Source organism: Micromys minutus, assembly GCF_963924665.1.
Source record: "Micromys minutus genome assembly, chromosome: 7".
In the NCBI taxonomy this organism is placed as follows: Eukaryota; Metazoa; Chordata; class Mammalia; order Rodentia; family Muridae; genus Micromys; species Micromys minutus.
Genome location: NC_137976.1, coordinates 57114681 through 57258859, shown reverse-complemented (window position 1 = coordinate 57258859; position 144179 = coordinate 57114681). Strand labels below are relative to the sequence as shown.

The 144179-nt window shown below is 43.1% G+C and overlaps 2 protein-coding genes and 1 pseudogene across 3 annotated transcripts; 2 read left to right on the top strand and 1 right to left on the bottom strand.

The window, feature by feature from the left end:
- Positions 1-25617: 25617 nt before the first annotated feature.
- On the bottom strand, positions 25618-93162 carry SLC49A4 (solute carrier family 49 member 4). Its single transcript, XM_080919026.1, has 9 exons — positions 92537-93162; positions 77175-77268; positions 62972-63237; positions 60933-61062; positions 52870-52978; positions 46044-46111; positions 43560-43687; positions 29894-30076; positions 25618-26713 (listed from the first exon to the last, which is right to left on the bottom strand). The coding sequence occupies exons 1-9, from the start codon at positions 92877-92879 to the stop codon at positions 26598-26600; spliced, it is 1437 nt and encodes a 478-aa protein (XP_080775152.1). The 5' UTR covers positions 92880-93162; the 3' UTR covers positions 25618-26597.
- Positions 51945-52498, top strand: LOC308422770 (large ribosomal subunit protein uL22-like; annotated as a pseudogene). The gene has a single exon. The product of its transcript is annotated as a large ribosomal subunit protein uL22-like (transcript).
- An 864-nt stretch (positions 93163-94026) lies between the features above and the next one.
- HSPBAP1 (HSPB1 associated protein 1) lies at positions 94027-142088 on the top strand (the record flags this gene model as incomplete). The annotated part of the gene is made up of 8 exons (XM_080919553.1): positions 94027-94147; positions 110864-111049; positions 123247-123428; positions 132900-133036; positions 135446-135617; positions 136863-136946; positions 141379-141489; positions 141582-142088. The coding sequence occupies exons 1-8, from the start codon at positions 94084-94086 to the stop codon at positions 142086-142088; spliced, it is 1443 nt and encodes a 480-aa protein (XP_080775679.1). The 5' UTR covers positions 94027-94083.
- Between the last annotated feature and the right edge of the window lie 2091 nt (positions 142089-144179).

Genomic DNA, 144179 nt, shown 5'->3' with positions numbered 1-144179 from the left:
CCTGAGATTAAATTGACTCTGTACCAAAAAAGAAACATTATTTTGGAATAAAAAAGCTTAATAAAATATTGATATCCTAAAGAGATAATTATAAATATCTTAATATGTCTCTTTTCAGATGTTTCTCTGTGATTCTTTGTGAGCTTGGTGGCATTTTATAAAAGTAAGGCATGCTAATTATTCTGATTTCTAACACATAACATTGTATCATAATTTTCTTACATTGTTAGAAATTCTTCCAAGCCTCAGGGTCTTTTTCAGGCCTGTCCTGGCAGTGGGTAAGGAGAGCAGAGAAGACCTTGTTTGCAGAGTCCCATGGGTGATGAGGCTTCCCCACTCTGCCTCTTCAATTAGAGAAAATGCAATCTTTACACATTTCATTACACCACAGTATCCTTTTAAATGTTTACATAACAGTTGAAAAGTCTGAAATATCCTATCACTTGAATTTCATTTTTATTACCTAAATTTGTCCTCCCCTACTTTATAAATATATCATCTGGCTACATGAATTTATTATAATTTATATTACCCATTCTTATTGTCTCATATTTTCTTTTACCAAAGATTACTATTCTGGGTTTTTCTTGTGCATTTTTCTTACATGCCCTTAGGCGGGTAGGTAATGAGTTTGTCATGTGGCTTTCTGGGTTAGTCATGGTACAGTGGGAATACACATGTGGTCACATCTGTCAAAGAGAACATTGGCCACAGATATAGCTGTGCATCTCAGAGATTTCACCTGGATGATCGGGTGTCTTGAGCCCATGTCCTCACACTGGAACCTACAAAGCCAGTTTTAGGCCAACCTGGGCTACACAGTGAGACGTTGTGATAAGAGCTCAGCGGGTGTCAAGCTTGGCTCCTAGACTTGGCTCCTTGACATGTGACTCCCGTAGGTCACCCCCTGCCTTCTATGTGCTGTAGCATGACAAATACACAAGTGCAGGGGTACATTTGTGCACACAATAAATAGCGTAAGATTTTAAACTGAATAGTGTGAAAGAATATTCAGTGGAACATGGTATTGTACAACAACAGCAGCATCCAGGGGGCAGCCACGGGGGCAGCCACGGGTGGGTCATTGCAAGGTGGGGTCAGCACGGTCAGTGCAATTAGTTCTGGGCATCCAGAGCTACATAATGAGACTCTGTTTTCCCACAAACAACAAATAAGCCACACACACGCACACATACACACACATACAAAATCATACAGTAAAAGTCAGTTTTTAAAAACTAACCTGAACTGATAACATAAAAACGGTATAGATTTGTAGATACTGTGTGATGTTTTGATGCACACACGTGTGTAATGTTCAAATCAGGATAAGCATATCAACCTTTCTATTATAGTCAGTGTTAATTGTCAGTTTGGCATAATCTAGAACCTCCTGGGAAATGGATGAGTCCCTGGGCTTACATATGAGAGAGTGTCTCGATTAACTTGATTGAAGTAGGAAGACCTGCCGTCTACTGTGGGCAGCACCATTCCCTGGCTGGGGTTCTGGACTCTGTAAATGAAGAAATGTAACTGAGCAGCAGCAAACTCTCATCCCTCTCTGCTGCTTTATTGTGGATGAGATGTGACCAGTTGCTTTTTGAGCTGCTGCTTTGACTTCCCCATCATGATGGACTACACCCTCCCTGTAACTGTGAGTTGAAATAAATCCGTTCTCTCTTGAGTTGCTTTTGTCAGAGTGCTTATCACAGAAACAGGACAAAAACAAAAACAAAAAAGAAAAACAAGACACTCCTTAAACATGCAATTTCTTTACAAATAAAAACATTTTTAATCTTTTAGGTTTTTAATTTTTATTATAATAACATTTTATCATTATACATGTCTCCCAATCTTAATTCTTAGGCTTCAGAGTTCTCCTCTTTGAGGATGCTGGGATGATAAGGGTTAGATGCATGCACAGGTTCATGTACAAAGAAGCTTCCCCCCTTACAATGGAGAGCATGCCTATAAACCAAGGTAACCCCAAAATAGAAGCCAAAATGCATTTACTCTGCCTGACACACCCAACATCACAGCTTCCTTGAGCTTTGGAACATATGCATTAGCCTGTGTTTTGGCAAAATCAACTAAAACACAATGTTTTCCAATAAGCGCTGTGTAGCTCACACATCTGGTTGGCGTGGTAGCTCGCGGACGCTGTGCAGGATTCTGAGAGTATAATAGCAATACTGTGAGCAAGGGGAAAGAATAAAGTTAAAAACTGTAAAGTATGGTTTTCACGGCATTCTCACTGCTTCCATACAGCCCAGAACCAAGAAAGCAGATCGCCTCACGCGGGAGAGTCTCTGCATTTGCTCATGAGACACACTGGGAGCTCAGCTCCAAATCTGCAAATTGCCCCTTTGCCCTCAGCATTTGGGGCTGTGCTTGATGGACAGTTGTGGTTACAGGAGAGTTATCATTGAATTGAACCGGCACATCCACAGTAGCAACATGCACAGGGCTTGCTTTTAGGTTTATTAATAGAAAATACTGTAAATGTCTAGGTAAATCTCCGGTAAGGATCTCTCTCATGCTTCCTACCAGGTGGACACTCTATTAGTCAGTTAAGCTACATTTGTGCACCTGAGATTGAAAGATAAGAATGCCATCATAATTAATGCTGATTACCAGAGCAATTAATTTATGATAAAAAAATAATCCAGCACTTGAAAATAGCAAGTGAACTGCAGAAATTATTGAGAGTTTAAAAGAATATTAGTTGGATAAATTCAGAAAGAACATTATTATAATCTTCGTGAGCCAATATTTGTTAAACAGTTTTCAATGATCTAAGGTAGAATAATAGAGATTTGATGAAATCATGGGTCTAATATTTGTCAGTGGGCTTGATGACTGTCTCACATTCATTACATCAAATCAAATTACTTTTAAGAATTATGTTAATTTTGGACTGTTTAATTCCATTTAGGTTATGAGTCTTTCAAAAATAAATTGTATTTGGGAATTCATTTTATGAAAAATTAATTTAAAAATAATGTCAGTTTTTCTACTGCAATACTCCATGAGCAGAAAAAAATACTAACATGTATAATATTTGTGACTAAATTACCTTTGATCCAGATGAAGGAATAAGCAGAGAAATGAGGAAAAGAAAATAGTGTTGCACAGTGTAATGATACTCAGAGAGCATGAGGCTTTGGGGCTGCGGTTTACCTCAGTTGGTACGGTGCTTACCCAGCATGCACTAAGCCCTGAGGTCAAGCCCCAGCACAGAAGAAAAACAGGATGTGATCATGCAGGTCTGTCATCCCGGTACTCAGGAGGATCAGAACTTTAAGGTCATATTCAGCTACAGAGCAAGGTTAAGGCCAGCCTGGGCTACATGAGATTCTTCAATTGTCAATACTGTTTTGGGAGACACTAGTCTCTGATGATTCAGCTGTAGTCAAGTGACCACCAGGGCCAGCCCACAGCTGACAGCCCACAGCTGACAGCCTTTCGACACAGTAACAACCAGCTTAAAATCTGACTCTTATAGATATTTTTTTAAATAATTGGTTTATGTGTATTTTATGCACATAGGTATTCTGCCTGCTAGTATGTCTGTGTGGAGATGCCAGATCCCTCGGAACTGGAATTATAAACCATTGTGAGCTGCGTGTGGGTGCTAGGAATTGAACCCAGGTCCTTTAATCACTGAGCTATCTCTCCAGCCCTGACCCTTGTAGATCTTAATCACAAAGGTGTAAGAAGAATTTCACTCTTCAGAGGGAAATTTCTGATTCATTCTTGTATCCCAGAAGTTTTGTTCTGAGATGCCACTGCCTGGCTTTAGCCCCAACTTGGACCCCAAAAATGGTTCTTAACATTTGCCCAGGTGTGTGTTCTGAGCCATGTGTACTCATCCATCTGTAAGGCTGCTTGGAGGCTTTCCTATCCTCAGCTGTCCTCAGGGTCTCTGTCTCTTCCCTAACCACTGGCCCACCATTTACTTAACTGACCCCTAGTGGGAGACGTGTAATGTCTTTGAACTTGTGTTACAGGTAGACCACAGTAGCAGGGTGAATTGCTCAGTCTACGTGTTTTGAACTTTGATAGGCTTACCTGTTTGCTGTCTTTTGTTTTGTTCAACTCACTGTAATGTTGTAGCATGACTTTAGTTTGTTTCTATTCAGTCTTCTTGAAATGATTTTAATACAATTTGTGTGTGTGTGTGTGTGTGTAATACACATGTGCATGTGTGCACAAACACACACACACACACACACACACACACACACACACACAGATGTTAGAGGACAATTTGCGCGAGCTGGTTCTTTCCTTCTTCCATGTGGGTTCCAGGGATCGAACCCGTGTCATCAGGCTGGGTGGCAGGTGCATTTTCCTGCTGAGCCATCTGCCAGGCCTTTCTCTTCTCAGAGGATGGTCTCCAGCTTTAAAAGAATGACCACTGACTGTATGGGAACAAGAATCCACCAAATGGCTGGGTATGCCACAGGCCTACAGTCTCAGGACACAGGAGGCTGAAGCAGGAGGATTGCAAATGTCAAGAACTGTCTGGTCAGCTGAGGTGAGTGAGTGAGGCACTGCCTTAAAAACTTTAAAAAACAATGTTGAGGTATCTGAGCAGATAGAAGTATTCCACACGGAAGCTTGCTGACCTGAGTCTGATGCCCAGAACCCACATAGTGAAGGAAGAGGTGGTTCTTGCAAATTGTCCCCTGACTCCTAAATATACACAGGCATAGGTAGGGGCACACACACACTTAATAATCTTAATAAGTATGATTAGTAATGATAATAATTTAAAGTAAAACTTACTTGAAAAGATAAAACAGGGCTATAGATAAAGCCCAATAATAAAGTTCTTGCCTTCACATACACAGGGTCCCTCCCCTTGAAAAACAGAAAAGGAAGGAACATCAGCTCAGGTTACATAGTCTCTTCCTTTAATAGCTGATTTGCTAGGGATACCTCTAGGGGTATCCCTAGTCAGATACCCCTAGAGGCCTCACAGCATCTGTGCTCCCAATCAAATCTTGTTTGGATGCCCCATGTTTCTTGGGTCTCTGCTTTTTTAAAGCACCAGTTGGATAGGCAGAGTCTGGCTGAGGCATGACTGGCTAACAAGGTTTTAGTAAAGGCTTTAAGAGCCTGAAGGGGTTGAGTGGTGCTGCAACTTTCAGAATGTAATTCGGCAGGGCAAACATTCCAGACAGGATTCCTAAAGCCCTGAGTTACTACAACCCTTCACTCTCTCAGGACACAGCTCTTCTCATTCCTGCCTACCTCCCCTCTGACCCCCACTGTCAGCACTCCTGGCCCGGGCAAGGAATTGGGTCCCTCTAGCTTAACCATCACTTTGTATGTAGAAAAATCTCTGTATTTCCTAGAGCTTCATTTTAACGTCCACATGGGAAAATGGTCTTGAAATGGTGATGGAAATCTGTCCTTCCACTTGGTTTAAGGGTGGGGGGAGGGAAGACAATAAGCAGAGGGAAGACCAGACTAAGCTGTGTTTAGCCAGGAAAACACGTCTTACAAATCCACCTCAGTCACAAGTCTGCTATGTCATCATTGGCTCATGTTCAATTTCAGCACTGCTGCTCACAAGGCCTTCTTTTCTCTTAGTCATGTTGCTATTGCTATAATAAAATACCATACCCAAGGTAACTTTTACAAGAAATCATTTATTCTGGCTTACTAATTCAGAGGGTTGGAGTCCATGGAGGAATGATTGAGAGCTCACATTTCTATCAACAACCACTAGGCAGAAAGAACAAGAAAATTTGAAACCTTAACGCCCATAACACATCTCCTTCAGCAAGGCCATGCCTCCTAATCCTTCCTAAGCAGTTCCATCGACTTGGGACCAAGTCTTCAAACACACAAGCCTATGGGAGCCATTCTATTTAAACTATCAGATAAAATACTCACAAAGGAAGAAATTTGCCCAGGTACAATGAAGAACTTCACTCCAAAACCCAGGCTGAAGAATAGAGAGAAAACAGGGCAAGGAATCCTCATACCTCTAGTCCACGTTCACCTTAGTAAAGATGGCTGATGTGGTTCTCATTCCAGCAGCTCCCAGGAGCACACTGTCTTAAGGAGACCCACCAAATACGTGGCTCAGAATTCACTCTTTGGTCCTTTCTTTCTCCACCCAATTAGCTGCCCTGGAGAATCTCTAACCAGAACAGGAAAAATTGGCTATGCTTAGGATTCTTACCTTCAAACTTCCTTTCAGAGAACAGAGGAACCTGCCACTCCTTCCTGATGCAGAGACAAAGCCACTCTCCTGAGCATCTCATCTTCCTGCCCTGATAAGGCTGTCAGCTTCCAACTTGCATCATGTCACCTCCTGCTCAATCCTCCATGGGAGGCAGGAGAGTAGAGAAGTTACTATTTCTTTATTAGCATTATTTTCTAAAATGACTGAAAAAATAAAACCAGTCATGCCTTCTATGGCTTCCCAGTTGACACGTAGAATTTTTTGTCATAGTTTAAATATAATTTCTGGGATATTGTAAATACTGACATTTTAAAAAGTAAAACTATTCTTTTAAATGTAGCCAACAGAATTTAAAAGGCACAGAATTTTTTAAAAATTCTAGAAGAATCCATCAACAGCTGGATTTACATTGCTCCTTCTATTTTTCTAGCTAATATATAATGCTACTTCCCCTGTACAATTTTACCCCAAATAATATGCTTAAACCTTGAATATCTTGTATCATATTTTTCCATGCTAAAATATGAATGTGAGCTATAACTTAAAATTTAAGCATTTTCCATGACTGTAAGATTTAAATTAAAAATTTATGATTACTGATAACAGTCATGTTAGGGGTATTTGAGCTTGTTAAATAAAAAGACAAATTTTAGAGAGTGGGTATTTAAGTTAATGAGACAGAAAGAGATCACTCAAGCACTCAAACACCTTTAGGTTCAGGATTTAAAACATACTGTGACGACTGTTGCTAACCCACACAGGGATTTACAGCTCTCTCAGGAAGAACAGTGATGTTGAAATCTCAGACAGAGGCTTTTTGGTCTTATTTGTTTGTTTGCTTGTTTTTCAAGACAGGCTTTCTCTGTGTAGCGCTGGCTTTTCTGGAGCTCTGTAGACCAGGCTGGCCTTGAACTCACAGAGCTCCACCGGCCTCTGCCTCTAGATTGCTTAGGGATAACATGCTGAGGGATTAAAGGCATGTGCCAACTGCATGTTCTTTAATGGAGACTTGCTTTTTAACGGTGAGGTTGGCCATGAAAACAAGCCTTCAGCCAGGGACTCAGTTCTGTGGTCGAGTGCTCACCTCACATGTATGAGAACCTGGGTTCAACCCTCAGCTCCCCAAAACCATGCAAACCAAAGAGAGAAGAACAAAAAGACTTGAGTCCAAGTAAAATGCATAGACTGTGTCCAACTGCTTGACAGAAGTTCATTAAAATGATAAAACTTAGAGGAAAAAGGAGAAGGAGAAGAAGAAGAGAATGTGGCAAAAATCTTTAGGACCTTTGTGGGGCAAGTGGAACTGTGTCACCAGACAGAAAAACTGGTAAAGTGGAACAGATTAAGAAACTCCAATAATTCTCATAACTGAGAACGGTAGGTGTTTGAATCTGCTCCTGACCCAGTTACTGTTCCAGAGCACGTGGCCACAACACCCCACTAAGAGGACCGTGACAACGGTCACATAGCATAGAACCCAGAGTTCTCTAGGCTAATGAGATCTCTAGATAGGCCTAACTGTCTAGCCAATGAGCTTCCCTTCCCAGGTATCCCCCGTTCTGCGATGAGTATTTAATCTCTGGTCCACCCTGAGTAAGTCCTATGCATTCATTTTCTATCATGAATTAACAGTTTGGACAAGCAAGGACTGTCTCATTCATCAAATACCAGGGCAGCAGTGTGTGTGTATTTGTGTGTATGTGTGTGTATGTGTAAGAGAGAGAGAGAGAGAGAGAGAGAGAGAGAGAGAGAGTGTGTGTGTGTGTGTGTGTGTAAGAGAGAGAGTGTATGTGTGTGTGTGAGTGTGTGTGTGTGTAAGAGAGAGTGTGTGTGTATGTGTGTGAGTGTGTGTGTGAGTGTGTGTGTGTGTGTGTGTGAGTGTGTGTGTGTGTGTGTGTGCGCGCGCGCGTATGTGTGCTTGTGTCTTCTTTATACCAAGCCATTTAGTCTCTGGCAGAAGGCCCCTCTCCACTCCTGGCACTCACCCTGAGCTAAGCCGGATTCCCCCTTCCCCAGCTCATCTCAGCCCTCCAGTCTCCCCCCACCCCTCATCCCCACTCCCTGCTCTCAACCCAGGGTCATCTGGGTGACCAGGAATGTGAGAACCACAGCCTCACCCAGAGAAACACAGGCTGGGACTTTTATCGTAGGCTACGTTCTGCCTCTCCTGAGCAGTGAGCCCCATGAGCCCCACACCCCGACGATGTCAAGGAAGGAACATAGCCTAGCATTTTGGTGTTTTGTGTCCTGTGAGCAGAGTCCAGGCACCCCAGAGGTGAGGCTGAATACACATGGTACCCAAAGCACAAATTCAGTATTGACAAACGGATGTAAGCAAACTCACTTGGATGAATACAATGGTCAGCTGGTAAAGACACTTGCTACATGAGCCTGGCAAGCCCAAAACCCAGCTAAGGAAAAAATGGGACAAACCTGCCCCCAAAGAGCTGCATCTGACGTCCACATGCATGCATAAGTGCCTGCACACATACACACACACTTCAAAAAAAAAAAAAAAAAGAGCCCCCAAATAATAAGAAAGAAAATGGATAGTCTAGGAGAAAATATTTGCAAATCCAGAATCCAAATATAAAACAAAGAACATAATAAAACACAAGAAAAAGATTCAAAAAAACTTTTTAAAAATTAAATCATGTCTTACAATATTTTTGGACCATATTCTTTCCCATACCCCAGTCTCTTTCTACCAACTTTAGATTCTCTCTCTCTCTCTCTCTCTCTCTCTCTCTCTCTCTCTCTCTCCCCAAGCCCCCCAAAAATGAAAATCAAAACAAGTAAGCAAAAAACAGTAAGGCAAAAACAAAAACAAAAACTAAAACTCTACAAAAAAAAAAAAAAAAAAAAAAAAAAAAAAAAAAAAAACAGAAGCAAATGTCTTAGGGTTTTACTGCTGTGAACAGACACCATGACCAAAGCAACCAACTCTCATAAGGACAACATTTAACTGGGGCTGGCTTGCAGGTTCATAGGTTCAGTCCATTATCATCAAGGCAAAAGCATGGCAACATTCAGGCAGGCATGGTGCAGGAGAAGTTGAGAGTTCTGCAGCTTCATCCAAAGGAAACCAGGAACAGACCAAGCATCCTTAGGCAGCTAGGAGAAAGATCTCCAAGCCCACCCCCAGAGTGACACACCACAGCTACTCCAACAGAGCCACACCTTCTAACAGTGCCACTCCCTGGGCCAAGAATATACAAACCACCACAACAAACAAACTAAACCAAGAGACCTTTCACTAAAGAGATGCCGGGACTAAGAAGTGGGGACTGAGAATAAGTGTATGGAGCGGTGATACTGCTCATGAGGAATGTGAGCTGAACGACAGGGAGTTACAGCTTCCTGTCAAAAACCAGCTAAAGTGTGGACCAGCTCCCCAGAACTGCAAAAACAAAACATAAACTCCCCGTGGTGAGAGAGCACAGTGAAGATGCCCAATATGACTCTCCCATACTGCAGGTAAAAATGACATTGTTACGAGTCATAGGGCAAAGGTTTCAGGGGTCCTAAAGGACTAGATTCTCCCAAATGTCCTAAGATACTAATCCAAAGAGACCAGAGGGACAAACAGTGGAGACAGGAACGGAGCTTTTATCAGTACAGCTGTTTGGGAAGACAAGGGCACCAGACGCCCGCAGGCCAGCCTGCTGGGACTTGGGGTGCAAAGATTAAGAAGCACAGTAGCAAGGGTAGAAGCGAAGAGCATGCAAAGGCAAGCAGTCCTGGACAAACTGTGGGCTGGATTGTCATCATCTTTAGTCTGGACTGATGGTCACTGCATGTATCTGCTAATCTGGTTAGGGGACAGTCTCAGCTGCTATCTTTGAGTGTTCAAACCCCTTTGGGAGGTAGGCTCTTCCTGTCTCCTTTTCTTGGCTAAGTGTGATACAGTACGAGATAGAAGTAAAGGAGACGACCCTGGAGAGTCCTCGCTGAGCGTGTGGAAGAAGCAGGGAGGAGAAGCATGAACTTGGCGTGCCTTCTTCCAGCCTGGAGCAAGGTAGATGATGCATGCAGGCTTGACGTTTGTGTGTCCTGGAGAACAGAGGATCCGGACCTCTGCTGTTTCTCTCAAGTGGCCTTGCAACTCTCCCCCACGAGGCTGTTGATTTTCCCAGTAGCTGCAGAAAGAAGAATTAAGACACCCTATTCTAGAATATATCTGAATTCTGGACATTTGCCCTGGAGTCTAAATGCTCTATTGCCCATAACAGAAAGAGGGAAGGAAGGAATAGGTAGATAGGTGTCCCAAGGGAGGGACAGGTGTCCCAAGGGAGGGACAGGTGTCCTGGGGACGAGACAGGTGTCCCGAGGGAGGGACAGGTATCCCTTCTCCTGGCTCTAGAATAACTTGCTCTTAGAGACATCATGGTTGTGTTTTTTATTTATTTGTGTAACTTAGCATTTTTCTTTATTCCTTGGAAATCTTATATATGTAGATAATGTAGTTTGATCAAATCCACCACTATGCTTTCCTATCCCTGCCCCCTGCCTCTGGACCACTCTTCCTTTCTTTCTAAATGAGCCACTGAGTTTAATTAAGGTTGCTGTAGGAGCAATGCTGTGGAGTATCTACTGGAGTAAGGCAATTCGCCAGTGGCTACACCAAGAAGAAAAAGATGACCCCACATTCCCTAATAGTTACTGATGGCCCATGGCTCCTTAGCCAGGGGTGGGGACACATGTGCTCTACCCATTGGCTCTGGAATGTTGGCAGGTTCAATCTATCTTCAAAATTTACATTGATTGAATGATTGAGTGTGCACGGGTGAGTGTGTGTGTGTGTGTGTGTGTGTGTGTGTAGGTCGGAGAATGACTTACAGGAGTTAATGCTTTCCCTCTACCATGCTACCATGCAGGTCCCAGGGCTCCCTCTCAGGTTGTTAGTCTTGGCAAACACTTTCACCCTCTGAGCCATTGCACAGGCCTGACAGACCCCATCAATGGAGAGGATTTACATTGCAGGGACGCCATGGGAGTATTGCTGACTGTGAGCAATGTTCTGGTTTGTAGAGGAAGGGAATTAACGAAAATTGGAAGTGGCAAGCAGAACACAGCCGTAGCCTCTTGTCTCTGGGAGAGAGTCAAATCAGAATTAGGAAAGGAAGTTCTCGGTGTCCTGAAATCTCCCACATCTGTGAACCACATGCTCTCCTGTGCTCTACTCCTGGGCTCTGAGGCAGACCCATGACCTGGGGCTTGGGGATTTCAGGCTCATAGCTGTGGGATATGTGCGGTGGGGTTGTGACATCTGCCTCTGAGCTTGGTGACACATAAGTGATTATGGAACATGACACAACACAAAGTCTGGCCAACACACCTCCCTGGTGCTTGGAAAAGCCCACATGGCTTTGTTTGACCGAAGGGTTACTCCTGCTTCCCGCAGCCACACAGCCTGGGCCCCCAGCAGCTTCGGGCTCACCTGCTATTTGACCTTGAGCGCTTTGCTCCTCTTATGCAAAATGGAGCTAATAATAGATCCGGCTTGGTTTGCTGCCAGGGCTGAAGAACAGGCAGTGCTTAGAACATTCCAGAGGCCAGCGCAGGTGCCCTAAATGAAGACATTGTCACTTAGCCCAGCACTGGGGTGAAGGTTCGCTCTGGCAGTCCGACTCACAGGTACATATAGTAACCAGGACAAACGGAAGATGCAGCTTCCAGAGAATGCGATGCAGACAAAACTACCAGACACCTTAGCTTCCTCAGAGGGTGAGCAGAGCCCACCCAGTAACTTACGTGTGAAACAGCTCTGTAGGCTTCCAGGGCTGGGAGATGGATCTCCCTACATTTCCCTGTCTCCACACATCCAAACTGAGTTCCGGTCCCTGCCTCACCTCTTCCTTACAGTGCCCCTTCCTGACTTTTTTTTCCCTAGAATTCACAATATATAGAATTTTATTTATTTTTAATTATTTTTTATAGATTTTGATCATGTTTTCCCTGCCCCAATTCCTCCCAGATGCCTTCCATTTTTATACCTATACAACTGTAAGTTCTTTCTCCTGCCCTCCTCCTCTCCCCAAAATCTCAAAATCAAGTGGCCAGGCATGGTGGCATACACCTTTAATCTCAGCACTAAGGGTGAAAAGGCAGGAGGATTTCCAAGGCCAGCCTGGTCTACATATCGAGTTTCGGGATAGCCAGTATTACATAGAGAGAGCCTGTCTCATGATAAATAAATAATTTTCAAAAGTTGTCAAACAAGCAAAAGAATCAATAAGACAAAACAAAAAGCACACACACACACACGTGTGTGTGTGTGTATGCATGTACACACATCACCACCACCTACAACACCAACTAACAAGACATCATAGAATTAATTTTGGGTTGACCCAATACTTCTCAGTATGGAATGTGGTTGATATACCCAGCTCCACTCTGTTAGAGAAAACTGATTTTCCTCTTGGTTAGCGGTGGGTCTTTGTGCCCATTTCCCCTTGTTCACTCTGGGATTTTTGTCTGGCTTGAGTTTGAGCAGGTCTTGTGCACTCTGCTGAGGGTCTCTGGGAGTCTGTACCAGTATCAGTCCAGCTGTGTCCGGAAGAAGCAGTTTCCTCGGAGACAGCCATCACCTTTGGTTCTTTACAACCTCTTCTGCATAGCTCCCTAAGCCTTGAGGGGCGGGCTTTGATTGAAATATCCCGGTCAGGACTGAGTGCTCCAATGTACAGATGAGGTTTTAAAGATCGCCAGGTCCAGTGTTTTTACAGGAAAGCAAAACAAACAAACGAAGAAAAAAAAAAAGCAAGATAAAGGGAAGAACTAGTACCCATCCTTCTGGGTCACATGACTATGAGAAATGCAGAAAACCCTGCGGGGAGAGCCTAGTGTGTCGAGCCCCCACTCCCTCTCACAGGGGCAAATCTCTCAGGGCTGACTTCTGGAGCCTAACAGAGCTGAAGAATCAATGTGGAGACTCAGGGATTCTCAGAGCCTTTATAGCTGACTTAAGCAATTCTCCCAGGTATCTTTTCAAAGGAAACCATTAGTAACTAGGCTAGGGATAAATATATGACCATATTCCTCAGAATGCAGCTCCTCTGGGATGAAGTTATGCCCAAAAATAGACTGTAATATTTTAAGTCACACGTTTCTGGTGTCATTGGAAAATGCCCAGGAACACGGGCGTGGTGTGTACTATATTAAAACTGTATGGCAAAAAGGGAAGAAAACACACACCTGTGGTTAAAAGGCTCTCGATGCTTGAGTAATGTTTTATAATTTGGGGTTGGGGAGCCAAAAAATTGGGAGAAGAATTCTTCCCGTGTGACCTTGGGGAGATGCACCTTGCTCTCATCTGACCTGGAGCGGATGCTGAGGACTGAGGAGACCTGGGGTGGCGGGAAGAAGAGAGTAAACACGTCCGTGGGAGAAGCACACTTACAGGATGCTTTACAATCACTACTCCGCCATCTCAAAACCCACGTGGCAGGAGGAGTCTCCACAGAGCGGAGCTCGCTCAAGAACGATCAGTGCAGAGTTAATACTCATGCCTTAAGAGCAGATTCATGAACACTGTGGTGGGAGTATACACGCTCTACGGGCAGACTCCAGGAGGTAAAGGAGCCATTCGAAGAAAAAGTGGGGAAGGCTGCATCAATTCTTTTGCGGAAAAAAAAATCATACTTGGCTGTGGAGATCAATAGCAAGGATGATCCATCAAAGGCTGAACACTTAGGTATTGGACAGATGTTCTGAAGAAATATGTGCACACACATATGTATGTCATGTGTGTGCATGTGCAATGTATATGTGTAGTGTGTGTTTATGTGTATGTGTTTGTGTATGTATGTAGGTGTGTATGTACATGTATGCATGTGTATGTGTTTGCATGTATATGTATGTTTATGTGTGTGTGTTTGTGTAAGTATGTGTATATATGTGTTATGCATATGTGTGTTTGTATGTATGCATGTGTTTGTGTGTGTATATGTATGTTTATGTGTGTGTACTTGTGTAAGTATGTGTATATGTGTGTGTATGTATATGTGTGTGTTTGTATGTATGCATGTGTTTATGTGTGTGTGTGTGTGTGTGTGCATGTGTTGTTTAGAACTCAGACTAGCACCTTGCAGGTTTGCACTGGCTAGCCATCTTTCAGGCCCCTGGGCAGTCTTCCGATGGTTCTTATTCCAGGATGCTCATGCATGAGGGCCCTCCCTTAGTGTCCTTTCCTGCTGTTTGTCAAGATTTAACACACACAGTGACATTTTGATTCTGACAATTTGCCCACATCCAAGGTCAACATCATCAAGTTCCTCCTTGATTTTAATTATACTTTTTGGTAGATGACGGCCGGTGAGCTCCAAAGATAGAAAGGAAGGGACTCTCCAGTCTCCGGGCTCACGGGGAGGAGCTGGAGCTGCTCAGCTTCCTCCACTCAGGGAGCTTTGGCTCCTCTTCTCTTACCATGTGGAGTTTAATTAAAAACAAAATTCGTGGACCACGTTATCACAAGTGCTTTCAGGACACATTTCTTGCAGATTCACAAAGCAGACAACCATAATGTCAACATGGCCATATTTCCTAAGGGAATGAGAAGGTGCCATCCTGAAGTGTGTTTTCCAAAGTTTCGGGGGCCTGTTGGTAAGCTTGGCTCCGTGAGCGGTGACTAGAACCCCTACTCTGAACTGAGCGTTCAGAACCACTAAACATTTAATTACCACTTTGGCAAAGCAATACGCATTACCATCTCCACAATGGAGCAGTTCAGGGGTTTTAAATGCACCCTTATTTTTCAGAATCTTCAGTATTCACAAGGTGTAAAACGAGGCAGCAGTTTAAAGAAAGCGCTCTGCCAAGGCACAGCTCCTTAAAAAAATCCGATTGAAAGGAAGAAAAATTGCATGTGAACAATATTTATCAGTGCCTACAGTTGACATTAACTCTAGTTTTCTATAAAGACACCCAAGCCGTCAACATTCCCTTATAAAAGTGTACTTGGCCAGAAAACAAAAATCTAGAAACCCCGAATATTACAAAAGCAAAGTGCAAAAAAAAAAAAAAAAAAAAGAAAGATGTTTTCTTAAAATGTCATACAATCCTTTCATGGTAGGAATATTTAAAACACACAGAACACTTCAAAGTTGTGTGCATTATCATGGAAATTCATCACAAACATCGCCTACTACATAGACCCGTTAGGTGGCAGGGCTGGTGTACTTCATCCCTGGGCACTAAGTCTCCACAGGGCAGGGGCCAAGCTCCCTCCCTGCACCCACTCAGTTCCTATTGCACCATCTCTCACACTGCACCAGTGAAGTTTGCCCAGGCACACAGAACGGGATGCTGCTGTTATAAATCCGGTCTTAGGGCCGGAACCAATCTAGAGAGATGGTCCCCAAAAAAGGGTAATGCCGACCCTTCTTCTTGCTCAGATCCTATACGTAGGGGGTGGAGTGTGTATGATACATACTGTGCAACAGTCTTGGCCAAAATCCACACTCAGAATGGACAGAGACAGAGAAGGGATGAATGACTTGGAAAAGTGGGGAGAAGTGGGGGACCCAACCACATTTGGGCTCTGCTTTCTAAAGCCTGCTTTCACCACAATACAGGCCTCTAAAACCTGCCTCCAGCTGGGCACACACCCAAATACATCAGCATGACTGGTTCATGGTTTATTTTGTTAACTTGTGAAGCTACTGGGACTTGAACCCACAGCCCTGCAAATGCTGCACATACTCTCTGCCTCTGAGTTCTTCTCAAACCCTGAGGCCTGGCTTCTATTTCAGTGACTTCCCCTGGGGTCTCAGCCCATGGACCTCTTTCCCATCTCTGCTTCTTGCTAGAAGGCTCTTCTGGCCTTGATCCAATGCCTGACTGCACACTAGAAGCTCTGAGCTCTCTGGAAGCTTGTTGGAGTTGTTCCCCCCACCCCCGCTCCAAAACCTTCCACCTCTTTTCAAGCCAGGGAAACAGATTTCTCTGCTCTTCCCTTCCAAGGCCACCCGGGAGCAGTTTTTACTCCACGAAGGTCGCATACATTGATTAGTTACAAGCATGGGTTTTTTAATGGCTTAAGAAAATAGGATTTAGAATATATTTCCCAAGAGAGAAACGTCTCCTATAGAAACCAGGACAGGGATGGAGATGAGTCACAGAGCTTCTGACAGTCCTTTGGGGTGACTGTTAGTTTTCAGTTACAGGGTTTGTTTGTTTTAATGAATAGGGTATATTTGCATTGGAATACAAGTCTCAGCAAGGGTCAAGACGCCAGAGGCATCTCTGTGCACCCTGCACATTTAGCCCAGTGGCCACATACAGCAGGAGACAAAAATATGCTGCATTCTTAGATGCAAAGTCTGCCATCCTGATGCTGTCTTTCCTTTTCTAAAAATCTTTGTGTGATTGGCCTCGGCATTTAACATCGTGGTGAAACCCACGCTTGACTTTAGAGTGTTGTGTTCTGGCTACATTGTGTTATAAAGTGGATGGAGAGATCACAGTTCTACTTTAAGATGAGAGTAGCTTATGGGGAGGCACATTAGAGCTTGAAGTTCCATGCATTTCAGGACTCAGATAGCAAAGAACTTACTGGTGCAGGAGTATATAGGTGAGCCTATAGCCGACGGAGCCAGAATCAGCTTCATTAGTGTAACCTTTTCCAATTACACAGAAGGACAACTCCAGGTGACCGAATGCAGCCCAGTTTCCTGAGGTTTGTGGAGAGTCATGTACATTAAACCAGAGTAAACACGGCAAAAAGGACATCTCTGTTCTGAGACAGAAGACGATGTAGAACTGAGACGACAACTGATTTGTTGTTTTCCTCTTGAGAAGGACAAGTGAAGTTACAAAAGGCTCTTAGGTTTGGAGTTGGAGGTTGGGGTCCTTCGGGACACAGAGCAAGGATTTGGGGGTGCATAGCCAAAGACCATAGGATATGTGGAAGGGGGCACGCCCACTGTAGACATTGCATAGCCTTTTTTTTTCCTCAGCACTAACTCAGGAAGAGCAATGTGAATTACTGAGTTCTGAGAAATGCTTCCCTGAGCTGCCCTATCCTGGTCAAGGCAGGGATCCTGATGGGCCTTGCAAAGCTTCTTGTAGGTACCTTTTCTGAGTCACAAATGGGAACAGATGCACTCCGCCGTGTGTAGACCAACCGAGTGACTTTGTTGGCAACCCGCGGGTGTGTTTTAGGTGGGTATTGACAGGGTTTTCATACTGTACAATTTTCATCAGCTTCTAAGAGGGGACACTTCTGGTGGGAGGGCAGTACGCATGGGATTGGGGACATCTGTGGCCAATAGTTCTCCATGAGAACTACGTCTTTTATTTTCTGATTTTTTTTTTTAAACTTTATGTTTTGGCAAAGGCTCGGAGACAGGGACTAGCTAGCTGTGCATTCTGGGTGGAAGGCTCCCCAAAAAGAGGAGATCTGAAGGGCTTCTGTGGTCCCCACCCCTGGAAGGAACCCTCCTTCTCCGGAGGCTGACATCCTAAGTTGTCTGGTTGAACATACTTTTAGTACCAGCCTTCGTTAAAACTCAAATTCCCTTAGAAAGGAGATGTCTCGCGCCCCACGTCCCGCTGGCAGGAACGGCGTGTGACAACAGGATTCTTCTGCGAACAACCTTTATTGTACAGCACTCTGAGCAGGGGACCATGTGGAAGGAAAATGCACTGCTTATATATGCCCAGGAGACTCGTGTCGCTACCTGATTGGTGCACCCTCCAGTAACTCATTAGCATGCCCTGAGGGCGGGCTGTGATGTCTGTGGCACATGCTCACTATGTCTCTTGGGCTGGGCAACAGCTCTGTTTGCTGAGTCATCGGCGGGAAGCCGGTGCCATGTTTGGGTGCAGCACAAACGGCTCTCAACAAGGAGACTCTGCAGACTTCAGAGTACCTGCTCTTAGTGTGTCTACAGTTACATTCTGCAGGAACTGATGGTGCTAACAGCTTCAGTTTCTCAAAGAAACCACCAGATTCCCCAGCCCTCGAAACTCATGGAACGGTTAATTCCTCAGGCCCATGTTAATTCTATGCCCTGCACCACCAACCAGTGTCTTACTCACAATAGACCAACCTTCTCTTAAAATTAGAAAATAGAATAGCCTTTCTTGAAATTAACTGACGTTCCCAACAAAAAAGTAGCATCTACACTGAGCATCTATGAGATGCGCAAATGACCGAAGGGTTGGAATGTTACAGATCCAGGGTCAAATTACCTTGGCCTATCTCAGTCACTATAGCCATTCACTAGCTACCTCTGGGCTTGACCTAACATCTGTCAATACCAGGTAAGTCCTTTGGAATGCAAACACCTCCTTAACCTGAAGGCTAAGAATGTTATCTGACAGTGTCTGAGGCCCTCAGCAGGAAAGTCCCCATTTTACCATATTTATATTCTGTCTACTCGATGCATCCTCCAATGTATTTAGGAAGTGTCTCAGAGGCTGGGTAGATGGCTCAACAGCTAAGAGCACTTGCTGTTCATGCAGAGGACCTGAGTTGGGTCATTGCTATCAACATTAGATGACTCCCAACTACTTGTGACTTCAGCTCCAGGTGATACAACACATTTTCTGGCCTCCATGAACACCTGAACACACACACACACACACACACACACACACACACACTATTTTTAAATGAAAGCACTTTGAACTATCTTGATGTATGACTTCATTTGTTACTATAGTTACCAAGAACACTATCTGAAACTGTCACCATATTTTACAGTATTTGTAGTCACCTAAATCTGTGCTCGTAGGCCAGTGGTTCTCAGCCTATGCGTCGTGACCTCCCTGGGGAACTCATATCAGATATCCAGAATATCAGATATTTACATCATTGTTCTTAACAGTATCAAAATTATTGCAGTTATGAAGTAGCAACAGAATTATTTTATGGTTGGGGGTCACAACTTGAGAAACTCTAATGGGTCTTGGTGTTAGGAAGGCTGAGAACCAGTTACACATGGCCACTCATATATAAAAATGGCTCCAAAATCAACTATCTCATTCCTTTTGAGGTGGGAGCTGTGGTTTTTGTGTCCTCAAAATTGACAAATTCAACTATGGTTGATATGACAAACTATTTGGGCTTTGCTCTGCATGATTTTGTATTTGGGAAACCCATTATTTCCTTGTAATTGTTTAGTTTAGATTTTTGTCTTTTTCCTTTTCTGTCCTTCTCTTTTTTAAAGAAAAGATGTATTTTTATTTATTTAGGCCTGTGTGTTAGCATATGCACTTGTATGTGAGTGTCTTCAGAGCCAGATGCCCTGGAGCTAAAATTATGGACAGTTGTGAGCTGTCAGGCATGGGTGCCGAGAACTCATCATGACTTCTCTGTAAGAACAATAGAAGGTTCTACACGATGATCTTTCTGGCCCTCCTTCTCCTCTTTTAAAACAACCATTTGTAAAGGTTCTGGAGTAGAAGCAGCTTCCTCTTTCCTCACTCTCTTTCTAGGTATACACCACGTATACGCAAACGCACTCTGTAGACAGAATGAATGTGAACGTCATTGGCCAAAGGACTATGGGGACATGGTTACATTCTGGCATCTCCAACAGGCCATGAACGGCCTCGTGGAAGTGTCTGGTTTGTCTGAAAATGTAAAGTGTATACTGGGAGTAATGAAACAAAGGCAGAGCACCCCACCGAACCCTAACTGGACCATCTGTGCCACGTGGTTCCTTCAAAGCTCAGGGACACTTCAACCCACTGCGCCTCTGTCTGATTAGAGGATATCAGCCTTACAGAAATCACTGCCAAGCATATCTGACTTGGTGCCAGAACTCTAGAGGCACACATGGAGGGTCAGCCTTCCTGTCTGACCTGATGGTTTCTACAGCTATGAGCTCAGGTCACCTCACTATGAATCAAACCACAGGATAGGAACCTGCCTAGGAGGACTCCAGGAAGCAAATGCAGGACTCCTCCCTGTCTGCTGGATGCTAAATCAACATCAGGTGGCAGAGTTTCTCTTATTGCATTTGATAAATTTAATACATCCTGCAATCATTTAGAAAGTCCTTTGGGAAGATAAGCAGCACCCAAAGCTTATTTCCTCCCAGACACCAGAGAGCTTCCTCTTCCTGCTGCTAGTGAGCACAGCACAGTATTTCATGTGTTCAGGGCAGGGGTATGTGGAGAGAGTGACAGTAAATTTTTTTAGGCTATAGACAATGGTTCTGTCACATCCAACGGTGACTACGCATGGATTGGGATTTCTGAAGTGGACAAAACCCCTGGGAACATCACTCTCTACCCTGAATTTTACAGATGTGTATAAATGAGAAACGGCTTGCTCAAGGTCACACAGCTTGCATCACTAGGTCTGGCATGAGAGCCAGAGGCCGGAGGGCATGTTCCCTGTGCCCTCTCTAGTCTGGGTCATGAGGAAACAGTGAGGCCAGCTCTCGACGGCCAGCCGTCTAATTTCACACAGCTTGCTTCTAAGCAGGGTCAGAAATAGTTAAAAACCCACCAGAAAGGAGTAAGCTACATGGAAGGGAAGACCAGACCATGCTGGACCTGCTGGGATATGAATACCTATCTTCTCAGGTACTCAGAGGGCAGACGCAAGAGGATTTCAAGTTCCAGGTCAGCTTGAGCATCTTAGTAAGAAGTGGTCTAGACAAATGGGCTGGGCATTGTTCAACGGCATGGCTGTTGCCTGGCAAGTGGGAAGCTCTCCATGTGGCCTGTAATCTCTCTCTCTCTCTCTCTCTCTCTCTCTCTCTCACACACACACACATACACACACACACACCAAGCACAGGGAGAGGATTAACAGAATTACAATGAGCTATTATTTTTAAAACAAAAGATGCCACAAGCTTCCCTTTTCAGCGTTCTGGTCTCAGCTGTACGGAAAGCCTCTGCAGAGACAAAGGAGCCAGGAAAGCCCTGTGAGGGCTGGTCGTTCACATTCTTTCAGGGTCAGATCTCAGTTGAGGGAATAGTAATAGAACTGTGTTCTCGGTAAGAAAACAGGAGCCAGCATATCAGAATTCACAATCTCAGAATGTGCTAGAGTGTATACAGAACCAGCCGTGTTGAAAGGCCAATGCTAACTACTGCTTCTCTGAGAGACCACCATGATGTGAGAAGTCATTTCTCAGATGACAGGATTTGTTTCCAGAAGTATCTATGTAAACACACAGACAGGGTTTCACTAAATAGCCCAGTATGGACTTCAACTTGCTTTGTAGACCAGGCTGGCCTTGAACTCAGAGAGATCCATCTGCCTCTGCCACACCTAGCTTACAGAAATCTTTAACAGATTGACTCAGGCAAACAAGACTTTATTAGTCTACACCCATGTTCTTGCAACAGTGATGACAGATCTTTGTTTGAAGGTTGTTCCCTATCTGTTGGCTGCTTTTAGTAAATGATTATAATACACATATGCACATATACATCTGTTGGCTGCTTTTAGTAAAAGATTATAATACACATATGCACATATACATTCCTCTGGGCCAGAGGCATGGAAGAGAATATAGCATGAGCTTTAAGCTATGCATTACCTTAGGCTGTAGAAGTTGATTGCATGGAAAATCCAAGGCATAGTCAAGTGGGTTATAGTATTCTCTTCGAGGTAGATTAAATTTAAAACAGGCTGTGTACACAGTAGGACAGCAGATTGGGGACATAGCCTCAAATAATCTCAAGGCATACTCATTAATTTGGTGGCAAGGTCTGCTAAAAATTTAGTCTTTTAGAGGTCAAGATACATTTTTCAGAAAAATGAAATTTTCAATCCTGTACTCTAGCCATGGGTGTTTTTATCTTTTTAAATGGTTGTTCGAGTGTTTCTTTAAAACTTTTTTAAAAAGCAAGAGAAACTTTATTTAAAAGAATTAGTTCTAAGACTCTCCCCACTTGTAAAGAGAATGCAGGTCTCAGCACCGGGGGATCTGTTAGAATTCAGCCAGACCACTCTCCCTCACAAGGCTCTTCTTGCTTATTTGCAAACAGAGAAGGTTGAATGAGATCATGTTTTAGTCCTCTGAGTGGGTGGAAAGGCAGACAGACCTCAGTTTAAAAATTATAGTTGTTTGAAAGGAGTATTGCTTTCTAGTGCTAAGGTACACCAAGGGGGTCTAAGTCCAACGGCCGAGATGCCTGTCTGGGCAGGTATTTCTACATGTCTGGGTCCTCTGACACATGTTCTCAATGGTAATACACCGCCCCCCTGTAATTTGTTCTAGAATATTCTATCATTCTCCAGTATTATCTTTCCTAACAGACAGCAAACTGTTGGCACAGATAAGATGTATCTGATTCCCTTGCTCTATGGTTATATTAAATTGTGTCTTCTCTGTATCTCTGAGTCTACTCAAATGTATTTTAATGTGACAGGGTTTTCCTGGGTTTGGTGCCAAGGGCTGAACCCAGGGCCTTTTGCACCCTGGGCAAGTGCTCTCCCTGGAAGCTGTACCCATAGTCTCATGTACTGAAACATCTACATGATCATACTTATTCCTTAACTTAGTACTTCAGGAACGAATGTGAAATCAATGTGATCTTTAACATTAACTGAAAGCAAATTTGTTTGGCATTTTTATTTGATCTTAACAAAAAATAAATAAATAAAGTGGGTATTCAGGCAGAATTCAAGATGAGTACTTCAATTTTAGTAAAAATAAGAGTTATAAAAAACCAATTAAAAGATAAGTAGATGGGGATTTAATCTCCTCAAAGTCCCTTAGTCAGGATCCCTTGTCAGATAGGCTTCATTAAAAACAAGCTGTAAACATTTTTAATAATTAAACATGAATATATGATCCAGGATTAGACCTGGCCCTTAGGCCATACACATTTAAATATGCAAAATTACATGTGTACTTGATCCCCTCTTGTGAGTTCCTTCTTTCAGGGAAATACATTTGTGTAATTATCTTGTTCCTACATCTCTACCATGGATCATATTAAAAAAACACTTCTTCCCATGAACTGTAAAGTATTAATTGACAAGCCACAGGGAGCCTATTCCGTAACATGTCCTCACCAATTACTAATGCCGTATGCTCATTTATGAGGACTGAATTATTCATCAGAACCTGTGCATGAGATCCTGGTGAGGTAAGACTGGAGAGGTGCTATAGCGCCTGTGACACCACGCACTTTAGACTTGACACAAGAACTAATGGATGCAGGTCGGACCCTGTCGCTCCCACACGCTGATCTACGTACTTGGCATCCCCTGCCTTCTGGATGCGTGAATCTTCATGAATACCCATAGCATTTTAAATTAAGCTGTTCTGCTGTGAGGCCGGGGAAAAGGCATGAATCTGAGACTCAGAAAATACACGTCCATGTCGACACACAGCCCCTCTCCACTTCTGCATCTGTGGACTCAGTCCACTGCAGATCTGGAATATTTAGGAAAATAGCTCACGTGAAGTGAGTATGCACAGACTTCTTTCTGCCCAACAACACAGCACAGCCATTACGCACTGTACCGGGTAATTCAAGGATCGTAGGACGGGGCTTAAAATACCTTAGAGGTGTGTGGGGGTGATAAGCAAATACTCTTTTTCTACAGGACTTGAAGATCCAAAGGCATTCCTGTAACTGATCTCCACAGGCACCGGATGACTCTAGTCTTTTGACAAAGCAATTTACTTTTCTTTGGGGCCATTTCTATAAATTCTGCATACAGAGACTGGATTGGTGGAGGGTTAAGGCTTCTCCTGGTATGAGACAAGGGCAAACCTAGTTATGTGTTGACTAGAAATAATAGGATTTGCAGCATTCAGGTACTGTGGGGTCCCTCATTAATCAGCGATGACTCTTCTGCCCCAGCTGACTAGACGACAGAATCTTAATGCGAATAGTTAACAGCCCCATAGAGTCTGAAACTTCACAAGCCAGGCCTCCGTCTTCTGCACTGCTCTCAACATTCTGATCCCCAAGCTCCCAAAGAACTGAGCTCTCAACATTCAATGGCTCTTCTAACCAAAGTCCTTCAATAACAATCTTCCCCGAAGCATGGTCAGGTCTGTCATAGCAATACCTTACTTCTTGTACCAACTTGTATTAGCATTTCTATTGCTGCAGCAAACCACCATGACCAAAAGACAAGTTGGGGAGGAAAGGGTTTATTTGGCTTACACTTCCATATTACTGTTGATCATCAAAGGAAGTCAGGACAGAAACTCAAGCAAGGTAGAAACCTGGAGACAGGAGCTGATGCAGAGACCATGAAGGAGTGCTGCTTACTGGCTTGCTCCATCTGATTTGCTCAGCCTGTTTTCTTACAGAACCCAGAACCACCAGCTCAGGGATGGCACCACCCACAATGGACTGGACCCTCAATCACTAAGAAATGCCCTACAGCTGGATCTTATGGAGGCTTTTTCTCAATTGAGATTTCTTCCTTTTGGATGACTCTGGATTGTGTCAGCTTGGCACAGGATTACCCAGCACAGACACATAATGCCCATCCTTCCCAGCCCCCTGGCTGCCCTCCTGTGAAGTTTTCATCACTAAGAAAACCTGCAATGCATGAGTAGAGCAGCTGTTTGCTGGAGGGGAAGCCACAGTTGGGACCAGTGACTGATACAGTGCATTGAAATGTCTTCAAACGATTAGCTATTTTTAGGTCCTATTTTTAAAGTGTTAGCCTGTACTTTGTGTTAAAAGTAGAATTAACCATTAATTAAAGTGTTCCTCATCAGAAGCCTATAGCAGATTTTATATAACACCATCCAATATTCTGAACTCCTCTCTACTTCCTCTCTCCTCCTTAAATGGGAGGGGGTAGTGGCTATTTAGTGAGTAGTTTCCTGTCACCTTCAAAGTTCTGCCTTCTTTTTCACCTTAAGAAGGACAAAGTAAGCAGAGCTAATCCTTCCTTCATCCCCCCCCCCCCCACTTCCTCTCTTGCTAAGGGAGCAGACTGGTTAGAGCAGGAAGCATGCAGAGGTGACTGAAGACTGGTGTTAAGTCTGGGGACTTAGCTGTTTCTCACTTCATGATTTAGGGCCTCAGAAGATACTAAGGCCCAGAATCTTCCTCCAAGACCCAGGTAAGCTGGTACACAGCTTTCAAGGTGAATTTCTGGCGAGAGGTGTGTCTGCATGTGTGCATCAGCACACATGGGTGAGCAGAAGCCAGTGCTGCTCGGCCTTTCCACTGGGCTACCGGGAGCTGGCTTACATCTGACAGAGCTGGGCTGTAAAAGTTGGCTGGCAATGAAGTTGCTACTTCATGTGAGGAAAGGGGCAAGAGCTGCTGTTGCTCTGGAAGTTTGGGGAAGGTTTGGTTTTGTGTAAGAGGAGCTATGGAACATGAGTGGTCAGTTTCACAGGCCCACCACATTGAGTTTTATGACCTAATGAAAGATAGGTCCAAGATCCATGCAATGAGTATGTTTTTTTTTAAAAAATCCATTATTTATAGAAAGAAATAGGTATTGGCAAAAATCTGTCCAACCAAATACAATGACTTCATTTAGCTGAGTATATTACAATCTAAATTAAAATACAGGGGTGCAATTCAGAAATCACACACAGATCTTCAAACCTTCAAAGCTATACAGTGTTCTTTTCAAATGGGGTATCATCTGACTACAATCTAACCTGGTAAGTTACAGTGGGTGCTGGACTTTACACGGTGCCACCACATGTGATGAAGACACACATGTTTCATGTGGCTTTCATTTCATTTCTAACAAAGTGCTAAATCATAACAGAGTTACATTTTTCACACAACAGTTAATGCAACCCCATCAGGCATTTAGTTACCTTGCTGGCATGGCCGACAATACACTCACAGAAACAAGGGCGGGTGGGAAGGAGCCAGGGCCTGTGCCAAGGACAGCGAAAGGCTTCCCACCTGATTAAAAATAAGGAGTCATAAGAAATGGCTTTATTAGAAAAACATGTAGTGTACACGTGGCTAACTTCTATCACTGGTATACAGCTCTGCTATTTTGTAATTAAATCTGACACAGGTTCTGACGTCTTCTGAAGTTAGTGCGTGAATCCCGTTCCTCTGCTGTGTTCCTGGAGGAGTCATCTTCAGAGGACCAACACCCGTGCTTCTTGCTGCAGTTCAGCTCATCAGTAGGTTAGCACAGGTACAATGCACATGGGGGTGACTTACACAGGCAGTGAGTGCACCCTGTGTGAGCATCACACCTCCACCCCAGAGTCCAGCACACATGTGCTGCCAACACAACTGTGCCACTAACACGTGCTGTCCACAGTTTCCAAGTCCTCCTGACACTCAAGTCTTGCATTATTATTACCTAGTAGTCATTAAATTAATGTGAGACTCTGTTACTCAACAGAACCTCGGAAAGAAATTTCTTTCTTCGCCGTTTCTCCCATTGCATGTGCAATTCCAAGCAAAGGTGCAGGGCTAAGGTACGGTCCCTTTAAAGTCCTATAAGTCTGTAGTCTTAAACGGAGACGACCACGTCAAGGTAGAGTCTGTCATAGGATTCCCTGAAGCACAGAATGAGAAGAAGACTGAGCAGACACGACCCGGGAAGGCACCAGTTGAACCAAGACAACTCTGTAAGACAAAAAGTAAAATAAAGTAAGCTAATCTCAGCTGTAAGCATTTCTGTGGCACCAGCAAAGCATCACCTGCATTCCTAAGCACGAATATCAAAGGCGCCCTGGGGGCTACTGCTCTGCACACTGACACACAGGCTCAGTGCATGTGTGATGTAGTACCAGGCTTTCATGTAGAATATTTAATCGATGTTGTTAATACATCTTCATCAACTTGATACACCTTGACTTTGGTTGAAAAATCAATCTATTAATTCAAAGGGGAAAAAACTGGTCACTTACGCGTTAGCTTGTTAGACTGTTAATTATTTTTTTAAGTGCCCTCTATCACTGGCACTCTTGTCTTGGTTTAGAAATATCTAGTGGATTTAGATAAAGGAAAAGTCATGTTTTACTTTGTTTACATGTACACACATAGGCATGTGTGTGGTGTGTGAACTGCATGCATGTTGAGTGTCGGTGTGCACACAGTGTATCTTTCACACGGTCTCTCACTGAACCCACAGCGGTGAGATTTTTATTTCACCAGCCAGACTGATGGTCAGCAAGCCCCAGCCATCCTCCTGTCTCTGTCCCTAACATGCCGGGTTATTGATGTGTGACCCTGCCCAGCTTTTCACATGGTTTCGAGGACCAAAGTCAGGTCTTCATGTTTGCACAGCAACTCCCTGAGTGGTCTCTCCTCTTTCTCAACTGACTTTTAAGATTTTTGATGAAAATATAACCTTCTCAACAAAAATATTCAATATTAACCATTGTGACATAAATTAGAATATATGAAAAATAAAGCAAACCATTAAAGAATTAATCATTTTCCTCGTAGAGAGACCAGTGTATTATGCTATCTTTATTTATTTATTTATTTATTTATTTATTTATTTATTTATTTATTTATTTTACTATGAATAGTCATGGACTATGTCAATCATTGGGAAACCTACAAGTGCTATCCAAGCAGGTGATGTGGCTGTTATCTGCTTTAATGCCAGCAAGAGTAAGTTTCAAAAATGTTCTCGTGTCCAGGAGTAACAACAGGACACTCCTGGGCCACTTGCTGGGTCACTTAACTGTGACTGCCTCTGGCTACTGCTCAGAGCTCTAGGGACCACAGGCTGGGAACTTGCATATGGCCAGCCTCCCTCTGCCCCCACCCACCCACCATCCATCCCCAGGCTTGGGAACAAAGTAGCTTCTTGGCATAAAGAACTTGTCAATGGTGGTTGGGGACAACTTCTCTAGCCTAAAGATTTATGTATTTATTTTATGTATAGGAAATAGTACATTGTCACTGTCTTCAGACACACCAGAAGAGGGCATTGGATCCCATTACAGATGGTTGTGAGCCACCATGTGGTTGCTGGGAATTGGACTCAGGACCTCTGGAAGAGCAGTCAGTGCTCTTAACCGCTGAGCCATCTCTCCAGTCCACTTCTCTAGTCTAATATCATCAGTTCCAATGGGGGGGGGGTTAGCCTTTCCTTCTTCCCTCCTTTCCACAGGTTTATATTTTCACTTTGTCTTCCTATAAAATGCTAAAACAATTTCAATCTCCAAAAGTCACCCTTAAACCCCACACTACTGCTTTAGTTTCAACCCCAGCTCATAGAGCCTGAGAACAACCTGTGCTGGATGCTGAGAGGAACTAAGCAGGAGAGCAGGTGCTGCTGTGACCTTTTCTATACGTGCTGAGAAGTAGCTTCCTCTCCTCTCAAGGACGGCAGCACTTAAAGATGGGAAAGTCTGTCTCAACACCCCTCCCCAGCCCTTCTACTCCCACAAAAACCTGCTGCTAACCTTAGAAGAACAGTGGCTACCAAATACCCAATGTTCTTCTGCAGTTAGACAGTGCTAAAGTATGGGAACATGGACTGAGTCTTTGAGAGGCGGGCTCCAGTGGCAAGTTCTAACTGCCCCTCCCTTGTCTTTGTCATCTTGCCCTATGAGATCTCCATCAGAGTTGGTATTTCATGATGCAGGGAAACAATGAGTGAAATGAAACTTTCCTTAACAAAGTATCTGACCAGTAGGAATGGGAAACTGAGGAAGACACAGTGTTAGAGTGCTTGCTGCTGTTACTGGTGCCTTCCCTGCTTTACACTGATCAATAAGGTTCCAGCTAGAGACCAGGGAAGAGTCATCAGGGAGTAACATTATGCAACATCAGCTGCTGCTTTTAAATACTGTGAGGAAAGAAGTATTTCTAGTTCCCAGGAAAAACCATGTTCTGCATGGCTGCAGAAGCACTTAGTAAGCCTGTGCCCATCAGCTGAGAAAGTGTTTCTATCGTGCTAGGGACACATACTATCTCTGAAGCTTTGCCATGCAAAGGCGACAGACCCTTAACTTCCACCGACACAACTGATGTGAGTGAAAGCTGCAAAGCAACAGACCCAGGCTCTGTGTAGAAGGCAGATGTCCCTCCCTAACAGGTGGTGTTTTCCATACTGGAAACAGAGGAGAAGAGGCAATGGTTACATCAGTGTTCCTTCCCTTGAACACACTAAGCCCGTGCCAGGTGTAGGGAAGCCAAACCCTGCAGCCCTGACTGACAGGGGCCATCTCATTTGCTGTTAATCATGTTATGAAAATCATTGTCATCTGGATTCACTGTGCAGTTTGGAGACGTTCAAGTTGCCATGATTCTGTTTTTTTGCTTTGAATGTTTTGAAAATGTATCTTCTGGCGAAGGAGGTTAACACAGTTATTACCTCAATTACAGGCTTGTCAGAAGTTCCTATAAACAGTGTGGCCTCCTGGAGTAGCCAGAGAACAGCTCAGCCTATTGACTTCCTCTTATTCATCCCCAGAGCTCTGAACCACATAAACCCCTGATGCTAATTCACTCTGTGCTCAGAGTCTTCACATATTTTAAAGTAATATTACCAGTGATTGTCAATGCAAACTCGAGTGTTGGGATCACCTGGCCGGGGAGCTGGGAAGTCACGGATGAAAGCACATGACACTCTGCCCCACCCCGGCTAATTCAAACACTCTAGGCTTCATGGATACACTTCAAGAAAAACAACCGCAGTTATTGTTTGTGCTGGCATGTGAATGCTTTCCTAAAGTAATAGGCGTCAGTACAAACTCTCCACATAGGTCCCCTATCCGTCAGTTCCACAAATGTGTCTCAAAGCACATTTAGATAGTGAATAGTAAAAACAAATCAAATTCTTACCTGTATGATAAAATGTGACAAAAAATAAAAGCACTCCCATGAACATATTACTTAAAAAAGTGACAACTCCACAGGTAATGCCTTCTGGAACGGGGTAGACAGTTTCCACAAAAAGCTCAAAGAATATAGGAACGCTGCTGTTCAAGAATACTCCCAGGAGGATGCAGGAGGCATACAGCGTCACTGAAATTAAAACACAAATGCTTTAGTTCACAATGGCTGTGGCCATGAGTCAGGGCAGACAGGACGCCGATCTCCCTAAGCAGCAGTTCTGGAGCTGAATCTCCTCCCCACGGCGGCTGAAGGAGCCTGACAGAACATCATACAGCTGACACCTCCTTGCTCTGGTTTTCTACAGTAAGAACAGGTTTTGTTGCTGAATGATTATCAGTTTACTTGCTTTCTCTTTCTGGTGGATTATTCCAAAGCACAAAAGCAATTTAGCATTATCGTCAAATTAAAAACATTCTGGGCCACCATGATGGCTCTGTGGATGCACCCACCACCCAGCCTGATGACCTGAGTTCAATCCCCAGGACCCACATGGTGGGAGGAGAGAAAAGACTCCCTCAAGTTGTCCTCTGACCCCATCTGTGCCATGTGGCACATGCACCACACAATAAATAAAATATAATAAAAATTAAGTTTCTGATGAAAAGATTCATAAAAATAAAAATATACTTTTCTCTGAGTCACAGGCAAATGAGGCAAGGGAATAAAATGCAGTAATTTATAACAAATCTTGTCTCATTTTACAATGTTAAAGAGAATTTAAAATGCAAAGATAAATGTAGACACATGAAACGGTATTGAAAGTTACACATGCAGAGGCTGGTTCCTGGTGGCTTCCAAGTGCCCCACAAGGCACTCAGCATCCTTCCAGAGAACACAGGAGGGACAGTCCTCTGTAAGGAAGGTGTTCTGTGTCAGTCTTTAAATAAGGCCTATTTCTACCACAAGCACATATACTAATACTGTGCTGAGTCAGCCCTGGCGATGCTGGCCTCTAATTGTAGCACTGGGGAGGTTGAGGCAGGGGGACTGAAATTTGGAGGCCAGCCCGAGCTACTTAGACACTCTCTCCAAAAATCAATCAATAAATAAAAATGAAAAGGTGAGGAGGGTGGGAGGTCAGACTAGCAGGCTAGGCTACTAATGATCCTTGTGCGTGCTGTTGGAAGAGGATGCACTGTGGTTCTTGTAAGCACACAGAGCAGACAGCACACCACTCCAGAGTTACCATCTGCCCATATGCTGTCAGTAACTCAAGTTTGAAGGTGGAACAGAGCCTGGGCAGGAGAGCTATAATATATACCTATATTTTAATAAAGATATCTGCTGACAATAATGCATAGGATGTATTATAAAGTTACAAGAAAAATACTTTTGCTATAAATATTTATTAAGAAAGGATTGCTGTGCAGAGCTGCAGAGTGAGGGCATTACACCAAATCCCTTACACATCATTCACATTCTGGCATTTCAAGGCGCCGGTTAACCGCGGCTGACTCCGATCGCCAAGCATCCACCTCAGGTAGGAGGACAGCGGTGCCGGCAGTTTCTATCGGACTTCTCTGGCTGACCTCATTGCTGCCCCCCCCCCACTTCCGCTCATGTTCCAGGACAGGAAAGTCTAAAATGTCCTCTAAAAATGTAAATACCTGGCAATTACTCTGTGACAGGAATGAGACACAAAACTGGAGAACAGTGATGACATAGGGTGACTGTGTCACTGGGTGACACAGTGGCCCCTTACAGTCACATGAGCAGCCAAGTCACCCCATTAAAACCTGACATAGTTTTCAGAGGTTCTTTTTTCCTACAGTTAGGCACAGTATTGCTGTGCATGTGTGTATGTCTGTGTGAGTGTGAGTACCATGGAGCTCCTGTAGAGGGCAGATGATCACATTTGGGAGTTGATTCTCTCCTTTCACCTTTAAATGGGTTGTCAGGCTTTCATGGCAAGCTGAGCCATCCTTTATTTTTACCCCAATGAGCGAGACAGAGAGACACTGATATTGTCTATCTGCCTGTATGTCTGTGCATGTGAGTTCACATGCCCAGGACGCCAGAGGTACTGGATTGCCCTGGCCCTGGAGTTATGGGTGGTGCAAACTCAATTAGGTCCTCTTCAGGAGCAACATGCACTCTTAACCACTGAGCTACCTCTCCAGCTCCACCCCACACTCAGGAGATTTGTAAAAATAAAGCACACTATTGGCTGGATGTCAATCACACAAGCTTTCAGCATTCTTTACTCATGCCTGACTCATGTGCAGTGTGCTGGGGAGGGAATGGTGCTGGTAGCTTTTACAGTGTACTCTACTTCCAATGTATAATCATTTATTGATTGGTCAGATCACCACTGGGTAATCAGAGCAGAAAGAACTACTGACCCAAGAACACATAAGCCAGGAGTGTAGGGCAAAAAAGTATCGAAATAAAGGACAAGAAAGAATTCCAGCTCGTAGTGACCAGCAAAGGCTATTACTTAACCTAGGATCACAAATGATGGAGTTCAGAAAACAAAGCTGGAAATGTTTCCTCTTTAACATTCTGGCTCATACTGTAAACCTAGCACTCAGGAGGTGGAGCCAGGAGATTGGAACTCAAAGCCAGCCTGGTGTCCATGGGGTGTCTCAAGACAGTTTGGGCTAGAGTGAGACCTGTCTCAAAACAGAACAAATCAAACTAAAACAAAAACAGAAGAACCAAAAAAAAGAAAAGAAAAAAAGAAGAAAAAACCCTATGTTTATATTTTTTAAGGGGCTACATCCCTATATGAAATTATAATCAGGTAAATTAAACTATAATGTTTATAATCATCATAATCAATGTGAGAACCGACATGGCAAATGAACATATAATAGAAGTAGATGCTGGAAGGGGACTGGGTACAGGGTCTTGGAAGGCAACATTAAAGTCTATTGATCTTTACCAAGCTGGGTACAAAGGCAGACCTGAGATTCATCTGGAGAGCAACATTTGGAGAAGGCAGATCTTGTTAGATAAGCCAAGCAGCTCTTGGCCCATTCTCACAAGGAGTCTCTGAAGAACTGTCACCAGAAAAGTAAAAGTCCTACTGTGGTCAAACAGTGTTGATGATCTTCTGGTGGGTGATTTGGAAATATGTAACGTAAATTGCTGTGTTGACTCTGGCCCAGCAGTCACTGGGACATTATGTTTTGTCTGTGTGGCATAGATACACCCAGGACAGCCCCCGAGATGCTGTTCACAGTATGTGCAAACTGGAGAAATGCCTGGAGAATACGAGCCAGTACAGTCCTTGCAAAGGACCCAATGATTACTAAGAGAGCTTAGAAAACAAACACTACTAGGTGGATATGCTGAAATCACTTTCTACTGCTGAAACAAAGAATCAAATAAATTACACCAGAAAGAGTTAATGAAGTGTCTTCCTAATCAGAATGAGAGAAAGGCAGCTGTGAGCACTGATTTGACACACACATTCCTTAGTGTTCTGAGCATTCAGATTGTAGAAGCTGACTAAAAAGTCTGAATCTGATTTCTACTTGAATTTCAGTTCAGTCTGGATGTAGTCAGTGGATGAATGTCATCTATTCAAAGTCAAGTAGACAAGATAATTTCCTGCTCATCACAGAAGGTTCAAACAACACAATCATTAAATATTTCCATGACTTTTTATAATAGTGAGACTAAAATTATAATAAACTGCCTTTCAATTAAAATGTCAAGGTAATTTAGCAGAATAAACACAAATGAATTGCTGATGCAGATTTTTTTTTCAAAAAAGCTAATAAGATTTTATAGGTCTGCAGTTTAAGCTGCAAAACCAGAGTCATGTATAATACTAGGCACAGTTTAAAATGCATGTATGTTAGGCTCGTAAATTGGATAATAGTCCTGAAAGTCATTCCCATGACAAACCAAACAGCCAAACTTTAGAGGGAGAAAACTACATACATTTTCATTCCCTAAAATATCCAGACTCATAGGTCAGTGGTTTTCAACCTTCCTAAAGCTGCAACCCTTTAGTACAGTTCGTCATGATGTGGTGGCCCCAAGCCCAAAAATGATTTACTACTTCAAAATTGTAGTTTGCTACAGTTATGAATTATAATGTAAACATTTGTGTTTTGCAATGGCCTTAGGTGACCCCAGTGAAAAGGGTGGTGACCCACAGGTTGAGAACCACTTCCCCGGGGTGAGCAGCAGTTCCAGAAGAAACCCCAGCAGAGAGCTAGGTGTAGCTTAGTTGGTAGAATACCTGCCTGGCAAAGTCCTAGGCTTGAGCCTCAGCACTGCATAAACAGCCAGGCACGCTGTAACCCCAAGTCTGGAGGATCAGATATTCAAGGTGACCTTGACTATTTGGTGAGTTTGGGGCAAGCCTGAGGTAATTGGGACCCTGTCTACAAAAGATAACACAAATTCCAAAATTCAGATATGACTTCTGCAGTCAACATCAGAGAATTCACGGTACGCCCTACCGACCAGGTGTCATAGTGCATGCCTTTAATCCTAGTACTCAAGAGGGAGAAGCAGGTGAAACTCTGAGTTTGAGGCTAACCTTGCCTATAGAAGAATGAGTTCAGAATAGCCTGGACTACCTAGAGAACCCCTATCTTGAAAACCAAACAAAAAAGAAAAACTACAGTGGGGCTTTCTCAGATGTGTCAGCAGTATGAAGAATGACAGGGACTTTCCACATGGGTTTAAAGCTTAGGCCTTTTGTTTGGACAACCCCCCAGCTATCTCATCTATTACAACCAACCAGTAGTGAGATCGTACAGAGGGCCGTCTGACCTTCAAGTGCCTGTGCAGGTGTGTAAGGACAAATATAAGGCTGGCAATAGGCCAAAAAATTACACTAGCAATATCCTGCCCACATTTAGCTCCCTGCCAGTACAGAATTAACAACTGGAAATACAGACACGCCTTCACACTCTGTAAACAAAGTTACCCCAACAAAAAGCAAAGAAGATATGTCAACAGCAACTTTGTACTTTTGGACGTGGAAGCTTTTGGGACACTTTAAGTCAGCATTCACGCTATACCAAATTTAATCATCTTATCAGCTCTTTGGGGCAGTTAAATTAAGTGTCTTAAACTGAAGTGACTAAAGTCCTGAAAGCAAAACAAAACAAAACCAAAAACAACAACCAAAACCAAACCAAGCCAACTTGTTTAGATCCAGGTTAAATTGGCAATGAAGGGTTAAGGACCAAAAAGCCTCAGGTGGAAGGTCATTTAGCACTTTGAGCTCAAAGGGGAACCATCCTTTCAGATGAATCTTCATCCCAAAGCTCCCCTCTCTGCCCCACACCCCAGAGCTCCCCGTGCACAGTCCCACTCTGTGGAGACAGCCAACCATCACTGTTCTGAGTAAAGGACAATTGGGCTCCTTCTTTTCCTTCCATGCCACCTCCACGGACGCCCACCTAGAACTGGTAATAACCCTGTCCAGGCCTACAGCCCCTAGCTGTCCTACCAAGCCACTGTGTCAGACTGAAAGACCCCGAACATCGGCATGTTTTATTTAACAGCACTGATACACACCACATGGGTCTCAAATCTGTATTCTACTCCAAAGCTCCAAGTGACTGCCCAGAGACAGACTGACAGAGCCAAAGGCAGACCAGCCGCAGGTCACAATCAAAAAAGAATTGTAATCATCTGTAGAGTAGGTTAACAATTATTGTTTAATTATCCTCAAGGAAAAACAGCTTGTGCCTTTCTTTAAATCCATTTGTCAGTGGCTGACAGCATGCAGGCTGCGAGGCTATAGCAGCGAGCAGACGCTCTGCGATCTCTCCTCTGCTATCTCCTGGCTTGGCAGCCATTTCCAGCACAGAGAGGAAGGTAATTACATGCCACTCAAAACACGTGTCTGATCAGAAGCAGCCATACGCCCTGGTCTCTGGCTGTGAGCACAGCAGGAAGGTGGGTGTGCCAGTTCTAGGAATGTTTTGCTTCTAATAATACTTTTTAAAAAAAGGTTTGGAGAGATGCTTCAGAGCTTAAGAATGCTCTAGAGTTCTGTTCTCTCCCCTGGGGAAGCTCACAACCACCTATAAGAGGTCCCGACATATTTAAAATGCTATTATTGCTATATATGAGGACAACTCTGTGGAGTCAGTTCTCTCTCCATTCACCTTTACGTGGGTTCACCCCACCACCCCAAGACACGTGTCTTTCCCTGCTGGACCCATTCTAACAATGCTTTAAGGAGGAGCCTGACACGGGAGGAGGCTGAGACCAGAGGAACCAGGGTGGTCAGTGGTGTGCACACGTGGCTGTAGAGCTCTGGGGAGGGAGTCTCCAGATGCTGAGGGCCACTAAGGAGAGGTGACTGGCTCTCCAGAGCTTGCTGCTCCAGATAGATTATAACTTGCTTCGGGGTTGGGGGTGGGGACTTAGGACTCAGAGTTGACCAGCAAGATATGAATATGCACATTACCATCACGTAAAAGTTTATTGGAGATGTTACAAAAGAGATCTCACTTAAATGTTTGTATTATTACTTTTCTTTTGAGGTTGGGTGTCAAGTCGCTCAGAGTGGTCCTGAACTGGCTATGCAGCTGAGGAAATCCTTGTGTTTCTGAGCATGAGCCACCATACCCCATGTGTGGGGCTGGCACAGACCTAGGACACACATACAACTAGGCAGACACACTCTACCAACTCAACCTCCAGCATGAGGTCTATTATTATTATTATTATTATTATTATTATTATTATTATTATTATTATTATTATTATTATTTTCAATTGTGTGTGTGTGTGGTTTTGTGCATAAGCATGCAAGTACTCTTGGTGGCTAGGGGTTGTGGATCCCCTGGAACTAGAGTTACAGACAATTGTGAGATGCCCTAGGGGTGCTGTGAACTAAACTCTACTCCCCTGCAAGAGCACAGTACATTTTTAACTACTGAGCCAACTCACTAGCCCCAAGGTTCATTTACTGAATAATAAATTCTATCAAATGGATAAAGTTCATTTAAGCAGATCAGAGACAAGTTTTAACTCATGTAGCAAGATCTTTCCCAGAATATAAAAAAACAAAACAAACTCATAGTGCTTTGGAGATGAACAAGAGTATCCAAGGACTTGATTACATTTTTATTAATAAAATGTAACATGTAAAACAAAAATTATTATTAATTACCTTATGAGAGTTAAGAAATTTCTGTGATTTAGGCTTGGGACATGAATGCACTTTATAGATAGGTTTTTTTACACGCACACTGACAACTTTTATTTCAGGGTAAAGCTCGGAAAGGCAGCCAGCAATTGTTAGATTAGACCTTTACTAGAACTGACTCCTGTTTCCCATTGAAAGTAACTTTGTAAATGAAAAACCAAAAAACAAAACTCCTTTGGAAATTAAGACAGAGGTAAATAAAGAACAGCAACAGCGGGCAGTAAATGGAGTAGGCTAAACATAGAAAACAAAACGCATCTCCCAGACGAGAAAGTTCAATGCCTAAGAGTATGAACTGCTCTTGAAAGGACTGGATAGAATTCGGCCCCAAGAGCCCCAGAGTAGCCAGCAGCCACCTGTAATTCCGAACCCTCTGGTGTCTTTGGACACTGGCACTCACATGCACATAAAACACATAAAAATAACCCCTGGAGACAAACTAACCAAACCACATCCATACAGACAGTGTGCACCAGGCCTGGCTCTCTGGTTGTCACAGAGCTTCACCTCTGTCACATCATCACACACCTCCCTCAGAAGTAACTGCTGTAGCCTTCATAACCTGCTGAATTAAGCATGTGGCACATGGGACTCTCCCAAGTGAGGACGCCAGGACTGTGGCTATGTCATTAGTGACTGTGATTTCCTTCTGTGCTGTCAGTTTGCAGGCACCCTTGTTTAGCCTCTTTGCTGGCATACTTTAGTCCCATAAAAATTGACTGTTTGCTATGTTTACAGTTCCGTATGGCTGAAAGGCAAAGTAATTATCTTGCAGAAATGAAGCACAACAAATAATCCTTGAAAGAGTGGGCCTGGAGACTGGTCGTGAAATGATACCAGCATGTAGGTTTATCAGACGCTTTCCAGACCCCCAAATTATTTATGGCTCAGAAGAAGGCAGTGTGCTATTAAATCATGAGTGCTGACTGACTGCCTTCTGAAACACAATTCTGCCCAAGACTTACTTCTCTTGAACATCTCCACAAATAAATATTACATGATCTTCTTCACTAGATCCTTTGAGCATTTTATTACTTCAAGAAATCATTTTAAAAGCATCCTTTGTTTGTGCATGAAGCACATCCTCATGTGTCTATGGCCCCGTGCACGTGTGAGGATAACCTTGAGTGTTAGCCTGCCCCTTCTACCCTGTTAGAGACAAACAGGCCCGAGGGCTGGCTCACGGAGTCCAGAGTTCCCTGTCCTTGCCTCTCACCTCCTGTGCGGCACTGGACTGGCGGTCATACCTGACCTTTGACCTTTGACATGGGCTCTGTGGTTTCAAGTTTAGGTTTCTACACTCGTGTGCCAAGTTTCATACGCTGAGCCCCCTTCCCAGTTCTCTTCTGCCACAGCCAGAAGTCTCACAAACCCATTTTCTTCTTGATTCATTTATTTTCCTTTTCTATTAGTAATTAGTAATTAGCCATTACTAATGACCACGAGTAAAAGTTCCTTTTACTTTACTCTTCATTGTATTTCCTGAAAGCTTCGAGTCACCTATTTCATATTCAGTGCTTAGGGGCCATGAGTATGCTTTTAATTTTTGCATGCTATTAAAATGGGGCATAACTGGAGGGGGCATGTGTATGCTTTAACTTTTTATGTACTATTAAAATGGGAATAATTACTGTATAAAGTCAAGATGCATGAAAACAAAGCAGCTTACTCTCTGGCTGGTGCACACACCGCCGGACTTTCAAACAGCTAAGAAGGTGTCCTTTGTCCAGCAGGACACCTCCCTTCCGTCTCACCCTGGAGTTACTGGGTAGCACCATTGCACACTCTAGTAAGTTGAAATGAAATTAGATGAATAATCGCTCCCAAGGCAACTTCTGTCAAACAGTCAAATTGTATTGTTTCAGCAAACGCAACACAAAAGCGCTAACATTTTTCAAAATGCCACTTTGCAAGCATTCACCCGTACAGTAAAAAATGACTGTGTGAGTTGTGGCTAACAGGGCCAGACATCTCATTCTCAGATCAGGTGAGTAATGTGCTCGCAACGGTTGTTTATAGCAAAAGCCTCGATTTTAAAGCTCTCATGTTATCTAGTCACGAGGTTATTTATTTGTCCTGCTGTAAACAGTTCAGTTAATTAATAATGAAATTTTAAACACTAAGTTTTCCTGAGGGGAAAGAACTGCATACTGCTGACAGCTTCCAAGAGGATCTGTGTGAGCAAGTGCATCTATCAACCCCTGTGTCTTCAGAGACAATGCCATGACCCAGTTTTCCTTCTGCAGAGGTGGCAACTCTAATAGTAAGATCCGTGGACTACACAAAGACTGATGATGGTTGTCATAAGACAGTGCTGCAAGCAAACTTAACTAGCTTTTGGCTTATTTTGTCCACAGCTGTGCTGATACACTAGCCACTGTTCAGTGAGGAGGATGCTCTGAGGAACATGCTATCTGAAGGTCTGGTTCTTACTGGGACACTGGAGTGCTCAGACACAAAGGTGGGTGAGATGTTGGGGTGACAGTCTTAGGGGCTTCCTGCTATAGACGGACTTGTAGTTATGCCTCCCGTGCCTTTCACAGAGACTCTCCTGACGCATATACCATAAGAACCCGTCAGAGCAGCGCTAAGCATTCTGAGAAAGAAAGGTTACGCTACAAAGAAACACGAATTTGCCATTACTGACTTTAAATATCAACCTCAAAGTCTAGATCTGTCCATAATTAGATTCTGTAGTAAATTCCCTTTCTGTAGTGAAATTCCTCTTTCACTTAAAAAGAACTGGGTCAGATTTTTACAAAGGCAGAGGGAGTACCTGTGATAGATTTATTAAAATTCCCCATTGTTCCATTAAAATGTTCCCCTCTGCCTTCCCTGCAGCTTGTGAATGACAAAGAGTGACAGCTCTATCTATTGAGGCTCAGGATGAGATAATGCACTCCCCTCCCCCAACCCAGTGCAGGGCTGGGGACAGAATTTATGAGGCGCACAGCCAATGCTCCAGAACTGGAAAGGAGGGCAAGACACACTTAGAGACCTGCCTGCTAAGTGCAAGTGCCTCGGTGTGAAGCCAGACAGGCTATGAGGCTGTAGGGGAGCTGACACAAGCTAGTTCTTAACCCAGGCCTTCAGTACGTTAAAAACTATCTTTCAGGAACATCTAAGTGACATTAAAAACCTGACTTGCAGGTGAGAACAACAGTAAATGCATATAAGTATCATGACATTAGTACAGCGAGTGTTTCCTTGGTTAAGATGGGTACATCAGACTCAACCTTCTAACCCAGCCCTATTTATTGTGTTAACAATCTGCTTCCTGTCTAGCACACTTCTTGTCAACCAGCGGCTGGAAGATGTAGTCTTAGGGCAGTCACATCAGTGGGAGATTAAAATGATGTACCATTTTCAAATATACCCTGCCCCCTGACTATAAAAGGTATACTCACTATACAAATCCAGGCAAAAGCCAACATAAAAAAGTTAAGTTCCCTCCTAATGCCTCAGCTCAGAGATGGCACTGCACCTGACCTCCATCCACAGTCACGGGTGTCATCAGCTGTCATCAGACACTCTAAGTCCATGGGGAGGGAGGTTGTGAATGAAAATGGATCCATCTGAGTGCCACCCAAGTGCTCAACCACCAGAAAGGAGTGAAAGAAGGGTCTGGCCCAGAGTGGGGTTGGTGTGGTGTTGAGATGGCTCAGCAGAGAACACTGGCTGCTCTTCTAGGACCTGGCTTTGATTCTCTGCACCCACATGACAGCTCACAACTGTCTGTAACTCTGCTTCGAGGGGGTCTGTCACCCTCATGGGCATTGCATGCAAGTAGCATACAGGCATACTGCAGGCAAAACACCCATACACATACAATTAAATAAACTTAAAAGGAATCTGACTCAGAACACTTGCCTAATTCTTTGAAACCCCATGTTGGAATACTGGTATATAAACATACATTTTTTTTTTCTTCTTTTTTTTTTTTTACTCAGGGCCTAAATATTACTCTGACACCTAGGCTTACAAGCTCGAAGGGGTTAATAGACATCAGCATCGGGAAGGAATTTAACTTGTTAAATTTTAACCAAACCAACCCCTCCCCCCCAAAAAAGCCCAAAAACTCTTTGTTTTTTTTTTTTTTTTTAAATCTAAAAATTAGATCTATCTATTACTTATTGATTGGTTGACTGATTGACTGAACTCAGGCTGTGGGGCTAGGCAGCAAGCACGTTTACCTATGGAGCCATCATGCAAGCCCGCCACCTCTTCACAATAAATAATCCTGTAATTGAGCACGCAATCTACTGTGGCAAAAACTTACTTTCAATATGAGTAAAGTAAGCTCTTAATGCTTACTTCAGTACAGTATCCATTTTAACAGTGCTTTCAAGGCCAAAATAAATAGCTAACAACTGTGCTGATCACATACTTAGGTGGAAGCAGTTCAGCAGGTATGTATGTCCTGACAACTCAGCAGCCACTGAAGAGTAGTATCCACAGACTGAAAGAATGACAATTACCACAGGGTGTGTGTGCATATAAAGGGCAGCTGAAGAACTCCAATTCCTGATCACATTGATTACTGCCCCCCTCATTCCTGCTCTAGATCAGTTTTGTAGAAATCTGCTCATGACTACATCACCTGCTAATAAACTTGTCAAAGCTATGGCATCATCAGAATATCACACACACCCCGTGGTCCCCCATCTATTGACACTGAGAACTTCCCTGAACTAGAATCCAGTAGATGTCAGCACCCAGCATAGCCCCTATGAGTTTCCTGGGCACTCTGCCAACCTTACACGGCTGTTGCGTATCATCTCTGTGAAAGTGGCTGCACCTCAGTGCTGCTGGTGCACAGATCCTGGTTCTAACACCAGGCGCAGAGATCCAAAGTAGGATGTGCAGAAATCCTAAATTATTTGGGGCAGGGGAGGAACCACATGCCACTGGGCAAGTGGCCCCACAAAACCTTCAGATTCTTACTTACTCCTCTGTGTCACATGCTGGTAATGACATCAATCCCTGAATGGACTTTACAATAAATAATCCTGTAATTGAGCATGTAATCTACTGTGGCTAAAAATTACTTTCAATATGAGTAAAATACCTGCATCTTAAGCAGTATTTTTATTGGAAGAGAGGAAGAAACAGTCATGGAGCCCCTTGCCTTTCTTAGTAAGCCATCAGGAATCTAGACAAGACCCTGGGCGGGCAGGATGATGCCTCTCTCCCCTAAAGATTGATGTTTTAGACCCTGGAATTTATCCATGTGTCACAGGGCCAAGAGAATTCTGCCTGAGATAGAATTAAGGCTGCTAATAACTGGAGTCTGGCATTGGGAGATTACCTGGATTATCTGAGTGGGCCCAATGTAAGCCAAGAACCCCTGAAAGCAGAGAGGCAGGGCAGCAGGTCACAGGAGGTGAGGAAAGAGGTTCCTCCCTGCAGTCCCCATGATGCTTTTAGCCCAGACACCTAGGGCAGATCTCTTCCTGCTCTCCAGGGACACACGGCAATAATCTGCGCTGCTGCTGAGCCATCTTACTTCTGGAATTTACAACAGCAACGGCAGGAAAACCGCAGAACTTACATTAGTAATAACAGGAGAAATAACAGCAACCATAAATATTTCTGGTCATTTACACAAACTAAGTAAGGTGGCTACAGCTTCCAAAACCCAGAAATCATGATTTATGCAGAAAATATGATGACTCCATATAAAATAAGGCACCAGGCCGGGTCAAGACTGTTTGCAGGCAACTTTAGATATAACTCTGCTTTCCTCTACTATAACTGCTCAGTAACGACTATAAACAGGATAAATACGGGTGTGAACTTTACACAAAAGTAAGCATTTTCATGCTATATGGGAGATGCTGTAAAGAGGACACTTTCCTATGCAAAATATTCAATTATTTCTTAGATACTTCTACTCTGGGACACACACACACCACACACACATGTGGCATATACATATTTAAGTACAGTTGCACATGTACACATGAGCTTATCTACATGTGGAAGTGATTTTGATTTTGGGTGTTTTTCCTCAATCCCTGTCCACTTTATTTTTAACACAGGGTTTTTCACTGAGCCTGAAGTCCCTTCATTGGGACAGTCTGTTTAGCCCATAGGGTTCATGGATCTGCCTTCATCTGAGCCCCAAGCCTTTAACAATAACAACAACAAAACTATCCTAAAACTTTGTGTGTGGGCATGAGTATGTACAAAGGAGTCCAACTGCCCCTGGATGCTGGAGGTGCTGGGTCCTCGGGAGCTGGAGCTAATTGTGGGTGCGAGTCACCTGACATGAGTTCTCTGCAAGAGCTGAGCCACGTCTCTAGCCTCTCATCCTCACCACTATACACAGGTTACCTCTGTGCTGACCCACAGGCCCCATGGCCCGCCTCCCTGGATACCCAACAACTACAGGCTGCAGGAGCAGGCCCTTCACCAGAGGACAGCCTTTCCTGAGAACTGAAAATATTCACCCCAAGCTCAAAAACTGCCTGTGCTCACCTGTTGTCAAAGGCAAGTGGGTGATGCTGTTTAGACAGGTCAGGGTAAACCATGTGGATGACAGTGTAGCCCCAGAAAACAGGAGGAGAAGAATTAGCTTCAGCATACCCCGAATAAAATCTGCAAACCTGAAAAAAAACAGTATCAAATTAATCCTTCTCAGTACTGTTTAAATTAGCAACATACTTTTTTAAAGCAACTATTTCTTGAATTTTCGCTGCATAATTTTAAAAGCCAGTTATGAATACATATTTCCTTCTTTTCTTGTGTTACTTATGTTACTTTTATAATAATTTTCCCTTTATAAAACAAAAAACTGTTTGGAGTCTACAGCTCACAGAATAGAATTTTAAATTGACTTTTATTCTATTTTTATTCTTTTTAAACATTTTATAACGAACACACATTAGCTTAGTTTTAGAGTTGACATTGAAGTGCAAAGTTGGCTCTTCCAAAGCTCACACCCACAAGTGCCCCTGAAACACCCCCCCCCCCCCCCGCAGCAGGACCTGGCCCTGTTCTGCCCTTTCCCAGGTGGGTAACTATATGCTGTTCTCAAGCATGTGAAGGCCGGTTCCCTCAGCAGCATTTAACTTGGGCACTTCCTTGTAGAGGCCTTTCTGCTGGTAACACTAACACCGCAGGCTCACGTGTGGTCCACTCCTATTCCGCTCACCCAGGTCTTGTTTAAAATGGCCCTTCGTGCTCACTCAAGTCCTCCCCTGCATTCTGCTTTATGTCCCCACAAGGACTATTCTCTGTTGGAAATTATTTATTTCACATCTTTTTACTAAACTGTAAACTTTCTAAAAGCAAGAATACAGTGGAGCTGTGGCAACATATGGCTATAACCCTAGCACCCAGGAAGCCAAGGTAGGAGGGTAGAGAGTTCAAGGCCATCCTGGGCCAGACAATGAGACCTGGACAGCAATCTGCGGCATGGGTGGAGAAGATGTTGGGTGCTATCTCATCAAGCCGGGAACTTTACCGCATTTTACATTCTCAAAACTCGCTACCCTTTTCCTGAATCCTCATCAACTAAAAACCACACCCTTCTCTCTTCCCAGTTCATATGTTGCTTTTCTGGCTGTGCCCAAACAGCTATCCTACCCTTCAGAATAATTTCTAGTATAGAAATGTCCCCAATACCACATTAACCATGTCCTCTCCATTCTGCCTTTGAAACTGTAATATCTACCCTATGCAGGTGTCCTATGCAATTCTTCCTCCTCCTCCTTTCCTGCATTTACCTGATATGTGATTGATCATGTCTGTTGGTATTTTTGGAATCTGTGACTGTGATATGAGAGCTGTCACCACTGTGGGTGAGAACGGACTACTTGCTTACTAAATAGTGTGCTCTCATTTAGGGGACACTTCGACATACTCTGGAGGATCCCACAACTTAATAAAAATGTCCCCAAGAAGATGCAAAATGCTTGGTCTGAATTCTGAGTTTACGAAGGATTATTATTTATTACAGAAAGACTGTGAATGATTCTTGTCAGAACTGTCAGGACAATGTGTTTCACAATCAGTCAAAAGAATTTCCTAGCTCAAACCTTTAGCTTTTGGATTTTATTCTTCTGGACCTTTCTAACAAAATCAAAACAAAGCAAAGTGCAACAAAACAACAACAAACCCCCAAATAAAGCCAGTTGGATCTGACTTCATTCCTGCAACACCCCAGGAATACTCTGTAGAAACAGCAAGGTCTACATTGCTGTCCTGTGCAAAGTATGCTCTGTTGGCCATTGAGAGGTTTTTGTATCCTCTTGATCTCATCAAATAAATAATTAGATTCTTCCTGGCAAAATGATTCAGTGGGCTTGGTGTGGGCTTGGAGAGCTAATGACATTCTTACTTAGAAACACCAAGAGTAGTTTCACAGGTAGTCATAGGAAGGAGTGATCTTTTTATTTCTAGGACTTCTGGTTTTAGAATAAATAAGAACTGTCTTCCTTTTTCTAACTCATTCTAAGAATTGGTTGTCATAATGGGTTGGGATGAAAAAGACTTTGAGGAAACTGGAGTCGTTTACAGACTTGCACTACAGAGGGATGATCACAGGGACACGCCTGTTAATCGGGGTCTGCCTTCCCAAGAGTGCCTGGAGATGCTCTGACACATGGCTCCTCAACACAGGTCTTGCTAACTACTGCTTTACCTTTTTAATTATTTTTAAAAATTACGTCACTTTTTTGAGGTTGTCCCATCTGAGGACGTTGCTCTGAAATAAAATGAAGAAGAGCTCAATAAAGCTGGAAATACACTTACTTCCTGCCTTCAGAAACCATTTTGAAGAGGACTGATCCCAAGCAGGCCTCTTGTAGCTGGAATCCTTTCTGCCATGTGAATCTAAACAAGTGGTCATTTCTGGCCTTTTCTTCTGCTTTTTCCTAAATAGTATTTGTATTGGAAAGCTCACTTCTTACCCCCCCCCCCCCCCCATCCACTTAGGAGTTCAGTATGAAATATTCTTACCTCGCCATAGCTATCCCAACAACACAGCCTCCAACTATGGACCAAAATCCAATCCAGCCAGCATCTACCTGTTAACAAAGTCATTAATTAGTGTCTTAATACAAGAATATTAATATGAGACTGGCATGTGGCAACCAAGAAGAAACTAAACAGCGAGGGAGACCACGTGTGCCCAGCACTTAGCTTGGCGATCGGCACTCCGCGGGAGCTCACTAAGCATTAGCGCCTGAGTCTCTACAGCACTTGTGCAGACCTGTTCATGTCCTGGTGCACATGTGGAGGACACCTTCTGGTGCTGGTCCCACCCTGCCTTTAACTTTGTTTAGCTCTCTTGTTGCTAAGATGGCCTTCACGCTTCAGGAGATGCTCTTGCTTCTCTGTCTTCTCACTGCTGCAGCACCGGGTTCACCTGGTGCAGACTCAGCCTCCACCACTGGTTGTACTGGGTTCTGATGATCTAAACTCAGATCCCCATGCTTGTTTGATAATCTCTCTACCTGCTGAGCCTTTGTCTCTCTCACACAGCCACACACATTTCATCTGCCCCTGGGCGAATAGCACTGTGTGCCGGGCTAGGAATGCGCGCCTAGCTGCACCAATGCCGGTCTTTTCAAGTCAGTTATGATCTTTTTTCTTTGTCAAATTAAAACTTAAAGCATAATTTAATATATGATCATGGACTCTGTATCTCTCAGACTTTAAACATAGAAAGATACTAAAAAGGGCTTTTTAGGGTTTGTAATACAAGGCATAGCTATGTGAAAAATTGGTGTCATTTAAATAGACTTGCACACTTCCTTATTAGAACTGAGCACAACTGGAACAACTGCCACCCAAAACACAGGCCAAGAACAGGAGAAAGTGGGTGTCCTGTGGCAAAGACTCAGCTGTGGTCTAGTGCACGTGCTGGAAGCGAATCCCTGGTTACACAGTACAGAAAAGAGGGGCCTTTTATAAAATACGAACTGCCTCGTCCTCTGCGGGTGACAGTGCAGAGAAGGGACATCTGGAGGCAGGAAGGGAATCTAGCAGATCTGGAACCTGGTTGTGTTTTGACTTTGGACTGTCCAGCTTCCAGAACTAGAACTATTGGGAATACATTTCTGTTACCATCAGTTTCCTAGTCTAAGGTGATTTGTTAGAGTAGGTACTATGGACTGTGACAGGCACATGTGCTCATCTGGATTAGTGTTGTGGCTGAGATACAAACTCTGGGAGGAAATCTACCTGAAGCCCAGAAGAGCCTGGTGGAAGACAGTTATGGGAGCAGAATCCAGGCCGGGAACCCAGAGTGGCAGGCTGGGCATTTGTATAGAACTTTTTTTTAGGAGTGTCTGCTTATTCAGAAAGTGTATTTAAGGGACAGACACATTGTTCATCTCATTCACCCAGAGCTCACTGTGGGGTGAGGACCTTGTGTATACAGACTGGACTTGGGGACCCTGATGGGCACACTGCAGGAAGGGGCACTGGAAACACAATGGCCTTTCCTGACACTAAAGTTTAGATTTAGAAGGCTGCAGTCCTTAAAATCAGACTAATGCGGTCCTTAGGTTCTTTCCAGAAAATAAACCAACCCTCACAATTCTCTTTGGAGGGAAAATAACATCCTCTTGACACCCAGGTGATTTGTTTACGAAGTCTGTGCCTAACACTCAGCCAGACATCTCTGCACACATTGAAGCAGCACAGAGCTCACCAGACATGACAGGCCACGGAGCGGGGCCTGAGCTACAGACTGTAAATGAATACTACTAGGAGATGGAAAAGGTAAGTATGTCTAGAAATCTGTGCACCAGAAGAGAACAAATCAAAACTTAACACTCGAAAACACAATCAGTAAAGAATTTAATAGTATATTACAGCTAAAGATTGAAGTGTTGAGCTGGAAAAAGGATGGATAAAATATCCAGTCAGATCATTAAAAGGTAAAACGACAGAATGCAGCGCAAAGGTGTGAAACAATGGTGCTGTGGGAGAAACTGGAGAACACAGATCTTAAGGAGATGTTGGCTAAACATTTCTAGAAACTGAAGAGACAAGTTCTAGATCCAAAGAGTCCTACAAACCTCAAGAATAATGATTGTGGGGCTGGGGATGCTCAGTTGGACGGGTACCTAAAGCATGCACAAAGCCCCGAGTTAGAGCTCCAGTGTTTCATAAAATGGGGCACGGTGACAGGTGACTGTGACCCAGCACTCCAAGGGTGAAGACGGGGAGCAGTTCAGGGTCATCCTCAATTACGTGGTGAGCCTGAGGTCACCCTGGGTAACACTGAGTTCCCATTGCCAACCTTGTTTTAATTTTTAAACAATGCTGTAGTTGTAAAAGAAAACAGGACATGTCCTTAGAAACACCTCCCACATTACCATGGACTCTGGAAATGTTTTAAATTAAATAGTAATGATGAGCGTAAATACATTCAGAGAGGTATGGCCATAGACTCAGATGGAAGAAGAAGAAGAGTACCACTTAATTAACAGGATGGGAAATCCATAATGAAGTAGCCTTAAAATGAATACATTTGAAAAGTTGAAAAAAAAAATCAAAGACACTTTTTATGTTTAAAAATTAGGAAAAGAAGTAAAGTAACTCCTTCCTGAAGAACTTCCTGAAGACGAAAGTATAAATCAACACAATGTTCAGAAGAGAAACATTCAATAAAAAGCTAATGGAATTACTCAAGGGAAAACTACACAAGAAGACACTGAGACTCAGGGTACATAATACCCTGAGTGCCTAATCCTGGAGGGCTAATGAGATCACCAGGGAACAGATAACACTTTGCCGGGAAACTAAACAACTGCCCTGAGATGGACAGACAGTGTAATAAAACTTTTGGTATTTAAAAATCATATTTAATCTATACACACCAAGAAAACGTTGACTGTTTCCATGCTACGTTTTGTTTTACACGTACTTTATGCTTATGGTAACTAGTAAGATTTCAATGCATACTATCAAACCTTTAAAAAAAATCAAGTACCGACGAAAATATATTCATATAGTTTTGTGCCAAAATGCTTTTAAAAATCTGTATGTGTATCTCTCTTTTTTGAAAAATAAAGTTGTAAGAAAAAAATGCCTACTGAAATGTTAATGTAGAATTGCTTTTTTAAAAAAATCCATTTTTATTCAGTGTGTAAGTGTGCTTGCAATCACACATATGCATCACATGCATGCAGAGCCCAGGAAGCCGGAAGAACCGGAAACTGGAGTTACAGAAGGTTTTGGGTGCTACGTACTCGCTGGTAACTGAGCCTGAGTCCTCAGGAAGAGCAGCCAGTGCTCTTAACTGCTGAGCCACCTCTCCAGCCCTAATCTTGTAACTTTTAAAGGAACAGATTCAATATTTAAAACAAAATTTTTTCACAGAAAAGTAAATGACCTGTAACAGTAATATTCAGAGAAGAACAAAAGATCAAACCCATAATTGTTTTTAAAATCTATTTTTCTTTTTTGAAATGGGGTCTCTCTATGTAGTTCTGGCTGTCCTGGAACTCAGAGAGATTCACCTGCCTTTGCTTCTTGAATGGTAGGGTTAGAGGACATACCATCAGGTCTGGACCTCAAACTCATAATCTTATATGAACTCTTTGAATAAAAAAAAGATAGAGAATATGTCCCAAATTACATTAATACCTTAAGAGTGGTGCTAAGGATGAGACTTGATTGGGGGAGTGGGTGCCTAAAAGAGCCTGGGTTGGTCCCCAGCAACACATAAGCCAAGTGAACTTCTAGCACTTGTGAAGTAGAGGCAGGAGAACAAGTTTAACATCATCCTTGGCTATAGAGCAACTTCTAGGCTAGCCTGGGCTACTTAAGAGCCAGTTTCAAAACCAACCAACCAACCAACCAACCAACCAACCAACCAACCAAACAAACAAACAAACCAAAACCCCTCAATCCTTAAAATCCTAACAGATAGGACAAGAGATGAAAATTATAGTCCCATCTCATTCTGGAGCTCAACCAACCCAGAGAACTTCAAAACTCCAACAGACCACTAACAGATTAGAGTCTGGGAACAAGAAGTAAGGAAATAAAGTTGTAACTTGACTGAAACTTTGGCTGGGCAGTGGTGGCACAGGCCTTTAGTCTCAGCACTTGGGAGGCTGAGGCAGGTAGATCTCTGAGTTTGAGGCCAGCTTGAACTACAGAGCAGGTTACAGGACAGCCAGGGCTACACAGAGAAACCTTGTCTCAAAACAAAACAAAACAAAACAAAAAACAAACAAAAAACCCCAAAAAAACCAAAGCAAAACAACAACAACAAGAATTACTTAAACTTCATATCAAACGCCCATATGTACCTAATGGCCACTGTGCTGTTTCTCAAGAGAACACAAGGATGTGCACTTAGGAACTAGGAGTAAGCAAGGATTTTTTTCTCTGTCTTTTGCAATATAGTTGCTGCTAAAACCTAGACTATTGAAGAGTTGGATTATGTTGATTACTCTTATTTAAAACATGGAGCAGAATTTCCAAGTGTTTTGTATGTCTAATAGGACTCTTAAATTCTACTTTGAATGTTGTGAGTGATAAACATAGAAAATGCATTCTTTAGTTGTCCTCTACGCTGGGTGACTTCTGTCTGACAGGCTGCACTGAGGAGGATGGCCCTTTGGGCCTCTGTTTGGGAGGGCTACACTGTGGTCTTCAGGGCTTGCTGCATGCTCTGCTAAGCGTGATTCATACAGAGAAAACCTTTGTCTACAGAAGAGATGATTCTTCATTCGGTACTTAATATTCATGAAACCTGGCTTGACAGCATAGGCCTGTAAGGCCAGATATAGGAGGCTGAGGCAGGAGGACAGTAAGCTAAAAGCCTATTTGTATCATAGAGTGAATTCAAAGTCAGACTTGGACAACTCAGCGAGGCCCTGTTTCAAGAGGGCCGAGATTTCATGTCAGTAGTAGAGCCTTTGCCTAGCCTGTGTGAGACCCTGGAAGTTTAATTCCCAATAGTAGGAAGAAAAGGTTTTGGGGTGTTGCTGTACTGGCTCCACAGTCTTTGCTCTACTTTCAACCCTGTGGCAGGCTACCAACTAAGTTGCTGGAAATTCTAGGTGTGTGGGCCATTTCTCAGCCAAGGTTACAGAGGCAGGAAGGAATGACCCCACTTTATCTATTGGCGAGCCTCCTCTTTATACCTTTCTTCTCTATTTTTCAGCAAGAAGATTGTGCAAGAGACTTGAACAGGTAGTCACAAAATAAGACATTCAAATATCTGCTAACAGTTGAGAAAGACAGTCCAGATGTCCCTGTGATGCATACTAGGCACAGTCACCAACATGTCTATGAAAAGGCTTCAAACACTGCTGTATAGCCAGACACATGCTGTATCGATGTGGAGTAGGAGAAGCACCAGCTGCTGCTGACAGGACTGACTGTAAATGGATACAGCCGCCACAAAGGAGGCAAACGTGAAAAGCAGCAGTTCATTCCTAGACGTACAAGCAAAAGAACTGTGCATAAGAATGGTCACACAGCCCTGCTGTGCCAGCGAAGACCAGGAGACAACCCGATGCTCATAAAACAGTGGCTGTGAGGCGGTGTGCTGGGTCTCTATCTGCTTCTACTACCATGCTGTCTGGAAGCAAAAAGGATGCAGTAAAGGCAGCGAGCACGGTGAAATGGTTTAATTTCATGGGCATTCTTTTGTATGTGTGTGTGTGTGTGTGTGTGTGTGTGTGTGTGCTTTCGGGGTGTATGAATTTGTAAGTGCAGGTTGAAAAACAATGTGGAGAATCAGATCTCCCCTTCTATTAAGTGGGTTTTGAGTATCAAACTCAGATCACCATGGCTTTACCCACTAAGCCATCTTGCTGGCCCACGGTTATATTTTATAAAAAGGAAACATCCGCTCTTCCTGTAAGCGGCCAGAGGTGACCTGTAAAGATGGTTCGCTACTCCCTTGACCCAGAAAACCCCACAAAATCATGCAAATTCAGAGGTTCAAACCTTTGTGTTCATTTTAAGAACACCCGGGAAACTGCCCAGGCCATCAAGGGTATGCATATCCGTAAAGCCACCAAGTATCTGAAGGATGTCACTTTAAAGAAGCAATGTGTGCCATTCCGGCATTACAATGGTGGCGTTGGTAGGTGCGCCCAGGTCAAACAGTGGGGCTGGACACAGGGACGGTGGCCAAAAAAGAGTGCTGAGTTTTTGCTGCATATGCTTAAGAATGCAGAGAGTAATGCTGAACCTAAGGGTTTAGATGTAGATTCTCTGGTCATTGAACACATCCAGGTGAACACGGCACCTAAGATGCGCCGGCGAACCTACAGAGCTCATGGCCGGATTAACCATACATGAGCTCCCCCTGCCACAGTGAGATGATCCTCACGGAGAAGGAACAGATCGTTCCAAAGCCAGAAGAGGAGGTTGCACAGAAGAAAAAGATATCCCAGAAGAAACTGAAGAAGCAAAAGCTCATGGCATGGGAATAAATTCAGCCTAAAATAAATGGAGTTAAAGTAAAAAAAAAAAAAAAAAATACCTAGAATAGCAATGTATCAAATGATGGGTTTGTAATTTACTTTATCAAGTATGAAACAAGAAAACAAGAATAAAGGATGAAGTTTGCAAAACTGACCTTTTCTCTTCTGTTTACCAGTATTAACAGCAGCCAAAGAAATGCAAAAATCACACTGATGTTAAAAATCAAGTTGTCAACTGTCCCATAGAAATCTTGGTTTTTGCAACAATGGTTTAGGCAACACTTTACCTAATCTTTGAAGCTAAAACCAAAACACATCACCATTATTTATGAATTAGATGAGCTAAAGTGCTGACAACACATACAGACACAAATACTTACTTGACTAACGTGCACTGGTGTTAAGATTAAGTCCAGAACTCCAGACCAGCCAGCAAACACACCAAGTGGTATTGCGTATGCTAAAGCAATCATCAAAAACCTCAAATTGCTGCAAAAGAAAACATTACAAATTTAAAATGTAGAATTTAAACTAGTTATGAAATACTTAAGTCATTTTGAAACTGTGGGTGTCCACTTATGAATAAACTTGAGATTCTTTAACATTTTAACCTTTTCTAAGAATGTACTGTGGCACCCAGCCCTGACTGGGGTGATTTTATCAGAGCTGTGCCCTCAGGGTCAGTAGACGGAAAGTCTGTAAGAGCCAGAGTTGGTAGAACCAGGGAACAGGACAGAGGCACATACAAACTCAGAGACTGGAGCAGCACGCACAAGACCCGTCCAGGTTCAAGACACACAAAATCCAGCATCAAGAGGGACACAAAGTCGCATGCCCTACCCAAGGTCTATGCACACGATGTCTGCTAGGAGCGGGAGAATCAGTTTTCTTTAGTGGAGTCACAATGGATAATGTCAGTCACATGCTGGGGCAGGCCTCAAGCTCAGAAACAGCTGGCTAAACAGACCCATGGTTCTGTTCTTTTCTCTTCCTTTGTGTTTGGCTTTCTTAAGAGAGAGAATATGAAGTTGGGTAAGGAGGGGTGTGGGTAAGAACCTGAGATGCATTGGATGAAGGGAAGATTATGATCAATATATATTATGAAAGTTGCAAAAAAACAACAAAACAAGAAATATGCACAGTATCCTTTTCAGTTATAGTTCTTACAATCCCCAGTGTCTGCTGAGCTATGCATTTAGGAAGCAGAGGCAGGATGGTTACTTTGAGTTTGGGACTATTAGTGCTGGAACACTTGATCTGAGTTAGAGATCAAGACCCCATCTTAAAAAAAAAATCAAAACAAAACTAAAAACCCACACAGCACCTAGGAATGAACCAGGAAGGCTGGGGATTAATATGAAACAACAGAGACAGGGAAGAGGGGGGAAGGAGGAAGAGGGGGGAAGGAGAAAGAGGGGAGGAAGGAGGAAGAGGGGGAGGAGAAGGGGAGAAGGAAGAAGAGGGGGAGGAAGGAGAAAAAGGGGGGGAGGAGGAAAAGGGGGGAAGGAGGAAGAAGGGGAAGGAGGAAGAAGGGGAGAAGGAGGAAGAGGGGGAAGAAGGAGGAAGAGGGAGGAAAGGAGGAAGAGGGGGGAAAGGAGGAAGAGGGAGAGAAGAAGAAAGGGGAAGAAGGAGGAAGAAGAGGAGAGGCAACAGCATCTTAACCTAATTAAGAGAGCAGAAACAATCTAGACGGACAGCCCATACTCTCAGCCTACACAAATCTATAAACTCAATGTAGTTACAACTAAAATTGTGCTTGTATTTTTTTCCAGAAACTTAAGAAATACGAAAAATCTAATTTCTTATAAAGCTAAGTCACCCTTTAAAAAAAAAGCTTGGCACGGAAGCACTTGTCCTGAGACAGCAAAACTAACAGTGTGGCCAAGGCAGTGAGTGTAGCACTGGCTCCCAACAAAGAGGACCACAGAGAAACATGGAGACCGAGCGAGACGCAGAAATCCTACACGCGGTAAGATGGCACTGCCAGCCAAGTACCAGGGATGCTTCCAGAGGCTGCTCACCATCTGAGGAGAATGCCGTTCTATTCCAGCTGCAACAGCATTTATTAAGGTGGGATTAAAAAAAAAAAAACCCCAGATGTGAAACAAGCAATAATTTTTAAAAACTGTGCAAAAATTACCAAGCAGATGGCAGACCGGGAGTAGATACTTGAAAATGTTTAGATTGATGAGAGATTTATACTTAAAATATGCAAACTGTTTAAGAACTACCATTAAACATTGGGCAAAACTGTGGAGAGCAACTTAAGTAGATGAAACCTAATAAGCCACAAATCATAGGATGAGAGTCTAAACCTATTAATTATCACCTAATATACATTAAAAAAACATAGCGCATAGCTGTTACAGTGGCAAAATCAGATAATTACTAACTATGGGTAATGTGAAGTCCACTGGGCATTTTTGAGATCAGTGTGGCGATCCCTTACGGCGTACCAATGCGCCAGCAGGTGCATTCTCAAAGAGACTCAGATCTATGGCATACGAGGGTTTCATGGCAGTTGTGTCTTGACAGCAATGAACAAGAAGCAATCCAAGTACACAATGGGATGGGTGGATGAAAGGTGACTGGCTAACCCTGTAGAGTACAGAGGGCCACTTGTTTACTGAGCAGTGGGGACACAACTTGAGAAAAAAAAGAGAGCTCTCTACATATCAAGGACTATTCTCACCAGTGAAGTCACGTAAAACAAAGAGAAAAGGGAGCTAGGGCCCTGCCTAACTCCCCTGTGCCATTGACAACTAACTGTAGAGAGAATGCTGGTTTCTTTAAGAACCCAGTTAGAGTATGTGACTATGTTTTTGTCTTAATTTCTATTGTAGGATGTGAGGCTGCTTCAGTTTGTCCATAGCCATTACCCATGGTTGTCTTCTGCTCTAGTAGGGGCAGGATCTTTGTCAGCTGCAGAGAGTTTAATTTGGGGAACTCTGGAGAGGGTATAAATGGGAGAGCCCCGAGAGGGGCGGAGAGGTGCTGAGAAGGCTGCTGTTCCCCTTGCCGCTCCCGGTTGCTGTTGTAATTTGACGAGAAGATGGAGATACCCTGACTATGAAGACTGGACTTGCCCAAGGAACCCAACAACCCTAATCAGCAGGAAGTAGCCTACAGAGATCCATGACCCTTTCCCCTCTACACTTCTTTCTCTCCTACATAGTTATTGGGATGAAGAGATTAGGGTGGAATATAGGTTAGAAGGGAGGTACAGGTATAAGAAGAACCAAATAAAAAAATACCCCCCCCCAAATAGCCACCAACCAGGCAGAAGAGATGGCTCAGTGGTTAAGAGCACTGACTGCTCTTCTAAAGGTCCTGAGTTCAATTCCCAGCAACCACATGGTGGCTCACAACCATCTGTAATGGGGATCTGATGCCCTCTTCTGGTGTGTCTGAAGACAATAACAGTGAAATAAATACATAAATCATAAAAAAAAATAGCCACCAACCAACCAACCAACCAAACCTAAAGCTAAAGAGAAATCTACCTCAGCACAAAGATTTGACTAAAAATTTACAAATAACACAAAGGACAGAGTCCTGTTTAACCAGAATGAGAGCATCTACACAGAGCAGACTTGGAGAATGAAGAAGCCGGCTCCTCCACAAGTAAGTTTCCAATGAGAGCTAGCTAGAGATCAGCAAAGAGACCAATAGATATAAGAATTCAAGCCAAATGTAAGGTGTATCCCTCATCTAGGTCCTGGTTCAAGTAAACACTTACGGCTAGAGGAACCGTTGCTGCTCTTCCAGAGGACCCAGGTCCAACTCCCTGGACCCACATAGCATCTCATCTTTAACTCTAGTTCCAGGGGATCTGATACCCTCACACACATGTAAATGCAGGCAAAATACCAATGCACATAAAACAAAAATAAATAAACCATCAAAGAAAGCTTTAAAAAAAGAAAATGTAAACACTAGCTTGATCATAAGTTACTGTTAATGTTTGGAGGTATAACAATACTACATTTATCTTTTTTTAAAAAGGAGTTCCTAAACAGGGCCCACGGGAAATGGATGTAGAATCTGAGCAAAGCTTGGGTGACACAGTGAGGTCCTATCTCAGTTTTTTCCACGTGCTTATCTTGGCATATATTACACATACTCAAGTGTTTCTGGATGAAGAAAACTGACCCGAGGGAAGTGAAAGGGGCAGAGATTAAACAAGAAGGCTGTGCACCTAACCGCTGGCACTGGGCTCTCAGGAGTGGAAAGCTTAAAATGCCGTTCCGGTGGTTCATACACATGAGGTTAATCTTAGGCACGATTCTCAGCCCTGCAGAGATTGAGCATTGTGGTCCATGTCTGTAATCCCAGCACTCCAGAGACAGAGATACTGGGTAGGTAGATCAGAGGATCGTGGTCAATTCTGACCAAAGAGTGAGTTTGAAGCTATCCTGATCAAAATGACACCCTGTCTCAAGAACAAAACCCACCCAAACAGAATGATGTAAACTGAGACTAGATCCATGAGAAACTATATATACTTTACAAAAGCCAAGAGGTAAAGACATGTTCACAGAAGGTACCAGAGACGTGGGCGGGAATGAGGAGTAGGGAATATAAAACACAGAAGAAATTAAAGTGAAGGGATAAAGTATTGGTGTGCTCTGAGGGACCAGGTTCAACCCTAGCCCAGAACCAGCAGCCTTCACAGGGCACATTGCTGACACACACAAAGGGTCACTGAGGTTACACAGGCAAAAACATTTAAGAGAATTGAATTGCATGGTGGAAACTCTGGAGGACATGTGTTGTTGCTGTATCCAGATAATGAAATTACAGATTAGAGAGGCAGCTTTTTCTATTAATTAAAAACATTTTAAAAATCAGAATAGGGAGTAAGGATTTCTGAAGTTCTTTGCAAATCCAGATAGAATTATTCTGTAGGCTTCAGGAATGGAGCAAGGCAGGCAGGCCCCCAGAATCCCCAAGAGGGCCAAAAGTATAGTGGGTCACCATGCTAAATAAACAACCCAAAACTCAGAGTGCAGGCCTTGGCGTGGCCTTTCCCGAGAAGACTACAATCTACTCCACGGTAGACACAGAACGGCCCTGATAGGAGACATCCTGCTCAGAGGAATAAAGTTATCCTTCAGAACAATTTGTTTGCAACTCAGCATAATGTCTTTTTTTTTTTTTAAACGACTTTATTTTACAAAACAAAGATAAATGTACAGATTTTAAACATTTTTTGCTTAAAATTATACATTTTTGTCAGTACTGTTTTTTCAGATATTAAAATAATTTTTACATAAAACTATGTGAATATATTTTTTAGTCAGTACTTGATTTTTTCAAGGGCTTGACAGTATGCATTGAAAACCTAATAGTTACCATGAGCGTAAAGTACATGCAAAACAAAAAGCATAATGTCTCTTAATGCTTCGCGTATCCCACTGACAAATAAGTTCTGCCTTGTAGTGAGAAAAATTTAGATAAACAACACTTTAAAGTACTGTTATTTTAAACTATCATCTTGCAAGTATGTGCCACAGACTCCAATTAACTAATAGTTTTTGTTGTATTTAATTACTGTGTGTATATGTGTATGGGACCATAAGATAAAAGAGAGGAAAGATGATAGATCTAGATGACAGGTGGGTAGATAGATAACAGATGACAATAGATAATAGATATTATGGATATGATAAGTAGACAGACAGACAGACAGACAGACAGGCAGGCAGACAGGACAACTTTTATAAGTCTGTTTGTTCCCTCTACCTGTGGATTCCAGGGATGGAACTCAGGGCACTGTGCTTGGTGGCAAGCACCATTACCTACTGAGCCATCTTGCTGTCCCATGATGCTTTTCTTAATCAATTATGTGGAAGATAATGTGCATGGTGCTATAATGAAGTGGATGTTCAATACCTTCTTACTGTACCTTAGAGTAAGAAATTTTACCTTTGTTTGCTAATTTCTCACCAAGCATGTAAAAACACAGTGTTCCCTACGTATGGACTTGATTTCACTTTGTCTACAAGATGACAGTGCTCAATCCACTAATCAGGTGGGCTGCGGACATGTGAAATGAGGACAGCACAACCAAGAACTGAATGAACTCTTCACTCCTTCCTTTGGCTAACTGAAGCCTACACTTTAAATCACAAGAAATCAAAAGTACTTTCCCGGGCTGGAGAGATGGCTCAGCGGTTAAGAGCACTGACTGCTCTTCCAGAGATCCTGAGTTCGATTCCCAGCAACCACATGGTGGCTCACAACCATCTGTAATGGGACCTGATGCCCTCTTCTGGTGTGTCTGAAGACAATGATACTGTACTCACATAAAATAAATAAATCTTAAAAAAAAAAATACAAAAGTACATTTTCCACTAAATGTTATTTATTCATTGGACTACGTGTACTGTTAGAAGTAAAGCCCAGGGCTTCCCACTCACGAGGCACCACGCTATGGACTGTGACTTCCCTGGTCCTCAAGCTTTACCTTCTGAAGAACTGCTTCTCGCTTTAACAGGTGTAACACATAAGACATTCCTGGGTCCACACCCTGTGGTCAGCGACTGTCCTGTTTTAATCCTGACTGTCTTCTACACACTATCTACACTGTAGTTTGCTCACCGGGACGCAGCATCTGAAGCAGCACAGAATCTGCTCTGAGAAGACGCAGGTTGCGTAAAGGGATAATGGCACTTTCGGCAAACCCATGGTGAATTCTGTCAGACGTAGGCCAGAGGTGGTGCCATATGCCACCAATCCCAGTATTCCAGAGGCAAGTGAGCATTCACCATAGGCATGGTCTACAAAACAAGTTCTAGGCTGGTTTTATAAACAGTAGAATTAAATACCCAAATAATAGCCCTAGCAGTTGCTGACAGATCTGAACACAGGACTTAGGAAGCTATAAGAGGCTTCTGGAGTTCTTGCAGAAAAAGAAAAGCAGTTTTAGATGACGAAATGGTAAGGTTATTATTTCAGCTATGGAAATTGTGTTTAAAACTATGAGAAAAAACTAAAGGCTGATTTTATTCTAAAGAAGTGACAGGTCATCAAGTACGACCCCAATAAGACCTGTCCTTTAACATCAAGGACCTGTGCAGTCAAGGTGTGAGAGGACAATGACTTATTTTTAATTTCAGATAAAAAGTAAAACATTGGAAATATTGTCCAATGAGTACTTTTAACTATAAATCTGATGGAGTTTAAATGTATACAAACTATTTCTAATAAAAAGAGTCCAAACTGAGATATATCCAAAGGCAAACATAGTAGATACTGTAACAGTAATAGTAAAATATCCTATTAATGAGTTTAATACTGACTACATGTTAAGATGTTTAGATACATGTAGTTGAATAAAACATGCTACCAAAGTGAATTTTACTTATTCCCTTCTAATATTTCCTAGTGAGATACTAAAAGCCTTATGACTACAGATGTGACCTGGCATTCATACAGAGAATACAATGATACAGTTCTTTATTGCAAGGAACTTATAATGGGGGCAAGGGATAGAGAGATTAACAAAAAAAAAAAAAAAAAAAAAAAGAAAAGAAAAGAAAAATAGAAAAGAAAAAAGAACCAACTAGAAAACTAATGAATTGATAATAATTCCTGATAGCCAAATAGGAAAAAAAAAATTTAAAAGTAACATCAAATGTCCCAAGTGACAATCCACAGAGACATTTGATATGTCTAAAGAGTCAAACTTAGTCCCAGATTAATCTAACTACATTTAAGTCAAACCAATAAAATGAAGGAATATATTGCATTTCTTATTCTATGAGCTTAATGGGGGTACACTGAGATGGTTTTAGATAATAAAGAATATCATTTTACAACTTTGAATTGACTCACATCTATGTAATGTGTGATAACATATAACAAAGAACCCAAATAGTGGGAAAAATATAACAAATATAAAAATTCTATAATTTCACAAACTATATAGTATAAATTTCTAGAAATTATTTATAGAAATTAGATCTTATTTTTTAAATATTTTTTTAATTTAAATATTAGTCTACAGGGAATGTGGACAGAGCAAAATTTAATGACACCTTAATGTAGGGTGAGTTTTCAACATATATTTCTGATTAAAAATTAATATTTTAATTAATATTAGCATGAATTAATTACAATCTGATTAATGCTGAAAAAATAAATAGCTCAAATTACCCTTGCACATTAAGAATCAAGGGTCAGAGAGATGGCTTAGGGGGTTAAGCCTTTGCCCAGAAAGCATGGCTGATGATCTGAGTTTGATCCCCAGAATCCCCATAAAGGTAGAGCAGAGACCTGGTTTCATTGTCCTCTGTCCTCCATGCCTGTTCTGTGGCACATCTGTGCCATCCCATGTCAGTCAGTCAGTCAGAAAGGCAGACAGACAGACACCCCCCCCCCCACACACACAGAACATACTGACGGCATCCACAGCCACACAATGCCCGAGTCTACTCACCTTAGTAACCTACAAAAGCTCCGCCGGTAACTCAGCCGCTGGCTTGCAGCAGCAACACTGGGAGGAAGAGGAGGCCGTGGCGGGAAATAAGCGAGTGTGGCAGAGAATATTAGGCAGACAACTCCAAATTCTGAAAGAGAAATGAAAATTAAGTGCTAGCCATGATACAAGAGTCAGTATGTATTTCTTTAATACCTAGCTCAACAAAGACAAGCAAAACGTGATGCTTACACAGGCCCAGAGCAGAGGTTGGACAGGTATAAATTCCCCAGGCCACCAGTAGGAGGCGCACTATGAACAAAGATGCACAGAGGTGCCGGGTTTGTGCCAGATCTCCAAAGGTTGAAGCCCACCTAAACCCTGAAGGAGAGATTCTAAAGCAGCCTCAGACGACTCTAATAAGCACATGCTCAGAAAGGAACACGGGACACGGAAAGGATAGGGTTCTGTCTGATGGAGAAGACTTCTGATTCAATTCACACACTGCACAGGAAAGTTAAATGAGAAAAGGAAGCAACAAAAAATAAGAAACGAAGAGAGTGAAAGTGTAAACATGTAATGGAAATGTGGTCCTCTCTCCCTGATTTCAGTTTTACACCTTCTACGCCAAACCCTGAAATGCAAACTCATGTAACTGTCTGTGGTCTGTCCATGAGGGCCTGTCCTGGAGGCTTCCCGTGTGGCTCTACTGATGTTCACTAGATCCGAACCACCTGTGTTCCTCGTTGTCTGAATGAACCAGGTTCTCTTCACTGGGACTTTCCTCCATTTCCCTCTGCCCACTGGGGGTTCTGCTAACTCCTCACCCTCGGGTTCCAGGTTAGATGCCACATCTCTAGAGTTCCACAGCGTGCTCTCAATCTGGGAAGGCATGCCGCCACTCAGCATGGCACCCCCACTCCGTTCTGTAACTGTTTGCCAGCCTATAAGCACTGCTGAGCAGGAACCATGTCAATCCCATTGCCCAGCCAGACTAATATTTAGCAAGCAAGTTAAAGCAAAATTCAGCATAATCTAGTCCCTTATCTTTGCCAACTTCATCTTTTAGTATTTGCTCCTGACACACAAATATCCCATGTACACTTTAAACAAGGGTCACACTCTACCCGCTCTCATACACTCACTGCCTTCAGGGTCCCCTGCATGGCATATCCTAACCTATCTGAACATTTGCTGGTGTCTATGAAACTCCTAATGTTCATCACTGTGTTCTTGGTAGGGCTTCCCTTAACTCCAACTTCCCCTTACACCCTGGAGAATCTGGTTCCCCACCCTGTGTGTCCCTGTTTTTACTACAAAGGTCTCAACACTGATCTCATCAGTTTTCAGGGCTGAACATAAGCTTCAGATACAGCAAAGATCTATAAACAAGGAGCAACAAACAGGCAAATGGGGGAAGACACAGGATCTAATAGGAGTGGGGTATAGGGCTTGACTCAAAATAACAAGGGAATAGATGTAGAAAGGAAGTTGATAAAGATAAGGGCCTAGATTATGCTGAATTTTGCTTTAACTCGCTTGCTACATGTTATACTCCTCACATATACTTGTCTCTGACTAGGCCCTGGATTCAGAAAGGTCAGTATGGGTAATAGACTAACATATAGAGAGCAGCGAACAGAAGAATAAGCTATAGGTGACCGAGGTTAATAGGGTGGGAGAATGTAGCCAATAATAGGAGAAAACAGGGTGAGTTTTCACCAACAGATATTTAGTCAAGCATGACATTCTGCTCTATACAGACGCCATGTCTAGAGAAGACGCAAGAATATAAGCTATAGAGTGCTTTACTGTGAAAAGATTAAAAGTATCAAATCAGCAAAGACTTTGCCTTGTAGCAAGAACACATATCACATTTAGTGCTTTCTTAGAAGGGTTGTTCCAAACAGGCATATCCATATAATACAATGACAGTGCATTTGAGTAGTGGATGTGTCAGTCCTCAGAGGTCCCCGGTGACGTGACCTGGCACACTAGAACTAGAGAGCAGAGACTGGAATAGAAACCAAAGTATACAAGAAAAAAAGTCTCCAAAGTACCTGCATATAACACAGTCTCGATTCGGTCTTTAATATGAGCCCTGCTACTCTCTGCAGCGAGGAGGGGTGCTGTCCCGTTGGGAGCTGGAACAACCAGGGGCCCGACGAGAAACGCACATGCTCCACCAAGATAGCTCAGCATCGAAGCGATTGCTGTGGCAGTGGCTCGCTCGTCCGCAGAGAACCACGTTGTAGAGAGAAACGGGGCTGCATTCATGACAGTCGGACCTGCCAGTCCATTTAGTAACTGTCCCCCATGGATTAATCTGAAATTAGAAAAGTTGTAAGGCTGTGAGACATTTGAAGTAAGCATTTTCTAAATGTAAGGATATTAACCAAACAACAGTTTAACTACTGTTTATATATATATACATGTAAAAACATGACATTCTGAAAAGGTGAGCTGACTACTTTCTAAATGGCATGCTGACTCTGGAGGGAAACCAAGTTTACCATTTACTCACCTCACCAATATCAAACAAAGAATTTGCTATAAGTCTGGTGTGGTGGTTTGAGTAGGAAAGGCAACCATAGGCTTGTAGATCTGAACGTGTAGGTTATCAGGGAGTGGCACTATTAGGAGGTGTGGCCTTGCTGGAAGACATGTATTATTGGGGTGAACTTTGGGGTTTCAAATGCTCAAGCCAGGCCTAGTGTGTTTCTTGGCCTGCCTGCACACTGTCATGTCCCCCACCATGATGACAATGGACTAAACCTCTGAACTGTAAGCCTGCCCCATAGTAATTGAATGCTTTCCTTTGTAAGTGTTGCCATGGTCATGGTGTTTCTTCACAGCACTAGAACAGTGACTAAGACATTGGTTCATCTGCCCTATTATTGTTTCAATTTGCTGAAATAAGAGAGCCTCGGCTCAGAAGAAACTTGACAAGGTGCTAACAAAGCAAGTTGAAAATTAGATCAAAATAGACTGCAGCTCATTAACAGTCGCTAGGAAACAATCCAACTAAGCTCAGTGCATACCTGTTGCACGCCAGGTATTAGGATTATATCCATACTCAAAATAATAATCAAGACTTTTGTAATGTCAGACAGGAAAGGCTCTGGCCTGGGTGGAGACTCAATGTTTCAGTTGGGCTTGTTCACTCACTTTGGCTAGGGACCAGCCCAGGGACAGGAACTCACCTTAGGCCATGCAAAAGAGACGGGCAGAATCTTTGGTCCTTTAATAAGATACTGTACTTTTCCTCCTCAGAATTTCAGCCCCCACCCCATACATTAGCTCAGGAGACTGCAGTCGTGTAGGGTGATAAGTCTACCTGCCTTTCTGAATTCTTCAAAAAGGGGAAGTGACTTTTTTCTTTCCTTCTTTTTTATCTCTTTTCTAAGCATGCTGACCCCAACACTCTAGGTTGTCTTACTCTTCTAAAGCCTCCCTCCCCACTGTGTGGTCCCTGTCCAGAGTGAAAGGAAGGAAGGAAATAAGGAAGGAAGGAAGGAAGGAAGGAAGGAAGAAAGGAAGGAAGGAAGGAAGGAAGGAAGGAAGAAGCCAGGTATTCATAGGAGTCTAGGAAGCAAGGGAAGGACCCACAGGTAACTGTCCCCTACCTGTGCTTATTAAGGAGTGTGTGTGTTTTACATTCTCTCTCTGTCTCTCTCTCTCTCTCTTCCTCTCCCTTTTCTTCTGTCTCTCTCCCTATGTCTGTCTGTCTGTCTCTGTCTCTGTCCCTCCCTCCCTCCCTCCTTCCCTCCCTCCCTCCCTCCCTCCCTCTCTTTCTCTCTCTCTCTAAGCCATTCAGGGAAAAAATATCTCCTGAATGCAGAAAGAAACAATAAAGGGGCAGGAGGCAGCCTGACAGAAGCCAAGTGAGCAAGAAGTTAAAGCAGGTCTACTGTCTCTCCATGAATGTTACATAGGTTACCTGAAGGAAAAATAGCTCCAAATGCCATTAGCACTGCTAGGTTCAAAAATGAAAATCAATTAAGATCTCTAGTGTAAGGGGAATGATTTTCTGAGTGAAAGAAGTAAATGTTTATGTGACCAAATAGTTCCTCAAGCTGGCAGACCCTGAGACACCACAGCAATGCTATCCATGAGGTCTTTTTCACTGTAGACCTGTTTAAGCCTAATCAGTATGTGTCCAAACTGCTTAGAGCCCTTTAAATGCACACATGAGATCAATTCCATCTAAACTTTTTTGAGATTTTAATTTAGCAATGCAAAAAAAGCAAAGTGAGGGCCAACAGGATGGCTCAGCAGGTTAAGGCGCTTACTGCCAAGCCTGAAGCAGAAGGAGACAATGGACTATCCTCTGACCTCTATGATCGTGCTGTGACACACATGCACTGTCTCTACCACGCTCGCCATTAATGCTGTTACAAAACATGTTGAGGATGCAAAACTCACCATGACATCATTGTGAGCACAGTGGCTAAGGGCAGGGCACGCAGCACAACAGGGAAGTCTGGAGCTGTCTTAGGTAACTGGAGGTGTGTAATGTCTGGGGGGTCTGTCCACCAGGCTTCTGCAGGCCTGCCAGCTACAGCTGTGTTGCCTCACAGGACTTCCAGAGTGTCCTGTATCCCCAACCTCAACTCAACTGCTTCTGTTCCCTTCCTCCCACCCGTTTGCTCATTCCCTCCTTACCCAACTTCTTCGAGGTTTACCCTCTCTGGTGGAAATATGGGATAGATTTAGGGTTTCCATAGTGAGCAGCAAGAAGAGTAAGATATTGAAGCCCCTCCCACTCCCACAGCCTGGGATGCAGGGACAAGACTGCACTCCCAGGACCTGTAGTAATGAATGCCATGGCCATAAGTGGCCCACCGAGTCCTTGACTGTTCTGGCATCTATGCTCCCAATGTCCTGCACAGAGGACAAGCCCTGAAGGACACGTGGATGGCACCTGTGCACAGCCGCACTCCTCATTCTAATCAATATTCTTTAGATTCTCAAGGAAATGCCAATGGCTCAGTTCAGACCACAAGCCACAGTCCGTGTTTTCTAAGTACTTGATGTTTTAGCTGCACAATATCCTGGTTTCCTACCCTTATGCTTTCTGGCATCATAGAACAAACACCTACGATTCCCAAGTGAGTCCTACTCAGAATAACACGTTTCATCACTTGAATTTCTGTAACTAAAATTTCAGACCTACTCCCTTGAGAAGTTAACACCACATTAAAAAAATACCATTTATAATTTTATAACTTCCCTTTCTCTAGAAATCACTGGGTGGAGTCTCACATAATTAACAACTAAGGCAGAAATCAGAAGACTAGAAAGCAGAATCCCAAGTGATGCCATCACCCACAGACGTTCCTGTTCTCCTACGGGCCTCACCATGAAGGTCCTCCATTTACAAATAAGAACAATAAAAACCAGTGGCTGTTACGGTACCCCAAGGCTAGGAGAGTAAAGGTACACAGTGCCTGGGACATTTTCATCCTGAGCATAACCTTACTTTACCAGCCCCCTGGGTCTTACTGGACTGCTGAAGCCACAGACTAACTTTTTAAAAACACAGCGAATACTTCCTTGGGGTAAGCTGGTGTTCTTTACTCAAATTCTTTTTTTGTTTGTTTGTTTTTGCTTTGCTTTACAAGACAGGGTTTTTCTCTGTGTATCCCTGGCTGTCCTGGAACTTGTTATGTTAGCCCAGGCTGGCCTTGACCTCACAGAGATCAGCTTTCCACGTGCTGGGATCAAAGGCGTGTGCCACCACCATCCAGTCTTAAATTTTATTTTTAAAAATGAAATAATTTATAATTAAAAATTACTTCTCTCAGACTTAATATGCCAACAATTCAGGAACTTTCTCCCAACTCTCGGTCTTCTTCCACCCAACATAAACTCACTGATATTGAAAATGGGAAGTCTAGAACAGTCTGTGCTCTTCGTAGACCAAGAAAGGTTCCGAATTAACTTCTGGAAAGAGGAAGTTAGACAAGGAGAGATGGAGACCCTGGGAAGTCCCCAGTTTGGACACTTTGTTAGAGGCTCTATTTTTAAATGAAAAGTTAGTGTACTTTTCAATCTTTAAACAATTTTGGCCAGTTATGTCTGGATGCTCAATGCAGCTCCTTGACACTGCAGGGAACAGAGAACACTCTGGCCCTAAATACTGTTAATAGTAGCTTCTGAAATACCAGTTCCAGAAAGGACAGGGATACAGTGCAAACCCACTGAGGCAAGAAGGCTTCTTCTGCTCCACTTACTGTAGAATCTTGGCTGAATGGCCCAATGTCCACTACCCTCTTACCCCTCCTCCATCCCATAGTCCCCTTTGCTGTCTAGACGGTTTTACTTCCATGGTGTCTGTACACAAATGGCTTTATGTCTCTATAAAGACTAGGACCCACAAGTGAGAGAAAACATGCAGCATGTGTCTTTCTGAGACTGACAATCAGCTCAGTATGGCTGAACCCATTTTTCTCTATGTCTGAAGAATCCACATTTTGTCCATTCTTCCGTTGACAGACACCCAGGGCATGTCTATAACTTGGCTCTTGTGCACAGTGGAGCAGCAAACACTGGTGTGCAGAACCTCTGCGATAAGCCAACCCTGGCCCTTCTGGGCAAACACTGGCAGGCAGCATTGCTAGGTCACGTGGTCGTTTGATTTTTGTTTTCTGCAAACTTCTATACCGATTCCCAGAGTTGGACTAGTTCTTAAGCCACCAGCAGTGTGTAGCGTCCTCACTTACATCAGTGTGTGAGGTCCCCCCCTGTTTGTGTCTAGGGCAGGACTAGATGTCACTTCTATTCTGAGGTGAGATGGAATATCGATCAAGTTTTAAATTTGCATTTCTCTGATGCTAATGATAGTGAAGGCCTTTTTTTCACATTTACAGGCTGTTTTTATTCCACTGTTTGAGAACTGTCTGCTCATTTCATTGGCTCATTAACTGCCTGAGCTGTTTATTTGTTGGCATTTGGTGTTAAGAGTTCCTACACGAACCCTCAGTTCTCATTCTGCAGGCTGTCTCTTTGTTGACTCATTTCTTTTGCTGCATGGAAAACTCTTTAGTTGCACGAGATCCTATTTGTTAATCGTCAGCTGTATTTTCTAAGCAGGCAGAGTCTTACATAAGCACCCTTGCCGGTGCTGCTATCCTGAAGCACTCCGTACTCTTTCCTCCTGTCAGCACACAGCCTCCTCACAGTTGTGATGGACTACAGCCACCACAGCACAGGCAGCACCTCATGTCACCCACAGTGCACTCCTTCGTGTATAACATAATGGCCACAGGTTCAGATCACATAAACACTACTGTGCCCACCACCCTCCCGTCAAGACAAAAGTTTGTGTTACATTGTGCGGTGGAAACTTGAGGGTTCTTTGGCAAGTTGGTTGGTGGTTTGCTGGGGCAAACGTGAAAGAATGAAAGTGGACACAGATGAGAAAGGCTAAGGCCGACTTGAAGAAACTTTTCACAGAAGCAGAACACATGAAAGAATAGGCAATGAAGGATTCTTCACTAACAACACACATGGTTCGCCTTTCATTGTGTAGTTGAGCTGCATCTGTCAGGACTCCACAGACAGAAACGCACTAAAAAAGAGTCTGGTGGTGTGCTGCAGTTTGTCGCTGCTTCCAAGGACTGGGGCTGATTAGATGCACGTGCTGAGGCAAGGCACATGGAGGGCACATGATGTCTAAAGGGTATAAATAAAACTCCACGGAGTGACAGAGACAGCGCTTGGCTTGCTGGCACAGCTCACTGTGCAGTGCTTGTGGGTCTCACGTCTTTGCTGATCTTTGCTTCCCTGAGAGAGGCACAGCTGAGAACTTCTCCTGGTGTTCCTGTTGGTCCCCCCTGCTGTCCTGAGCCAAGGCTGAGGTCAGGCTGTCTCTACTAGGTCTAATCATCACTGTTGCTAACTCAACTCTATCAAACTGCAGTTACTTCAAAGGACCTTTCTAAACAGGTCCACTTCCCCCGTATCCTTTCTTTTCCACGATCTTTGGTGGGTGGTGGGCTAACAGGAAGGTTAATAAGAGCCATCATTAACAATAAGGTTTGAAAAAATTAAAGTTACATTGTGTTTCTTTTTGGTACTGTTACTCTTTCTCTTGATAAACTGGGAATTTTCTTTGTGTGTGGAGAGCTGGATACTTGTGTCTAGTGCATGTGGTAGGAGGATACATGTGTGATGCATGTGGTAGGAGAATACATATATGTAGTGCATGTGGTAGGAGGATACATGTATGTGATGCACGTGGTAGGAGTATACATATATGTAGTGCATGTAGTAGGAGAATACATATATGTAGTGCATGTGGTAGGAGAATACATGTATACGCTGCATGTGGTAGGAGACACTTTGTGGGTTCGTGTGTGTTTACGCACAGGTTGGGAGGCCAGAGGTCTATGTCAGGTCTGTGTCTTTTTTGTTTCCTTGCTGAGTGGCAAGAATGGCTGCCACCAAGCTTGAGAGATCTGTCTCTCTGTTCTTGTTTGATCATCTGGTGAGGTAGGAAATTATGGGGAATGATCCTGACTAAAGCCCATCTCTTGGTCAGTATTTAATATTTAATAAAGCTTGCTTTAAATCTGGCCCATAATGGTGGAGGTGGTTTTTCTGACAATTCACAGGATTAACAACAGAACAACCCTCCTGCTCCAGCCTATTCTGGATGATCAAACAAGAAACACTATGTTGTCTGATCTGGTATGTTCTGGGATCTATTTGTTAAAACAGGTTAACCTGTTCCCTGAATGAGAAATTAGTCAAGAGATATGTCATGCTTGGCACTGCCCTAGTGCTTCCACTGTAGGCCAAGAGGGCTGGTGACCCGTACAGACTCACAGTAAAGCCATTATGGATGATAACCAAGAACCGGGTGGGAAACCATGACAGCACTCTGAGTTCCCTGCCTCTTGCATTACTGTGGTTTGGATCTAGATCACAGAATCTCAGTAGTGAGGCTTGGACGATAACCTATTGTGCAACCTTCGGGAGGTGGAGCCTCGAGGAAGAAATCTGGTCTCATCCTGCCTTGTGGTACATCTCTTGACCTGACACTGCCTTATACAAGGACAACAGGGCCAGATAACTATGGAGTAAAACCTCTAAAGCCAAGATTATCCACACCTCCACTTAAGGTGACATTAAAAGTTTTTTAATTGTTATCATTATTACTTTTTTTTCTTGAGTCGGGGTTTCTCTGTGTAGCTTCAGCTATCCCAAAACTCTGCAGACCAGGCGGGCCTGATACTCAGAAATCATCTTTGCCCTCTTTTGCAGGGAATGTGCCTGACCACATGATGAGCCTGTACCAGTGAGAGGTGAGATAGATGGTGTGTACAGCCTCTGCTCATCACCCAAAGGTGCTACAGTACCCCACTGAGGAGCCAACTCTGGTCACATGGTCGGGGTGGTCATCATAGGGGATGCTGGAACTGCCAACTTCTCTTAAGTACCTTGCTTTTCTTTTAGACTGTTGTGGGTCACCTCACAATATTAATATTTGAAAGAAAACTAAGCTTTTATCAAGCTGTATTTTTGGTCTCTTTGTTGCAGAGGCTGGCCTATCTTTATTAAACCAAAAACAGGTTGTTAAGTAAATATTGACTGAATTATCAATTCAAATGATGGAATACAGAAATCAACATTTATTAATTAGGACTACTGTTTCCATTTTCATGGACTTTTTTTTAATTTAAAAATTTTGAGATTATAATATAATTACACTGTTTCTCCCTGCCTTTTTCTCCCTTCAAATACTTGGTTTTGTTTTTTAAATGCTTTGACAGCTAATCTTAGTTGTCAACTTGGCACATCTGGGAAGAGGGGGTCTCAGTTGCAGACGCAGACGGCCTCCATCCGGCCTGTGGGCGTGTCAGTGGGGTATTTTTGTGATGGCTAATTTGATGCAGGAAGGTTCGTCCTCTGTGGTGATGCCATCCCCAGGCAGGTGGCCTGAGGTGAATCAGAGGCAGTGAAACAAGCAATAAGCACTGTCTCTCTGTGGTCCCTGCTCGGCCTTCTCCCAGCGATGGAGCAGAAGGAAGAAATGCCCTTTCCTCCCACACTCATTTTGAGCAGTGTTTTATCATGGCTAACATAGAAGCAAACCAGGACAAGTGCTTATGTAATTTTCAAACTACCTAAAACATTTCCAACACACATTGTCCCACTTTGCGATTTATTTTGAAGCATAAAAGTATCTTGGTATCAAAATATTAACCTGAGCATTCCCCTAACCCTAATTGCAGGTGGTTGTTTCCCTGTTGATCTCTTTACTATTTTTATGCTTAAGAAAACAGACAACTCTTTGGGAACAAGATTTACTTTGGGAAACAGCTTTGGGAACGAGGCTTACTGGTTTTTTTTGACTCTGTCATGGATGTACTTTGATGCGTGCTGCAGAGTAAGGAGACTGCTGTTTCCTAACAGTAACCAACTTCGGGGACAGCAGCTACGCTCTACTTCCTGGAATGATTTAACAAGCCCATCCACTTGTGTTTCCACTACACTATAACCAACAACAGCTTCTAGCCTATTTTGTTCTTATAACCAATTTGTGTGGGTAAAATAAAACAAACTCTTATTTTGAAGGAAAAAAGCAATGGACATTTTCACCAGCCTTTGAAATACTCTTAAATTTTAATTTTTTTCTTGGGGCAGACTATGGTGACGGTGGTGGAGGGCTTGCCTAGATCTACATAAACTAGTTATGGTATGGTGGTACACTTGGGAGGTGAAGTCAAGAGAATCAAGTTCAAAGTCAACCTCAGCTACAAAGGGAACAGGAGAGGCCAGCCTTTCTATCTACATTATGACAGACTCTTCCCAACCTCCCCCAACCAAAAAGTCAGAGAAAAGCTACATTTGCTTTGTGTGTGTCTGTGCACATGTGTCATAGTGCGTGTGGAGGTCAAAGGACACCTTGCAGTAATAGGTTATTTCCTTCTACCACGTGGGTCTCAGGGGCTGAACCTAAGTACACTTCCCTTCTCAGCCATCTTGCTGGCTCTGAAATATTCTTAGTGGCCCAATTCAAGCTGCTCTGAAAAATCTCACCCACATGCATCATGTGGACCTACACAGGCGGGAGAGGAAGGAAGTGAGTGATCAATTACCTGCTAGCTTTGCAGTTCGAACCTGGGCAATGAGACTGGAGTATGTACCTGATATGTATGTGTTTCATTACCTATATATGTATGATATGTTGAGCAACAAAAAAATGTAATATTCCTGTGTGATGTTGGGAGCCTGAGAACTACCTCAGACATCAACCTATCACAATGTCAACAAAAAGAAGGACTTAGTGCCAAAGCTCTCATTTCGCACCTTCCTCTATTGAAGACTCACTGGAGCAGCCATCCACAACAGTCTTGAAGCCCACCTCAGCCCCATGCAAAAACACTCAACAACATGATCCTAGAGCCTTAAGAATCAAGCAGGCAACAGAATTACTAATAGTCTATGTCTTCAGGATTTATTTTTGTTTTATGAGTGCTTAGCCTGCATGTATCTATGTGAGTGTGCCTGGTGCCCAAGGTGGCCAGGAAAGGTCATCAGGTCCCTTAGAACTGGAGTTACAGAAGGTTCTGAGCAGGTATGTGAGTGCTGGGAACAAACTCAGGTCCTCTGCAAGACCAACAGTGCTCTTCAGTTCCTAGAGTCTAAGCAGTAATTACCTAACACTCACTTATGTGATTATATCACAGAAGGGATTAGTGAAATGCAATGTAATTAACTGCTACTTAAAGTGAAAGTACTCTGCCCTAGGCAGGTAGTTCTCAAGTCTAAGTGAGCACAAGATTACCTAAAAGACCTCCTTAAATTTGTTAGCACTGGAATGGGGACCAAGGGTCTAGGTTAGTAAATGGGTAGTTTGTGGAATTCATCTTTAAAGACATGAACGTAGGGGAACCTTAATTTTATATATTTATAGAAAAGAATCTTGGTTCTTAAATGTACACATCAAATGATTCACATTTCTACATTGAGGAAATTTACATATAACCCTTCCCCGACTTTCTCTCTCTCTCATCATTCAGAGTCCACATGCACAAAATGTGGTGCTTCGCCAATGGGAGAATGCTGAACTGTGAGTGACAGCTCCCGGAAGAACACACTCTTACCCTGAACCTTCAACAAGGCCGCTCAGTTACAACTCCAATGACCGGGGAGAATGGGATGCTCCTAGTCCAAAGCCAAATTACCTTAGGCCAGCCATCTTTAGGCTCCTTCATGGCCCACTGACTGCCCTCTTTTGTGTGTGACCTAACATCTTTGTGACCATTACGTACAGACTGCGGGTTCCCACCAAGCAGAAGGCTAAGAATGCTGCCGCTGCATCAGAAGCCCACAGTGATGTCTGTGAACTTCCTACATGGTGCTCACACTGAGGTATTGGAAAAGTGTCACGAGTCACTTACAAATCTCTTTGTTACAGAGGCCAGGGTAACCTGAATCTGTTCTCAACCATTGCCATTCATATCGGCTCCAGAGTAAGTTATCTCTTATCTTCATTGAAGCAAGAGTTGTTTTCTCATCGACATTTAGTAAGCACTTTAATTTCTCTTAGTTGAAAAGGTCATACATATAGCCCTGCATACGGGGATTGTTTTATTTTTGCCAACTTGACACAAGCTAGAGTCATTTTAGAAGAGGAACCTCAATTGATAAAATGCCTCCATCAGATTGCCTATAAATTGTCTGTGGGGCATTTTCTTGATTAATGACTTATGTGGAAGGTGTCAGCCCATGGGGTTGGTGCCTGGGTGTTCTGGGTTCTATAAGAAAGCAGGCTAAGCAAACTGTGAGAAGCAGCCATCCTCCAGGCCTCTCTGTATTAGTTCCTGCCTCCAGGTTCCTGCCTTGAGTTTTTGCCCTGACTTTCCTCAGTGATGGACTATAAGTTGTAAAATGAATATATTTCCCCAGAATATACATATTGCCCAGAGACAACTGGCAGCAATGGCTTCTTCTAGAATGAGTCCTTGCTAAAGCTGCCATGTATACCTTTGCTAGTATGCTAAGTAGAAGCACACTAGACAAGCTGTTCTAAACCACACTTCTTTACTCAGAAGCACATTTTAGAGACAGGCCACACACCTGCAGAACTGTTACCTTTTCAGAGCCACAAACAATCCCACAATCCCCTGCACAGGCCTCTGTGGCTGGCAGCTGGGTAAGCCCAGCCTTCCTCTATCACAAAGCTGCACACACACGGGTGTGCCTGCCACCTGGTACAGCTTTGCAAGTAGGCTAATTCTCTATAAATACACCGAGTAAAGAACACGTACACTCTAAACCAGATATATTGCCCCTATGCCCTGCAAATGGGACATCCCAAACTGTTCCAATGCCAGCAATGCCAGATAGGTATCTGATTACTGTCTTAACTTTAGTTTATCTAGCCGCGACAGAAAGCAGGCTTCTCTCCACCACGTCTGTCATTTACATATTAATTTCTATTATTGCTTGTCTTACCCATTCCCTCCGGGGTTGTGGCTTCTTTCTGACTTAACACAATTACTTCTAACTAAAAAAATGGCCCATTTGTCCTCTTTGTTGAACTTCCCACTTTCCCTGTCTTTTGACTTTGTTTTCAGTGTGGTTAGTTATTTGACTACATTTAATGTGGCTTTCGGAGTTTGTGTCTTAGTTGCCAGGCTCCCTTCTTGCTCAGCTTCTTTAAAACAACTATTTCCTAACACCTTTATGGCTTGTTTTATATATGTAGGCCTTTGATACAACAGGAATTTACTAAAGCAGGAAAGCAAGAAGCTAGGTTTCTTACTGCTTTTTAGCTTCTAAAAGCCTTTGAGCAAATGGCCTTTTCTCCACAGTCATTCGAAAGACAACTTGGCCAGCTGTGAGACATTTTTTACAATGGAGCCTATTTCTAGACAAACCTATGTTTATCAGAACCATTTTCTTCAGCTGTCTGACAGTGTTAGTAAAGCTACTCAATGTCTGCATTGACAGCGCGACTCTGAATGAAAAGGTAATAAACGTGGCTCCTGTTATGGATGACTGGTACATCTGTGGCTAAGGACAGAATTCACTTACTGTAACTTTACCCAGAGGAAGTCTATCTTGTTTGTGGAGCATGCCACACAGCACTGCACATTATAGTGTAATGCCATTTTCTGCTACAGAACATTTATAGGCTCTTTTGGTCGTTGTTAGACTGGACCTGAGGAGAACTGAGTTATGATTCATTATCTGGGCCTCCCCTCTGATCTATGATGTTATTTTAAAAAGGTGGCAAAGTATATTCTCCTGGCTTTTCATCAGGACCTTCAGATAAGGTACTATATTATAATGCATTAATACATTGGTTGACATATTTATCAATAATACACCCATACCACTCAAAGGTGGAACCCATTAGAAAGCACTCCTCAAAAAGCTGCTATTCATGTATCCTGAGAGTCACGGGTCTCGAGATTTAGGAAGTCAGGGTGGAGGGCACCATTCTAAAAGGCTGGGTCAGAATTCAAAAAGCTCCATGTGAGGTGGGCCCACAAAACATAGACTGTCAAGTTTCAGTGACGTTTAAATGAATTTTGTAGGTCTTTATTCTACCCACAATGTCGTATAAACTGAAAAAGTAGCACTCTAGCACATTTTTCAGATAAAAATATAGGTTCTAATTATAGTATTTTCATTTTGACAGCTGCACTATGAATTACTGTAGGATACAGAGCATCTTACTCCAGGAACCTATTCTTTACCAATGAACACAAGACTGAAAATTAAATTTACACCATCTTCATAGGGAAGGGTCAGTATCTCTGAGCTGTTCTCCTTCCTGTCCACCCTTTCTTTATTGAGCTCTATTTCTCTTCCGCTTCACTTTCTCGGCCAGAATGCAGACCTGACTCTACTTCTGGAATCATAGCTAGAAGGATGAAGAAGGGAGCATTGGATGCAACAGCACAGGTGGTCCAGAGCAGAATGAAAACCAAAGGCTGAGTGGCATCTTCAGAGTGAGGCTGCATTTTAACTCCGAGGATGCTTAAAAACAAATCTGCACTGCTTTAAAAAAATTGAGACCACATCAAACACAATAAAGACCTATCTCAAGGAGGATGGATGCTTACAGCTTTCCACAGGAGCCCATGTGACTTTTTCTGGCTTTCTTTTACAATGTAAAACATTTGTGACTTAAGTTTCTTGAAAAGATAATATATTTTGAAAACCAAAAAAACAAACATTTTTTAAACTGTAAGCTTCTGCTCTAAACGAAAGCCACCCACCACGCCTCCTACGTCTATCTCTATCAGATCAGATCTACAAGAAGCCAGCGACTCCGCCTCATCTGCACCACCTCTGACCTCTTCTCACATTTGCACTCTCAAAGGTCACCCTTATCATTCCCAGAACTCCTTGCAGCCAGGCATTTCCTGGATCCCCAAATCATTCCCAGAACTCCTTCCCAAATCTGCATCTCCAGAAGTGATTTCTCCAAAATACAGACTGAATTTGGCCACATTTTCACGCTACCATTGCTACCACAATGTCCAGCAGCCATCTCCCCTGGCTTGTTGACTAGTCTCCCAGTGGCTTCCTTATTTTCACTGTGACCTCCAGCCTCCCCACAGACAGAACAGCAGCCTGTGTTGCAGGACTCCACAGTCTAAAACCTCCAGCAGTTCTGTAACTCAGAAAATGCCCTGAAATCCAGACAGGAGCTCACACAAACTTAAAGGACCCAGCCCCAGGCTTCCACAGTGCCTATCACTGCTTGGACTTTAAGTCTTTTCAAAGAGCCACTCACTTGGTTCTAGCCATGCTGCCCCCCATCCCCCACCCCATGCCAGGGGTGCCCTTCCCTCTTCTGCCATCTATAGCCATGGTTCTCTCTGCACAACCGAAACTTCTCTGTCCCATGGGGTAATTTTATATCTCCTTTATATCATTACCCCTATTTAGGCTCACTTGTTTTCCTTATGGAGATACTGCCTGCACATACATATGTGCACCGTGTGCATCCTGTTGGGAGTCCCTAGAACTGGGGTGTAGAGAGGGGTGTTAGTTGGACCTGTTATCTGTGCATTTCTCCTGGTTTTTATAGCTGTTGAGTAACAAGAAGATTCACTTGCTTTTGTCTCCACAACTAATCCAGCATCTTCATGTGACAAGAAACTAAGTTAACCATTAAACACAGTAAAAAGGCATCTTCCACACCTGTGACTCTCTACAGATCTCATTAACAGAGACTTATAATCAATCAATAAGAGATTAAAATGTGCAGAAATGTCATACAGGACTTACCTTTTTTTAAGGCCTAAGTCTGATACAGGTATGCATCTTAGACCAGTTCCCAAAACCATAAGAAAGGACGTCAGAAGCACAGTGACCCGCAGACCTAAGACGGAAGAAAGCACCCAGATGAGTTCTGTGTTCATGGGAGCCCAGTGTCAACTGGAATTCCTTTGTGTAATTCTTCTGCTATTACATTCTCACACAACAGCTTTTCCCTAACGTCTCTAACATGAGAAGGGAAAAAAATAACTAAAACAGTGGTGACCACAAAGACCGAGGGAGAATCCCATCTCTCTAATCTCCAAAGAAATGTCCAGAAGGTTTTATCCAGCTATCATAGTAAAAGTATGTAAAATAAATTTAAATTTTATATCTTAGGCATAGACACACATACACAAATAAAAGTAAAAATGAATATATATACATCAAATGTAAAATTCCAACTTTCAAATTCAAGGTGGCAATAAAAACTACATTTGTCACCAAAAATTATTCTAAGGCAACGGGTATGTTCAGATGGTTTCAACTTATAAAATGATGCTGCTAGACATGGAGAGCTGGCTCTTGTAGAACACTCAGGCAGCTCACAAGCATCTATCCCTCCACTTCCAGGGGCATCAGCACTCTACGAGAGACAGGTTTAATGGCTGCGTGCTGCACCTCTTCATTCCCCCTTCCCACTCTGAGTGACGAGTCCTGAAAAGTTGGGTAGGTAGACTGAGCATGAGGGATTTTCATGGGCAGGAACTGGGTGAGAAGGAGTAGAGAGAGACAGATCAGATTTAGAACTGCAGAAGAAAATTTATCCAAAATGTAGGCAGAAAGGGAAAGCCGCCCTTTGGAGGGCTGCACAGACAAGACATAGATTTAGAAGGTGTTGACCAGGAGTACTGGAGGGAAATGTGTGCTAGCCAGGCGGAGGGTTAGAACTCCCCAGTGAGCTAGTCAAGGCATCTTTCAAATTAACTGGGCTGCGCTCCTGTGTGAGTGAGTGTGTGTGTGTGTGTGTGAGTGTGTGTGTGTGTGTGTGTGTGCATGCACTTGCCTTTCACTCCACCAGTCTGGAGCACAGAGAGGATTAACAAACTACTGCTACATTAATGGAGCTACTGACACACCCGAGTGTCAGGAAACCCTGCCTAAAATTGCAACTACCTCCCCCAGCTCAGAGTGCAAGTCACGTTGGGAGAGGCTAGGCTATATGGGAAGTAGACAGTTATTACAACAGGACTCCACGACGCTCCCCAACCATGAAGTAGGCCCTTATGGTGATGCATCTGCCTGGGTGTCACCACGATTCTGTCAGTAAACCTTTGTCTGTGCTCTGTAAGAAAATTTAGCAAGTTCACTGATCACCAAGTTGAATTTTGGCAAAATCATACTTAGGTCTGTCTTTGGTGCCCATCTGGGTTTACTGATATTAACGTGTTCCCCGAGGAAGAGTTAACAACACCCCTATCATACATACATAAACACACACACCACACACAAATAATAAAATAATTTTTACAAAATGGAGACATTTTAGACATTTCAGAACCCTGGCTGGTCAAGAATTTGCTGTGTCTACCAAGTTAAACTTGAACTAACAAAAATCTACCTGACTCTGCCTCATGGGTGCTGGAATTAAAGATGTGTGTTACCATGCCTGACAAGTTAAAATAAAAACCAAGTGTGTGTAGTTTTGTTTTTGTTTGTTTTTTCATTTAAATCATGGCTCAGGACTTCAGGAAATAATGAGCACCAGGTAGTTTTGCCTTTGTATTCTTAATATGATCAGTTATTTTCAAATGTGTGCCAATGACTAGGCATATAAAAGGGCAACAGAAAAACAAGGTGTCGAATGTCAACTTGACACAACTTGGAGTCCCAGAGAAGGGAGTCTTAACTGAGGAACTGTCCAGATCAGATTCAGGGCGTGGGGGTGGGGGTGTCTTGATTGATAATTGATGTGGGAGGGTCCAGCAACCTTTCCCTGGGCCTGGACTGCGTAAGGAAACATGAGACAAAGAGTAACCCCATATCATCAGCCTCCCTCCAAGGTTCCTGCATCATCTTCTTGACCTGGCTTCCCTTTTAAAATGAATGAACTGTTACCTGGAATTATGAGCCAAATAAATCCTTTCCTCCCCTAATATGCTTTTGGGCATGGTATTTGCCCCAGCAACAGACTGAAAGAGAAGGCAGAGTAACCAGAAACACACATGATAGCTGAACACATACACACACCTGCACTGTGAATACACAATGAACCATATAATGATGCTGCATCTGCCCAGGTTTGGAATGCTGTTCCTCTTGTCTCTACTGAACTACTATTACCTTATGTCTGTGGCAGCCACATCACTCAGGTGACTTATACAAGTCATGGTACATACAGGTAGCCCCACATTCTTCCAAATAGTCCCAAATTCAACATTTGAAACCATGCTACAAAGAAAACAGAACTAAACAATTAATGAAATGTTTTCCTTTTCCCAAAAAAATGTAGTAGAGAGTAGATGGTTAAATGTTTGATTTTCAAATCTCTTCTCTGCCTGGAGGAAACTGAAAGTCAACAAAACGATGATTATGTAGAACAAACATCACAGGGAAATAAATTTAAGATCCCGATCAGGCACATAAACGCCACCCTGAGAATACTCTGTGATAGGAATGGGGCAAACTTCATAATATTCTTATATAATCTGAATGTGATTAATGCAATTTGGCAGAAGGAATGCCACAGAGAATTGTGCTTTCTGTAACAAGTAATGCATACATACTGCTCATTACTGTTCCTACTAGCAGAACATGGGCTTGGAAACGGCAGTTCAGCCACAGGAAATAGTGTGTAATTAATGAAAAATACACACTCGGCCATAAATACCCTAAAACTGCAGGACAGTACTTTGTTCTCAGTTATTCTGGACACCCAAGGAGACACCAGACAGAGCTTTACATTTTATATTGTGCACAAGGTTTATCTTCCTCCCAAGGATTCTGCTTGTAATTGTTGAGGCAGACAAGAAGTATTGGGTCACTAACTGTCATGTGATCCAAATAACCCATTGCTACTGCCCAGGACTCGTCTATGCAGGACGCTTTAATTAAATATACGATGCAATAATAGCTTATATAAGTGTAAGAATGAATATAAGTGTAAGAATGAGGAGTTCCTAAAAAGCTCATTATTAAAGCAATTTTAGATAGACACAGCAGTTATACAAACAGAGAAACTACAAGTAGGCTTTTTTGTTTAATTGTTGCCAGTGTGCTACTTAACCTATTGCATTTAGACTCAGTCTTGAATGGAATACTCTTCCTGTTATGTGGACCGTAACAAGGCAGGACTCTCTAATTGCATTTAATCAGAGAGATATCAAGTTATCCCAGGAGAGGGATAACAAAGGATCCAGTGAAGCACATTTAAGAGAAAACTAAAACTTACATATGAGCAACCCTCAGGCGATCATATATGTGACGGAGAAAAGCATGTAAGGAAGGGCATGGTGGAGCACACTCCCACAAGCAAACAATATTTGGTCTGTATTTTGCATACAGACAAAATACCCACACACATAAAAGAAAAGACAAAATAAATCTTTTATAAGTAAATTTAAAGATGCCCATAATTATACTAAAGGAAAGTACAAGTATTTAATAAAATAGAAACAAAGAATCCAGATGAAGTTAACTCAAGAACAGAGCTGCAGGGGCAGTTCTTGGGTGACAGCATGCTTGTCCAGGGGCCTTTTTCCTTAGGTGGAGGGAAGACAAGCCTGTTTGCTGCCAAGCCTCTCTTCTCTCATCACCTCAATCAACCACAGACACTATCAGAATGATGACACTGTGCCTACTTATCCTGCTTACAACTGTGACACAAAAGATCCAAAATCCACAGATCATCCTTATGCCACTGTGTGTCTACACATCCGTTAATCCAACATCTCTGACATCTCTGACTCTGAAAGCCCACTGTGCCTTCTGGAGGGCTCAGCACAATCACCGGGACCGGCCTTAAGCTCTTCTCCACCTTGTCTTCCACAGTGAATCCCCACTGAGGATGCTGCCTCCACTGCCACTTCCCAAGCATGCTGGTGCTGCTGCCTCAGAGCTCTCCAGTCTTTCTTCCCTCATACATTTTAAGATTCTCTATATCACTGGCCTTGAGCGGTACGATTATGTTTTGATGTCAATCTGATGATACGTTCTGATGCAGTTTTATTCCTGTTGTTTCTGCTGGGATTCCTAGATATGCAGGATAGAGAGATTAGGCTTGAAAAGTTTTCTTCCATTACTTCTTCAGGACATCTTTTTTTCTATCACCACATTTTATCTATACTTCATCTTGACCATCTCCTCCTGAGATTCCAACCACTTGTATATTAGGACATTTAACATGGTCTCACTCCATCCCATAGGCAAACACCAATTCCTGACATTATTACTGATACTCTGTTATGCTTGCAGACAGGAATCTAGCATGGCTGTCTTCTGAGAAGCTCTACCCAGGAGCTGATTCAGACAGATGCAGATACCCACAGCCAAAGCTTAGGGACTATTACGGAAGAGTTGGGGAAGTCTTGGGAGCTTAATGGGGATAGGAATTCCACAGGAAGACCAACAGTCAACTAATTTAAATCCTTGGAGCTCTCAGAGACTGAACTACCAACCAAACAACATATAAAGGCTGGACCTAGGCCTCCCCGTACATATGTAACAGATGTGCAGTTTGGTCCTCATGTGGATCCTGAACAACTGGAGTGTGTTGTTGTCAACACACCCAAAAGATGCTGTCTGTATGTGGGATCTTCTTTTAGCTGGGTTGCCTTGTCTGCCCTTAGTGGGAGAAGATGTGCCTCCCAGAGACTTGATGTGCTATGGTGGGGGGATACCCAGGGAGCCTCCACCCACTCAGAGGAAAAGGGGAGGGGGAGGAAGGATTGTAAGAGGGGGTGACCAGGAGGGGGCAGTGAGCAAGATGGAATGGGAATGAGTAAAATATAAATAAATAAATACAAATAATAAAATAAAAAATAAAATGGTCTCACAAATCACTGAGCCACAGTACTCGATTTTTTAACTAAAAGTTAGATACTAATTAAACTTTTAAAAATCTATGAGTTTAATGTTGGCCTTTTAATACATTCTATATTTCTCTTAATACAGCTGAGCTTTCTTTTACCTTCTTAAGTATATGTTGGGTATATTTACAAAAGACTTTTCCATTCTGGTTGTCATGGGTATAAGCCATGTACAGTCTTTAGACTCATTCTTTCTTGCCTTCTCTTTTAGAGTGTTTCTGTTTTGTTCTGTCCAGCCTCTGGAAATTTTTTTCAGACAAACACCTCTCGTAGATCTAGAATTTTTTTTCCTCTGGGGCTTCTTTCTCTTTAGTACTGTACCTAAGAATTCTTTTGGCTGCCTTGATTTCCTTTAAAAAAATTTTTTTTGACATGTATTTTGTGTGTGCGAGCAATTGTGAGCATCAGAGGACAATTTACAGGAGTTATCGCCATGTGGGTTCCGGGGATTAAAGTCAGGTTGTCAAGCATGGCAGCAAGAACCCTTGCTGAGCTATCTCACTAGCTAAAGACGAAATTTATAACTGCCCTGTGGTCTTGAGATGGTTTCATGGGCTCCACGTAGACAGAGGACAACCTTGAACTTCCTTCTGTTCACCTCCAGTGGTTGGGATTATAGGTCTGTATACCACTATTCTGGTTTAAGGGATGCTGAGGATGAGAGCCAGGGTGTCTGACATGGTGGATGGGCATCCTACCAACTGGGCTACATTGCTAAGTCTGAATTCATAGACTGTTGAATTAATATTTCATAAATAAATTCCAACAGCAGGTTTGGTACCTGCCTCAATGCTTTATGTTCCCGAATGAAAGACACACACACACACACACGCACGCACACACACACACACACACATCTCCATGCAGTTAATCCGAGTTACTACTTCTCTGTCCTATCTAGGCCGCTCTGGACTCAAAGGGCCGCCCAACTGGGCCACGCTCTCCCTGATCCTTCACATGATGGTCACATCTCTCTGCCCTGCACTCTTCTCAGGCATGGTGTCTCTCTCCGTCACTCTCTCCTGGAATCTCAAGCTCCTTTCTCTTCTCCTAGTCCCAAGCCTGGGAACCCTAAATTCCAGCCTCTGTCTGCCCTGCCCAGCAATTGGCTGCTGGTCTCCTTATTTACCCATCAGACCCACTGGTGGCAGGTACCCAGAAGCTATGTGCAGACATCCCCCTGCAAACTGGTTTTTAGAGGGACATAATTAGCACTACACAGCTACAATGACCGAGTCTTCAACTTAGGAATGACAGCTTCTCTGTCTTAGCATTGCTCCTCTCCAGGGAGTTAGCTGAAGCCATCATAAGGATCACTGCTGTGTCCAGTTGTTCACTGTCTGAGATCCATGTTTCATATACTTCTTTGTTGTTTGGTTTTAGTGAAAATCAGTTCGTGAATTTTCCCCGAAGGCTCTGTTAGCTACTTTCCACTGCTGTGATAAAATACCACAGCCAAGGCAACTCGGAGAAGGAGGGACGGGGTCTGGCTTACGGTTCCAGGGGGTCTGAGGACAAGGTGGCAGGAGCGTCGTGGCTGCTGACAGCAGGAAGCTGAGGGCAGACTGCAAGTGGAACGAAGCTGTAAACTCTCAGAGCACAACTTCTTCAAACAGCACCACCAACTAACCAAGTGCTCAGGTACCTGAGCCTGTGGGCAAGGAGGGGCGCTCAGGAGTGCCTCCACATCCCACTCCCTGGCAACCATAGTCTCACAGCAATATCATAATGCAAACCACAGTTAGTCCAACTTCAAAATCGAGACTCAAAAGCTCTTAATAGTAACCCTCTGCTAAAGTCAAATAAGCAAATTACAGACTTCCAATACTGAACAGCACAGAACATAGATGACCACAACGAAAGGCTCGTGATTCTTTAAGCCAGTATGCAGCACTCCTTCCTTGATTCAGCTTATATTCATGGTCCCTTTTTATATCACTCTCAACATAACTAACCCTTTATTCTTGGCATAGTCTTTATTTGTTCCTATTTTCCTAGTAACACACACACACACACACACACACACACATACACACGCACACACACAGAGAGAGAGAGATAGACAGTGTACATAGGCATAAAAGTTCATTTCTGCTCTTGCCTAACTCAACATGTCCAATAGAATAAGGCAGTGATCATGTAACTATGCAGACTCTTTTCACATCAAATTAATAATCAACCATTTAAAGTAGGCTGAAACAATCCAACCACCAACTTCTAATCAATATGTTATAAGTCCATAAGTTATTATTTCTCTAATCCCTCATCTCATTCATCAAGGATTAATTTTGTTTCAGATTTTTTGAGACATAGGGCAAATTAAGCCCCACGAGCTACTATCACCTGCATCTATCTGAGGAACATCTTCTGTAGCAGTTAGTACTGAATAATGTAAAAAGCCACCAGGCCACACTAGCTCTGGCTACTCTCTGGCCCAGCAGGGGCTGCCCTCTCATGAGTCTCTGCTGCAGACACTGCTCACATTCCCAGCATCTGCACGCTGTGGTTATAGTCACAATTTCCAGTAACCCAACAAAATCAAAACTCTAGAAGCTTGTAATTTATTAATGGGTAAATTCTGTAATTTATGTCAGTAAATTCTCACTCCAGAAAATGTCCATTCAACAAACTCAGAGCCAGTTGACATCAATATAAACTAGATAAGACAAACTGTACTGTAATTATCCATCCCTTATAGGCTATCCATATCTACTTGTGGCTATTTAAAGCCACACAGGGGTTGTTCAGCCTGCTCTTCCTCCATCTTGGTTTCTTCCTCTCCTGATCTCTCTCATCTCAAAACCTGTCCCCACCTTTCTTTTTCAGTGCCCAATCACAGGCCATGCCTTATCTTGTACCTGCCCTCACATGCATATAGACAGCAACCCACAATCTTCTTGTCTTCTGTTACTAGTATTAGTTTCAAGGCTCCTAAGGCCAACTAGTCTGTTTCCTCATATATCCCATAAGGCTACTGTATCACTGAACAAATCCCACTGCAGCTGGCAGTTCCTATACACTGCAGGCCTCTCCTCTGGCTTTATTTATATATCCAAATGACAGTTTCATCTATCTTCATGAATATCTAACAGGCATTTCAAACCCCTAATCTTCATGCCATTTCTCTTAAATGCCTTTCATAATCTTTGTGTGTGCGTGTACATGTGTGTATGTATGTGTGTGTGTGTGTGTGTGTGTGTCTCAAATTCAGAGACCAGCCTGCCTCTGCCTCCTGAGTGTGGGGATTAAAAAAATGTGCCACTCACTACTCTTGGTCTCCTTTCCATAATCTTATAAATGCCGTAGTCGATCAAAGTTCTATTCTCCAGTTACTAGAAAGTTAAGAGATGCCTTAGCCTTCTCTTCCTTCACATGCTATATATCCAACACATCAACAATACTGAGAGTCTACTTTTGACATGCATGTCCAGTCTAACCTCATCTCAACCCCTCCACTGCTACCACCTGGGTTGGAAGCCAGCACTGGCTCCATCTCCCATGTGAGCTTTTCTACTAGCCTAAGAGGTCTTCTTGCTCCTGTAGGAAAAATCAGGACAGCAGCAGCAGCATCTTTCCTCCTCTGTTTAGAGCCTCATAGCTAAACTCACTCCTAAGAGCCAATGTCCTTACAGTGGTTGAAGAGGCCCAGTCTGAGCCAGCCTCTCTAGCTCTCTGACCCCATCTCTGACCACAGCTCCCAACACTGGTGCTACTCTAACTCCTCAGGCCTTATGTGACAAACAAGGACCTTTGCCATTACCATTTCTTGAGGCTTAGTCTGTTGCTATGTATTATAATTCTAGTGAGTTCTCATGGTTACTAGTTTTCACTGTGCAAACCTTGTTTCTAAACTATTGGTATCTTACCTAGGGTTTTACTGCTATGAATAGACACCGTGACCAAGGGAAGTCTTTATACATTTAACTGGCTTATAGGTTTAATGGTTCAATACATCATCATCAAGGTGGGAACATCCAGGCAGGTATGATGCAGGCAGACAGAGCTGAGAGTTCTACATCTTCATCTGAAGGCTGCTAATGGAAGACTGACTTCCAGACAGCTAGAATGAGGGTCTTAAGCCCACACCCACAGTGACACACATACTCCAACAAGGCCACACCTAATAGTGCCACTCCCTGGGCTGAACCATTACATTCAACTATAAACCATTCCATTCCACTCCCTGGCCCCCATAGGCTTGTTCAGACATATGAGTCTATAGAGGCCAGACCTAAACATAGCATAATGCAAAAATACATTTAGTCCAATTTCCAAAGGTCCCATAGTCTACAGCAGACTCAACAATGTTCAAGTCTCTTCTGAGATTCATCCAATCACTTAACAGTAATCTCTAAAGCAAGACAGAAAACAAGCTGGGCAAACTATAAACTCTGCATCTCCCTGACTGATGTCAAAGTGGTCTTCAGATCTCCAACTCCTTTTCATCTGTGTTGACTGTAACAAACTTCTTTCTCTTGGGCTCCAGCTAACCAGCATCAATTGTCCCAGTAGTCCCTTCTATTTTTCACTCTAAAGCCACATGGCCAAGCTGCTGAGTTATGCTGCTTGCAGGAGCTGGAACAACCCCCTGGTTCTATGACACTGTCACTAGCTTTTTTTCCAATTGCTTCACTGCCCAACCTTGGCTGTCCTGAATCTTGATCTGTATCTTGACTTTGAACCCGGATATCTGCCTGTCTCCTGGGATTAAAGATGTGCACCACCACTCCTAGATTTAAGCTTTTCTTCACCTAGAACTTGCTCAGTCCCAGCCTGACCTTGAACTGAGAGATCTGCTTGGCTTTATCTCCAGAGATTAAAGGTGTGTACCACCATGCCTGGATCTAAATTTAGCTGGGTAGGATCTTGCCCCAAAGTCCTACTCCCTTAATCCTCTATCCCCTAGAACACAGGATTCAGGTCCATTTCACTTCCTGGTGCCCCTTTAATACTCAAACCATATATTTTATATATTTTTTCCCTTTATAATGTTGCTACACTTGATCAAAATGTTCTTTATGAGACAACCAGAGAACAGAGTCTCTGCTGGGCTTTTTTGAGACTTCCTTTGACAATGCAATTAATGTAAATCTTTTCACCTGAGCTTCAAGTAAACTCTTCAGACAAGGGCAAAAAGTAGTTACATTCTTCACCAAAATAACTCAAAAACAGTCTCTATGCCACATACTGAAATTCTTCTCTGAAACCTCTTGGGTCAGGTCTGCACAGTTCAAATAACTCTCAGAAACAAAGTCTTCCATATTCCTACTGGGATGGCCCATTAAGGTCTATTTAACATATTCTACAGATTTCCAAACCCAAAGTTCCAAAATCTATTTTTCAAAAACAAAAGCATGGTCAGGCCTATCACAGCAATACCCCAGTCTCTGGTACCAACTTCTGTCTTAGTTAGGGTTTTACTGCTATGAACAGACATCACGACCAAGACAAGACTTATAAAGGACAACATTTAACTGGGTTGGCTTATAGTTCAGTCCATTATTATCAAGGTGGGAGCAGGGCAGCATCTAGGCAGGCAAGGCTGAGAGTTCTACATCTTCATCTGAAGGCTGCTAGTGGAAAACTGACTTCCACTAGAATGAGGGTCTTAAGCCCACGCCCACAGTGACACACATACTCCAACAAGGCCACACCTCCTGATAGTGCCACTCCCTGGGCCAAGCATATACAAACCATGACAATTAGTTAAATAAAAATGTCTGTGGCCAATTACTGGATTCATTAGAGGTAGGCAAGTTATCTGGGTGGGGGTTGCAGAGAGAGGGGAGAGAGGAAGAATGCAAGGATGGGAGCAAGAAGGGGGGAGGGACAACATGAGAGATGGGACCATGAGCAGCAGCAAGTATTTGGAGTACACTGTACACAGCTGGAGAAGTATCCAGGTCAGCTAGGAAAGTAGGTAGGGGTTACCCCCCCCCCTCCATAATTGTCAATGCCAAATACAATAACCATAGCTGGAGTTGCATTCATTTGTGAGTCGGGAATAAGTATAAATTGGACCAACTACAGCCATTCTCTTTCTGCAGACATTCTTGTCCAGCACGACAGGCTTCCCTCTTCCTTCAGGAGTCCACTCAAACATACCTTCCACGTGAGGCCTGTGGGACAGTTTACATAAACTAGAACTCGATAGGTCACACCAAACTGCACACCCTTCCTCCTTTACTATTCTTTCTTTCTTTCTTTCTTTCTTTCTTTCTTTCTTTCTTTCTTTCTTTTTTCCTCTGAAGCATTGCCTGTCCTCTCTGCTTCTCAGTCCTCTCCCTGGACAGACTCTGGGAGCCTCTGTTCCCAGCTCACCCTGCACACTACACTGCTACCGGCTTCACCGCTCTTGGTTGCTTTCCAGGGTGCACAGACTTGGCACTATTACCTCACTAACACATTCTTCTGTTTCCTCACTGGTGAATGGGAAGGGGTGGAAAGGCTCGGCACCCGTTTCAGAGAGATAGCAGAGCTCTATGCCAAGCAAATGAGAGCTGCACACACCCCACCCTGCCACCCCAACCCCGTGAGCAAGCCACTGAAAGGGAGAACTTGCTGTGTGTGGGCGCAGTTGAGACACCAGCATTATGAAAGTGTCTTAACTGCTCCCACTGAAAAGGAGAACTATTCCTAAAAAAAAGAGCTTTTGGGGAGGGTTACATGTGTGTACCGTATGCACGCAGGGGATCCACACTACTACTCCCTCTCCAGCCCAAGGGGGAGATCTTAAACCTATTGTTTTTATTGCTTCAACCAATGGAAAACACAAAATTAAATTTACCATACAGATACAGGAGCTATGAAATACTCCCAAAAGCAACTTATTTTCTAAAGGGAATAATAATGTCTGATGTAGACAGCCATGGATGATAGATGTATTCATACTAAAAACTAACATCCTATAGCACAAAAGCAAGAATAATAAACTTTGTTTTAGGCTTTGTATTCCTGCACAAACATTACGACCAAGAAGCAAGTTGGGGAGGAAAGGGTTTATTCAGCTTACACTTCCACATTGCTGTTCATCACCAAAGGAAGTCAGGACTGGAACTCAAGCAGGTCAGGAAGCAGGAGCTGATGCAGAGGCCATGGAGGGATGTTGCTTACTGGCTTGCTCAGCCTGCTTTCTTATAAAACCCAGATCTACCAGCCCAAGGATGGCAGCATCCACAGTGGGTTGGGCCTTCCCACATCAATCATCAACCAAAAATACGCACCACAGGAGGTGGAGAGATGGCTCGGCAGTTTAGAACGTATTTTTGCAGTTCATGCAGAGGACCCAAGTTTGAATCCCTATGCTCACATCAGCCTCCCTCCCCACCACACACCCATCTAGAGGCATTTTTCTCTAAAAGGATTCTTTCTTTCTCTAGATGACCCCAGCTAGAACCAAGTTGTTACAAAAACTAGCCAGTCTAAGAGTCATTCATGCTAAAATTAAGTGAAAACTTTAAGGAAGTAGACAAATCACAAAACAGACCAGTCTTTCCTGAACAGGAGGTTTCTAGTAAGTCAATGTCATAAGGAAGTCTCCTCTGCTTTACCACTTAAAACAATGTGAACAACCCCTGGTAAGTCAGGTTTTCTTGTTCATCCCCTTAAGACCCAGGGTTATGGTGGGGGTGCTCATCCTGCTGTGTAGAATGGAGAGTATCTCACTCACCAATCAAATAAAAAATTAGTAAGGCTATGATTAAACCTTTTCTGATTTTGTTTTTAGCACACACACATACACACACATTCGTGTAACTTGTGCATGTGTGTGATGTGCACATCTGTGTTTGCAGCTGCATGAGTACTGGAGAAGCACACTGGGTGTCTCTTTCTCTATCACTTTCCACCTTATTTTTAAAGATTGTCTTCCACGGACTCTGAAGCTCATTGGAGCTCAAGGGAGCCTATCCTCCTGCCTCGGATGCCAGGCCCATCTTTTATATGGTGCTTAGGGATTAGAACTCGGGGTCACTTGCATTCATAGCAAGCACTACTATCCACTGAACCTTTTCCTCAGCTCCTTAATTGTTGCTTTCTGGTGACTCTTAACATGGCCAACTTTTAAAGAAGTGACTAGGGAATTTCCAGATTGGAAAAAAACTCGAAATGAATCTTAAGACAGAAAATAAAAAAACAAGTAACAGTGAAAACATTAATGAATCCAAGGAAATTCTGTAATTCGGTTTAGAGGCAGACAGTAGGTCCCCAAAAAAACAAACAAGCAAACAAACCTCCCATTCAGTGTGCTGCAGGAATTGTTCTGGAATAAGCAGCCCACATCAATGAAGAGAGGGAGATGTCTCTGGTGGACAGAAACCAGGACAGCCCCTGAAATGCTTCAAACACAGGTTCAGTTTGAATTCCCAGTTTATATCCAAAACCACAAGGTATGGTGGGCAAGCAAGCTAGGTTTTTACAGAAGCCATCAGGGCAGTCAGAGGGTTGTTTCCATGACCCTGTGGTCCAGCTATTTCCCCAGGTCATATTGTTTCAGGTGGCACGTGAAGTCAAGCTTGGAAAACAGACAGACAGTACAAGCAGTGCTTTAAGTAAGTCACTCCATACACCAGCATCTAATTGGTCTCTTCTGCCTTGTCCTACTTCAAGTGCTTGTCAGAATTCTCTGCCAGCCCTTCCTAGCAGAGCTCCACCAGTCCACATGCCCTTCCACTGCCACACACCCCTGCCCACCAGCCGATTCTTCACTCCAAAGTTACACCACAGTCCTTCCTTTTCAAACTATACACACAAATCTACAGCTCTCTTACCTGCTCCTCCTGTGGTCTACCTGCCTCAGGTGTTTCCTACAGCTTCCTTTTCAAGTTGCCTGACTTGCACACCCATCGCCAGTGTTGCCAAACAACTCTAATGTCATAACATCACCCCAGTCTGCCAAATGATCCCCTTTAAAAAAAGGAAAAATCAACGCGCGGGACTGAACGCTAGTGTAGAACATATCAAAGTGACTTTCATTTTCTTTTGGATACTGCTCTTCTGTGCTTGGAACCGTCTAGCTTCCCTTGCTGAGCGCCTGTACACATGCGGATGGTGAGGGTTCTCGGTCGTCAGTTCTGTCTCTTCCGTGTGCTGGGTTACAGCAGACCATGGCAGCTCCGTGTCAACCCATACTCTGTCAACCCATACTCCACTCTTCCGTTGCTGGGAATGCTCGTGCTCACGCAGATTCCTATGCAGAAATCCTACTCCCAGCTAAGTGACTGAACTAAATAAGTGGCGGCCGATTGGGGATGAAACAAGTTGCAGATTAGAGAGACCCCAGAGAGACCCCAGGCCACTTCCCTTGCGATACTACAAAGAAAAAGAGCAGTTGTATGTACGGTGCTCAAAAGATAAGCATTCTGCTTGGCCCTTCATCTTGGACTTCCCAGTTTCCATGGGGTTTATAGATAAATTTCATTTATTTTATAGCCTTATGGCTGTTTGTCAACAGACCTATAGACTAAGACAATGTCCCAAAACGAACCCAAGAATCCATTGCATCAAAACTCATCAAAGGCTGAACAGAAACCAAGCAGTTTCTGACCATCATCCAGCTACATACCTAAGAAGTCTAAATCATGCACAACAGCCTCCCAGGGGGTTACTTATCCTTTGGAGGGATGGATAATTCAACATCTTACTCTTCCCGCTCTGGTCTTTTTCTCACCTCACAGAATCACACTGGCAATTGGGAGTGAGATGCCCGGGTCCCTAACTGAAAGGGAGGCTTCTTGCATCTGTGATCTTTATCTGAGAGTACTAAAAAGTACTGAAAAGTCACCTAGGCGGAAGCTCGCGGTTTACCTGGGGATCTACCTTCCAGAAACCCAAGTGTCAGACCTGAGTTTCCCAATAGTCATGCAGGGCTGGAGTCACCACGCCAGCTCATTACCCCCTTACATCTGGTCATTACTGGTCTCATTTCTGATCTTTCACCCTCTGCACCCCAAATCTCTTTGAATCAAAGCATGAGTCACTTTTGTCAGGTGTCAAAAACATTCACAGCAAGTGCACTGGATCGCTCTGATCTACATCATACAAAACCTTTCACGTGTGATGACTACCTAAATCTCTTCTAGTGTGCCATAAAGGGTGTAACACAAAACATCAATACTTGGAGAACATCCTCCTTATTTGTCGCTTTGGGGACAGAGGGTTCCCGAGTTCGGAATGGGATGCCAGCTACACTAGGTCACCTCACACAACCCCTAGACCAAGCCCAAGGAGGCACAGGCAGGCCCAGATCCTGGCAGACGCCGACTCCCAGAGAAGGGACACGCCCGCAGGCGTCCGGGGACCCCTTACCTCTCTTGTCCAGCAGCCACATGAACGCGAAGCAGGGCAGGAATCCTATGGGTCCCCACAGGACCAAGAGCGCGATGTCCCATCCGGAAAAGCCATAGGCCTGGCGCGCCGAGTTCTGGATGGGGCCCCAGGTGTTCCAGACCAGGCCCTGTGCGAACGCGAGGAGCGAGAAGAGCAGCAGCACCAGCCAGCGGCGCCCGTACACCCTCCCGGGGCTCGGGCCCGCCGCGGGTAGCACAGCAGCCGCCTCCCGGCCCCGGCGCGCAGCCCCCGGTGCAGGCCCAAGCCCAGGCCCCAGCAGCGGCTGCCGCTCCTCCTCCTCGCTGCTCCAACCCGAGCCCATGGCGACGCCGCCCGCCGGCCCTGCCCGACGCGTCCCGGTGGCCGCAGACCAGCCGGGAGCTGACTGGGCGGGTGGAGCGGGAGCCGGAGCCGCTCTCGTCCTCGGCCTCCCGGGTGTGTCTGCTGCGCCTGCGCCGCCCGAGCCCGAGGGGAGGAGGCGAGGCGGGGTCCACCCTGCTCGCGGGAAGCCCAGGAACGCCCCGGGGGGAGAGAAGCCTGGGACCCCACGAGTGGAAAGGGTGGAAGGTCGCGGCCGGCTAGGAGGCTGGAGCGAAGGAGGCTGAGTCAGTCACTCGCGGGTTGCTTGGAGGAAGTGCCTAAGTTTATATCACGTGCCTAATAAACAACTCGCTGACCTCGGGCCACTTATCCCAATGCTTGGTTCTATATTAGGCTTACTTTTGTTTGGATTGGGGTTCTAACTGAAGAAATTATAGAGGGCAGGACATTAAGGTTTAGGAAGGTCTCAGTATTGTATCATGAAAACCATTTGGTTTTGTGTTTTACGTTTCCAGTGGGATTATATACTAGCCAATTTTCCTTCATACCTATGTCTTTCTTTTTGTTTGCCATGCAAAAGGGTAAATAATATAGATTGTGTTAAAAGTGGAAGACTGTGACTTAGATCTATCTCTTGGTATGTATGAGGTTAACCGGATGTACACCTCTGGACCAGATAAGCTTTTGTTTGTTCAAATGCACAAATCCAGAACACTGACAGCTGCCTGTGTCCTTGAAACCTACAGTCAAGCAATTTGGCATATCTGGCTAGGCAAACTAGTCACTGGGAACGCCTTCTAGAGACACTCACTGCCTGAGGTTCATATTCCCAGGCAGCCACGAAAAACCAGCAGGGATGGGGACCAACGAGGTGGAAGAGCAGGCAAGCCAGTCCGGGGTCCCCTAAATCGCGAGTCCCACTGAGCGAAGGAAAGCCAAAGAGGAAATGGAGAACCCGACTAGAGAAGCAGGAGAAACAGAAGAGGAGCTTAGGGTGGGAGAAAGCGAAGCCACGGCCCAGCCCACGTGCTCGGTGCCTTTCAGGATCCGAAGAGCAAAACAAACTGGCGTGGCCACGCCCAGCGCCGTCACGTGACCGCGGGAGCACAGGTTCCGGCAGGGGCGGAGAATCCTTCCTGTGTGGAAGCGGCGGATCCCGGAGGCTCGGCTCACCTGGCGCTCTCTCCATCTTTGGCGCGATAACCATGGCCGCAGGCTGCGAGGGAAGCGCGCCCCGGGCCCTGGGCGAGAGAACTGTGGCGGAGGAAGGTAGGTGCGGGTCAGGGACTCCGGAGTGCCTCCGTGGTGCGGATGGGCGCAGCTCCATCCCAAGTCTCTCCCGCGGCATGTTAGGCCTAGCAGAAAATGACATTTTAGGGAATGTGGCTTCTTAACGTTGTCTCGATCAGTTTTCTGATCAAATGAAGTCTCGGTGTGCCTTTACAGGGACAAGTACCACCACTGTGGAGTAAGAAGTTCCTCTAAATACTCTAGGCTATCTGGCCTCTGAGGGAATTTTGTGGTGATTCTCTTGTCTACCTTTCGTCTTCCATGATAAAGTGCTGGGATTACAGATGTCTGAGACCATAGCTTTTTATGGAATCTCTGGGGGAGTTCGCCAGATTTGGGCACTAGGTGTTTTTACTTGACAATATATCTCCCCCAGCCCAAGTCATTCTCTTTTCTAACCAAGTTATATTCCTGGTATGTGTCCTGTATCTTATTTTAGCCTCTCTTATCCACCTTTCAACAGCAAAAGTGACACCACTTCACGTAAAATCCTTTAATAATTTGTATTGGACTCAGAGCCTAGACTAAAATCCAAGCTCCAAACCATGACCTACACAAATCTTTGATTTGGGGGTCTGTCGTGGTTTAAAAAAATAAAGAGAAGGAATATGTATGGTGGATATGTAGTCAGGTGTTGAAGGGAATGCCTTTGCACCCCGTTTTGGGGCATCCCCCTTGAGGGACCAGCCACACTAAGGTATAGTATAGAATAGACTTTATTCAGGGAGGGGAGTTGAGGGAATAGAGACAGAAGGCAGAGACAGAGAGCAGAGGAGTAGAGGCCGGCCATGAGCACGTGGAGAGAGATGGGGGAGGGGAACGGAGAGAGGGTAAGGAAGGAGCAAGAGAGAGGATGAGTCAGGCACACCTGGCTGTTGCTTGGTAACTGGGGCGGAGCCTAGACAAAATACCACCAGGGTCTATTGATGTCTCTCAGCATCTCTTTTGTTTGTTCATAATTAAATTAAAAATTTTTTAATTAGACATAAAATGTAACAGGCTTCCGTAAGGCATTCCGTAGGTTCTTGACTTTGGTCGATCCCCCTTCCATCATACTTGCCCCACCCATCTCCCAGCCTCCCCTGCACCCTTCTATCCCAGTATTCCCTTTCCTCTCTCCTTATGCCTGTTCTGTTACCCACCTTACCTCTCTCCCTTAACACCTCCTTGGGCCTTTTTATAGTTCTCTGGCTTCTGTCCATACTCCTTATACAGCACACACACACACACACACACACACACACACACACATACACACTTTGAAGTTCAGCATTTGATGCGATTTCAAATCACATCCATTTTCATAATTTTGTTTTTCATTATGACTGAATAAAAACCCACTGGGTATATATATCATATATAAGTTGGATTTTTTTGTTTGTTTCTCTAGGGTTTTTTAGATAGGATTTCTCTGTAGCCCTGGCTGTCCTGGAACTCGCTCTGTAGACCAGATTGGCCTGGAACTCACAGAGATCCACCTGCCTCTGCCTCCCGAGTGCTGAGATTAAAGGAGCACACTGCTACAGCCCAGCTTTTTTCTGTCTGGTCGTGAGTTCATGGACAGCTAGGCTGATTTCATATCCTTGCCGTTGCAAATAGAGCAGCATTGAACATGGACATTCAGCCAACTTTGTGGTAGGATACAGAGTGCAACAGGAGTGGTGCAGCAGGTCATCTGGTTCCGTTAGTGTTCTGAGAAGCCTCCATGCTGATTTCCAGGTGTTTGCCCCAGTGAGTACCACCTGTGAATAAGAGCTCCTTCCTCTTCCCACCATCCCAGCAGTTGGTGGCACCCTTTGTTTTCTTGATCGCAGCCATTTGACTGGGGTGAGATATAATCTCAGTGATTTGAATTTGCATTTCTGTAATGGCTAAGGTTATTGAATGCTTTAGAAAATATTAAAAAGCCATTTCTGATTCTTGTGAGGACTGTCCGTTCTTCAGTTCATTGGCTGAGTTTTGGCAGTGGCACGCACAGTTCTGTGGTTCTTAAGTAGTCCAGACATTAAGCCCTGGTCTGAAGCATAGCCGGGAAAGACCTTCACCCTTTCTGTAAGTTGTCTACTCTGCTAATAGTGAGACCTTACTACATCAAAACTGATCTGAAACATTCGCTGTGATTTCCACCACCACTAGATGATACAGCACTCTTAACTCTGTCAACATATTTGTCTCTAATAGTTCCTTATTTTACTAGATGTTAAGCACTTTGAGGAAATAACCTTAGATGATTTGAATGAAAATGGCCCCATGACTCATCTGTTTAAATGTTTGGTCCCAGTTGATGGAACTCTGGGAAGGAATAGAAAATGGCCTTGCTGGAGGTGTGTCACTAGGGGTAGGTTTTGAGGTTTCAAAAGCCCGTGCCATTCTCAGTCAGCACTCCTTCTTCCTGCTTGTGGACCAAAATGTAAGTTTTCAACAACTGCTACAACACTATGCTTGCCTGACTTACTGTCCTGCTTCCTGCCATGATCGATCATGGATGTGTCTTAGAGTCATCGTTTCTATGAAGAAACACCACAGCCAAGGCAACTCTAATAAAGTAAAACATTGATCAAAGGTTCAGACCTTACCATCATGGCAGCAATATGGTAGCCTGTAGGCAGACATGGTGCTGGAGGGGCCGAGAGGTCTATAATTTGCTCAGAAGACGGGGAGGAGACTCTTCCACACTGGGTGGAACTTTGAACCCTTGGAGATTTCAAAGCCTGCCTACACAGTAACATATTCCCTTCAATAAGGCCACACTCAGTAAGCTCTTTCTTTATAAGTTGCCTTAGTGATGACATCCTTAAAAACCCACGACTAAAGTTGGTTCCAGGGTAGGTCTGTGACAGACCTGACAGTACCAGGTTTGGGGGAATGTAGAAGACTTTGGGTGTCTAATCATGGCATTAGAAAGTTCGACAGAACTCATATACATTTCGTTTACCTCTGTGTGTCCAGTAGCACATATAGTATCAGACACTTAATATATATGCTGAGTGAATGAATAAGGGAATCACAGCCAGGTAAGGTATTGCATACCTGTACCCCATAACATGACAGTGGATGAGGAACTCAGGGTCATTCATGGCCACATTGCAAGTTTGAGGCCAGCCTGGATATAAACCCTCCCAAAGAAAACGAAAATGGAGCCAATGAGATAAGCAAGCAGAATGGGTAAAGTGCTTGCTCAGCACGTCTGACAACCTGAGTTTGAACCCCCCAGAACCCTTGTGTAAAGGGTTGGCCTAAGGCTGTTTGTATGCTAATGCTAAGTGCTGGCCTCCTAGATTTGTAGTCAGCACACAGCCTTTGGGACACGCCTATCCCCCAAGTTTGGTAAATAAAGATGCCAGCAGCTAATGGCTGGGGGGGGGGGAGATAGGGAGGGGGGTGTTTAGGTTTCCTGGGCTAGAGACTGAGGAGGAGCAGGGAGGGAGCCACCATGAGCTGAGCCATAAAACATGGCCATGCAGGCTGGCCAGTTGGAGCTAGCAGCAGCCCAGAGGAATAGTAAGTAATAATGTGGTTATGCATAGAAAGTGGAGTCTAACAGCATGGAAGGTAGGCAGTTGTCCAGCTATTTTGCTTCATGGAGTATATTAAAAGTATGAAGGTGGGCTGGAGAGATGGCTCAGTGGTTAAGAGCACTGACTGCTCTTCCAGAGGTCCTGAGTTCAATTCTCAGCAACCCCATGGTGGCTCACAACCATCTGTGATGGGATCCGATATTCTTGTCTGGTGTCTGAAGACAGCTACAGTGTACTCAAATAAAATAAAATAAAATAAATGATTCTTTTTTTAAAAAATATATGAAGGCTTTGTGTGTGTTTTTTTTATTTGGGAACATAAGTGATCAAAGGCAGGAAGGAACTCTGTGCCGAGATTTTTAAAATATTTTTTGCTATATCCATGTAAAACTGCCAGATGTAGGAGTAAGGGGAGAAGGATGTGAGGAATGTTGCAGAGAGGGATGATGATGGTTACCTTATGTCCAGTGACCGGACTTAAAAAAAATAAGGTAAGTTTTTGAAGAGGTTTGATTGTGGGTATAATATGATCAGATTTAAGTTATGGGCGATCACTCTGGCTGAAGATACAGGATAAATTAGAGGGAGTGGACAAGATACTTAATCCCGCTGGGCCTCAGTTTCCTCTTTTATGTGATCCACAATTATTGTGAAAATTGGAGGTAATATATATAGCTAACCTAGCCTTAGTGTCTGGCAAGAATAAGATATCTCACAATGATAGCCTTTTTTTTACTGCTAGCAGCAAGTGCTGGGTCAGCAGTGTGGTGCTTGTCTTGTTTATTGAAGGCCTCAGCTGGACCACAAACAGGGAGAGTGCTGGCTCCTTCACTGTCACTGCCTGATGTGAGGGAAAAGATTGGAGCTGTTTCTTTCCCAGCCCGAAAAACAAGGTTTCAGTTAGTGTGCAGAGTTCTGAGTACAGTGAGACGTGTTCAGCCCATTCACACTTGACCCAGGGTCCTATCATGCTGGACTCTGCAGACAGCAGAAGTCTGAGTTTCTTGTCTCATGCCAATGAAGATTAAAGACACACTGTTCTCAGAGAGTGTAAAGTAGAAGTAAGCTTTATTAGGAAAAATTACATTAAGGTGAGAAAAGGGGGGAAGTAAGAATGGGAGGGGTTTCCTAAAGAGGAAAGATCTTGAATTCCTTTGTTTTTATAGGGCTATGGCCATAACTGAACAAAGGAATGTCTATTGAGATTGGTTTGTTCTGTGACTATTGTGGGCTGAGCCCATGGAGAGCCCACACACTTCTTGCATGTCCTCTGGCCTACGTAGGGGGATGATCATGCACTGCTCACCCACTTAGGGGTGGTTGAAGCCCCTCGGTTGCCTTTGCTTTTGGCTTTGTTAGTGATCGGCCTTGACTACTAAGCTGTTACAGGTGTGTTAGATGCTGTTAACATGCTGTATTCTAAGTTGTCCTTATTCTCATGGATACCATGAAATAGCTACATTTGTTCTTCGTTAACCCCTTGTTTATGGAATGGTCTGGGGTCCCTTTTCTAAAATAGTAGGAGCTTCTTGTTAGAAGACAACCTCACTTAATTTTGTCTGTTACAGTTAGCTGCATCAGAAGCAAGAATGTAAGAAACAATAGGTTCACTACATGTTGGCTATGGGCCCTCTTTGTCTCCTCAACCTTTTAGACCCTGCCATGTTGACCTTCAATGCTTCTTTTAACCCAAGCCTTTGTCCTCACTGCAGCATATAGAGAGCCTTTCTCCTTTGCTGTTCCATTACAGTTCCTATAGCATTAGAGATATTAAGACTGTCGGGAGCAAGGTTGGGTTTTGTCTAAATAGATGGCATTTAGGTATGAACATAGGGTGTAAAAGAACATACTGAACATAAAGCTAAGTAAAAGGGGGTATTTATTTATTTTGCAGCATTCACATACCATAAAATCCATTCTTTTAAAACGCATAAAGCAGTGATTTTTAGAATGTTCCCAGGACTGTACAAACCATTCATCACTGTCATTGAAAAAAACATCCTCACATTCTCAAAAGTGCCCTGATACCATTGGCAGTTACTCCCTAGCTCCTGGTAACCTCTCATCCCCTTCTCTGTAGATCTGCCTATTCTGGACATTTCCTTTAAATGGAGTCATACAGTATGTGTGATGTTAAATGTTGTTCTCATAACACGTTTAAGGTGTCATACATGCATGTATGACTGCATATTGATTTACCACATTTTGTTTATTGGGATTAATTTTACTTTTAACAAGTTAATAACATTAACAGTACACCTATGAGCATTTGTGTATGTGTGCGTGTTTGTATGTATGTGAACATGCTTTTGGTTTTCCTAGATGTATATATCTAAAAGTAGAATTGCTAGGTCATTGATAACTCTGTTCAGCTTTTGAGAAAAACCATTGGTTTTTAATTTGAGGTTAAAAGTAGTTTTTAAAAAACCAAATAGGAACTGGAGAGATGGCACTTTGGTTAAGAGCATTGACTGCTCTTCCAGAGGTCCTGAGTTCAATTCCCAGCAACCACATGTTGGTTCACAACCATCTGTAATGGGATCTGACGCCCTCTTCTGGTGTTCCTGAAAATAGCTACAGTGTAGTCATATAAATTAAAAACAATAAATAAATATTAAAAAAAGAAATATGGACCTGCTTCACAGAGTAATGTAGCTTGTACACACATTTTTTTTCAGGTAGCTTTCAATTTAATATTAAAGGACATTTTGAATTTTCTCTTTCGAACTTTGGACTCTATTTTAAACTGTCACCTTCTCCAGACCATTCATTGAGGAAGACAAACATCTATTATAAAGTAAGCAAAATCCTTCTGTAAGAGACAGCTTTGTCTTCAATTAGACAAGGCAAGAGGGAACAGATGGTTTTCTGAGAATGCACATATTACATAGATGCAAGAAGAAAGGCAAAGGTATTCAGTGTGAAGATGAAAACAGTGGGAGCCCTACCACCATTTTTGTTTTCAGGAAACCTGTGGTACACATTATAGATGGGGTACAGTGCAGTAGAAGACAGCCTTACTTTAAAACCACTTTAAATGTTACCAACTTGGGAGAAAAAAGATGTAGGGTGTTTTTTGTGGGAGGGATTATAGTAGAAGATAAACCCACAAGGCAGGATGAAATTAATCAGGATATTCATTTGCTCATCTAGAGCTCTGGGAACTACTTGAGCCAGCTAGTTTTCTGTCAGCTTGGCAGAGCTCCAGTCACCTGAAAGGAAGAAACCTGAACTGAGGAAATACCTCCTGAAGATTCTACTGTAAGGCATTTTTCTTAATCGGTGATTGAGACGGGAGGACAACCCATTGTGGGTGATGCTATTCCTCACCTGGTGGTCCTGGGTTCTACAAGGAATCAGGCTGAGCAATACCTGGGGAGCAAGATAGTAAACAGCACTCTTCCATGACCTCTGCATCAGCTCCTTCAGTGATTGACTATGATGTGAAAGTGTAAGCCAGATTAAACCCTTTCCTTCCCAACATGCTATTGGTCATGGTGTTTCATCTCAGCAATAGTAACCCTAGCTAAGATACTACTACAACCGTGCTTCCTGGAGAAGTTTAGTACAGTTTGGACATGGGGATGAGTGGAAAAGTGGAAGTGAAAAGACTAAAGAGCCCAAAGTCTACAGAGCAGAGACTGATTTAAGGGAGTGGAGGCAGTGAGGAATGCTAGAGAAGGAGGAAACTGTCGGTTCAGAGAAGAACAGAATGAAAACATAAATGTTGAAGTGGTCGGGAGGGGAGTCATGAGGTTCAGGCTCCTCAGAAACAAAAGCACCACAGAAATGAGGATGTGGAGAAGGTTTAGGGGCTCTGAGAGTAACATTTAGAAGGGTTACTCGAAGTTAGTGGTAGTTAGAACACAGCTGAATGGGTAAGATGGCCCATTGCAGGAAAGGCCAGTGAGGTAGCAAGAAACTGGAACTGGCCCCTTGTTTGAGACTGTTTCTGGTTATGCTTGATGGAGTGTTTTTTCAGATGGCTTATAAATCTGACCACTTTGAACACTTTGGGCATCAGGACGGCTTCCTCCACTCAGCTGCTGCAGTAGTGCTGTTAGCATGGATGTGCATGCTTCGAGGTCTTACTGCTGACCATCTTTTAAAAAAAAAAAAAGCAAGGCAAATAACTAGTTTAGTTGTAGAAATGTAATCAGAGGCATCTGGAGTCAGATCAAAATATTTTGGGAGAGATTTTAAAGATGCTATAAAACATTTGGAAGAGCATTAGTATTTGAGATTCCATTCTTTCTAGTGTGTCAGCCTGATTTAAAATGCAGATTTACTTTTCCATATTTTAGGTTTAAAAGCAGTATTCTTTTTTTAATTTGTGAGTTTGGGTTTCTTGGGCTCAAGTATGTGTGTGCAATGTACACGTGTGTACATGTATATACATATGTTTACATCTGTGTGGATGTACAACTGTGTGCATGCTGGCATGAGGTATAAGTAAGTCTAAGAATGCTGGCTGGCTTCTTCCTCCATGAATCTCTACTATTGACAAGACAGTTTCTAGTTGAACCCAGAGCTTGCTGTTGGAGCTACTCGGGTTAGCCAGATAACTAGGCAGATTCCCTGGGCTGGGATGCCTTATGTGGCTTCTGGGGATCTGAACTCTGGTCCTCACACTTGCATGGCAAACACTTTACCTGCTGAACCATCTCCCTAGCCTTTATGTGGCAATCTTTGAGATGGTGACAAAGTGTCTGGGTCAGCTGGGGAGAAGTTCTAAATGTAACATTGGAAGAATCCTGTAGTCACCCCAAGCTTGGCAGTGATGTGGTTAAATTGTAACTGCCTCAGCATTAAAATGTGGTGTTTCCTCAGTAACAAAAGACCACCTTGAGTCCTTGAATTCCCAAGATCTTTTTGTTGTTGCTGTTGTTTGAGACAGGATCTTTCTGTGTATGTAGTCTTGGCTGACCTGGAATTGACAGAGATCTGCTTGCTTCTGCCTCCTTAGTGCTGGGATTAAAGTGTGCACCTTCACACCTAGCTACCTACTGAAGCATCATGTTACCTTTTTAGGAGAACTTTCTTAGTTTGTATGGACATTTCAAAGTAATTTGCCCCAGGATTCCAAGAACTCTTAGTCATTTCAGCTTAGCCTGCTGAGTACTAGGGTTCCAGGCCAGTGTCTGTAGTGCAGTCAGCCCTGACTCCTCCTTTGTCAGATGTCATTCTATCAGCTGTTTAGACCTGGCTTGAATGATACTTGCTATTTGTCGTAATAACTCTCGTTCTAATGGTTTTAAGTTTTACACACATGTAATAGCTGTCAGTTGAATGAGACGTCAGTATATGTGTAGATTTCAGAAATCTCCCCATGCCAGGGTTTTTTTTTTGTTGTCCTGTTTTGTTTTGTTTAAATTCTATTGTATTGCATTGGGGATTTTTATATTGTAACTTTTACTTATGACAGCTTCTGCACAATTATTATTTATAATTTTTTCATTTATATTTTCTAATGTGAGACTCATTTTTTAACTTCAGGAACTTTGTTATATTTTATTAGTATTTGGAAGATCTAGTAAATTGTTCTTTATTCTCATCTTATTCTTAATTTTAGATACAAATCTAAGTCAGATATTAATCACTAAATCCAGATCACTAGGAAATTCAGAGAAATTAGGTTTTAAGGTTTTAACTTAAGCTAAGCATGATTTTTTTTTTAATTTAGTGAAAATGGCGGGTCACTCACTTATGTTTCAACTGTTCCTAAAGAATTAATAATAGTAACCAGACTGCCACAGATAGACTAGTTATGCTGGCTTTCTTTCTTTGTTGTTGTTTTATTGAATATGCTGTGTTTGAAGGAAGAATAGATTATTGTGCAACATCGGGATCAGTATTCATTTCTTCCCAGCAGTTTCTAAACCATCTAATTAGAAATCTCTGCTTGCAAGTTTGGACCTAAATACATTTAATCTTCAAAGGCTGTTGAGGGTGTTTCAGAATCTTTACAACTCTTTGTGAGTGTTCCTGGAATATAATGACTGGGTATATCCCCCGGCTATTTAATTAATAGGATGTGCTCTTACTGTCTTCTCTTATGGAAATCTTGAGACTTAAACTTGCTAGTTTAATGGTCCAGTTCATTGTTGATTAAACTATCAGAAGCCAAATGAGTTTTATAACCAATTGAAATACTGTGATATATACAGTTTTCTATTATGGTAACCATCTGAATGCTTTTCTTTCTTTCTTTTTTACACACATTTAGTAGCACTTTTCATTCACTTGGCAAAATTTGGTTTGGTGGACCTTGATTAAATCATCTCTGGGGTATCCAAGACTTTTAGATCATAGCAGTAAAGACATTGTAAAAGAATCCAATGTGTAAATTTCTTTTATGCATTCAGTCAAAACAGTGTTCATGTGTTAGTAATGTCTGAGTATGTATTTGTAGAAGGGTGTATCATCCCACTGTCAGAACTGTCTGTGGGGTGCATTCAAAACTGTGATTTATTGGTTCTGGTTTAAGAGGAGAGTAAGTCAGTCCCTACCCTGGAAGCAGCAGTACATTTGCCTGTCAGCATTCTGGAAGTGTGATGTTCAAAGGTTGAATGTTTTGCCACGTTAGAAGTGAAAAATGGTACTCAAGTCAGAACACCTAGGACTTGTAGGGTCAGCACTACAAAGGGAGGAGGAGGGTGTGTCCTCCAGTTATGAACTATTAATAACAACAAAGTCTTGACTTTTTATAAAGGCTTACTGTCATGAAAATAGAAATTTGCTGGTGAAGTAGCACAAAGGTGAGCATCTTGCGCTCTTATGCCAAACTTCGCAGTTTCCTTTTCAGGCAGAATAGGTGCAGGAGAGGAGGGAGGATAAGACCAATTGCTGACTCAGAAACTAGCACACCTATGCAATACATATATAATAGGAACACGTGTGTATATTCACACACTCAGGTATAAATCTTTGTCCACCCCTGTCTGCCAAGGACTCTGGGAATTTTTTAACCTTTGCTCCTCAAACATGGTTCTGTTGTTAAGGAATAAGAGGGAGTGGGGATAAGCACAGGGACGGGTTCCATAACCAGTACCGAAAAGGGAAGTTAAACCATCAGAAAGAGGAGAATGGGTGCTATGGGGTAGGCAGACAGCTAGTAATCTCTACTGCAGGCATAACATGTCCCCTGTGTTTCTGCAGACATTCCTGTCTCGCCCAAAATATGTATGGATTAATACCTGTGAATTGATCTTTCAGATCATATACTCTGATGAAGTGAATGGAGCCAATTCAAGCCAGGTTTAAAATATATATATGTATTGGGAAGCTGCTCTTTGGTGGCTGAGTTCACTGGCCCCAAGGAATGAAGCCAGGAAAGTTGCCTCCTTTCCCCCGGAAGTGAGAGGGGAGAGTAGAGAAGAGAGAAAGGAGAAGCTTGTGAACAGGGGGAAAGAAGAGCTTTGGGGGAGCTGGGTGCTGGATTACCTGCAGAAGAGCCTGAAGTCAGGGTGTGTCAGGTAGGGACTGAGGGATTCTGGGAGAATCTGGAGGCCAGGTCTTCATTGGTATGTAAATTACACTCCTGGGTCCCTTTGGCCTAATCTTTCACCCACATCTCTGTTTTAAAATAGCCTTTGGTATTTAATATTGCCCCCGCTGTACTGTACCCTCGTTGACACCTTTTGGTGTTGAGAACTTTGCATTTCTCTCTTGGCTTTTGTAATGACTGTGAGTCAGCCCCACTCTCCTGAATCAGCTCTTTTATAATGTTCTACATGTTTTTATTTTTAGTATATATACAATATGCCATGTGGCTGTCATAGATGATCCATACTTTTAGCTGCTGTAGTGTGGATTTAATTAATTTGCATGCTATTATATATGCATATATATGGAGCATATTTATTAGAGTGATTTCTGTAGTGTGAGTTATTTGAATTACTAAGATATGGATGGTTCTTTGAGACTTTGGCTTCATTTCTCCAATTGTCTCCCAAAGCAGTTCTAATTTACACGTATGAGTGTAAGTATAATGTTTCTTTTTTGTCATTCCTGCTTGAGAAGGGTCTCTGTGCAGCCCTGGATGGCCTGGAACTCAGAGATCACCTGCATCTGTCTCCTGAGTGGTAGGACTTCCTTTTTTGAATGTTTAGCACTGGCCCCAGGGTCTCTCTCATGCACAGAAAGCAGGCGGCCCTGATAGGCACCCAGCTCTGTCATACTTTTTCTATTGTAGGGATCAAAATATGCCACTTTGACGTGTTTTTTGTTTAGGGTTAAAGGCATTTGGAAAACAGCAAGTACAAGAAAAGTCCTTGACTTTCTCTTTCTAAAATCAAGAAGTCAGATTACCACTGGAAAGGTGTTTTCCTGTACCAAGGGAAAGGAAGGAAGAAGGGAACCATTCTTAAAAACAGGAGATGGCAGTCAACAGTGGAAAAACTGGATGAGCAGACTTGTTACATCACTGTCTTCGGTGATTGTCTGAGCCCAGACGATCTAGTCATGCTTCACAGCCCGCTTCTCTTTCCTGCCTGCTGTAAACATCACACTCTAAGTCCTGTGGATCTCCATTTTCCTATGAGGGCTCGTAGGTACATGCAAAAGTTACTGAATAAAGTCTGAGTGCTTTCTCATGTTACTTATCTTGTATCATTTCTAACCAGAGACATACAAGGTAGAAGAGAAGTTTTCACCTTCTTTTTGATAGTCTATCAAAACTTTAAAAGTATATTATCCTTCTTGTTATTATTAGTGGTGTGTGTGTATGTGTGTGTGTGTGTGTGTAGCCACCAAAGGAGGATGTGTTTTGCTTACAGTTTGTCTGTCTTGGTCCTTCAAGACAAGTGAGATAGCTCACTGATTCTGGACCTAGCCTACCATACACATGCACACTTGGCCAAACGTAGCTTTTCACATGGGTGCTGGGATCTGAGCTCAAGTCCTCATGCTAATGCATCAGGGACTCTTACTAAGCCATCTGCCCAGCGCTTTAAAACATGTGACTCTCCTATGCTCAAACACAGGGACTCCAGGCACTCTGATCTGATTTGTAAAGTCATTATACCAAACACTGATAGGCCAGTGTGAATTAGGACTTTTTGTCAGAAGCAGCTGTGGGAGGGTCCTTTTGATTTAGTCAGAGAAAATCCTAAAATCAAAGGTAGGCAAGGAGCTAAGTGCAGTACCCTTACTCTTGGCCAGCCTGGATTCCAGAGGCTTGTGACCTGATTTTTTGAATATAGAGTCGTGTAGATCTAGGCTCAAAAATCCTGAGTTCACTGATCTGTACTTCCAAAGCCAGAGATTTGTGCTCTAAACCTTGAGAAGTAGGGACTTACCACTCTAGTCTTTTGGTCCTAAATGCTCAAGTCAGATGCCTATTACTGGAGGCTCTGAGCATTCAGGGACTCAGCACTGGGCAATCTTAGCAGCTCTAAGCTTTGGGCATCTACTCTCTCAGCCCATAGCTCTGGACAACTCATTAGATACTACAGCCTCCTTTAAGCTGCAGGCTAAGCTGAGGGCTTATGGCATTGGGAGGCTTGAAGACTTGACCTCATAACCAGTCTCTAGTCACCTTCTGGCTGCAGCTGCGACTGGATGCCTAGGGCTAAACTCTGTTTCGTCTGCTCATGGTGTTGTCCACTCATGTCACTGGGCACCAAAATACCATTTAGAAGAGGATTTGATTGAGACCTGATGTTGCAGCTTGAAACAGTCTTAATGCAGGAGGGATACTTCTCAGACTGACCTGCTAAGTCTGAAACCAGCCTGCTTTTGTAGCCAGAAGTGACTGGCTTGTGTACAACTTCTAGGTGCACCAGTCATAAGTCTTACATATGTACTATGGATTGAGTTTCTAGAAAGAAGAGCCACACCTCTGCTTGTACAAGATGGAGTTGGGAAGATAGCTCAGTGGATAAAGGGCTTCCTGTGCAGGCATGAAAACAGTTCGCATGTTCGGAACACACAGGGCAGGGCAGTCTGTAATTCCAGCACTCGGGGTAGAGGCAGAGCCAGGGCAAGCTGCTGGCTAGACCAACAGGTCAGTGGGCCGTGGGTGCCATTGAGAGGCCCTCCCTCTATAAATTAGGTAGAGAGATAACAGTAAAGACACCTAGCACCAACCTCAAGCTTCCACATGTACATACACATTTGTACTTGTGTACCGAACACACACAAACATGTATGTACGCTATATACATATATACACCAAAAGGAAAAATAAACTATACATAAAATGTCTGAAGTGATGTAAAAATGTTGCAGACCAGAACCAAATTACCCTGGGCTATTTTTAATCGCTTTGAAAACCATTCATTGTCCACCCCCTGTGTCTCACCTAATATTCGTGTGATTGCCAAAACCTTTACAATGTATTCTCAGCAAAGCACTAACTCCTAGTCCTCTGAAGCTAAGAATGTTAGATAATAAATAAAACACACAGCAGAATTTGCCTTGCTTCGCTGTGCCCTGACTACCTGTGATTCCCACCTCTGCAGTTGGTTAATGCCTTGGTATATGGCCTTCTTTGTTCTGTAACTGATAAACCACCATGTGACCGCCTGTACTGTGGAACATGGTGATTGGGGTGGACTGAATCTGCTGCTGATTGACTTTTTTTTTTAACTCTTTTTCTCACTTTGAATAGAGAAGTGTGCTTTTGTATGGGTGGATCACATTATCCACACATGCCACAAGTTTACTTCCAAGTCACTGGGAAGGCCCTTCCCTCCTATCCTGAGTGAGACTTGCTGAAGGATAGGTGTGACCATCTATAGTTGAAGGCTTGTCATGGCTGAAGTCCTGTGGGCCTAGGATGGGTATGTCTATATAGCTGTTCTGCCATTGGTGGCTAAAGTGCCTTGCAACTGGAATGGAGTATTCTTGAAGTCGCTGGGATGTATTTGTGTGGCCTCCCTGTCATGGAGATAATCTAGCTGTAGCCCCCCCAGGGGTCTGTTACATTGATAGACAGCACCTCTTTAAGGTAACTGAATACAAATGAAGGGTCTTAATAAAGCTTTGTTCATTTCAAACATAGGATGTTGCCTATGATAAAGACCTAACTTGAAAGAACTTTCTCAGTATTTCCACCCCCATCCACCTGCCCTTGAGGGCAAATAGATCCCTCAGGTCTGTGTATGTAAAGTTACAACGAAAAGAAATGAAACAAATCAGAAATAGTCAACTGAATAAAGACAGAAATGTATTCCTGGTCCCAGCTCATCCACCTTTCCTCCAAACACCCACACGGATCTCATCCCATGCAAAGGTGAAGGTTCTTAGGTGCCACCTGCTGAGGGCTGTGAGCCTATTCATATCACCAAGGGCTTAAAGACAGATTCCCGAGTGTGGGCAAGGTTTGCATTGTCTTTAAAAATGAGTCTTACAGGAGGATCTCTGTGACCCCCTGGGCCAGCCTTGTCTTTACAGTGAAAGCTCCAGTGAGAACTGTGTTGAGAGACCCTGTCTAAAAAAGAAAGAAAAGGGAAAAAGAGCCTTCTGTTGGGACAGACACACATTACACATACACACATAAGTTCTGTGAGTCTTCCCAAGTCCTCTCTCTTTATTAGCCTGGAAAGTTGGGTAGCAAAGGAGTTGGGATTCCTCATGAGAGATTCTGAGAATCACAGATACATGTCTGAGTATTAGAGTTAATATGGAAAGCTGTCTTAAGTGTCTATACTAGAATGTCTCTAACTAGAAAATTCCCTGCTGGGCCAGTAGCTCTTTGATGGAATGATTATCCACATGTAAAAGGCCCTGGGAAAGAGCTGGACAGAGATATGAAAGGAGAGAGGGAAAGAGGAGACAGAAGGTTAAGTAGATAAGAGGGAGGGGGGCTTAAATTGAGAAAAATGCCTCCCTAAGATGTAGCTGTAAGGCATTTCTTAATTAGTGATAGTTGTGGGTGGTGCCATCTCTTGGCTGGTAGTCCTGTGTTATAGAAAAAAGCAGGCTAAGTAAACCATAATGAGCAAACCAGTAAGCAGCATCCTTCCATGGCCTCTGTATTAGCTCCTGCCTCCAGGTTCCTGCCCAGCTTGAGTTCCTGTCCTGACTTTCTTCAAGAATGAATAGTGCCATGGGCGAGTAAGCCAAATTAACTCCCCAACTTGCTTTTTGTCATGGTGTTCTGTTGCAGCAATAATAACCCTAGCTCAGACAGACAGACAAATGGATGGATCTCTGTCTAAACAGATGGAGAGGGAAGATAGATAGGATAAATGAAACAGTAATGTACTATTCTTTCTAAAATTCTATAATTTTGAGACAAAGTTTTGCATAGCCCAGGCTGGCTTCAAACTCTTTGTACCCAAGAATGGCCTTGAGCTTGCTTCTATTCCCGGAATGCTAGGGTTGTAATCGAGGACCCCCGAACGTTTGGTGGGCGATAGAATGAAATGCATGGCAGGCACTGTTCCAGTTGAGCTACATCTACAACCCAGACTCTGGGGTCTGAGCACTCAGAACATCATAGTCTGTGTCTCCTCACTGTTCACAGGTGCATTGAAAGCGAGGCTGAGCATGGATTGCTGTTTTACCAGTTTTACAGGTTCTCAATACATAACTCAGGCTGGCCTCATACTCTAGGTTCTCTTGCCTCAGCTCCCAAATGCTGGGATTAGAATCATGTGCCACCATACCAGCTGTATCCCTTATTTTAGAAACTGTAATAACAGTCAGTGCCTACCTTCCTGACTGACTGCTCTAGCTCAGTTGTCTTGCCCGTTTGGGTTAAAGCATGTCATTTAACAAGTACAATCACTGATGAATCCAGAAACTCTGGCTGTATATAAGTGTTACGTTCCAAACATGTCACTGTTTCTAAATTATAACAGTTAGAAAACTTTTTTTAAAAATTAAAACTGTACTATTAGCATTGAAAATTTTTACCAACCTTAAATTGTAATAGGAAAAAAAATCCCTTGAAGAATTATGCTAGTGGGTGTGGCGCCTCACACCTGCAATCCAAGTATTTGCAAGGCTGAAGCAGAGGATCTCTGAATTCCAAGCCAGCCTGAACTGTCTCAAAAAAAAAAAAAAGTTAAGAATTCAGGCCTTTGAGGCCAAGTATTTCTCTTAAGTGTGCAGGTGCCTGGAGAGATTTGCCAGACCAGAAACAGCTATTCTCTCACCGTAAAACAGGACATAACAACACTCTTCTCTGCCCATTGTTGTCTCATGCTCCGTGCTTCTCTCTCCCTAGGTGAACGTGTCAAGCCTTTCACGCCGGAGAAAGCAAAAGAGATTATAATGTCTTTACAGCAGCCTGCAATCTTCTGTAACATGGTGTTTGATTGGCCATCACGACATTGGACTGTGAAACACCTCTCTAAGATCTTGGAGGGCAAGCAGATACGATTCAGGATGGGCCTGAGACGCACAGGCACAGGTAATCTTCCCGGCAGCCCCACCTCTGTAGCACCCCAAAGTGCTCAGCAGCGTTCACCCCATCTCGGCAGTCCTTTGTGTCTAATCCTCTTCCGCCACCTATGTACAGATAGGAATCCTTACAAGAAAGTGTGGGAAAATAGTTTGACCTCATGAAGGGTTTTTTCCCCCTTTATCAAACAGTGGGTTTGAACACCTACACAAAATGCAAATCTGTTCATTCATGCATTCAACTTGTTGCTAGACATTGTTTTGGCTGATTGAGCGTGGTAGACAATATCTATGTTAATGAGCTGCTGCTTGTGCCCCTTTCCATGTAGGACTAGCAGTACTGTAGTAATCCAGAACTGCAGTGTAGAACTCTGTGCTAGTCCCTTCTCTCGTGAGTCACCAGAACACATTCCCACATGTATGTCACTTAGTCTTGCTTATAATCTTAAGTCTTACTTTATAGTCTGCTTAGCCTTTCTTGTACTACATAGGTATGAAATGTATGTATGTGTTTCTGTGTGAGCAAGACAACATAAAACTCTGCTCCCGCCTGTGAAAACAAACCCACAAGGCCTCACTGTGTTGTCTAGGCTGGTCTCTGCCTCTTTTTGCTGCCATCCTGCATACCTGGTACACATGCACAGGCTGCGCTGTACCATGTTTGCTTTTATTTATTTTTTTTTATTGTTGTTGCTTTTGCTTTTCTTAGTATTAATAGATGATTTTTAAAAGGCTTATTTGCCTTTTTTTTCCTGAACACTTTGAAAATTAAATTTTGACATTTTTTTACCCTGTTACCAGACAAAGTGATTATCATTATCTCTAAAATGCCGTTATTATAAAAGAGAGACATGGTATGTTTCTACTCTAAAGCTGTTCATAACTACCCTGCTCTCTAACTGGCATTTCAGAATGGGTAACCTGGTCTTGTAGAACGTCAGTCTGCATTGTACAAAAGTAGTTTATGCAGACCTATTAATAGCCTAAAAGGAGCTAGAACATTTCCCAGTTTCCCTTTCAGCAGCTCCAAGCGCCTTTCTCTCACCTTGACCTTGTAGGATAAAACCTGCAATTTGCTTTTGGTGTCTAGAGCCATTTTGGACTCCGGAGATAGACAGAACAGAATTACTGTAGTTTGGCGTCTCATTCTAACCACAGACTTGATTGTTTGGGTATTTTTAAATGAAATGCTAGACCAGTGCAATAACTTAAAACCAGCCTATATGTTTTTCTTTTTGATTTTGAAACAAATCTACTACTGAAGTTTCTATTACTGACTTGAAGAGAAATACAAATTGTATTTCTCACACTCTGCTTAGACTCCAGACACCACAGCACTGCTGGTAGCTAGCATTCATTTGCTGAGAGTGACTTACCTGAATTCTCTGGCTTAATCTGCTTACTTTCTTCCTAGGGTGATAGGACTGTTTTTGCAGATGAGTCACAGTAATTTGACTTTTTCAAGTTAATACTTAACTCTAAAAGAAGCTTTTACAAAGCCTCTCTGCAGTCAGGGGAAAAAATCACTCTGAGTATTTAGTAAAAGTAGCATAGTCTTTTTTTAAACAATTGAAATAAAGCTCTCATAGCATACAATGTAGCAGTTAGCCATTTGAAAGCATCTAATCAAATGTGGTTAACATTTTCACAGGCTGTATAGCCCACTTTCTAATTTCAGAATGTGTTTATTATCCCATAAGGAAGGCCAGTGCCCCAGCAATACCAGCCTACTTCTGTCTGTCTAATGTATCCATTCAGGATATCATAATAACACATGGATCTTGTTTCTTTCATATAGCATGTTTTTAAGGCTCATCCATAGAGAAATATAAATTGAATATCTCCAAGTCTGAAATGCTTTAGAATCTGAGTTTTAAGCACCAGCACAATGCTACCCCTGGAAAATTCCATACCTAATCTCATAAAGCAAAATGTATAACCTTTAAGCCTAAAATTGTATAATATTACCTTTTGCCTATGTTACTCAAAGGAAGATACGAAGTAGAGATGAATTTGATAGTAGCCTTGGGTTCAGTCCATAAATTTGCTTCTTCTATATTTGCAGATATTCTAAAATCCAGAAAAATATGAAATAAAAAGCAAGCCACTTCTGATCCCAGGCATTTCAGATAAGGGGTTCCGTGTTGGTGTGTATCGGCGCTTCATTTACGTGTGTCCTGTTGGCTGATCGGTGGATGGCAATGCAAGGGTTTCTCTGCACTTTGTTACTATTAGGATAAGGCTCCTGTGGACATTTGTGAAGTGGAAACTTGTTTTTTGGGAAATTAGTTACATCAAATAATGTTTTGCTAGACCACATGGGTGAAAGGATGTCTTGCTAAGGCAAACACATGAAAAAGACTGTTTTCCTGAAGCAGACACAGGTGAAAGGACAGGCACTAAGCTCTGGTTTGGTTTGCTCCACCTCACTGCTCTTTGCATGTATTGGTTCGCCTTACATAGTGTTGTAAAGCTCCACTTGTGGTAGTGCCGCCATTGAGAGAAACTCACTCAAGAATTGCTCATGAGGTTCCTGTGGCATCTTGCCACTTTTGTGACCTTGCCTCAGGATGGTTGGCAAGCCTTGTGGTTTCTTCAGGATTGAACTATAAGGCTGCCTGTTGTCTGTTTGCCTAGAGGACTGGTCTGCAGCTGCTGAGTCATATTTGGTGTTTGCTATGGGACTGAACTACTGCTCACAAAAATCAAGCTTGCCACCAAAAACTACTGCTGAGCAAGTCCACTTCCCCCATATCCTAATAACTTTCTTTTTCCACTACCTCTGCTGGGGGGTGGGCTAGAGAAGTTAAACCCTTATTAAAAGTAAGTTGCAAAAAAACATGCCTACATATTTTGGTGTGGATTTGGAGTAGAACTGTTTTCCTTCCTCATGAATTTGTAGAGCTAGCAGAAAACACACACATACAAATGCTATGCTTCTTAACCTTCATTGAACTGCATTCCATATGGCCTTAGCATTTTGCATGCCCACCAGCTATGTGGGAAGGTTCCAGTTTTCCCACCTCCTTGCCAACACTTCTCAATTGTATCCATGTTGGTTCGTGTGAGGACATACTCCATTATGGTTCTGATTGGCCTTGTTCTTTGACTAAGAAGATCTGGTGTCTTTTTGTGGATGTGCTAGCCAATAACATATATATAACTTTTTTTTTTGCTTGATTTCTTAATGGAAGCTTTAGTTGTTGATTTGACAGAGCTATTTATATATCCTGGAGATTAGGATTGTGCGCGTGTGAACACACACACACACATTGAGCATAGGATTATGGTATAAGAGAGCTATTCAACTTTTGACTTGCTATGTGACTTTGAGCAGGTCAATTAACTTTTCTGTATGTTAGAAATATTTTCAAAACTAAATGATTTCATCCTGTATAGTATTATATTCCTTTACTCCCAACACTTAGAAGATAGATCTCTGTGAGTTCAAGGCCAGCCTGGTCTATATAGTGAGTTCTAAGCCAGCTAGAGCTACATTGTTGAGACCCTGTTTCAGGACAAAATAAATTCATATGCACAAAACATTTAGGATAGTGCCTACATAGTAAGTATTCAACAAATATCACTTAGCATGCAAATAATTTCAAAATGAAAAGTATGGTTTCTTTAATATTTAAAAAAAAAAAAAACAATTGGAAAGGGCCACAGAAAGTTAAGGATACCATGTTTGGTTGTTGTTGCTGTTTGGTTTTTTAGATTTCTTGAGAGGAGCCTCACTGCAGCTCTGGCTGTACTGGAGCTCACTCTGAGGACAGACTGGCCTTGAACTCACTTCTGCCTTCTGATTGCTGTGGTTACAGCTGTGTACCACTCTTCCTGTCTGCCTCCTTCAGCAAATCCTGCAGATGTGAACCTGTGTTTTTTTAATAAACTTTTATTGATTGCTTGATTGATTTTTTTTTTTTTTTTTTTTGGTACGGGTGTTTTGTCTTTGTGTAGATCTGTGTACCATGTGTGTGCCTGGTACCCATGGGGACCAGAAGGTGACACCAAATAAATCCCCTGGAATTGGAGTCACAGATCTTTGTGAGCTGCCATGTGGGTGCTGAGAATCATCCCCAGCTTGCCTGGAAGGGCAAAGTGCTCTCAACCACCGAGCATCTGTCCATCCCCACCTGTTTGCATTTAACAGGCTGTGTTTAGAAATTAAAGTTGTATTGATTTTTCACTGCTTTATTTTTCTCTCAACATATTCAGAGGAACATCCTATGTGACTTTTAAATGGCTCCATTTTATGGCAATATCATACTTTGTTCCTGTTGGCTATGTACACATGGGTTGTGGATGTGACTAGTTGCTTTACACTTGAGTGTTTAGTCGGCACTGAACAGGGGAAAGGCAGGGATTCTAAACTGCTTGTGAGCTTCAAACATAAACTTGCTCAGGTATGTGATTATTACCTACCTAGGATAGATTCCTAGGAGGAGGTCACCAGGTCCAAGGGTGTTCAAATTATCAGCAGCACTCACCAGAGACCTGAGTCACTCTGGGGTCTTGTGACAACCACCTGCTGCTCAGTCTCCTATGGCAGTCACCCTTCAGACTTATCCCCGGCCATTCCTGACTGACATTTCCTCCCCCTAAGATCTTCCTGCTGTAAGGGCAAGGGCCTCATGTCATCCTGGGCTCAGCATCTAGTAACAATCTTACATTTGTGGATTGACAAAGTGAAAGGCTTTGACTCACAGGTTGGCAGAGATGGCTTTTATACGTCTGTGTATTTCAAAACTAAACAAGTTTATCTTTTAGAAAATCTAGTAGGTAAAAGGGGTGGTATCTCATTACTATAATTTTTTTTTTTTTGAAACAGGTTTTTCTTTGTAGCCCTGGCTGTCCTGGAAACCAGGCTGGCCTTAAACTCACAGAGATCCGCCTCCTCCTGCACCCTGAGTGCTGTGACTAAAGACGTGGACCTCTATCGTCTTGGGTGTTTTATTTACTTTTCAAGACAATTCTTTATACTGCGAATGTTTCCCCGTTTGTTATTGTTCACATCTGCTTTGCTACAGACATACTTTTTTTATAATCAAATCAGCTAGTGCTCTACATTCTCGTTTGATTCATTTTAGAAATTTCTTCTCTAAAAACAGACTACTCTGATACTTTCCTGTAACAGTTTAATGATGGCATTTGCTGCAGTTTTCTTTCAGATAACACAGTTGGGAAGTATAGCTCCAGCCTCAGTTACAGGATGGTCATCTTAAACTGTGGTGGCTTTGGCAGTGTCCTTTGGTGTGTCTGTGTTCTTATGTCTTCTCACATCAGTTTTGAGGGCACATCTTAAGTTGTAGCTTTGGGACTAGTAGAACGATTTGAAAGTACCATCTTAGCACAGATACATGTTTTAGTGTTTGAAACTACATCTCAGACAGCCCAGGTTCTCACTTCTGTTTGCTTGGGGCTATTGCTGCTCCTGCTCTTGTTGGTGCTGTTGTTGCTGTTGTTTGCCTCCCACCATGGTGTCTCACTCTGTAGCTCACTGTGTAGCCCAAGCTTGCCTTAAACTCGAGGTAATCCCCCTGCCTCAGCCTCCACTGGAATTACAGGCATGCTGACATAAGTTGTATATATTTTATGTAGCATATCAATCAGAATATTGACCCATTTCTTTGTACTTAAAGCATCAAACTTCTTTCATCTATTTCTTTTGAAATACATGGCACACACATCACCCTGCTGTGTGATAGGACACCAGAACATCTATCTGACTGACTTCATTCACACAGACACCCTTTCCCTGTCAGTCCATCCTGCCTGCTCCCCCAGCTTCTGGCAACCACTAGTCTACTCTCCTCTTCTGCTACTCTTTCCTCTGTATCTTTGAACTTTATTCATCCACAAGGTTTTTATATAAAGTTACACAGAGTGCTCACTAAAAAGAAACCCAGCATAAGGCCAAGGATCTCTGTGAATTCAAGGCCAGCCTGGTTAATAGTGATTTCTAGGTCAGCCAGAGCTGCACAGAGAGATTCTGTCTCAAAAAACAGGCGGTGAGGGTGGGGTGGTAATGCACACTTTTAATCCCACTATTCGGAGGCTGAGGCAGGTGGATCTCTGAGTTCAAGGTCTGCCTTCTCTATAGAGCTAGTTCCAGGACAGACAGCCAAGACTACACAAAGAAACCCTGGGTGTGTGAGGGGGGCAAACACATTTGAGGGGTGTTTGTGTATGCACATGCATGCTTGTCTGTCTGTCTGTCTATGTGGTGCCAGCACATGAAGTATGCTTCTACATGAGCTGTATGTACCTGCAGAGTCTAGAACAGGATGTTGAGTACTGCCACTCTGCCTGTGCATGCATGTAGGTCTTCCACTGAACTGGAAGTTCACCTCTGGGCCATCAAGTTTCCAGGATCCACCCCTCTGACTCCCAGGGCTCAGGGTGCAGGCACACAGGCCTGCCTTTGTGGTTTTAGAGATCTGAACACAGATCCTTGTGTGTGCAGAGTGAGTAGCGTTACCTACAGAATGATCCTGGAGTCTCCTTGGCTGAGATTTTTAGATGAAAAATCATTAAGCCCCCCCAAAAAATTAAGTTTGGAAAGAAGTTTATGTTGTTGTAAAATGATCTCTTTAAACAAAAACATACTATCTTACTTACCAAGTCTGTCAGCAAAAAAAGATTTGTAGTCATTTTCATTTCTGCTAGTATAAAGAAAATATGTTTGCCATATATATTCAGTATGTATAATGGGGAGTTGAAACAGGGTCTCTATATATAGTCTCATTATGTTTATTGTGCATAGAAAAAAGCCATTTACTTATTTTCTGTGTTGATTTGTGCCCACTCTTGTGGTATAAGTGGGTGGTTGGCTGGCTGTTCCTGTAAGCCTTATAGAAAGACAGTTATATAAATTTGTAAACAAAAAATAATTTTGTTTTTTTTTTAATTGAGTATATTTCTTATATCTATCTTAGGTCTTATTTAGAATTTTTAGGGGGTGCTTGAGTAATATTAATAGCAGTAATATTAATTACAGCCTTTAAAAGTAATTGGCATTATTTTTTATTTTTGACTAATATGCAGAAACCATGGTTTTGTTTTGTTTTTAAGATTTATTTATTTATATATGTGAATACACTGTCGCTGTCTTCAGAAACACCAGAAGAGGGCATTGGTTCCCACTACAGGTGGTTGTGAGCCACCATGTGGTTGCTGGGAATTGAACTCAGGAGCTCTGGAAGAGCAGTCAGTGCTCATAACTGCTGAGCCATCTCTCCATCCCCAGAAACCATAAAAATTTTACAGTTAATGGAGTACCATGTTTACTATATCTACACATTGCTGACATTTAAGTCAGTTGAGCATATTTATCTCTGAATTTCTGTCAGTTCTTTGTTCTTTGAAGATTCTTCCTCTTAGCTCTTTAAAATGTTTAATGCAATATGATAATCTATAGTTACAGCCTGAAACATTTTTTAAAGCCAGACATAGTAGTATATGCCTTTACTCTAAGTACTTGGGAGGCAGGGGTAGCCAGATCTCTGAGTTTGAGACCAGCCTATTGTACCCAGTGACACTGTCTCCAAAAACAAAAACGTAAGAGTTCTGAGTTTATTTTAGGACGTGGATAGTGAATTACATGTAGGTTTGTCAGCATGCATGCTCGATGGCACCACTGTTTCCCGGCTGGCAGCAATGTGTGTCCGTCCCTGTCCTGGTTTTTAGGTGTAAAAGCGAGCACAAGCTCCCTGAGTACTTTGCTGTGAAATCTTGAACAGGGGTGGCTGCTTCTTGCTTACTACTTGGCAGTTAGCGGTTGGAAGTCGGAGCTGCCCTGACTGCTCATCACTGAATAAAAGTGGGGAGTGACAGAATTAGAAAGGAGTAATCCCACTGCAGGGAGCGAAGCAGGGAGCCAGCACACCACCAGAGGGGCCTGTCACCCATGGAATCAGAGCACCGCTTTGTGTTGCTGCTCCGACACAGTGAAGGGTTCTATTCTGAAACCATCATAAGAATGAAAAGATCTGTCATCCCGTTCATTCTGCTCATTTTCAGTTTCCCGGCAGCAACAATTCTCACATGGAAATTTCACATTTTAGATTTTCAGTTTTAAAGTGCAGAGTTTGCTATGACAGGAAATGCAGGCCTCTAATGAGGCCACATTTTGAAGACTGCAATGCAGGTTTGCTGGTAGTGAATACCACCACTGACTGACCTGTTCTGATTCTTCCACTCCAGGGCCAGTTGCTCAGGCAGGGGCTTTAGCGTTTAGTCAGTCAGTTGGACTAAGTTCTGGGAAGGGGAAGCTCACAAGCTAAGGATCAGAAACGGTTCTCATTCCCAGCATCCTGAGGTTCTCCTGATACATACATTTTTGTCAAAATTCTATTTACTATAGTTTCACAGTACCAGGCACTGTTCTTAAGTGCTTCACAGAAGTTTTCAAAAACAGAATGGTTCTTAAGTTTATAGATTTTTGTCTTTTTAGGTCAGTGTGGCCTGCTGAAGTTTTCCCACTTCAGAAAGTCAAGTGACAGATTGACCACATAGGTAGATTAGGTGACATGCTTCTGCTTGTCAGAAGTGTACTGCTTCTGTTCCATCTCTGTTTCAAGAAAAATAAGGTAAGGGATAAAGATGATTGGATAATCCTGCTGGGCCAGGAAGGCAGGAAAGATGATTGAGTCCTTTTTAGGGGTGAGGAAGGATAGAAGCTGCGAAGAAGGAACTCGGATATCCCTCTACTGACTGCTCTAATTTTGAAAAGGGTCCAAGTCAATACTGGGATGAGTAAGAAGGACTAATAATAGTGCCTGACATTTACTGAGCGTGTGCTGTGTGTCAGACCCTGTGCTGCCCTCCGCTCCTGAAAGGGCTGTGTGCTTTCCAACGGAGTTCATCATTCCACTTCTTAGATATCAATTTCCCTGTGATTATTTAAAACACTCTGCAGCTTTCAAAAGATTTCCTTTCATTTAGTCTAGTCTTGACTCCCCAACATCAAACAAGCTAGCACACACAGATTATAGTCTTTCCTTAAAGCTTACTGTTTAGCCGTTAGCTAAGATGGCAGGTCTACAAGTTCTCTTTGTCTCAAGTGGGGGTTTTTGGTTTTTGGGGGGAGGGGGTTGTTTTTGTTTTTGAGATTGGATGTATTGATTACTTTCACATTTCTATGATCAATTACCACATAGAGCTTAATGGATTAGACTTTTACTTTGGCACCTGATTTAAAGCACAGGTAGGTTAAGTGACACACAGCTTAATCCCAGTGCTCAGGACAGCCAGGGCTTCACAGAGAGACCTGTCTCAAAAAAAGAAAAAAGCATGAGGGAGTTAGAGTACATTATTGAGGGGGGAACGTGGCAGCTGGATTGGCTTGGTCTATGGTAGGAGGCGTTTGTCACGTGCTTGCAATGCAGACTTGAACTGAGCTGGGCTGTGTAATTTTCTAGCCTTATCCTTTTAGCCCTATGTCTGCCCCTAGACCTCATGTCCATCTGGCCTCACAACTGTCTTAGTTAGGGTTTCTATTTCTATGGAGAGACACCATGACCACAGCAACTCTAATGAAGGACAACAATTTAACTAGGGCTGGCTTACAGTTACAAAGGTTCAGTCCATTATTCTCATGTTGTAAATCAAGGTGGCAGTGCAGCCAGACATGATCCTTGAAAAGGAATTAAGAGTTCTATATCCAGACCAGCAGGCAGCAGGAAGAGAAAGACGTTGGGCCTGGCTTGAACATTGAACCCTGAAGCTCATCCTCAGTGACACAGTTCTTCAACAAGGCCACACCTCCTGTTAGTGCCACTCCCTAGGGGCCTAGGGGACCATTTTCATTCAAACCACCACAGAAATCTTGTAAAACAGTGCCCCAGTTTGTTTTCTGTAGCTGAGAGCCATATATTCAAACACATCCACTTATGGGGGACATTTCATATTTAAGCCATAGCACAAGGACTTGCTTTTTAGCCCAGGCTGGCCTTGAGCTTACTGTCCTCACACATAAACTCCATTGGCCTTACTGAATATATTGTTAGCTCAAGACCATTATCTTTTTCTTTTGTGTCCCTACAAGCCTAAGCACCATGCTAATCACAAATTATGTGCTTAGTAAATGATCCTGTGCCAACTGAGTTAATGAGTAAATGAACAGACACTAAATTAACATTGTCCAACTAGTGTTTCTAAGGAGCTGTTTGTAAACATGCAGTGAGGGCAAAGAGGAAAATTTTCAAGTCACTTAATGCCTTAAGGTTTTTTTTTTTTTTAATTTAAATTTTCTTTTTACTCTCAATCTCTTTGAGCATAGAATCACTTTACACTTAAAAAATCCTTAAAACTCTTATAATGCAGGCTCTTTCCAGTGATGCTTTTTTTATTAAAACAGCAAAGACTCCAGAGATGCAGATCTGTGCTCTTGCTCCCCCAACTCCTACACCCTCTACTTACCTTATTTAGGACAGTGAGGACCCCAGTGATGTACTCTCTCATGATAGTTCTTTGTTTAAAACATGGTGCTTTAGTATATCCAACCCAAGAAACAGAAGCACCTGGATTTTGTGTTGGTGCAGACCTTTAGGTGTAGACCTGAAGGCTGAGGCAGGTGCATCTTTATAAGTTTGAGGCCCTTCTGGTCTGCATAGGGTGTCCCAGGCCAGCCAGGGCAACATACTATGCTCATTCCAGCATGGCCATTGTAGGGATGGAATGATGTGGTTCCCACCCCTGTTGGGAATCCTCAAGTGTTAATGATTACTGTGGGCATAAGGCTTGTTTGTATAATAGTGTACATATTTTCACATTCCTCCTTCAAGGGCTGTTCTCTCTGCCAAGGGTAATGACTCCATGATAATCAGAGACCACTTGAGTCTGGGAGGTGTAGGTGTGTCTGTGTCTCAGCAAAATGGTAGGATACTGTTACTTTCAGGACAGCCCTTAAGGCTGTGGGAAAGAACATTGAAAACATGAGTTTGAAAATATGTAATTTCTCAACTATGCAAAATATAAGGATGCAATATGAATTGTATAAGGAGCTTCACAGATCTAAAGGAACAGTGGCAGCTGCAGTATGAGCCAACCTGTCAGAAGATACAAACATGGGCAGATTCCTGAGTTCATGGTCAGCCTGGGACAGAGGGAATTTACGTCCCGGCCCAGGTTTGATAAGAATGGTAATTTCAGGGTGGGATCCCAACAAACTTATCTTCTTGTCTTTGCTTGTGCTTGCTGTCTCTTCCAAAGAGTGAAGGGGCTGGGTACCTGGGACGCTGATTCTTGGGATAATCAAAAGGGAACCTGGGGTTTTATATATTGATATGAATTGATATGTAAATAAAAGACTGGGTTTCTGATTTGCAAGAGAAGAGCGATCCTGAGAGTTTTTAGAATTACAAAGCAACAAAACAAAACCGCTTGTCTTGAGCAGAGCTATCTGGAGATCTCCAGAAAAGCTGAACATAGAAAGGGTAAACTGGAAAGTGTCTCGAACTAGATGTAAGTCGTCAGCACGTGCCACTTTTGCTCTAACCAAACACCCAGCAAGAAGCCACCTGAGGGAGGAAGGCTTTCTCTTGGCCTTGTGTTAGTGGATGCTGTTCATCACTGTGTCACTGAGGTGAATGCTGGCACTCATTGGACCTTGTTTTTCCTTCCTCCCTCCCTCCCTTCTACCACTCTGGCTGTCCATTCCATTCGTGTTCAGAGTGAGTTTTCAACCTAGGTTAAGCATCTCTGAATATGTTTCTACAGCATGCCCAGAGGTATGTCCTCTGGGTGATTCTGAATTCAGTCAACAGTGAAGATGAGCCTGCACAGTCATGGAGATGCTGGAGAACACACAGGCTCATGAGCCAGTGAGAGGAGAGAAGCTGATAATGGCTGAGCATTATTAGGAGTGAACACAGATCCCCAGAGTAGAGAACTGGATCTTACTATAAGGAGTTGGTCCTTTTTACTCCTGTCTCCCTGTACCCCTATTTTCACTGTGTAGCCTCAAACCCAAGATCCTTCTCCCTCAACTTTCACACCATGCTAGGACTTGGAGGGTAGTCCTAATCTTAAGAATATATCCATTCTTTTTATTTTACTGTAATAATGTAAGTGTTATGTGAGCAAGTACAAAATTAATTTTTTTAAATACTGGCAAATGATATATTGGTCAAATTTACCTTTAAAAAATGTATTTAGAGATTGTACTTAGCTGAACATCTCAAGGTGTGTTCTCTTGCATTGCAGTTCCTCAGTTTGAAACGGAATGTAGTTACGTGGATGCTACTCTTGAGGAATTTTTGACCTGGAACTCTGAGCAGTCTAGTGTCTCTGGACCATTTAAGGATTATGATCATTCCAAATTCTGGGCTTATGCTGACTATAAATATTTTGTCACTCTATTTGAGGACAAGACGGATGTTTTCCAGGTGAGTTGCACAATCTGTTTAGTTTTGGTAAGAATATGATGCTGAGAGCCATCCTAGATTAGAATTTTGCTGGTTCCTTCTCTCTTAACTGCCTGTTTCTCAGTAGTTATGTGAGACCTGGCCAGTTTATCCACTGAAGTCAAAGGCCTACTGAGTCCACAGAGGCTGACGTTTGGCTTATACAGGTAAGTAGCAGTGTTACATATTTTCCTGCTCACCACTATCACCTTTAAACATTGACTGCAAAGTTTAGATTGTGCTAGAAGTGTAGACTACAAGTGGAACTTCCTTCCCCTTTGGCCTATACAGAAATCTGTGTTCTGTCAGCGAAGCAGGCCTGAGGCAGAGCAAAGCCCTGCCACAGTGTAGGAATACTTAGGGAAATAAGAGTATGGAAGTTCTGACATAAATGACAACAGGATTTGTAGACTACCATGCCTTTTTTTCCTTGGAGTATATTCTACCTCAAATATCAGTTTGTTAAGGTAGAGTGATTTTGCAGATTCCTGCTCTGGTTTCTGTTCTGTCTTAAGTGTGGACGAGGCAAGAGGGAGTGGCCCTGGGGAGCTTGTTAACAGACTGCCTTGACCCTAACAGGCAGAGTGCTGGTGTCCATCTATCACCCATGACTATCACCTGTGAAAAGAAGTATTTTCCCTTTAATCTGGCTGTTCCTGCTTCATACCCTCTGCTCCTCTCCCCCTCCCCTACCTACCCCACCCATATCTATCTCTGGACCCTTCTCGTGGGTGTGATGTTTATGCTCTTTGGTTGTTAACACTGTTCCTGCTCAACCTGTGTTTTTCCTTTTCTTATTGAATCAAGATATTCACATAGTTACTGTAAGTATTTTTGTGATTTTCATTTATTTTTTTATTAGATATTCTCTGTATTTACATTTGAAATGTTATTCTCTTTCCCCACCTCGATCCCATCCCCCCTCCCCCTCCACTTGTCTTCAGGAAGGCCCACTCTCTCCTAATCACCCTCTCCACCCCATTGCCTTGGCATTCCCCTACATTGGGAAAATGTGCCCTCCCTGGACCAAAGGCCTCTTCTCACATTGATGCCAGACACTGCTGTCTTTAGCTACATATGCACCTGGAGCCATGGGTCTCTCCATGTGTGCTTAATGGTTGGTGTTTTAGTCCCAGGAGTTGTGGAGGGTTTGGTTGGTTGATAATGTTGTTCTTCCCATGAGGTTGCAACCCCTTTCAGCTCCTTCAGTCCCTTCTTTAGCACCTTCATTGGGGTCCTCATGTTCAGACCGATGGTTAGCTGCAAACATGCTCAGCTGTATCTGTATGACTCTGGCAGAGCCCCTGAGGAGGCATCTCTATCTGCTTCCTGCCAGTAAGTACTTCTTGACATCAGCAATAGTTCTTAGGTTTAGTGGCTGCATATGGGGTGGATCCCCAGTGAGGCAGCCTCTGACCTTTTTTCTTCAATCCCTGTTCCTCTATTTGACCTTGTATTTCCCCTTGTGAGTGTTTTGTTCTCCCTTCTAAGAAGGACTGAGGCATCCCCATTTTGGCCTTCCTTCTTTTTGAGCTTTATAAGGTCACATTATGGTTCTTTAACCCTAGAACACATAGATTTCATAAGTAACTTTTAGATACTTGGTCTTCCCCATGCCCCAGACACTCTGTAGATTGGACTTTCACCTTCTTCTGCCACATTTCATTAATATCTTATGCACTAATGGTGTTTACCAAGGGCTCACGTGTCCCTGGTTCCTGTAAATGCCTACGTCTAAAATTGTCATGGTAACACTGCTTTAAAAGTTATCTCTGTTTTAAGAAAAATAAGACACAAAGAGGTTGTGTAAGCCTTTTCTCAGAAGGATCTGTTCAAGTTAGATGAAATACTTCTGGTCGTTCTGAGCCGGGCTCAGGCCACCCTGGATGCTTCCCAGCCACTTGTCCAGGCGTTTGTTTCATCCCAGGGAGCTACCGCTGGCACACATGTGACCGTTACTTATGGTAATAAACTGGAGCTCTGAGCCCTTTGTAAAATCTGGATTTTTAGTCAGATGAGTTTGTGTCAGCTCACGTTGTAGTACTTAGTTATGTTGTGAACAGTCAGACTGTTAATATTAATTTTAAAGTAATTCTTCTGTCAGTTTTCTGGGTACCAACTCTTTGTTCATCAGAGTTACCTAAGTTCTTGCCCTGCTTTTAGAAATAGTTATCTTAGTTACTAAATCACACTTGTTATTTGATTTAGTTACTAAATCAAGCTTCGGGCTTCTTTATATTGGCTTGAGACAATTGTACGTACTAATCAGGAGACCAAGTGTAGCTTTAGCTGCATCCAGTCTCTAGGCTACATATGACCCTGTCAAAAACCCAAACACTAAAACAAAAAAGTAGATAACATAATAAGCCTGCTTATGTTAGTAACAAATGATATTTTAAGAAAATATATCTTGAAATTTAATATGATTAGAAGAGTGGGCTGGTTTACATACTTTCAAGCCATCTAACTGCCTTGGCTATAGAGGACGGTTCGATTCTCAATCTGCTGCTCCAGCATAGTGGTTGCAGTTTGTTACACTTGTTAAGAGATTAAGAAAATCTTGTCTCACACACATACACAGCTAAGGAAAGGAGAAGGGTTTGACAGTTGTTTTCAGGTTATTGTGAAAATTTTTTTTAATATCACACCAAACTTGATGAGGGCTATTATTTGCAGTATAGACTCTGAGTCCACAGTGAAAGAACTCTGTGTTTCTACAATAAAGTTCTTCAGCCCAGCTTACACAGAATAGATCTCTTTGGAAATGTTGGGCATTGACGTGTGGCGCACTTCCAACTGTTGGCGTGATGCACTGCATCGTCTCAGAAATCACATCTGTCACTACCACACCATCCTTTCAAGAAAGGAACCATCTTTCTGTCATTGGTTTCTCGTTTGATTCCATGGTGGTCAGAAAACATAATTAGCATTATTTCAGTCAGTTTAACTATATGAAAGTTTATTTCATTGCCCCGAGTATGGTGAATATTGATAAATGTCCCGTGTAAACTTGGAAATTGCACATCTCTTTACTGGCCCTGAGGTCTCACTCCTCGGGCCCGACCGTGATATGGAGCCGTACGCACCTCTGGACCCCAGTCTGAGCCGCCAACACGGCCCAACTAGTCCACACAACTCCCTTCCCTTGGCGGTTTTCTACCGCCTGTTCTCCGCCTCTGTCTCGGGGTGTTTCTGTACCCCAAAATCCCACAAACACAACTCTACAGCCCTATAGCTTTTCATACGGGTTTATATATTTCAACTCTCAATCCACAAACCCTCTACACAACAAGATTGCATCAAATAGACAAAGATACAAATTGCCCTTCTATATGAGATATTAGACCTGTAAAATCCTTAATGTTCATAGCTTTTTAACACCAATAAATCTCACCTGGGTCCAGCTGGTCCTTGGGAAGCTCCATGTTGTCAGGATCTCCAACCTCCATCCTCTGACCTCCTCAGACCTCTCCACCTATCTTGCCCCGCCCAGTCACTGGCTTTCCTTTATTTTACTAATTAAAACGGGAAGGTTCAGTTGGAGTCTTATGACTCTGCAGCACTTCTTGAGAAAGTGGAATTAACATTAAAATACAAACAGCTTCAGGACAATCCACACTTCTATACTTTTGTCTTGTCTGTGGTATAGAGAGGGGCTCTGTTAGCATTTTCCTCTTTTTTAGTTAGGTCAGGTTTTGCTTCATATACTTGGCTTTATTGACCTTTTATTATGATGAAATGAATTTACTTTGGCATATTCCTTATTCTGATCCAATTTACCTTGTTTTGTTTGCCTTTGATTAATATTAGTTTACACACAATAAAGGAATGTTTCGTGCAGAATTCAATTTCCTTAAAATGCTAGAACTTACAAACTTATTTATAGTGACAAAATAAGTCGTTGGTTGTTAAAGAATGAGGTTCATAGGGAGACGTCAGGATGCGTCATCTTGATGTGGTGATGGATTCTCAGAATGCAGGCAGATCAGATTCCTCAGTCAAATGCTTTAACTGTGTGCTATTTGCTGTACATTAATTATACCTCAGCAATGCCTTTAAAGAGAATATAATACTTGGAGCTACCTGGAGAGAAGGCTCAGCAGTTAAAAGCACTGCCTGCTCATCCAGAGGACCCAGGTTCGATTCCCAGCACATACCACATGTCACAACCATCTGTAGTTCCAATTCCAAGAACCTGATGCCCTCTTCTGGCCTCCATGAGAATCAGGCATGCACTTGGCACATAGACAAATGCACAAGTAAAACAACCATACACATAAAATAAAAATAAATCTTAAAAGATCCAATACTATTAGTACATTTTAATTGCACTGTCTTGACACTAGCAGTTTTGTTCACCATTGCCTATACATAGTCAGCACACGTGTCACCGCAGTGAAATAGACAAAATAACAATGTAGTGGTGTTGTGAAGACTGCATCTCTAATTATTCTGTTCTTCTGGCAGTGTCTCCTCAAAGTCTAAAACAATCTCTTATGAAAAATGTTCTCTCCACGTCATGTTTAATACTACTAAACAATGTTAATCATGTTCATAAAATATATAAGGATAGCATTTAACACCCCCCCCCCCAACACCCTAACCCAATGGCTTTTTCTACGAGTCACCATCTGGTCTCCTTGTTGGCTCCCAGGCAGACCTTGTTCTCTCCACCTTCTGACCTTTGCTCAGACCCTCTCATGTTTTGTCTAGTAAATTCTACTTTTTAGGACTGGCTCACCTTGGCTATGAAACCTCAGCCATTTAAACACATACATCCCTCACTGGTGTTCCTTTGTGTCCTATTTGGACTCAAACTTTGTTGAATCCTATCTTGGTCCTCTAACACACTGGGTTGCTTTCCTTTTTCCCTCAGAGCTGCCAGCATAGCACTGAATATGGAATAGGTATTTGGATGATTACATTCTTTAGTCTTTAACATTCTTTAAAGAATATTTTGATTAAACCCCTACCCTTGTGAAATATTCTGTGTCTTCTAGGTAAGCAAGTGTAACATCTGTCGATTTTGATAAGGAATTTCTAGCTCTCTTCAGTCTTCAACCAAGTTTATACATTTTAAATTATAACTTCTGTTGGAGTTCTCCATCTACTTAATCTTTTCTTCCATAAAGGAGATTAATTCTCTGTTAAATATGTAATATTTATATGTTGGCAAATAAGCTGGTAAATGTACTGATATAATTGGAAAGTATCTGGTAGTCTTGCAGATGGCCTGGAATTATTGACACCAGACTTGTGTATAACAAAATTACTCTCACTGGTTTTCTAGTCACCCATTCATGTCAGTGACTCAGCAAAGCTTGTCTGCACCCGTTTTCTTTACTGCCCTAGGAAGATAGGGAATTTGTGAGAAACATTACCTTTATCTCTCCTAGTTATTGATAAGCATTCTTAAAATTGAGGTTGTGAAGAATCAACATATAATAAAAGGAATTTTGTACCGCAAGAATGTTTCCCAGGTAGATTCTGTTTCATGTTATGATTGAGGTTGGCTATGGAGAGTCAGAAGTCTTATTAAGTCACCAGGATATCAAATCTGCAAAAGCAATAAATGGAAGATTAGTTCAGCCCTGTTGGACTTTGTAACATGGCTGTGTGGATATGTTGAAATAGAGGCAGCTGTTTTGGAAATGATTAAAGGAGTCTCAGATGGGGAAGCTTTCTGATGAGACAGATCAGCACCTAAGAATTCACGTGCTTAAAAAAATAGAAAATAGAACTTAGGCATCTACTCAGTAAATAGAGACTTAATGACCTCTTCTTTTTCTGTACCCAAAGGTAATTTTCCTGAAGAAAAATAAATTTTTTTAATTCTACAAGTTAATTGTAGTTAACAGTCTTGATATTTTTAAGAGTTCCAGTTTTATTGCTCTGACCAACATTAATTTTTTTTATTCAGATGTATGTTTGTGGTGGAATTGTGAATAGTTTTTTTTTTTTTTTTCTGTCTTCTGACCTGTGAATGGAAAAGAACCAGAGTGAGACAGTGGGTCTAAGATTGATAGGAACATTGCAGAGCTGAGGCATTCAGAGTCCAGTGGTAGGAGCTGTCAATATCAGCCATTTAAACCCTGGGCTATAGATCCTTACCTGCAAGGTAGGCACAGGGGTAACAGGGAACCTGTTTAAATGTCTCTCACATAGTATCATGTAAAACTTAAGTAATTTGATCATGGATTTCTAAATGATTATTATTTTTTGTCCTTATTGGTTTTTGTGATAGTCTGACAGAAACCGTTTTCCTGTTGTTGTTGTTAAAACTGTGAAATGTATAAAGATGAGTCTATTATGTGTATAGCAGTCTTAAAACAATTCATTTCTGTAAAGGTTATTGAACTTATTCATAGGGGACGGGTTTAAGAGCATTTCCAATCCTGGCATGGTGTCATATACTTTTAATCCCAACAAAGATTGACAATAGGCAGATCTGAGCCAGGACTACCCAGGGAAACCCTATCTCAAAAATAAATAAATAATGAGACCTTAATGAGCTGTTGTGGCACTTGTGCTGGCTAGTTTTTAAGTCAGCTTGACACAAGCTGGAGTCATATGAGAGAAGGGAGCCTCAATTGAGAAAATGCCTCTATAAGATTGGGCTAAAGGCAAGCCTGGGGACATTTTTGATTAATATATGATGAGGGAGGGCAGTGTCCATTGTGGGTGATGTCATCCCTAGGCTAGTTAGTGATCATGGGGTGTGCAAAAGCAAGCTGAGCAAGCAAGCTCCAGTGAGGAAGCCAGTAAACAGCATTTCTCCATGACCTCTGCTCCAGTTCCTGCCCTGACTACCTTGGTGCTGGACTGTTTCCTGGAAATGTAAGGTAAAATAAATCCTTTCTTCCCAAAGTTTTCTTTGGTCGTGGCATTTTTACCATAGTAGTAGAAGCCATAAAAAGACAGCACTTTGAAGCCTAGTCAGAAACCAAGAAAGCAAGAAGTATGTTTTCTACCAGAATGCAGAATGCCGTGCACAAGCAAGAATAGTGAGACATAGTTTTTTAAAAGATTTATTATATAAGTGTGTGTACGCTCACACACAAGCAGTCTGCCAGAAGAGGACATCAGGTCCCATTACAGATGGTTGTGAGTCACCATGTAGTTGCTGGGAATTGAACTTGACTTCTGGAATAGTAGCCAGTGCTCTTTTCTGGCTAAGCCCTAACCATACTTTTTTTTTTTTTTTTTTTTTTTTAACTGTAGAGTTAAAAGTCTATTGTTGAATGTGTTAAGGACTCTTTTGTTTGTTTGCTTGCTTGCTTGCATTTTGTTGTTGTTGTGTTGTTGTTGTTGTTGTAGAAAGGCTCTATGCCTTATAGTAAACTTACTGCCAACTCTGATCTGGGTTTGATCTCCAGAAACCAAATGGTAGAGAGAGAGACCTGTCTCCCACAAATTCTTCTCTGTCTTTCACACATGTGCCATGACACACGCATACACCATAAAAAAGAAGAAATTTTCCACATAGATCCTCATTGTTAGAATTTTTTATCTAGAAAAACCCAGTTGCCAGCTTGTCATGAAGATAGAGGCAGGAGGATTGCCTGCCCGGGAGGAAGGAATTGTCAGGAATAATAGAGGTCCGACTGGCCCTTGTAGTCAGTAATTGGTGTCTGCCTTTGTTAGACATGTAGAACTATGTTCCAGAATGGTACATTTTGTCATATTAAAAATTTTACCTCAGTAGTGTTGAAAAGAAAAATAGATGGGGGAGGGGTGACAGTTTCCAAATACTTCTTAGTGTTTTAGAATGTCTCACCTGTGAATGTTCACCATTGTTAGGAAAATACTAGGCCTGCCTGTGAATCTCCAGTTCTTGGAGAAACTGGACTACTATACATCCATACCAAATGAAACCATCATTATGTATAAATCATGTATTATTTGTCTTGAGTATTATTCAGTTTGGGATGGCCCATAAAGCAGGGCCTTCTCAAGAGTCAGGAACACAGTGTCTACCCTACTCCTCTGTTATAAACCAAGGTCATTTTCATTGGTCAGCATGTTGATTTGTCCCGCCTTATATTAACTGTGAGTGAGCAGTGTTCTGTTCAGGAGATGTGCTGTATTTGGTCTTACCATGAAATACTTATGTAGAAGAACACGAGCGTGCAGGTACATGTGTGAACATGTGGAGGGGGAGTTGGGGACTAGAGGTCAGCACTTCGTGCTATTCTGAAGGTATACTCCCTTGCTTTGTTTGGGGTTTTGAAACTTGGTCTCGTGCCCAGAATTCCTTGATTAGATGAGCCTGGCTAGGCAGAGGACCCCAGGTTTCTGCCTGTCTCTGCCTCCCCAACACTGGGGTTACATGTGGGCTACCAGTCCCAGCTGTGGTGGGGCTGGGGGGCTCTGAGGCTGAACTCAGGCCCTGGTGCTTCTACAGCAAGCCCGTCATTGACTGAGCCCTTCCTCATCGTCCCCTGTAAACACTGTCACGTTCATCCTGCTTATCCTACACATCGTTTTGAAAATACCTTATTAAGTATATATGTTTCTAAATATATAAATATGACCTGCTCTAGCTGGGCAGTAGTGGTACACTCCTTAATCCCAGTCCTCAGGAGGCAAAGGCAGGTGGATCTCTGAGTTCCAGAACAGCCAGAGCTACTCAGAAAAACCCTGTCTTAGATAAATAACAACAACAACAACAACAGCACAACTCACTCACAAACATACATGTATGTATTTTCAGGACTGACCATTTGATAACCACTTGGCGTGCTCTTCCCTGAGGAAGGCTACTCTCTCTCTCTCTCAGTATTCCTTAGTTGCCTATAGTTCTTCGTTCAGAGTCAAGGTGTGGTTTTCTATAGTGGCTTGGAGCAGAGAGCAGAGTCCACCACCTATGAATCACTGTTTCAAAAGTCATTGTGTGACACATCTGCTTGAGACTGGTTTATAGGTATGAGCTGAGGCTCTAGTTTCGATACCTTTAAATGACTGGCCTCCCTCGGAGGGCTTCTTTTATGTGGTCATCGAAGTGTAAAGGGTAATAAAATGCTGTGCCCGAAAATACTGTCTGTCCTTAAAGGCCTGTGGCCTCCTGAGTTGAGCTCCATGACACTCCCACTGCCTGCAGTAAGTACTTTTACCCCAGGCAGCTGCAGAGTTTTGTCTGTCATTTATTGTCTGTCTCTGACAGCTATAAGAGTCACACCTGGTGGGGTGGCCTTAATTGATTCATCGATTTGTCACAAGCTCCCCAAACGGTTCCTGGGGTATTTATTATAAACAGTAAATACTGTTGAGTGATTGCTGTGACTAAGTTACTCAGATATTATTGGTTTAAAAGTTTTTTTCATAGTGTCCTTCCCATCTCCAGCATTTTCTGTAAGGAAGTATAAGTGCTAAAAACAGTTGTCCATGTGAACAGGTGCACCACCACAGAGGTGGGCGGTCAGTTCCTGATGAACTGTACTTCTTTCCAAACAGGACGTGATGTGGTCTGACTTTGGGTTTCCTGGAAGAAATGGGCAAGAAAGTACATTGTGGATCGGATCCCTGGGAGCCCACACTCCCTGTCATCAGGACTCCTATGGTTGCAACTTAGTATTCCAGGTACAAGGAAGGTAATGCTCGTGTGTGTGTGTGTGTGTGTGTGTGTGTGTGTGTGTGTGTTGTATGCAGGGGAGTCAGCAGTGAGTTGGGTGTGAACCTTCTCGGCCCTTCTGGAGTTAAAGAGTTTGGAAACTGAAATGTGACCATAGAGCATAGCTTTAAAGTTGTCTCTTCCTGGTGCTCTGATATAGGAAGCAGGCCAAAGAAATTTCAGAGGTTTTTTTTTTTTTTTTTTTTTTTTTTTTTTCCTTTGATTAAAAAACATACAGTTTTACTGTGGCAGCATATTTTTCATTTTCATGGAATTCTGATTGATAAAATAGCTTTAGTGAATATCTATTGAGTGTTCATCAAGTTCCATGTGTTAGAATAGGTAGAGGTGGGCAGGGCTTCCCTGAGAGCAATTGCACCCGGGGTACCTATAGGCCTTGAGCAGTGAAGGGAGATTGTTTGCTCCTGGAGGAGGCTTCAGAGCATTGGAACTGAAAGGTGGGGAGACAGTGCTTCAGGGTTCCGTGGAAGAGCAGTTTTGTGCAGATGGCTGTGAAGCAGTTAAGTGTCTCTATCACCTAGGTGGGCGGAGGACACGGGGTGCCCGGAAAACACAGGCTGTGCAGAGAACCCTTGTAAATGGTGCACTGGGAACAGTAGGACTGGACAAAGTAGGCAGGGTGGACCATAAAGGTCTTGACTCCAAACACTCCGATTCTCCATTCCTTGCACGTACAAAACCATGGGGGCTTTGGAGCAGAAGGCATGGTGCCGCTACTCTGCTGGAAGGACATGCACATTCTAACCTGTGAGGCCAAGCAAAGCAGGTTGGATAGTCTGGTTGTGGTGGCCGTTCCTCTGGGAAAGGCTGCTTTGGAGAAGCAATAGATAGACAGACGTTCTGGGTGGGTCCTCATGAGCCCAAGAAGTACCGGACAGATGTGGATCTCTCTCTACTGCTATTTTAGAAATGAAATTAAGTTGAGGGCCTCTTGAGAGCACTTCCAGAATTAACATACCAAGTAACCAAGAATGGTTTCCACACTAGCAGTGGGTTTGGTGGAGCAGAACAGCCATTCCTAAGAGGCTGCCTTAAAGCACTTAAACTTGAGCAGTTCTGTTCCAGTGGCTGTGAGATTCATAGGCTGCCCTAGAGTTTCAGAAAAGTCAAGCACTTCACTGTTTCTGTGACACCTTCAGTTCTGAGTGAAATAAGACTTTAGTACACACTTGACGGTTTGAGAACTGCTTCCCTGTGCAGAAAGGACTGGTGGTTCCAGTGACTCCGGCTCACACTCGGGAGGGCCTCATGGCTTTTCTTCACAACTGGGGCTTGGTTCTTTTCCTCTGGTCCCATCAGCTCTCCTCACCGTCTCCTCACTCTTCTGCACCCTTTGCCTCGGCACTCTTCCTTCTAGTGCTGACAATAATAGAATTTTACTTACTCCCATTCCTGAAAGAGCGAATTCAGTTTATGAAACAGTTTTGTCCTTTTAAAAGACCGTCCGTTGTATCACTCTCAGGATATGTGTCATCGTTTACTCATTTCTCATCCTTAATAGATAGATCGATTGAGCATGTTTAACGTCCAGACAGGGAGAAGTCTAGAAGCTTTTTGCTGGGGAGAGCTCTGGGGCTTATTCAGGAGAGTAGTAGAGCACAGGTATCTGCAGCAGGGGCAAGATTAACCAGGCGCGGGCCTCCATGTCTCAGGTGCAGAGGGTAGAAGAGACATAAGGGTCAGAAGCTCGCTGGCCAGTCTGTCCATCAGAGCTCTGTGTTCAGAAAGAGATCCTGTCTCAGAAAGTAAGGTGACTTACCTTTGGTGACACAGGCCATCAATCTCAGCACTTAGAGGCAGAGGCAGGAGGATCCTTATGAGTTTGAGGCCAGTCTGGTCTCCATAGCAAGTTCCAGAAGAGCCAGTAAAGTTACATAATGGTGTCTTCAAACACCAGGAAAAAAAGAGGAGTTAAGATAGTGACTGATGATGAAGACATGTCAGTGTCCGCCTCTCACCTGCACACGTGCACATGAATCTGCATGATGTGTAGAAATACACATAACACACATACATACAAGATAAAATGTGATTAAGATTATTCTGGTTCGCTTCCAGGTTAGGGGTGAATGCAATGCTAAGCAAGCTGTGCTGTAAGACACAAAAACAAAAAACAAAAGAAACACCTTATAAATGAGATCCTACCCCAGTAAGGAGATGGGCTGCCTCAGGAGGGCATGAGACACCCACCAGTGGGGAGCTACCTTCCATCAGACATTTGCAGGGGATCAGCTTTGAGTCAGAGGGCATGTTCCTTCCTTCCTGTATGAATTGAATTTAAATTAGTAAAACCGAGTTTTCAGCTGCTGCCTTCTAACATACTTTATCTCAAGTTGAGAGCTAACTTGTATCTTGTTTTTTTCATTAGGAAAAGATGGCATCTCTTTCCTCCTGAAGATATGCCTTTCCTTTATCCAACCAGAATTCCTTATGAAGAGTCTAGTGTGTTCAGTAAAATCAATGTTGTCAACCCTGATTTAAAGCGTTTCCCTCAGTTCCAGAAAGCTCGAAGACATATGGTCACGCTGAGCCCAGGACAGGTAATGGGGCTTTAAACATCGATGACCTGTCAGTGGACAGCACAGCCTGGTGCCTGTGCTTCCCTTGTACAGATGGGAATAGTTTCCTCCCAGTAACTGCTGCTGGAGACAACTTGCCCATCTGCAGGCCTGGGAGATGGAGAGAGGGAACACAGCTCCTCCTGCTGGTGTCGGGGAGAATAGGCATTGAGAACATTCAAAGCAGGTGGAGCCATTGTTGTTACTTGGGGCGTGGGTACTAGAGCATATTCACAGTAAAGACTGTTCCATCAGACAGATACAGACTGCAGTGCATCCTGTGCTCAGAGTCAGGTAGACAGAGGATGATTTTCAGCAAGAACGGCTGACATCTGAATCCCTCCTAAAGAGACTGTATTCCACATATCCACCCCGTGGGGAGATTTTCTCTTATAGCATTGGGGCTTGCTGAACCAGTCCTTGGCATTAATTCTCTCCATCAGCTTTATCCTGTCCTCACTCGTGTACACAGGTCCGTCAGACACCTCCCCTCATGCATGCCCATTCCTCCAGCCCCCAACAGCTACTTTGTATCTCTGTCGCATTTTTTCTATTCCTATTCTGGGGAGTACTCCTGCAGCCAAACAATATGGAGCCTTTTGTCTCTGACTTCTGATGCAGAACATGTTTTCAAGGCTGAACAGCTCTTGATTACATAGGTATGCTGCAGTGATCTACTCCTGAGCTGATTGTGTGAGCTGTTAGGAATGTGTTTGCTGCTGTGTGCACTTGGTATAAGGTACTTGAGTGTTGAGTAGGTTGAGTATGGTTGGCCTTCTGAGAGGTCACCGTAGTGTTCTCCACCGCGGCCATTTTACATTCCTACCTACAGTGTCTGAGGGTTCTGACTGCCCCAGTCTTTCCCTAGCACTCTGTCCTTTATTGTACCTTGGCGGGGGGGGGGGGGGTGGGTGGGTGGGGGGGGAGGAGGGTGTTGTCTGGTAAATAAAGTGACGTGGCTGCATGTTCCCTTCATCACGATGTTCACCCTGACTATTCAGTGGCAAAGGGGAATTTCAAAGCCTTTACTAAAATTTAGATGTGAGCAGAAGTCACCGGGTTAGGAGTGGAAAGCTGTAAGCTCATGACCTTGACTGCTAAGGGAGGAGATTCTTCTTCCCTCCTTCACCCTGTTCCCTGGGATTCATCCCTGTCTCTCTTTAGCAGTCTCAGCTCCAGTGAGAAATGTCCAGTTCTTGTGGTAACTGTCTCTTCTTTGGTTTGCAGGTTCTGTTTGTCCCCAGACACTGGTGGCATTACGTGGAGTCTCTCGACCCTGTCACCGTCAGTATAAACTCCTGGATTGAGCTGGTACAGTTGTTGGTGTTGTCGTTGTCCTTAAAGAACACATGACTAAGATAAGCAAAGCCTGTGTGCAACATTGGATCCCAGCAGCCGGGATGAGTTTGTTTCTGTGTTCTGTGAGTCTGTCCTCTCTGGAGAAATGTCAGGCTGGAGGTGGGCATTTAGACCTGTGCCATCTTCTTAATTTTGCTTGACTTAGTTGTGTTGCTTTTTTTTTTTTTTCTTTTTGAGATGGGGTATCTCTACATAGCATCTCAAACACTTCTTCCTTAGCCTCCTGAATCCTGGGATGGCACATGTGCTACTGTGCCCAGCCACTCCTCAAAAGGACACAGGGTGGCCATGAGTTCCTCGAGTGGTGTCAGGAGGGGTGTGTGAGGCCTAGCAGGATCTGCCATCTATATCTACCGTTGTTGGTTCTGTCCCACACCATCCCAGATAGAAATATCTGTTTCTTAGTTCAGGATCCATATCTCTGATCTTGACCTATATATGCACTGTCTCAAAGTGGAATCATTCAGCAGTATGTCTTTATCATTCATTTCTGCCAGGACCCTTTTCCCAATAACACCTTCATCCTGGCTCCCTGTGCTAGTCGACAGTGCAGTGCTCAGTCTGTTTCTTTAACCTGAAGCCTCAGTTGCATGTGCACTGTCTTTAACCAGAGCCTCTGACTGAGCCTGTTCCCCCTTAGGGCTCTTTTTGTATCTCTGCCCTCCTTAATCGGAAGCCCAAGTCTCTGCTCTTATTGGCAGCTGCACCCTCCCCTTGGTTGAAGTGTTTCCTTTGGTTATGGGAAGGGCTTTGCAGTGGGTGGGTCCTGAGATTTACTGAAACAGGAAGCTGTACTTAAGGGCTTAGGGAAGAGGGGACACAAATCCTTTGGGGCTCAGTGGAAGTATGCTGGGAGACCAGCAGCCTCACAGAACATCTGCTTGGAGCTGCAGATATTCGATGGAGTCTGCTACCCCATCTTCCAGCAAATAGTTCACTCCAGGCAAGCTCAGTGTGTAAGCTCACTGGCAAAACAGTGATTGCAGCTGAACCCAGCTCAGGAACACAGTTGTGAAGCTTAAATTAGGCAACATGTTAAGGCATCCAACACAGGAGAAATCTATAGGTAAGAGAAGAGGTATGATGTCAGGAACCCTGAAGAGCATACATACCACATAACACTGAAGACCCATGGGTGTATTTGGAGGGTGATTGCTTCCTCACAGTGATGCTTGTAACACTGCATCTACTTTTCTAGAAACCTTGTCTAACTTGAGACTTTTTCATGTGGTCTTTGTCATGTTGGGTTACCTCCTACCCAATTTCCTGGCTTCCCAGCCAGCTTAATTTTCATTGTGTCAGTTGTCTGAACATCCCAGCATCCCCGAGTGTCTGAATCTTCTTGCCAGTGCACTTAGTGAAACCACCTAAAAGAACAGTCAAGTGCATCCTTGCTTCCTGGCACATGAAGCTATTCCAGGATCCCTTTGTGCTTTTCTGTGCTCCTGTGTGCAGACAGCCAAGGTTCCTCTGCTGGAGTATGGCATTTATAAATAGATTTGGTTCCTTGGACTGCTTTGGGTGCTAGGGTGGGGTGGGAAGAGGCAGTTATGGCTTAAACCTCTCACAGGCTTTCTTCCTTGTCCTTCTAATGTCATGGAGTCTACACTAACAGTCATTCTTTCACTTCCAATATTAATCATTTATGCCTCTTTTTACAAATCTACACTGGCCACAGCTTATCATTTAAAACTGACTATAGGTCTCCTGTTTTTAATCTCATTGATTTCTGATTCTTCATTATTGAGCAGTAATGTCCTGATTTGCCTACATAATAGAACCAAAACTATCCTAATTTTTACTTAATCCTTAGCAACTGTACCCTCTGTGGGGGTGCTCCTCTGTCATTCAGTAGACCTTCCCAGTGGGTAGATGTCTGATTGCTTCTGGCATTTTATGGTTGTCAATGATGTCTGGGTGACGTTGGGGAGGATCCTAAGCCCCGGGTCCTGTGTCTCACACTCTGCCATGATGCAGCTTTTCATTTCTCTCAGTGGCATGTGAGCACCGTTCCTTCCACAGCCTTGTGCACGGGCTGTGTTGTGGATCGGATTGGGTTTTTAAGAATAGTAACAAGGTCTTTCCACTTTTTGAGGTCATAAAGGAATTATTAGATATTGTATATTAGTTCACATTTAAATACATGGGGAATTTGGGGAAGCATTTAGTGTATGTCAGATGTTATCTTTTTCCAAGGGGAGTTTTCTAATTTAAGTGGGATTGTGAGAGACTTGGTTTGTGTGAAGTCTCTTCTTCCTCTGCTGATGCTGTGCCCACCAAGTCATCTGTGGGTCTGTGTCCTGTCTGCTGCAGTGTCTGCTGAGTCACCTGTGGGTCTGTGCTTTATTTACCGAGTCTGCCATGTTGGTAATAGCCAACAAGACTGACGTCTCTCAGCACGTTTTTTATTAAAGTGTTTTCCTGGCTATTCTTCTGTTTTTATAAGTAATCATGTAAATCAATTTATCTAGTTTGAAGAGGAAAAACTCTTAATACTTTTATTCAAATTAAATTTTATTTGAACTTTAGATGTTGAATTATTGTTTTTTCTTGTCCAAATTCAGTTTTCTTTCTTACAAGCATATTGTAAAGTCTCCTCTCTCTGACTTTGTGTTTCTTCCTATTAAAGCTTGTGTCTTAGTGTTTTTTTTTTTAATTTATTTATTTATTTTTGGCTGCCATAGTAAGATCTTTGTTCTTATATCCATTCTGTCTTTTGGCTGAGCACTGTTGGTGCACGTGATGGTTGTTGGTTTTGACTGAATTTTCAGAGTCTCATCTCCTTCGTTTCAGTTGTTTTGGCAAGTACTAGTACATCTAAGTCAACAACAAATAGTGGAGGTGGCGCTCGGCTTTGTCTTCTTCCTGACTTTAGAAGGAATTGTTTGACTGATTTCCTTGCTTGTTTTGAGATGGCCTCATAGCTCAGCCTAGCTGCAGAGTCACAGTGAACTGAGCATGGTCTAGAAGTGATGCTCCTCCTTTTACTCCTGTGGTGGGATTTCAACTGTGTAGTGGTTCCTCTTTAATTAAAAATGACCTGACCGGTGTGGGACTGAATTGTCTGTACATTTTGTCTATGGTGTTTATCCTGTTTCAAGGGTTTGTTTGTGGTTTTTTTGTTTTGTTTTGTTTTGAAATCTAGAAGGAATGGAGAATTTTATTGAGTTGAGTGCCTTTTAAGCATCAGTAGGAATGAGCATGTAATATCATTATATGTTTGCACTTAGCTTTCAGGGAGGGAAAGAGGAAGTGACCAATATGCAGACACATGCAGAGAAAGCTAGGATCGGTGTCCTATTACTATGAAGAGGTAAATGACTATGGCTACTCTTATAAAGGAAACATGTAATTGGGGCTGGCTTCCTGTTTCAGAGGTTTAGTCCATTGTTATCATGGCAAGGACCATAGCTGAGAGAATTCTACATCCTGACCCTTAGGTAGCAGGAAGAGAAAGTGCAATGGGCTTGGCTTGAGTTTCTGAAATCTCAAAGCCCATCCTGGCCTCCAGCAAGGTCATACCTCCCAGTAGTGCCACTCCCTATGAGCCTTTGGAAACCATTTTCACTCAAACCACCGTTGGTGGTCTGGGCTCTCTCTGGAGTAACTAACTACAGCACACTGGAAACTCGGCATATTTAATGTATAGGCTGAGTAGGGAGTCTGGGTTATTACATACAGCTGGCAAGGAAGTGGAGTCTTTACATGCAGATAACCAAAAAGCAAGGTTTGTGCTATACAGCTAGCTGGATTGAGCAGACAGACTTCTTGTATCTTAAGAAGCTGTGCGCAGATGTTTGGCTTTTTTTGTTTATTTGTTTTGGTTTCTGAAACACAACCTCCCTGTAACCCATGGCCTCAGATGGGCCACTAGCCCTTCCATCTGTCTGAAAGGTGTCAGACTCTGAGTGGCCACCATCTCAGCCACAGGCATGCGTCACCATGGCCAGTCTCTCCACTGCACCACCCTCATGTAATCCTGGCCCCTGTGCAGGCAAGCATGCATTCTGCCCCTGTGTGACACACAGAACCATTCTGCTTGTCACATGATTTGCTTTTCAAACTCCATAAAGATCCTTGTTCCATGTTTTATTAATTTCTTGAAAATATCTGGGCATGTCAAGAAGTGGAAAAGATTAGAAAGAAATTATCAAAGGTCATTTGTATGTAAGGCCTTTGTCTTCTAAAATAATTTTATTCTTAAATTTGGTGAGCTACACTCATAGATAGCAGGTGATCAGGAACACATGTAAGGTATGGTGCTCCCAACGGCACAGGGGCGCCTTCTGTGACAAGGTTGGCATTCATGGGGGCTAAAAGACTCTTAATGAGGCACAGAGACAAATAAGAAAGTAGGGTTTGTTTTTTATTTTTTTTACCTCAGGAAGAGGACCACCTAGCCCGGGTAGAGGAGGCAGTCACACGCATGCTCGTGTGTACACTGAAGACTGCAGAGGACCCCAACCACCCCAGAACCTGGCTGAACCCCACTGAGGTATGATGGTCAGGTTTCCAGGCAGGCTGTTGGTGTTGCTGGTGAGTTGGCCCAGTTGGTCCAGCGATGTTGAAGGGTTCTTTCCTTCCTAGGTTGAGGAAACGTCTCATGAAGTCAATAGCTGCTACTTAAACAGTGCTGTTTGTGCTTTTTTTGATCATTGTGAAAAAGCTAAGGAAGTAGAAATGCAAGCTCTGAGAGCAAACGGGGAGGAACCACGTGTGCAGGAGGAGCACATGGAAGTGGAGCAGGCTCTCGGCCCAGGCTTCACAGTGGAGGCTGGGAAACAGGAGGCTACAAGTCTGTTCGGCCCAGATCTGGTTCCTGTGACAGAAGCGTCTGAGGAGAGAGGAAGCGCACTGGAAGGAGACAGCGAAGAATGTATCAGCAGAAACGGAGCGCACTTTGCAGAACTGCCCTGTGCCAGAAGGCAGCAAACCAGTAAAGGAGCAAGCGCAGTGGTGGAGCAGTCGGCCCCAAGGTGTCATGTGGCACCTTCTAGAATCTTCGTGTCCACAGATGACTTGCTGGACTGCTTAGTCAATCCACAAGTAACCAGATTGGTGGCCCAGCTTTTGATACAAGGAAAAAGCTTGTGATACTTTTTAATTACTTTTAAATAACTTTTTAAAATATATTTTTAGAAATAATATGATATAGCTGTTTGTTTGCTTTTTATGATTTGTCTACTTGCTCTTTGAGGGTGTCACATGTGTATACGGTATATTTTGATTAGACTCATGCCCCACTGCCCACCTCCAGCCTCTTCCAAATCCCCTTTGTTTCCCTCCAAGCTTTCTGTCCTTTTTATTTATTTACTTTATACAACCCATTGAGTCCAGTTGCTGCTACCTGTATGCATGTGCTGTGGCCATCCTCTTGGCCCAGCGCAGCCATCAATAGCTCCTTAGCTAGCGGTGGGAACTCATGTGCCCATGTTAGAATAGTGACTAGCTTGCTCTTGCACAGGCAGCCACACTACAACTGCCGAGTTCATGGGCAAAATGGTTCTGTCCTGTCCAGTCCAAAAGACATTGTTTTGCCTCATCCCTCCCTGACCTCTGACCAGTAAAAATCCCCAACCCCTCTTCCTCCCAGTTTCTTTTTCCTTTCTTTTGGTGGGGGAACAGGGAGGTTTGAAACTGGATCTAACTATGTAGCTCTGGCTGTCCTGGAACTCTTAGTGTAGACTAGGCTGGTCTTGAACTCAGAGATCGACCAGTCTCTGGTTCCCAAGTGCTGGGATCAAAGGCATTCGCCACCTTCCTATTTCTCCGGGTTCTGTGTTAACCAGCACTCACTGCACAAGGATGCTTCTCTGATAAGGAAGGATAATCTAGAAAGGACTGCAAAGCAATCTGATCACTTAGCAAAATGTAGTAGTAGGTTTACTTCCAGTAAACCTGAGCTCCCTGCCAGGTTCCTGGCCAGGTTGAGTTTGTTTTTATAAGGTTTCTCTATATACCTTAGGCTAGCCTTGAATTCAAGATCCTCTGGCCTGCTTCCCCAAGTGCTAGGATTACAGGTTTGTACTACCAAGGTTGGGTCTCAACAGTATGATTCTAAACTCAAAGATGGAACGGTAGGTGTGAGTTTGTACATGTTTATAAATGTGGTTTCTTCAATAGTCACCATGATCACTTTCCAGCACGTTGCTCAGTAGCCAAACCGGGTCACATTTGTAGACCTCTCCTTGGCCCCTCGGATTTTCCTCTTCTGTTTGGTCTTTTCATCGTGTCTCTAAGTGCGAGCTGCAAGTGTCTCCAGCAGGAACCAGTTCCTTCCTCGGCCTCAGGCAGCAGTGATCAATCTATTGTTAACTCTCGCCATTATTTATTTTGTCTTTTGAGACAGGAACTCACCGTGTGGCCCTGGCTGCCTTGGAATTTGTTATGTAGACCAGACTGGCCTCAAACTCAACAGAGTCCTTCTGACTCTGACTTTGCCTCCCAAATGCTGGGGCTGAACTTGTATGCCGCCATCCCCAAGCCATCTGTTCCCATTGTCTGTGGCAGCTTTAAGATTGCCGTGGCAGAGTAGGTGTGGAGACTGTATGGTATAGAGACCAAGAACCAGCACTGAAAGGCATGCCTTCTCTTCTCAGTCTCAGCACCACTAGCCAGGCACAGGCAAGCTATTAGTTAGAATGCGTTGTTCCCAGTCCCCCTGAAGAACTACCTTCCATTGGCCTATGTGGTTATTGTTCCTCTTTCCCCATCAGCATGTTGCTACAAGCTTTCTGGTTCAAGAAAGGAGAAGCCAAGGTTTCTTTTAACAGGACATGGTTTACTGGACCAGCCAGCAGGCTTCTCACAGACTTACCCAAAAGCTAGAGTTAACCCAAACGTTAAGGGGTTGAGGCTTTTTATATATTTTGGGCTTCTTTTCCTGCTGTATATTGCTACTTACATTCTGATGGGATGTTTTAAACAATTATGGCTAGTGTTGAAGTAAATAATTAATCTCAAATCAGGGTTTCTACCCCACCTTTGTTCATTCAGTTCCCAGACAAAAGACACAAGTTTTATTTTTGTGATCAGCCTTTTCAGCACTAGAGTTGGGCAGATATCCACTTTCTGTGCTGTTGAAATCTACTTCCCTATCAATAACCCTGAGTCACAACTTGCTATGTTCTACCTGGGCTGCTCTTAACTCAGGTGGCCAGCCCTCATGGCCATGTGTTCATGACT

What these genes read in the sequence shown, in the direction of transcription:
- SLC49A4 (XM_080919026.1), bottom strand. Translation starts at nt 92,879, where the DNA reads ATGGGCTCGGGTTGGAGCAGCGAGGAGGAGGAGCGGCAGCCGCTGCTG. An exon ending in AGCTTTTGTAGGTTACTAAG is followed by an intron (nt 52,979 to 60,932) that starts GTGAGTAGACTC and finishes TTTCTTTTGCAG; the next exon opens with CAATTTGAGGTTTTTGATGA. An exon ending in TGTCACATTTTATCATACAG is followed by an intron (nt 26,714 to 29,893) that starts GTAAGAATTTGA and finishes TTTGTCTTACAG; the next exon opens with AGTTGTCTTGGTTCAACTGG.